The following is a 133,095-nucleotide window of genomic DNA, read 5'->3' as shown; positions in this document are numbered from 1 at the left end:
TTCTATACCTATTTATTATAAAAAAGGTAAACAAACATAAAAGGAATATGTTTTGTCGAATCCAACCTAAAATTTAGAAAAATTAAATTTTTCATAATACTGTTAATAAAATGATGGCAACGACCGACGTATAGAAAAATCGAACGAAATCAAATGTTTTCAGTTTATAACGCAAAATATTTGTATTTTTAAATTTCACTTTTTGAAAAGTGTCAACACATTGGTAAATAGTTGTATCTGAAACATATAATAATGTATAAGTATAATGTATATAAAAAATAGGAGAATACAATAAAACTAAATTTCTTAGAATCAGCTAGGTTTTGGTTGCTTGAATTTAGAATTTAATATTTTTATTTATTCATAGGAATATAAAAAAAAAACATTTTATGAGATTCATAATAACTGATCGGATTCGTCAACTCATAAAGTTGTAGTGTATTGTCATGAATTATAAGAGCATTTTTAATTTAAATTGAATTACTAATTTGATCGTCTTATGCAACATGCACAAATAAGACTCACTCATACTAGTCAATTAAAAATACTTCCCGCAATGCATGTGTTTGGAATTATTTGTGCCTTATTTTGGCACTGAATTTCACCTTGATGCTTGTTCATACCAAACATATCTAGAAACTTCAACTTTGAGTTATTTTTGGTTATCTCATACTACTGAAAATTTTATCATAAATTGCTGAACATATATGCGATGGCATGGAGAAGAAATTATGTTGCTGCCGTAAATACAACAAGAGATATTATAAATGCACCTCAAAGTGAAGTAAAGTAAAATAAAGTAATAATAAAGTGAAGAAAAGTAAAATAAAGTAAAATAAATATGAATTTTACAGGTTCCATAATTCTACATACGATACAATTCATAACTACTTTACTCAAATGACACAATATTCCATTCGTACAGAATTTTACAGGTTCCAGGTGTAATTTGCACTCGGTTTTCGAGTGCCGGTGTATGGATTTATATGTATCAATTATTAAATAAGAAAATATGTGCTTATGTTGCTCAGCTGATTAAATGGCGCGCTTTGTGATCCAATGTTTCTCGGTAAAAGTTGCGCTGTTGCTTGATGTTTTGTTTTTTGTTTCATTTGATTTCAAGCAATGTAATTTTCAAATCACACAATTTTACATGTTCTTGAATATAAATTTGTGTGAAATACAACGTTCCATTCAAAGACTGTCCCAGAAAGTATGGACGCACTTTGATTCCGCTGTAAATAATTCACAAGTGTTAGATATTCAAATTTTATTCGATATACTGATAATATTAGACTACAACAACAGAATATTATTCTCAACATTTGCTACTTAGCCATTGTAGACTAGCTGGCGCACCTTCTTGCGAACGTTCCTCATTAAATTCCGTACAGACTTCTTGGCGACAAGTTTTGACACTTTTTCCAATCTATTGCGAACTGTTAAATGGTTTCGGCTGCCCGACATGTTTTCTAAGATGTGCCTTCGTTAATGCCCAAAATTCCTCAATTGGTCGAAGTTGTGGGCAATTTGGTGGATTCATGTCTTTTGGGACGAAAGTGACATTTTTGGTAGTATACCATCCTACCGTTGATTTCGAGTAGTGGCAAGAAGCAAGATCTGGCCAGAAGACAACAGGATCCTTGTGGCTTCGAATCATGGGTAGAAGTCGTTTTTGTAAACATTCCTTGATGTATATTTCGCTGTTCATTGAAGCAGTGGTGATGAAGGGTTTCGAAATCTTACTGCAGCTTCAAATTGTTTGCCAGATCATAACTTTCTTACCAAATTTTTCGACTTCAATCGATGTCTCGGACTGGTTTAACACTTGCCCTTCTCGCACCGTATAATATTGTGGTCCCGGCAAGGATTTGAAATCGAGTTTCACGTAGGTTTCGTCGTCCATGATCATGCAGTTCAAATTTCCAGCAAGAATCGTATTGTACAGCTTTCGAGCCCTCGGCCTGATCGCTGCTTCTTGTTTCGGACTACGTTTTGGTTGTTTCTGCTTTTTATAGGTTCGAAGATTCAAACGTTCTTTAGCACGAAGAACATTTGACTTCGAAGTGCCCACATCCCGAACTGAAACCTTTGGCCACATCCCGAACTGGTCACATCCCGAACTGAAATCTCCTTCTTTTGCTCGAACGCCTTCAGTATACGTTTATCCAACTGAGGGTTAGCAGGCCCTTTTTTCGACCCGTTTTCGGTTTATCCTCAAAGGTGTTATTCTCACCGAACATCCTGATTGCATTTCGCACGGCTTTTTCTCTTACTCCTTCCATTTTTGCTATCTTTCTCAGTTACAGTCCACGTTCTGTGCACCATTTGTACACAATTTTTCGACGTTGTTCTGCTGAAAGTCCACGCATTTCGAAACAAACTAGTGGAAACGAATAAACAACTGCACAAGTGGTTAGAGAAGAGTGTAAACAACAGGACGCAGCCATAAAAATTGACAGATTCTGAACCATTGCGAAATGGCAGCGGTTTTTGGTTGCTTTCATACTTTCTGGGAAAGTCATAATGTGCCTTTTATGACATGTAAAATCACAAGACTTTTTCGAACTGTGTATGTTTACCGAATTATTAAGTTATCGAACAGCTAAACCAAATTTTAGTGTGTATCAGGGCCGCTTTTACGTATCAATGGTTCCAGGGCAAGATTTTTTTGTGTGCCCCTACCTAACGGAATGTCTTTATTTTTGTTCCGTTGGTCCTGTCCGGCCCCCCCCTAAGATCTTGGGCCCGGAGCACTTGCACCCACTGTCCCTATGTAAAAGTGGTCCTGGTGTGTATTATAATAAAACATACACACCTCGGTTCAAAAATGAGTTTTCACAGTGATATGATATCCTCGCTATATTAGAAAGTCAAAAAATTGCAAACCGATTCGTTATTGAGAACACACTAGTGATCACTTTCTACAAAAAATGAATATCTTTTGCAGACCTTGATGTTTTAAAAATTTTCCACATGATTTAAATTTCGCTTCTTCTAGGATATTTTGATACTCGATATTCATTTCACTTATTATTCTTACATAAGAATTTAACTTCATATCAGGATTGTTCAAAATAGTTGAGTTGCCAAAATGGAAATTACTTTGAAATACTTCGCATTATATTGGACTATCTGTTCGTCAACTAGTGGCTTTTTTCTCATTTTTTCATTTGCCAGTATTTTAAGCTTCCGCTAAACAATTACCCAACATTTGAGAATCGAAAAAAATTGAGATTAATAAAATGAGATCAGCCTTGTAGCATTCCGAATAGTGTGCCATTTGTCCAAAGACCCAAAAAAGTCGGCGTCTAGCAATTTTGTGTTCTGAAGGTGAAATAAATGGCGGAATGACAGACATACAGGATTCAAAACTTTCCTCATCATAATGAACGGCAACATACTGTAACTATAACCCGGACCAAAAAACACTGAAGTGTACAGAGTTTACACGGAGATATTGACTAGAGATGGTCGGGAAAGCATTTAAAACCTGAGTCCGACGCGTACCGATCTGAAAAGAAAAAACTTTTACCGGTAGCCTACCCGAACCCGAGATTAATATTCATGCCACTTTTAAAAATGTGCTGGAATCGAATTATCCTGAACTACGTTCAATCGAAACCTGAAGGATGCGAATGAAATGCTTATGATGTGGACAAAAATGAGAAACAGATACCGGATAGGACTAAAGGAGCTCATATAGATGGCATGAGGTGAAATTTCTACCGAATCAAATCATCATAAAGCTTCCAATAATGTAAACTAAGCTTCATACAAATTCAAAAATGTCCAGCAAATTTGGTTTTCATTCGATAAATACATTGGATTTTATAGTAAATTAACTGAGATGCAATAATTTCGTTTTCGTTCTTCATAAACAGTCACTAATGACGCTATAATGAAAGTGTTGACAAAAATTTAAATCCTACTATGTGATTCACACAGAAAGTATGTAGAGTATAATTAATTTATCGTCATCTCTAAACTATAGACAAGTTTTTTTTTCTAAATTTGTTTGACATGGCCACCAACAGACACTTTATTCAGCAGATTTCGGCCCTGATCAAACACGTGTATCGCTAATGGCAGGAAAACCAAAACCAGAAGCCTTGTTTCATGCTGGTTCATAACAAATTTCTCAAGAAGCATCAACATTGATTGGACGGCAATGCCACCAGTCGGGAGAGCAGTCACACCAGTAACTTGGGCAATGCAAAGAATGGAAGTTTTGAAAATTATCAACTGTCAGACGACTGACAGTAGCCGTACTAGAGCGTTCGAAAAGATACAAGAATTGCTTCTCCGGATTGCATATGCATATAATAATTGTGACGTGCCCCAAAGCTAGTCAATAATAATACGCGAGAAGCTTAAGAAGAACACGAGAAAAAACGAACTCAACATGATTTGCTTCTTCGGAATTGAAAGTTGGAGCAAATGTTCGGCTGTATGTATGACTGCGTTCATTTCACAGGTCAGCATGAAAAGTTTTCTTAAAAAAATGCATTTTATTCTGGTAAATAACATACTCCAACTTTAAATTTTACAACCTGTCTCAATTTAAAGTATTTTGTCTCTCCAACTATGGTTTACATTTTGAAAGCTCAGAAACGTATTTTTTTATGCTGGACAGTCAGCTGATTATATGAAGCTGTCAAAAATCAAAATCGAAGCAGCACAGCGGTACGCCAGTCAGTTCAGAGGCTTCAGCGCAGTAGCTCTTCGTTGTTGTAAGTTCACGATCGCGATGATACACAGTAGCCAAGATCTGAGGCGGCACGAACGCACAGCTGGAATCTGTCAGTGTTTCTGAAATGTTGAAATTCAAGGTTCTGAATGATGATCGGCGACTGGTACTGTATCTGTCTGAATTATGATGAATTAGACGATCTGTGATTAATTGTATTGTCTTAATTAGCGCATGAATGGAATATTATGTTGCGTTAATATCCTCGCTGAAATTTATCAGTACTACGAGTTATTGAAACTTGATATCGAAAGAAAACTGTTAACCTGTAGGTAGATTTCAGAAATTTCATTTTGAAAAATCAAAACACAAAAGACCGTTGCAGTTGCTCATCTATTGATACCACTATTTTTTTCTATGTTATTCACTAACGTCCACCGTCACGCTTGCAGAGCGGGTAAGCGTTCGGAATCAATCAACCGTAACTTCAGAGGAATCGTGCTAACCATCACCAAAATTATTATTTCCAAAAAATCCCAACCGATGTTCGTACCTATAAATAAGTGAAATTGATATTTTATTTCGTTTCTACTGAACGGTTTCATTCTATGGACGTCTGTGGATTAGGCAGCAAATGAGCATATGGCCACAAAAGTCGACCGCTTGGTCAGCATGTTGCATAGTTATTGATGAAATTTTGAGAGTGCCAGGAAGTGTAGACTTACTGTAGGGATGTCAAAATCGGTAGAATTAGATATTTAGATCGATTGGCTAGATTTTATTATGTGCTCTTTGCAAAATGTTTTGAGTTTCAAATTTTTTTTAAATTTTTTAAGTTTTAAATGGTTGTATATTTTAATTTTTTTTACGTTTTGTCTTAGACTCGTCAGTGTATAACCTGTTTTTGTTAAACTGCTATGCCTCTTAATAGTCTTACATAAATCGCTCAGCAGACATAAAGTTTCTAGTTGGACTGCTAGGCGGCATAACAATTGAACATAACTGTCATGCACTGATGAGTCTAAGACGAAACGTAAAGAAAACGATTCTACATGTTTCTTTTATTTCAATTGTAGAAGAATCTACCTAATGATCATTCGTTTCACAGCTAGGAAAAATTTTCTAACTCTATGTGTAGGACAGCGAATCGAACCCACGAGGGGAGCGTTCGTAGTTTTTTTAACTTACCATCAGAGGTTTTTGAATATGTGCCTTATTATTGGGGTATTGTTAAGGAACAAAGTCGCATAAAAAAAGTTTTATTTTATTTTAAATCTGATTGAACTTTCAATCAGCACTCAACAACAACAAAAAAACAGACTGATTAAGGACCGATGTATGAAATAGCAAACAAAATGTCAACAGATTCGCATAGATAATTATTAAACCCAGAAATTCTTCTTGTCCGCGTAAATCTTTTTACCGGAATTGTTACTCTGAAAAAGAAACACAACAGAGAAATCAACCTGATTCTCCGCACCTGTTTAGCTTTGCACGGACGCTGCGTTGTTCAATTCTCAGTCTCGCCACTGTGGCATCATATCGCATGAGAACACTCAATTCACAATCACCAATCTCGTTTGACATCTGTTCGCACTTAGATACTGCTTTTTCACAAATTTTAATATCTTCTTTGTTTTCAAATAACAAGGAAATTCAATCACTCTGAAAATCTACTTTGGAGCGAGAGTAATACACCATTCAAATCAGTTTGTCGAGATCGCAAATGTGAAATTTATGCGTGTGTAACAAAAATATGCACTTAATTTCCGCAGAAATGGTTGGACTGATTTGAACAAACCTAGACTCAAATATAGATTTCAATGATTCCATAGAAAATTTTTGATTTTCATCTAGATCCAATTACGTTTTTCTTAGAGACTGTGGACTGATTTTCACAAACTTATATAAGTCTTACGATGCCATAAAAAATATTTGTAAATACAGAGTGATAAGTGTTCTTTAATTTTAAAGCTATGCTCTTATAAATGAGGATGCATGAAAAAATTAATTTTAGAATAACTTGTCAAAAAGTAATTTTATTGCAAACGTCTTGTTAGCAAAATTCACCTCGACTTTACCCAACACCCGGTTCCGAAAGTACAGGAAGTAGAAGTCGAAAACTTCAGAATGCAACTCATTCATCAGAAGCGGTTATACCGATTCTCACAGACTTAGATTAATATTAAGGGTTTTACCGGTTAAAAAAAAAACATGAATAATTGATAAAACATTCTTAAAATGTTTCAAAGGTTAAAGCCATACTCGCCCCTTACGGTTGCATAGGTTCCAATAATATTCAATTTTGGTCCGACCTCCGGTTCCGGATATATAGGTTGATGAGTTTGATTCTAATTTAAAATGATCATTCAAAGCGACGACGCCAAAATTGCATGACATCTCTTAAGCTAGGCTCTCAACTATACCAATGCAAAGCAAAGCAAAGTCTTGGCATTACATTCCTTTTGTGGAATTTGGCCTTTCTGTTTCAACAGACTTCGCAGCCGATTCTTAGTGTACAGAATCATTGCATGGCTAGTACTATGGATCCTACTGACACTAAGAATCCTTCCAGGTCGGGGCTCGAACATACGACAACTGGTTTGTAAGACCAGCGTCCTATGCATTGAATCGCTAACCCGGGATATTCCAATGCATAGATCATTTTCATTAGGATTTGAGTTAGGGGCGGGTAGGGTTTAAAACTTTGAGAAATAATTTTTTTCTTCTTTGTTCTGTCAAATTGTTAAGCAAATCGAAGACAAAATTCTGTAAGTTATGGGACTTTATCTCCTCTTATCTTATACTGCTGAGAGGCAAAAGCTTGGCGTCAAATTTCTGGAACATGCTAGCAAGGGACAGAAGGAGAAAAAAATAATTGAGAAAATATGCCGAAATCTACGACGTTGCTCCAGAGAATGTACTTCATGGAGCTGGAATCGATGATTAAGTGTAAGTTGAAAAAGATTTCCCTTCGATTTTATAGATTTATTTATTTGAATGCATTTTTCTCGTTAGCATATTTTTATAGTCCCTGCTCATCGTAATTTAAATACTACTTCACCAATTCTTTTCTAAATTGGTACACACTTTTTTCTTTTAAAACACCCAACCTCCAGATTGTTCTTTTATTTTATTAGTTTGGGAAGGTTTTACTGCTTCAAAACGAACGATTTTTTTGTGCGAAATCGCAGCTTTGACTATAAACAACCACCAAAACTTCTAAAAACACAAAAAGTACAAATGAAAATGAAGGGGTCCAGTAAAACATCTACTATAATTATATCGCTTTGATGTTTTTACTTCTGATAATTCTGCGCTGATATGCAGTGGGCACCGCAAATCATGATTCCTAAAAGGCGTCCTGAGAAGTACTCCTTCACCGGTTTATTTCTCAATATCTTTCTACGAAAAATATGCAAAATTTTGTTCGGATAATGCTTTGTATTATGCAAAACATTTAAATATATTTTTCGAACGATAGCTCTAAAATATCACAATAATATTGTTTTATTTATTCATGAAACCATACCCGGCCCATAATGATCATTCAAAATTTTCTCGGATACACCGGATTCGAAAGCACCGAAAGTAACGTTGAAAAACTCCCAAACTAAAATTCAAATAAAAGATCTCAAAGTATTCCAGATTCTTATACAATTTCCATAGTATTCTTCCGTCTTCCAGTTTCAGAACTATAGGTTTATGAGTGTAGAAAATGTAGCCCGTCATCATCTTTCAAACTGTGTTCAAAACTGTTTTTAATTGATAGGTCAGCTCACTTTGACGATACCGGTTCCCGGTATCTGCTTCCGAAGTAACGTTAGTAGAAGTCAAAAATTCTAAAATGAAACTCGTTACTTAGAGAAATTTATTTTTGTAATCCTTCAAAGCAAAATTGTTTGTCTGGAACGAAAATAATATTTGTTCAGCGAAACAGAGATTTTTGAAATACTTCACAATCAATTTTCTAGTTCGAAAAAAAAACAATGAATCAATTATAGGATAATTTGATTACCGAGAGTGGCTTATAAAACCAAGTGTACCATTTCACGTTTGGGTGTGTCTTTTTTTTTGGCAGGCAATTAGCTTTCTGCCGAACTTTACATACAATCACAGAATTATTAGATATTACGAGTGTAATGAGTCGTCGTCCTTCCGTTAAAAATTGTTGCTCTTCCTATTTATTGTCTTTTCGATGGAGATATCATTCTGTAGAAATGTGCATTTTTTGTTGGAATGGTATTACTTCCAAATTACTTTTTTCAAATACAGATCTCATCAGCAAATTCATGAAGACTGTACGGGCTAGTCGGTGGATACGTTTTAATTCTGAATCCAGTTTCAACAATTTTTGACGTGTGACCAAAGTTGTTGGTGGTTTACATTTAGATTAATTTCTATCGTCATATCATCATACAATGTTCAAAATAACACTTATTATCCTGGGTATCAACAAATACATATTAGTTACAGAGTTCAGTTAAGAAAAAAAATGTATGAAGATTTTATCAATTTGCGTTTTATAATATATATTTATAATATAGTCAAGTATTAAAAAACCTGTTAACAAAATTATTTTTAAGCACCCCTATCAGGAACATCAAAACTGGAAACCATGAACAAATCTACCTGAAATCACCGCCGTTAATAATGCTTCCGAACAACTTTCCAATACCGTTTTTCCTGATGATGATGATAATCAGTGAAAGGGATCAATTGCTAAGCCCGGTAGCAGCTATCCCGTACCTTCAGTTTCGTCACCGTACTGGAGCAGAAAAAGCAAACAATTACTTCGTACAGCATAAATCGTAGTTTCTCGCTCCGCCAAGGAGAAGAACATCGGAACAGCAAATCAATAAAAAATATCAAATAACAAATTTTATTAATGGCTTTGAACTCGGCAGTGCAAAGGTTGGATAATTAAAAGGTCAGGATGCTGGCCGTGCTGTTTGCGCTGTACTTTGACTGTAAGGTTTACAGTTGGGAACCGATCGGCGACGGGGTTCGTTAGAACCGCACAATTTTGAAAAAAAATATTACCCCTTTCAAAAAAAATATAAACCGGACAATTAGATTGATTTTGAAAAAGGTCACGACAATATTTTGGGGTGTTGTTTTTGAGCGCGTTCAAGGTGCGATAAGAGCATTGAATCTGTGAGAAATAGTTGTTTCTTAAAGGGTTAGCTGATTGAATAATGATTTTTTTTTTCATTTTAAACAGACGCTGTGCAATATTGAGAAAGTTAACTCTTTCGTGAGAAATTTCAATCGATTGTGCCCTGATTAAAATTTATTTGCACTTGGATTGCATTGAAAATTGTTGATGCATTGTCCAGATTGAAAAGATTAATTTGTAAAAAAAGGTTCCCTCAATAAGGATTTTAATCAGTCTTCAAATGTTCAGATGTGGATCTAAAAGTCCGTTTCTTATTTTTTTTGCAGCAAAGCATATGTTAAGCTATTGTACCAATAGTCATCTCATTAGTTGAGTCGCCATATTATTTTGCCGATTACGCGATTTTCAATCAGCGAATTGTGATAAAATCGAATACAATGTATTTGTTTCGTATTTGCTCTAAGAAGCAATGTCGAAAAAAAATGATGAGCCGTTACCCTGTTTCAGCAGTACTTCAGGCGATATTTACAGCTTCCATCCACACCTTCTGCTTATTAAGTATCTGGATTTCGTTAACTACTCCTTAAGTAATAGGCCTTTATCAAAACAAAAATGGTATCCTTCCTTGAAAATTCCGCGAACTCTTCTATGTATCGAACACAGGCATACGAGTAGTATAAATCATTCAAAGAGTCTTGAAGAGATCGAAGATTTTCTTCGTTCAGAGCGTCCATAAACACCAAATATCGAAGAAAATTTTGCAAAAATAAAAAAAAATTGTGACGCAAGATCTTCAGACGAATATTACCTTAGCGTTTGCGTTTGTGCGTGTGTAAGAAAAGACAAGATATGTGGAAACCTAACAATAGAATTCTTCACCACTACTATACTCCATGCTAGTCCGGGTAGTTTTTGAGCAGAAGCTATCGTTACAAAACGAGAAGCCAAATATAGAAGATTTTTTTACGTTTTTCATATCGTCACTCCAAAAGAACGATTTGAAAGTTTAAGTTCTCATCACATTGTAATTCGGAAGCCAGAAGCCGGATCCAGATACAATTCATGAGTTTTATATGTGAATCTGGAATCAGAACAAATTGGCTCAAATGGCACTTGGGACCAGTATAACTGAAGTGAGGTTATTTGGTCATTCACCAACAAGTCCTACGAACTAGAGAAATTTATGAACGATTTTCAAGAATATAGCAGTTTCTTACATGCTCATTTATTTAAAAAATATCCTTAAACAAAAAATTTTAAAATTAATAACTCTATTATTTCATAACCGGATGCCACCTCTGAAATAAGTGAGATAATGGGCTGATTCAAATTTTCATAGCTTGCTAATATCACTTCGTAATTATGAAACCGGAAGTCAGGTATGAATAAAATTAGGGAACCTTGTATGGAATCACGAGACCTTTCATTTGAATATAAGTTTGTGAAAATCGGTTCAGAAATCTCAGAGAAAATTGAGTACACAATAATGTTTCCCATATACAACTAATATACATTGGCTGATCTCGACGAACTGATGCGAATTGTATCAAACCTTTTTATATGAAAAGCAAAAAATCACACGAAATATTATTCGTGAGACTTGAGACACTGCTAACCAAATAACAAAAGAGTTTTGAAAAATTTATTTTATATGCTTGGGAAAGTACATTCCTCTCCTTTTGGGGGTCATATTAATGCTGTCAAAATGAATGAAGAATTTTTTATTCTTTAAGTTTAACTTCAAGTTTGAAAAGCGCTAAAGTTGCTGTAAAAATTTTACCTTAAACAATCAAATTACAAGAAAATCGTTTTTTAGAAAAACAGGCTTAGGAGTTGTTGTATATAATATACCTGCTTCGGTTTGGGCATGCAATTTCTGAAATACTTAAAATCGTGTCTTGTTTTAGACGTGACATCTGAAAAAAATATATCTATTTTGCCTTTCTCATATAGAAAGGCTAGGCAATCACTGTGAAAGCTGACTTTTTAACCGAGGCCCGGAAGGCCGAATGTCGTATACCATTCAATTCAGCTTGACGAACTGAGCAAATGTCTGTATGTGACAAATATTGTTACTCAATTTTATCGTAGATGGCTGAATTGATTTTCAATAACTTATGTCGTTTTCGCTTGATGCAAAGCCTAACCTAGTTTCCACTCTAACTGCTGTCAAACCGTTTGTTTGTAGTCAGTTTCGAACCTAGTTTCAATTTCGTGAAAAGTTTTTGTTTGATGAAACTACCATGGGTCTGTTCCAGTTTTCTCAAGCGAAAACGACATTAGTTTCAAATGAAGTCCGAAGGTCCCATACAAATTTCCTGAATTTTTTACAGGGAGATTTTCGGGGAAAAGGCTAAACCGATTTAAAAAAATATTTAAATGAATGGGCTTATGGTCTCATACAAAGCTGAATTCTACAAGAATCCCACTTCCGGTTCCGGAATTACAAGGTGAAATGTACCTAAAACGTGAGTATAATGTCGCTCAATTTTCATCTTAAAATCTTAATGTTGCATATAAGATTCCTAAATTGTATAAGGATCTGATTTCTGGTTCCGGAATTAAAGCGTGATATGCATGCACCAAAAATATGAAAATAAAGCGACTCCGAATAAGACTCCTTGAGCAGCAATTCGCTAACTTCGAAGAAGTCAAATAGTGGATTCTTTCTTCGATTCAAATAAGATGTTTTTTTTTGCCTAGGATTCCACATATTGCCGGAAAGATTACAAAATATGTGCTGCCAATACTTCGAATTAACAAACTTTTCATTTTTCTACTCAAACACGCATTTTTTTTTTGTTTTTATCTCTAATTTGCAGCTTATATACCTGATGAAGTGATGGTAAAGTGTCATATATATTAAAATGGAATTTATTTATTTTGCTTTCGACTGCATGCTATTTGGAAAAGAATGCCATATTTGACCAATACAGAAATCGAGTGAACTTTTATGTCTCATTTTTATTTTGGTTTGTGGCGATTTGTTAGTAAAAGTTTCAGTTATCATTGAGCGATTATCTTATTTCTTTGCTTGGGGCACATAACCCAATTTTAGTTTTCTTGGCCCTTTGGCTTCGATTCTTCTGTGCATAGTAGCGCAAACCTAAATGCTAGCTTTATTCGTTCAATGCGTTGGCTTAAAGAATAGCTGAAAAATTGTTGCATTTGCATCGAATCTAGACATCACTACAATATGAGTAATTACCATTTTCCAAACTTTTTTCTACCTCCTTGCAATGTGTTGAGCGTAGTCCGAGTAATTTGCAGAAAAAATACTAATAGACTATTTCGATAACAAAAATTTTAGAAAAAATTTTTGTTGCACTAATCCAAGTAACTGAATAAGTAAAAAAGGAGAAAAATATTTAGTGGATTCATGACAATTTTCTTGTCGTCGGATTTATTCGGCATCTTAGTCGGTTCTGGTTGGACGAAGAAATTATTGCTATTGAGAGATAATAAAAATTGTTTTTCACCTATTAGTAGATTATAATAGCTAACTAACACGTCTTTTTATATTTATTCAAACAATAGTTATTATAAGTTTATTAGATAATATCAATTTTAACGGTCATATAACCCGTAGTATCGCACTAACTTTTAAAATCAAAATTGATTATTTCAATATTTTTCTTCAATAATTTATACCTCTACCATCAACCATTTCTACCATACGTGAAATAAACTCTATACTTCACTGAAAGGTAACAAGGATCTAACTTTATTTTGATTCTACCATTTTTGGCTTAGTCAAAAACATTTATTCTGAAAAATAATGTTCAACCACGAACCAGTGCATATCGTTCGTTCGTACACATTTTAATCATCAGACAAATACTGAAATGCCATCAATCTCCTCAAAAGTAGCTTCACTGTCAACAGTTCGAGAAAAAAAATGTTTGTCCTTGATATTTAAACAGAGCGCGGCATTAAGTCAAATAAAAAACTGAACCGCCACCCGTTCAGCTTCCGGCGCCAGCAACACCATCGTCATCATCACGTCGTCGTCTTCGGATTGTATGCTTTCCCCGGTTGTTGATTTTTCCAAAATTATACAACGAGCGTTTATGCCTGGACAGTAACAGAGCTCATCGGGCAGCAGCACACCAGCCATCACCATTAATCATTTCCCGTGCGAGATTCATCGCTGCTGTTTCGCCCGAGGAAGCGTCACTCGAGCCACTTTCCGAAAAGGAATACAGACAACAGAGCGCCTCCCATTCGCCAGGCTGGGTGAAAATGTACCGGCTTTCAGTTTACCTGTCTGTTGTCGTTTATGCTGTGTTAGTGACATCGAATTGCCTGCATAAACTGGTTTTCGAACCCCTTGCAGGACAAGTAGCAGCTGTCGATGGGCGTGGTTTGTGAACAGCGGGTGATGTGTTGGTGAGTAGATTCTGGTCTGTCGTACTCACACCGTCTTGCACAGTATCGTCATGCGTACGAGTTGCATGATTTTTGCTTGAGATTCATTTACAGTGTACTGGAGACCGGAATCGAAGCTGGAAATCTTATCGAGAGTGAGGTAGAGTTTATTTTACTAGCCGTTCGTGTACCGGGCTTGTGAATGAGCTACTGGGAGTGGACTGAGAAGCGATGAGCTGAACTGAGGTGTGAAGAAAAATAAATTGAATTTTGTTAGTTGTTTCTTTACCGCTACAGGAAAAGCAATTCGTTTCGGAAAACGTTTGGGGGTGGTTGGATTACGAGAATAATGGTGTGGTTACTGTAACGAATTGGATCGATGGTGGAAGGAGTGATCCACGAGCTCAGCAGAATATAATTTAATTTTGGTCTATACATTCGGAATAATTTTATTCACAGAGATAGAAGCGATGTCTGGATGGAGAATCGAGTTCTTTTGCGTGATATGAATGTGGTAGTCTTGTCAAATTACTGTCCGAAATAATTGATGTGAACCCCCAGAAAGCAAATATACTTAAATTTCCTTCGTTTATTATAATTCTATTACTCGAAGCTTTTCGCAAATTTTCTTTAAGAAGAAAAGTAGTTACTTGTTGACTTAAAAGTGTGTTGACAATATGAATATGGATGTAATTACTTGAAAATATTTGGTTATAAGCTTGTTAGTTTGAAATTATCCAATTTATAAATGACTTCAATATCGAAAGAAACGGGTTTTCATAATATAGAGGAGACAGAGGCTAAAGCGGACACTATTTGGAAATTGAAAACAAAAAACAAATTTTTAATAAAAGAAGAATTGGTTTGAATAGTACAGATTTACTTTTACAATAGTGGATTTTTATTATGTTAAAGAATCTTATTAAATTATGTAAAATGAAAAGGAAGCAAAAAAGACGTTGAGCAAACATGCAGAAAGTGGTTTACGCAATGCAAGTATGGAAATTTCGATAGGAAATACAAGAAATGTGCCGTCAAGATCGTCACGACAAAGTTCATGTTTTGTTTCATGACAGTACAAGAACTCATGTTTCGAAAGTTGTAAAAACTTATTTGTAAACGTTTAACAAGCTCTACTCCACAAGTCATATTTACCAGACATTGCTCCATCCGATTGCCATTTGTTACTTCAATCTCCTCGGAGCACATGGCTCAAAGGATAAGATGAAAATTGGTGCGCTTCGAATACTAACAATACTGCATATTCGTTTTTTGCAGATATTGTATACGATTTACTAATGAGGTGAAGTCATTTTCCCTATGGTATGAGGAGTTTTCCGGTTTCGACGTTTTCTTCATACGGACATTAAAAATCCAAAAACCTTTCTCATATAAAAATACTAGGCAACCATTCTGAACGACTTTGGAAATGATATATGTCGACTGTCACATACCATTCGAATCAGTTCGTCGAGATCGCATGATATGTGTATAAATAATATCACTCTTATTATAGTCCCGGTTATGGAATTACAGTATTGGTATGTGAGAGAAACTGGCACTATTATTGACAACCCACAACCGAGAATATCGCTGCTGTTGCTGAGAGAGTGCGTGAGACGCCAGGAGCATCATCGAAGCGTCGATCTCAACAATTGAACATTTCGGAGACATCGCTGAGACGAATTTTGCATAAAAACCTTGGTATGACACCGTACAAAGTTCAATTGGTTCAACTGGGCTTGCGATCAGCTTGAAGAAGACGCCGATTTTTGCCAAAAAATCATCTCGGATGAGGCACATTTTCATCTCGGCGGGTATGTTAATAAGCAAAATTATCGCATCTGGGGGACGGAAAACCCGCACGTTATCATGGAGAAGCCGATGCATCCTCAGAGAGTGACGGTTTGGTGCGGATTTTATTCTGGCGGCATCATTGGGCAATTTTTCTTCGAAAATGAGGCAGGAGCCGCCGCCACGGTCAATGGCGAGCGCTACCGCGCCATGATTTGCGATTGGTTCTTCCCGTTACTTGAAGAGGAAGACTTAAGTACCATTTGGTTCCAACAAGACGGCGTTCCGTGCCACACAGCCAACGCTACGATCGATTATGTGGACAAGCCAGAGACAATTCAAGCCTTGAAGGATAACATTCGTGCTGCATACAATATAAAACGTACTAAAAAACTGGACCGACCGTATGGCGTATTGCAAGGCCAGCCGAGGCAGCCATTTGAATGAAATTATATTCCACAATTAACCGGAAGGATTGTACTTTAATATGAAGAAAAAAAAAATTTGAAATCGGATGAACCGTTTGTGTTTTATGGCATGTTTTAAAACGAGTTAGATGGCGGACCCTGTATATGCGTTTCTATCACAAGCCCACTAAGTTAAAACAATCGCAAAAAAGTTTCTTAACTTAAGATGGTTGAACAATTTTTCATCATCCTAGATTAAAATTCGATGGTCAAGGATGCCGTACAAAGCTCATGTCGGATACTGAATCTACAGGATATTGAGAGTAAAAATTTCGATTTCTAGGTTACCTTTTCAATAAGTAAACTGTAGAAAATGCGAATTCCATTAACCTGGGCGATAAATTCTTGTACTATACAGATCTTGTTAGCTTATGTCCAAAGAAGCGTACATCGGCAATACTGATCATTGGATTCCGTTTTCGGAATTACCGAAAATAGTAACCAAAACTCACAAAATAAACCTCATTTCGATTTCTCAAAGGTAGTTGAATCGATTTTCACACACTTAGCTATAAATAACAGGTTTAATAGGTTTAATAGTTTAATAGTGTCTAATAAATCTCATTTGGCCTCTTGTTGGCGGTTCAATGCATAGAGCACTGGTCTTACAAGCCAGTTTTCGTATGTTTGAGCCTCCGAAACAGAACTCACTCATTTTTCTCTGAGATGACAAAACCGATTTTCACAAAATTAGATTTAAATGATAGGTCCTATGATTTCATAAGTTGCTTTTGAATTTTTTTTCCACATTCGATTTCCAGTTTTGGAATCATAGTGTGTTAGAATTCCGTATCTGGATTTACAGGGAGTTCGAAATTTCAAACCGTCATTTAGAGCGATGACTGTGCAAAACATGTGTAATGGTAATGTGCAAAACAATTTGAAAGCTATGCTAGTTTGTGTTTGGCATCGTTTTGTTTCTATTCAAAATTCGAAAAAAAGTATTTTTAAGAATAATGTGTAATATGAAAATAAATTCACACAAGATTTTGTTATGTTTCCATTAGGATTTCCATAGTTAGACGGAGTTTTAGAAAATTTGCGACTTTCTGTTGAGTTTATCAGAGTTTAACATATTTTTCAAACAATGTTTTGAAATAAGTCTATTCCAAATTGATGAAGTTGTTAGTTGATGATCAATCATTAGTTTCCAGTTTTCCGAAGTACCGAAAATTGTTTTTAAAATCTTAAAAATGGAACTCACTTTGATATTTCAAAGATGACTTAGTAAACTAACTTTATTTGAATCTAAATAAATATAAGGAATCGACGATGACTAATTCATACCGTTTAAAATGGCAATGAAAAGAAACGTAAATTCTTCCATTTTTTCAATATACAGGACTTTTTAGTTGATACTCACATGAACTATAACCGTTTCGGGATCCATTTCCGAAAATACCGGATACAGTGGTCAAATTACTGAAACAGAATTTGTGTAAATTTCCCATATTAACTATTATGAGAAAGGCATAATGCACCACTAGGTGGATTTGAATTGTGCATTTTTTAAAAAGTATTACAATTTTGTTGCGCATACGTATATATTTTTACTTATCGATCGGCGGACGAACTTCGTGATTGAAAAAAAATCTCGGTTCAAGACCGGTCGTCACGAGATTTTTTCTTAAAGTGACAGATCACCAAGAAATGTATGGTTTTTAGTAATACGGTACAGTTGGTTATCTATTTGATGATTCGAAGCACACTAAAAACAATAAAGGTGTCCGAATCTGTCAGTAAAGACTGTCTCAGAAAGTATGGACGCATTTTGATTTCGCTGTAAATAATTCACAAGTGATAGATATTCAAATTTTATTCGATATACTGATAATATTAGACTACAACAACAGAATATTATTCTCAACATTTGCTACTTAGCCATTGTAGACTAGCTGGCGCACCTTCTTGCGAACGTTCCTCATTAAATTCCGTACAGACTTCTTGGCGACAAGTTTTGACACTTTTTTCCAATCTTTTTCGAACTGCTGAATGGTTTCGGCTGCCGAGACATGTTCCCTAAGATGTGCCTTCGTAAATGCCCAAAATTCCTCAATTGGTCGAAGTTGTGAGCAATTTGGTGGATTCATGTCTTTTGGGACGAAAGTGATATTTTTGGTAGTATACCATTCTATCGTTGATTTCGAGTAGTGGCAAGAAGCTAGATCTGGCCAGAAGACAACAGGATCCTTGTGGCTTTGAATCATGGGTAGAGGTCGTTTTTGTAAACATTCCTTGATGTATATTTCGCTGTTCATTGAAGCAGTGGTGATGAAGGGTTTCGAAATCTTACCACAGCTACAAATTGCTTGGCAGACCACAGCTTTTTTACCAAATTTTTCGGCTTCAATCGATGTCTCGGACTGGTTTAACACTTGCCCTTTTCGCACCGCATAATGTTGTTGTCCCGGTAAGGATTTATAATTGAGTTTTACGTAGGTTTCGTCGTCCATGATTATACAGTTCAAATTTCCAGCAAGAATCGTATTGTACGGACTATGTTTTGGTTGTTTCTGCTTCTTATAGGTTCGAAGATTCAAACGTTCTTTAGCACGAAGAACATTTGACTTTGGAAAACTGTTTGCCACATCCCGAACTGAAACCTTCTTCTTTTGCTCGAACGCCTTCAGTATACGTTTATCCAACTGAGAGTCAGCAGGGCATTTTTTTCACCCGTTTTCGGTTTCAGAACAAATTGGCTCAAATGGCACGATTCTGAACCATTGCGAAATTGCAGCGATTTTTGGTTGCGTTCATACTTTTTGGGACAGTCTTTAGTAAGTAACTAATATACCACAAAAATTGAATCAGTTTTAAGCCAGATCTAAAAGAATTTTACCCTTCGTCGCTCTAAATGACGGTGTGAAATTCAATAGCAACCTACGAGATTTTTTATTTTATGAGTTACATTATTTGACAAATACTCACACACATACACACACAGCCATATACATTGCTCAGCTCGATGAACTGTGTCGAATTATATAGATTAATTTTTCAAGTGATTGTATAAACTTTCTATATGAAAAAGGTAAGAAGTGCACTTTTATTGAAAAGTATCGTTATCATGATCTTGTAATAACACTAACAAGTAGGTACAAATTGTATAAAAGGACTAGAAATTTACATATTTTTTACCTGCAAATAATAAATTTTAATGTAGCAACCCTGCACGCTATACGAAATTGAACAAAGCACGCTGTGAATGGAGCAAAGCCGCACGTACCCTCGCGTACCAGTTTTGCATCGTCATTTTGAATTTGAATGTTTTGGGACTCATCGCCCTATAATTTCGGAACCAGAAGCCGGATCAAGATAAAATTGCACGGTATATTTAAAGACAATGAAAGCTTTAATTTGAATTATGAATCGTGAAAATCGGCTTAACAATTGCTGAGAAATCGACGGGAGTTCCGTTTATGGAGATTTTCTTCACTATTATCGGTGCTTTCGGAAGCGGAAATTGGAGACTAGTAGTCCTAAAGTAGTTTTATATATTCACTAACTAAGAAGATCTGTCAACTATATAAATTTAGCAGTAAGTTTTATAAAACTGTGCACCTCGTTTTCCCATCGCTTGTGGAAAAATACTCATGAAATTGAAAATTTTCACTAATCGCACTATAATACCGGAAACGGAAGTCGGATCTGGATCAACTTTTTGGGGGCTTTTTAAATAATTTTAAGACCTTTTATTTACTTCTTAGTTTTGAAAAACGGTTAAGAAATTTCCGAGAAAAATTGATTGCGTATTTTTTCATAAATTTTTATTTCCTTGTAATTCCGGAACCGGAAGTCGGATCCTAAACACACACACACACACACACACACACACACACACACACACACACACACACACACACACACACACACACACACACACACACACACACACACACACACACACACACACACACACACACACACACACACAGAAAGACATTTTGTTATCTCGACGAACTGAATCGAATGGTAAATGGCACTCGCTCCTCCGGGCCTTGGTTGTAAAGTCGATTTTCACAGTGATTGCATAGCTTTTCTATATGAGAAACGCACTCCTTTTTTACCGCTCAATTTTTTGTGGCTAAACCGATTACAACAAACTTAGGCTCGCTTTAATGCTACTATCTGTTCATTAAACAGGTTTGAATTTGAAATGGCTGTCACTTACGGTTCCGGTGACATTATGGTATAAGTGACGTAAACGTGAAAACTCATCAACGCTCAATTTTCTCGACTGATGTCAATAATTTTGGGTTCGTTCGAGACTAAAATTGGCCTGTGGGTCAATGTAATCGTACAAGTGACTAAGTGACTGATCTGATTTCTGATACGATAATGTAACAATGCTTTTTGTGAACTACTCGATTCATTTGGAATAAGTTGGTGTAAAAAATTAGCTCAAATTATAGTCAGATATTATCTTAATAAAAAGGCAATAAATATTATAATGAAGCTCCTCGATGAAAGAGAGAGGCATTATCACATCACTAGTTGGATTAAGAATAGGTTTTTTATTCTCAAAATACTTCATGAGCAAACCCAAACGTTAAAAAAACTGTCTTATTCATAGAGAAATCAATACGCCCCAATATAAATGTTTTTGCATTTCTTATATAGAAAGGCTATGCAATCACTGTGAAAACCGACTTTTTAACCGAGGCCCAGAGAGCCGAGTGTCATATACCATTCGATTCAGCTCGACGAACTGAGCAAATGTCTGTGTGTGTTTGTGTGTATGTATGTAACAAAAATATGCGCTCACTTTTCTCAGCGGTGTACTGAATCGATTTTCACAAACTAAGATTCAAATGAAAGGTCTTATAGTTTCCTAAAAATTTGTAAAACTTTCATCTGGATCCGACTTCTAGTTCTGGAACTAAAGCGTGGTAAGTGGAAAATTACCAATTTCATTGGTATTTTTTCACGATGATCAAAAACAGGGACAAATCCCATAAAACTGTCAGATAAATTTTTCTAGTTTGCAGAGCTTGTTAATTTGTGGGCATAAAAACATAATTCGGCACTACTGGTCCTCCCTTTTCCAAACTGACGACAAACTCCAAAAATAGAATACACTTCGATTTCTCTGCAATGCTTGAACCGATTTTCACAAATCTTGATTTGAACTAACGCTCATAATATCTTTAAAGGAACTGTGAAATTTCATTCGGATCCTACTTCTGGTTCCGCAGTTACAGGGCGATGAATGTCGAAGCTTTCAAACTGGCATATAGAATGACAATACAGTACCGTGTAACGTGGAAGAAGAACAAACCAAACAAACGATGCGTGCTTTGTTCCATTTCGTACAGGCTATAAAGAAAATGAAACGGATGTCTACTGTACTAGTGTGTGATATTCGTAAAAGACGGTGCTGCGATTGATAAAGTTTTTTGTTAATTTATAAGTGCGACCGAAAGAATAAAAGAATGTCAATGAATTGAAGTTTATTTGAAAAAAATATACAAATTTTACAGCCGGTAGTGTAGTAACCCCGTCAATTATGTCAATAATAATAATAAAAACACTTAGTACTAATAATAATAATAATAATAATAATAATCCTACTACATGTCTTATGCTGCTGATTCATGCTGTTTAGCTAGACTCACATATGCAGAAGTAACAGAAACGCAGGTTCGTTTCATTTCTTAACTTTCGTTTAATTGGTTTAATCGCAATAGAGCATGAGATAGTAAGTCTAGGTTTAACTAGGTTCAAAACTGTTGAAATTTGGAGTTCATATTGGGTGCTGGCAAACGAATCAACTTCGGCTATTCTGGTCATCTGAATCCGGATTCGGAAAAATTTGAAATAGTGATTAAAAACTGCAAATCACCATACTTACTTCAAGATGGCCAAATCTTTTTTCACAAACTGATATGTTCAAAGGAAAAATCTTACAGTTTCATACGGAAATCCTAAATTTTTTGTGGATACTATTCCCGGAACTACAGGGTAAACAGGATTTGTAGAGTTTGTGAGATCAGGTTCGAACCAACATTTCTATTTCTATTCAATGAACAGTTGTTTTTGCGAATTCCACAGTAATATTTATGATGTAATGAGTATTATGAGAAGGGCCATCATTACACCACTAGGTGGATTGAAACAGGTTTTTTATGTGTAAATAAACATGTATTTTAACATCAGAACTGTTCCTTTATTCATTCAACAGCCTAAACCAGACGTGGAACTAAATTATGCTTGTTTAGTAAGCAAAATAATAATACACCATTTCATACTCTCGAGCATTTGATTTGCATTTGAGATGAAGCTATACCAAATAATCAAAATAAGCAATAACAACAGTACATAACAATAAATTTATGCTTCTGCATATCATTCTGCGAAACAATCTTGATAATGTAATTTGCCATGTTTGCTATACTGAAATTATTTTTCTCTAACCTAATAGTTTTCAGGATGCTATGTATGCAATGAGTCTCTACTTAGCGCGGCATTCTTGCCCATAATTCCTGGGAAACCAAAACACTAAACAAAGGCTGAAATCGAGAAAAATAAAGGCAAGCTTTGAAGACGGTAGCATCGTAAAAACCCGTTCCTTAAAAATCATAACACCAAACGGAACACTGAATTGAAAGGCTTCGGCTGAGCGAAGCATAAACAGTCCGTTAAGAAGTGCTGCATTAAATGTAATCATAAAAATTAAAGCGTAAACTCATAACAACAACAGCATGCTCACAGCACTTTGCCCGAAGCCTTATTGCCAAACCAGACTGATTAGCACGTCTCGTTTCGTTTATGAACGTGGCGGAAACCGTCACGAGACTTCATTCCCGGTCGTTTTATTTCATTTTTCATATTTCCACTCATTCAAACCAGGCGCTTGTTTGCATTGCTGCTAATTGAAATCTTGTTGAGACTTTCTACTGACCCATGAGATTAACCCGCACGATGCCGGTACCGATGGTCGCACGAGGTTATGCCGACAATTCCACAGATCAGTTGGCTATCAATAACAACTCCCACTGACTGTAGAGCGGTGGAAGCGTATCTGCAATATCCCCGTCAGCAGAGTCGTCATCTCCAACATCAGACGTCATCAGTTTCGCACTAAAGTATCGACTATCGGTGTAAGTCATCATCATCACCCTGCAGTACGGTGCGCGCATACGTACAGCTACTCTTGGTCCCACAAAGTACTTGGGCGAGTTAATTTGCATAACAGTGACTGTTTAAAATTAAGATGTTCGTTCATATTGCTGAGAGCGACCCCATCCTCTCGACTCACTCGACGTACGATTCGGACCTTCGAGAATTATTTCAATGGAAGCAATGCTAACGTTTTCCACGTTCGGTTGCGGTGGAACGTGATGGTTTATGCTTTTTTGCGAAACAAAAACAAACCTTCCCCGCACGGCACGGCAAACCTCAGCCCGATTCACCCAAGTCGCTTGAGAGAACAGATGATCGGAAACGATCGAATCGGCTATCGAACAGAGGTCCGTGGCGTGAATGAACTAATAAAAATGTTTTGCTTCTGTAGTATATGATGTTTGGTAAATATCGATGGAATGCTTTGATGGAGATACGATGTTGAGTGATGGAAGAATCAATCGAACTTCATTTGACAACGTTGGACACTGCGAGACAACTCAATCCGCCAGCGAAAGACACAACAACCGTTGATAGCCAAAGTGCTTTGTCGGATGTTTTTGTGACATTTTTTCTGCTTAACCGGATGCTGAAGTTTATGATCGGTAGCTTAGGAAATAGATTCCAATTTTTGACAATCATTATAATGCTCTATGATAGTGGCCCAACCTTTTTATATCGCGGACAACAGGACAAAATATATAAAGCCGATGGCTTTCCGAAACGCAAACAGGCAGCGTAAAATTTTTCATCTGAAAAAAACTGTAAATTCACGCTACAGACTCATAACGATTATTGACGGTAACAGAACAGGTTTTTTCTGTATTCTGTAACTTCCTATACTTGTTTCGCTCATTTCTGTACTTGGTTTTGTACTTTCTGCACATGTTCCTGTACCTTCTTTATTTTTTCCTGTACATAGCTTCTGTACTTGTTCATTTTATTTCTGTACCTGTAGCTGTCCCGATGAATTCCCACAACTCAAAAATTATCTTTGGATGGAAATTATTTCGAATACTCTTAAGTTAGAATAATCGAACGACCCTCATAATTGCTCGCGATTCTAAGTAGAATGGTAGAATGTTCTGCAAAAATGAATCATCTGACAATTTTTTTTATTCGATCTCAACATTTTTCCCCAAATCAGGTATACACGCACATTTCGCACTTTAAAGCAGTTTTTTCCTGCTCTTAAAAGTCCCAAATGACCCAAGCAAAATACAATCAAAATCAGTTTGACAGTTTATGAGCAAGAGAGTCATGCGTTCGAATATCAAAACATGTCGATGAGTTTCTTGGTTCTATCGATGTAATTTAATAACAGGAGCCAAACGGGATGGTTCGAGTATATTGGACGAAACTGTTCTTAGCCACTCAAACCCGAATAGTTTGAAATTTCGAAGTACTCTGGGTTGATATAATTTAGACCTCGTTTAGGCCAATTGAAGACGTTTGGACTCAACTAAATAACCGAACTTGCAATTTGAAGCAATTGACGAAATTTGGAGGTCGTTTCGAGAAAAATTCAAACAAAATTTCATCCAATAAATCCTTCAAGTATGAGAAATGCTTATAAAAAGTTTAAGCCTAGAAAATTTCTAATTCGAATGGAATTGTTTAAAAATGTAGAGAGCCGAACAGTTTTGGTGTTTGAATTAACGGTCTTATTTTGAAGTGACAGCACACCTCAATCCAGTTGTCACAGCAATAATTATACCTATAAAGATGATAAGATTCACATTTCTGGAGTTTTAGTAAAACAACGAATTATAAAAAAACGTTAAACACTTTCTTTTCTTGTAGTCGTTTTATAATTTGACTTCATGGTGTTGAACCCAAATTTATATATCGGAAAATGGAAACCTGTATGCTGTTGATTTGGCGCCCTTACCTAATTGAACACGTGATTCTAAATAAAGAAACACGTGAATCAAGTAGGCTCAGTGAAATTTTTCCACAAATCAGCTCGTTTGGCGCAAAACGGTTTTATTAATAATCTAGTATTCATATTTTGCTCTCCAGCGGGCAGTAGCATTGCATAACTCTATACGCGCCAAACAATCATCGGAGATTTAGCTTGCATTGAGTGGAAAATTTACATTTCTAAACAAACCAATTTTCTAGTTTTTCTCTACTTTCCCGAAGGATTTTCCTTATGTACTATAGCCTAAAACCTCCGCATTAACGTCACCTTTCGCCCCGGGCGAAACATTTGACCATTTTTTTTTGCTCGTCGAAGATCTTTGTGGATTTCCGGAATTTGGTTCACCTTTTTTTTGCTCACTTATCCAACGATGGGGGTGGCAAAACTCTTATTTTGCCCCGGGTGCCAAATTTCCTCGGTACGCCACTGTACAGGATGAAGTGTATATAAAATCCGTCATTTAGAGCGGTATTCCAAAAAGCGGCAAAGTTCTTCTAAATTTAGCTCAAAACAATTTTAATTTATAGGTTGGTTAGTTGCCAATTGAACCAATTTCAGCTATACCGGTTTTCAATTCTCGGTTACGGAAACATCGGAAAAGTGTTCAAGAACTCAGAAACGGAGCTCTGTTCATTTAGTCAGAGACGACCGAGTCGATTTTCATAAACTTAGACTCAAATAAATGGTTTTACGGTCTTATAGAAGGCTATTAACTTTTGTTAGGATCCGACTTCCGGTTGCAGAACAACAGGATGGAAATGTTTAAAATTTCTAATTGTCATTCAGAGTGATAATTCCTAAAACCGAAGAATTCCTCTTAAATTGGCTTAAAACTGTTTATAGGTTATGCATTATCAATGACGCAGCTCCGGTGTTTTTAGCGACTTAGAATTGAGTTTCCGGACCCTTGATTCGGCAACATACAGCTGGTGTTCGTACCGACTCGGTCCGTTCCTAATGTGAAATATTCGAGTGCTGTCGTTGGCATGGAATTTTTTTAAATAATCCGTTTTCTGGTACTCAGGGAGAGTGACTTGTTCATTTAATTTAGAATAACTGTTCTTGTTTGTTTGAAGCCACTTTAAATTTCATGTCTAAATATTACGAAAACAGTTATTTCGTTGAGAAAGGTTTCCAATGTATTACTTTAGATCTATTTTTGTTTTTCCGTTTCAAGTGACGGTATAAAATTTTTAACGCACTTTACCCTATAATTCCGGAACCGGAAGACCACGAAACCTTTCAAGTTTATGGAAATATAACAAACCATCGCTGAGAAAAGTTAGTGAGATCCATTTTGGAATATTTGACCACTATTTCCGATGCTTCCAGGAACTGGGAACCAGGATACCCGGATTCGGTTTGTTTGGCTGTTTACTGTTAATAGCTACCGATTGGTGTAGTTTTTAGGTCAGTTTAGAGAAAAATTTACGGTATTTGTTTCACCACTCTTAATGACGGTTCACCATTTTCAACACACTTTACCATATAAGTCCGGAACCGGAAGTCGGATCCGTATGAAACTCAGGAATTCCGTATGAATATACTCTTTCATTTTAATCTAATACCGGTTTCGTTTTTGAACCAACACTCCGAGAAAACGAACACGTGGTACGCATTCTAAACAACAACTCATTTAAAAAGAAAAAATAACGAACTCGCATGAATGCGTGGTGCGACCCGGGAAAATTTTCAGAGCGAAACTACGCGATTGGAGTCCGATCTAGAGCAACCCCAGGTTGCTAAAACAAACATCTCAAAAGTTGTTTGGGCGACTCTGAGTCAGCTCTCGGGCTGCTCTGATCAATAAATGAAAACGGTATAAGTATGTCAAAATCGGTTCAGCCATTCCCGCGAAAACATAGTGAGATTATTTGACACATACACACATGCATACACACACAGACATTGCTCAGTTCGACGAACTGAGTCGAATGGTATATGACACTTGACCCACGCTACCCTCCTCCCTAAATACGCCACTGCTTTTTCGATTTCAAATGACCACAGCTGGTTTCGTCAGTTTAGACACTACTCTTTAGTGTATCGACTACCGAACGGCCTCGGAGACCCATAGTATTGTATACAATTCGAGCCCCAACCTGGAAGGATTCTTAGTGTCAGTAGGATTCGACTCAGCTCGACAAGATTGAAAAATGTCTATGTGCGTTTTTCCCCGCTCAATTTTCGCAGAGATGGGTGAGCCGATTTTAAGAAGCTTGGGCTCGTTTGAAAGCTAATATTGAGAAATATTTCGAATATCATATGGTTATCACTTTCGGTTCTGGAAATATAATGGTACAAGTGACGTAACCGACAAAACGGGTTGTTTATTTTTATCATTATTTCTCCTCAGAGATTGCTGAGCCGATTTTTACCAAATCTAAACTTGGTTGTAAGCTACTATTGAAACTTGATCATGATCCATAAGTTTAAAGTTCAAATGGCTGTCATTTAGGCATATTTGAAAGTTAACAATGTTGATTGAATTTGGAAGGGTTAAGTGACGTAACCGACAAGTCTCATGTACCTGGACTTCAATAACGAGCAAAAAATATTTTTAGAAAAACACAATATTATGAAAAAATATAAACATAATCGAATAATGCGTCACTATAATCAATTTTGTAATCATCTTGACAAAACTATGCCAAACAATCATATCAAAACCCACCTTTATCGTAGAAATAATGCGTAGTATAAGTAAGCATTGTAAATTTTTATAAGTGCATTGAAAAAAAGTAATGAATCTTATACGACTTGTAATTCAATGATACTTATAAATAGACATCAATTGAATCAAAAATGTGATTGAAAACCATCATTGATGAAAAAGATGAAGAATGCCTTGATTTTTCAATGAATTATACAACATATTTTAATTTACGCTTAGTTTTGCTTTTAAAGTAAATTGAAAAGTAAACATTTGAGGAGTAACTTTATATTTAATTTCCAGCTTTAAATATGTGCATGAAAATAGATGTAAATATTTTTATCTGTGTAGTCTACTTTAAATAAATGAATAAATGAATAAATGTTTCGTAATGCACCAAATTTTTGTCGGAGATGAAAATATCGTTTTCGAAAGAGTTAGACTCGTTTGAAAGTTACTATTCGATTATTTGATAAACTAACAATACTAATGGCCGTGGATAGAATTATATAAATGTTTTAATGAGATTATTTAAATGGCAAGAGAGAGGTAATATTACACCACTAGGTGAATTAAAAAGGGTTTCTTAAATTCTAACATTCGGTAATTTTCGTTGTTCTGCATTTATCTATTTTACGGAGTGCTTAGTGTATGCTTAATCTACTTCCTTACTTCCTTTAGTACAAATCACATTTTCCAAGATTATTCTCTTTCTTGAGTCGAATTGGTCTCTTCAATCGTTCAAAATAAATGGTTTGCCATGCTGAAAAGGTGTGCCAAGTTTAATCCAAATTGGAGTATGTAAAGTATGATGATTTGTTAACTATTTCTTTGATTGATCGATAGTATTGCTTTTGTATATTTGTTCATACTAGTGTAATGAAAAGGATAACTTTTGAGACTGATCTACTGTTCGGTCATTGTAGTTAATCTAACAACGACGTAGCATCAGTAAATTCAACCATCGACAAAGAAAATTAGTCACAAAAAAGTGCATCGAAAATGGAAAGCATTAACTTGATCGCAACTGCTCTTTAAAAATGCTCTCATTTTGCTTTACCGGAACAAAAGACGAAAGAAAATAGCAAAGAAAAAAGTGCAATAATATTACCATCCACTACCACCCCATATTTCGAGTTGTAGTTTTGTACCTATCGAACAATGAAAAGAACAACTCCACCGTGTCGCTCTGTATTTTCACTGCTGAGAAGTGGGTTTACCAGGGAGTGGTGGCGGATATCCTCCCTTCCGTACTCCCAAACTTTGCGCAAAACTCTTGAACACCCCGTGCGCTATATGGCAGCCAGCCAGTCAGCCAGCCAGCCAAGTTATTTCTGCTGTGTGAGTGCTCAGAAAGATACACAAACACAACACGGTCGGAGGCCGCACAGGACAGCATAGAATGAGCAACGGTTCAGCCAACTGCATGCCGTAATAATTGGGAAGGAGGAATCTATGCTCTGTTTGTGCCTCCGTGAGGGTCTCCACTACCAACGCAGAAAACTTACTACGAACGGGCTAGCAGACAACAACCACAAACCCGTCGGACACGGTAGGGAGCAAAAAATCTTTCAACAACATTTTAGTTGCTGTATCACTCTCCACAGGAGAGGAACGTCTTTATGTTTTGCGCGCGGTATTCAGACATTTGTTTCGTTTCGTCGCGATCATCAGACCGGAAGGCTCGACGAACAGCAGAGGTTCAGTGTGCGCAAAAAGGACTATAGTGACAGTAAGAAACAAAAAGAGCAGCTTGCGAAGGCTGCGCCGAGGGTTGGTATTTAGAGCATAAAAAGAATTTTTCTACTTTTTTTGCGATAAACTTTCATTGAATGGGTCTTCGGGACGCGTGAAGTGAAGTGGTATCGAGAAAAAGGACCTGGAGGACCCAAAACTTTGCTAGCATACAAAGGGGACGATTTCAATACAGCACAAGTAAGAATAAGATTCAAATTACAAGGATTTTTTTGTGAGCGATTTTCTTGAAAGATCGAACATTGAATGCCAAAAGCGAAAAGCGGTAGTGGTAAAGTAGGAAAGAATTTCTTCAATTCGAACAAGTTGGTGGAAAACACTGAGGTGACGGGGAAAAAGGAAGCAGGAAGAGATTACGCGCAGAAACGAAATAAATAACCAAGTGGTGTAAAGTGTGATAAAGCTCGCGGATTAAGGTGAAAAGTCAGTGGTTCGACATAAGCTCACAGTCGGAAAACGTTGCGCAATACCAACGGTAATAATTCCTGGTTCGCGAGTACTTAGTGTTTTAGTCAATTAGAAAAAACGGAGGAACCTGACATAACAGCGAAAAGCCGATGATGGAAAACGTTCACTTGCTATAGTGGAGAAGGTGAGAAAAAGCCGGATTTCTGGGAAAAATACCCCTTTTCCGAACTAGTGATAAAACATAAACAAGTCAATTGTGGGTAAACGGTGGAAAAAGGCTGTTGTTATTAGTGGTAATTGATGCAGTTTGTAGTTGGTTCGGACTAAGTCGCGAAATCGGTTACATCCGGACAGTTTGACAGGTGCATTCCGTTGGTTGACTGTCGCCGTGATTCAATGTCGAATGAAACTTGTGAAGCCGACGGAGGCACGGAATTTTTTTTGCCAGTGCTGAGCAGTTGTTAATGGATTGTATTAATGTTGAAATTGAGGGTGGATAACTGGGACGACTGCAAGCGGACGACGGTATGTAATTTGTAACTGTGTCTGTTAGAACATATTCATGCTTTCCATCATTGTTGTTTCATGAGATCTGTCAGGTATGGGAATAACTAACAAGCTACTGTTGCCTTTCGAACAGATTCAATCTATCACTTTCAAATGTATTTTTTTTTTATTTTTATTTTTTTTTGTTTCAATTATAGAGGCTTTAACATTAATGTCATTCGCCTCTTCGGGTCAGAAAAACTTTCTGACCCTATGTGCGGGGTTGGGAATCGAACCCAGGCAGGCTGCGTGAAAGGCATCGACTTACCCATCACGCTATACCCGTCCCCCAAATGTATTTATTCGGACTGATATTTTTTATTTTTCCTATGTAGAATTCATATTTCCAAGCAAAATTTGCTATTCTCATGTTCCACAATTCCGCAACTGGTATTTTATGTTCATTTTTTTTTTAAATCTAAATAGTATACCAATAACTTCCTGAAATTTTAAGATGTTGCGTTGTGCCGGTCATTTGCGGACATTTTTCGTTCGACATAGCCCCGAATAGCTAATCGTTCAAGTGCTGTTAAATACAATCTTTCTCTTAGAAATCTTCTCTTAAGACAATCTTTTGCTAAGATATCTAAGAAAGAAGAACAAATTTCTGTAGTAAACTTCACCGTTAGTTTGTTTATTGATTGATTGTAAGTTAATATAACCTCGACTTTAACCATATGGTTATTCGCCAAGGGAAACAAGTTTGTTAATTTTTGTAAAGATAATTACTACAAAATATACTGGAAATCTAAATTCTAGGCATATAGAGAATAGAGATAATCTTCAATTTGAATGCCATTATTATTTATAGTAATTAATATATTTTTATCGTTCCTAACGTTTGACTTTGCCGAAAAATTGTTTTTCTTAACTGAACTCTGAACTGGCTTCGAGGCTTATAGCAAAGGTAATAAGTATAACTGATTGGGGCAACTATTGAACTTGTTGTTTATAATTTAAATGTTTACAAATTTTTAAAGTCCTGCAGATCAATATTTCCTCATTTTACTGAAAAATGATTTGACAGTTTTTCATCAGAAGATATAAAACTATTTGAGGAAATCAGCTTGGGATTTTACATCCTTAAACAAGTTTGAAACCCCAACGGGATATCTATTAGGTTGCTCGCAACGCTGTACGGAATATCTGTTCTTAAATGATTTAAAATTAAAAAACTGTCAAATAATTTAAAACTGTCAAAAATAAAATTTGAGTTTGATGAAGATTTAAAATCTGTTCTTTTTTTTCTGCAAATGTTTGGTATTGTGTCAACTCACAGTGTTCAGATCAGAAGCAAACGAACGAACAAAATGAATGATTTCAAAAGCGTAATGCATTTTTATCACAAATTTATATAAGAACTTCTGGAGGATAGTGAGCTAGAGTGCTTTTAATTGAAACTGGATTTTTCAGGATCATCATATATCAGATTGTTTGTTTTGAGTCTGCAGAAGTTTGGTTATACTTTTGGATAACTTTGTATACTTTCAAAATCTGAAATTAAAACCATGGTGAGGTAATGACGAGTGAAAGTAGAGAAAAAAGTTAGAATGTATGGTTTGTGGTGTCTTATATTTATACCGACGAAGACGACAAAATTTTTCTTAGAAAAAAAAACATTAAAAACTGAAACACCGGACAGTTTGACAAATACATCATAAGACGAGTATTATTGTTATTATTGGTTTATTTATATCCGGCTTTGATAAGGTTACGATCTTTCACCGGGTTCGTAAGTCGAGTAGTTTAGACTGGAAAAACCGTAAATCATAACATACTTTTCGATCGTTGAACAAATTTAACATGACCACAATATGGCTATTATACATAATGAATTTTTATACTAATTAATGATATCCAAATTAAAATGATAAAACATCCAAGTTGTAGTTTACATTTCAACAAATTTGATGGTTCAAAAAGTCAAATGATCCAGAATTTTATTCATTTTTCATTTCGGTAAATATTGTACGCTGTTAGTATTCCAAATCATGCGTATATATGATCATAGCAATAGCATCAGCTTTTCGAAGTAGTGAAATAAACCGGTAATGTCGAATAATAGAGAAACAGAACAAAATAAGTGTTTCCGACTGTATGATTGTGGATGTTGCTCGCTATAGGAGACGAAAATAAAACATTACTTATTGGGATACCTTCCTAACAATTTTATTTCCGATATTTCATACATTTTATTCAATTATAGATGATTTTCTCTTGTGGTCATTCGCCAACTCCATGTGTGGGCTCGGGAACCGAACCCAAGGCCTCGATTTACTTTTTTGAGTAATGACAAACGATAGACTTCAAAAAGGTTTGATAACCAGGATTGTTACTATCTGTAGACCTGGCAAGGTTTTTGGATTCCAAACGAGAGAAAAGATCGGATGACTTTTTTCCCGAGAATAATTTTGATGTCTAAAACTAAAACTGACCCAGGGTAGTTTCATCAAACAAACACTTTTAACGAAAATGTGTGGGTTTCGCACTTAGCAACGGGGATGACATAAGAATCTCTCTACTGTCAGAAAGGATTTTTTTTATTCAATAATATATATTAAGGCACACTGCGTTAAGCTATAAGATGCCGAGGGCATTTTTTTACTACTTAAAATTAGAGTAATTTCTTCAATTTCGTGATATGTACAAAAAGGATTGTAAAGGTTCCTGAATTTTTAGTTAGTGCAAATAAATGTGAAATCAAACTTAGATGACAAATAAACATAACTCGAATTCTCGGGTTTAAATACTTCTAGAAAACAAGATACTAAAATTTCAAAATAGTATCCCTTAAAATGTAATTTTTGAAAAAACCGTAAAGTTCCTTGTAATTATTAAGAATAATCATTATGTTACAAACTAATTTTCTAATGTTTTTACTCTGCAATTATTAGATGTTGAACCTTATCTTCTAGCGCTAATTAAACTTTCATAGAATTGTTGGTTTCTAATAATTTGTTCAATCAAGCGCAGTTTTATTTAACACAGAAACATGCAAAACAGTGTTGGAGCAGCTCTTGTCTATTGAGATAGTGTATTAGAATTAGCATGAAGAATGAAGGTGAAATGGCAAAATGTGAATCCGAGCACCTAAAATGAACTTACATTGTAAGAGTACAATTGTTGTTGTTGCATAAAATAATAGTACAATTACAAATCAAGTATTTTTGAGCGCATGTTTGAATGTCAAATGTGAATTTTAAAGATATTGTTCCTGCTGTATTTGATAAGATCCTAAGAGCTTCACAAAGCTGGCTTGTCATTATATTTTCCTAAAAAAAGTAAAATGTTAGAAACTAGCATTCACTCATATCATTAATTAAATTTAATCAATGATCACTATATGTAAAATATTCACAAAGTTCAATATTTTAAAATGCTTTTGAACTCTAACTCAATCGCTACTACTTATATTTATTGGGAATATAATTTTTCAAGGGAAACTGTAAAGTTGTGCCGATTAAATCGTTTGCTTAGTGATTCGGTACTGAGAAAGCTGTCAATACTTATATAAACTCATCTTCCAGTCGTTACAACCATCACATAGAATTTATGAACTTGAAAGGAATTATGAATCTTGATTACCATTATGACATTTTTTTTGTAGAGGCATATAAAGAATGATTTTTTGCTGGTATCTTTTTGGCAACACTGTTTAAACAGATCTCGCGTGATTCGTGTCTTGTGTCATGGTCAAACTTGTTCAGTTTGGTCTATGATTTAATCATGGTTCATAATTCAATCGTAAACGGGTGCTGCAAAGTTGGAGGAAGATCCACTTTTTTATAGAAAAATTGCATTCAACGATTAAGCTCATTTAACAATTTAACGTCAACAAGCAATATTGCGCAGCTAGAGTTAAGACCAGCCAGAAGTATTGCAAGCAGAGCAGGTATTTGTCACTATCAACTAGCAACAATGTACGATAAAGATTGGATAGCTTATGTCGCTGGACAGCTGACAACCAGGCTCTACAAATCACCATGTATTGAGTGTCTGAGAACCGTTATGTCAAACCTAGCATTCTCTCGATATTTTACTCGTTAAGACGCTCATTGATTGCCGACGCAATTGATATCATCTTCATTTCCCCTGTCACTGCTTGATTACGATGAGACTAAATAGTAATCGAACAGCATACATATCGAAATATATTCAACTTCAAGTCCGATGACTTTTTGCAAAGAATAATGAACTTTATCATTTTATGTTTACGTTAGTACTCCCTTGGTTTTTTAAACTTCAACAGGGAATAGAAGAATGAGAGAGAAATCGAAAAGAGTCGCCTGTCTTTGACTGAGTATACTTCTACTTGGTCATAGAACTATCGAGTTTCTCATTTGACAGTCACTTTAACAGTACAGATTACAGCTGACGATGATTTTAGTCAGTCTGCAAGGTCATTCGACGTAAATGACAAATTGCAACTCTGATTGCAAGAGCACCAGTGCATCCCAAAAAAGTAACTGTTTGGTGTGGATTATGGGCCGGTGGCATTATTCGTGAAATTCCGACCGATCTGTTGGAGAGAGTGTGCCAGAATTGGACCTTTGCGCATGGGCCATCTGAAGCGGAGACGAGGCCAACATTTTCATAAAATCATCTTGAAACATTAGATTATATTGATCGTTCTATCGATAAAGAATTCATCAATTTTCTCTTATTGATTAATTAAATCCAACACCTCTTAAAAAATCACCTTTTATAATAAAACTATCATTTCATTTGGTGTAGATCAAACTTGGCAACACTTGAGATAAACGATGATTAAGTTTTGTTGCTTAGACTGCATCCATACCTTTTGTTCATTAGTGTTACTTGTGTCGGAACTGTCGAGTTGTTTAGTACACTACCTTCTCTACTAATTTAATGCCGAGACTGTGACTGCGCCCTATGTTTTTATCGACCGAAGCATTAAAACGACTGAGAAAGTAAACCAATTCTTTTTATTGATCGGTTTTTGAAAGTATTTGATTGAAGTATCAGGTGTACATCTTTGCTTCCGCCGTTTTCCGATAGGCTGTACCGGCTGAGGCTGGTCAAAACACATAGATGATAATGCCTTTATAGTGAGTGTGTACAGTGCCTAACGAATTGTCATCAAAAATTCACGCTCGAAAATGTCTGTTTATGTGCCCAATTCTCGCCTTTTGCGGGAAGTTTTACTGTTCTGTTACAATTCGAAAAAAATGCAGCTGCAGCGCATCGAATGCTCTCAAAAACATACGGTGATGCTGCTTTGAGTAAAAGAACGTGTCGGGAGTGGTTTCAACGGTTTAAAAATGGTGATTTCAATGTCGAAGAAAACATGGTGGTGGAAGAGAAGAAACCTTCAAAGATGAACAACTAGAAGCATTTCTTGATGAAGATTCGTGCCAAACCCAAGAAGAGCTTGCCGAATCGTTGGGAGTGAGTCAGCAAGCCATTTCAAAACGTATCAAGGCCCTGGGCATGATTCAGAAAGAAGGAAACTGGGTGCCGTACGAGTTGAAACCGAGGAACATCGAGCGTCGTCTATTTGTATGTGAGCAACTGCTTCAAAGACAAAATCCTAAGGGGTTTTCACATCGAATCGTAACCGGTAATGAAAAGTGGGTTCGATACAATAATCCTAAACGCAGAAAATCATGGGGAAAGCCCGGGCATGCTACTTCATCAAAGGCAAAACCGAATATTCAAGGCGCCAAGGTTATGATTTGTATTTGGTGGGATCAGCTCGGTGTGATTTACTACGAGCTCTTAAAACCGGGTGAAACCATCACAGGGAATCGCCTTATTCGCGCGCTAAAAGAAAAGCGGCCACAATATCAAGAGCGACATGACAAAGTCATCCTCCAACACGACAATGATCGGCCTCACGTTGCAAAAGTTGTCAAAAAGTACCTGGATACGCTGAAAAGGGAAGTCTTGTCCAACCCGCCGTATTCCCCAGATGTCGCCCCTTCTGACTTCCACCTATTCCGTTCGATGGCACACGGCCTGGCAGATCAACATTTTCAATCCTTCGAAGAGTTGGAAAAATGGATTGCTTCATGGATAGCGTCAAAAGAGGACTCCTTTTTTCGAGCCGGGATCCGAAAATTGCCGGAAAGATGGGAGAAAGTTGTCACTAGCGACGGACAATACTTTGAATAATACATCTGCAAGCACTTTTTCGCAATAAAGCTTTTAATTTTGGAAAAAAACGGCGGAAGCAAAGTTTTATACCTGATTTGAAAAACTAATTGTACAACATGAATAGATCTTTCCAAGTTTTTTGTGGAATCGAAATTAAAACACAAGAAGATAATAGTACTTGGTTCGTTTCACATGAAAATGCTCTTCTTAGATTTCATAAAACGTCAATCTGTTATCGAAATAGCTTCACTGTATTGAGAGTTCTAATACTTTGTTTTTTTTTTAATTCATTCATGTCATTTTTGAAAATAGTATTAACCGTTACACAGCTTTTTGGGTAACACCTATTCGTGTCAGGAATATCTGAATATTCGCCAAATGTTGAAGTTAGCCAGCTATTCTATTAATAACATCAAGTTGATGACACCCGCCCGATTCAGCCCGCCCGACGGTACATGCTGTATGGTTTGGCATTGAGTTATTGTCTGTTGAAGGGGGAGACACCAACACTCATCATCCAAGCTATATGTAGATGCTCACAAGTTTTCAATAAATTCAAGAATATGAATAATCGTTTTCCCTCACCGCGCCATGGTTTACCATTTGTTCGGGTGGACGTTTCGGATCGATCCGTACGTTGTGGGACTCAATCGCACTGTCCTCAGGTTGGAATTTGTCGAATCCACGGTTGATGCTAATCGACTGAAAATCAATTATCTGATGATAATGCTCATCAAACGGTATGCAATTTGTCTTGAAGACCAGTGACGAGATGATGATCAACAAGAAGATGACACTGGAAGAACCTGTTCGATGCACAGGGACGATCAACCAAAAATAAAAATAAAAAGATCTTCCCGAGGACACGCATGGTTGCAGCCCGCCGTCTGCTGTCATCTTTTGTGATAGCCGGACAGACACCCTGATGTACGCGGGACAGAGATTGAAACTGGTTCACGGCGAACGGTGGTAGGTTGTCTCGTCAATACGGGCTATCCTGTTATGGATAATAAAATTTTCGAGAAGTGGTCTTGAATAGCGCGATCAAATAAACTGGTATCGGACTCTGTTTGATCGCTTCCCTGCCAGATCGAAACATGACATTGAACGTGTCCGACATGCCGGTAGAAGTAGAATTAATTCACTTGTTGTATGGGGTGCAGGATTGTCGTCGCTAGATATTAGCAGGGCTGTTTAGTGGGAGTCAACCGACACACTTCTCAGCTTAGGATAAAATCTAACAGTACGTTCTGAAGTAAACCTTGCATGATGTTTATTGAATATAGTAAATATTTCTCATTAGAATTTTATACAATGTAGGACTACGTTTATCTCGGGCGCTAATATTTATTTTAGAATAACATCATTCAGTTAACGACAATTCAAATGCACCGTGAATAAATCAAATATAAAATATCAGCTATGACAAATGAAGATTGTTAGCTTGTGTCTCATCTCCAAGCATAAACATCCATCTGAATATTTTTCATACCAAAAATTTATACAGTTATGAACAAATTATTAGATTGATTTTTCTTGAAATTTACCATAAGAGTGTGCAAATTAGCACCGTCTTACATATATTCGTTCAACCAAATTTCAAATATAGTCATTAGCTTCGACGGCTTGTTTCTCAATAACCAGTTTTGAAACATAGGTCAGTTGGGCGTAAAACGGCAGTGTGTTACTACTCATACAATTAGTGTGTCTGATAAGCCGTCGAAGTTTTTGTACGCCCCGTTTTGCTCATCCTGCGAACCACACGATACATGTTTCTCAGTTGAATTTGACTTATCAGTGTAAAAACATTCACAATACTGTCCACTGAACGGCTGTGAATTTATCTGCCTTGACAGTGTCCAAATTGGTTGCGATAAATTAACTCGCGATCGTTCCTGGTTTTGACACGACTTGAACAAAAAAAAAACAGCGACAACCCGCTGAGGGTGCGTAGGAGTCATTGATGCTTTGCTGTTCGCCACCTAGTTTTCTCCCACGGACTCTTTGCGCCAGACCGAGGTGTGATCTTCGTATAGTAGATGTTTGAATTAATATATGAGTTTTAGTACCAAGCAGACAGCTTCTAAATGTGTGACTGTTTGCATAAGATTGCTTACAAATGCTTAGTTCAAGCCTAAACTTTGGTTGGGACCTACATGAGCGCATATGATTTCGGATTGTACCCAGACTGGCGCCTCTTATGCAAATTCAGCGCTTATACTAAGAATTCGCGCCATGTTTATAACTTATTTTGAAACAGATTTCGTTTGAGCAAATATCTTCTAAACTGTACTGTATTTGGTAAATATTGTCTTTAGGGGCAAAGCTGTAGCACCCTTTGCCCGGATTTTCTATTTTGCAGCATGCTTAGTCTAAAATCCCCTTTCATGAATCAATTCATTTGTGTACCGACAACTACCTGCATTTAGGCGATGCAGATTTCAATCTACGATATCCAGCTAATCCTCAGTTCTTGGGAGCACACCAGAAAATTCCGAACTCAGCCCGATCCGGGGCTAAATCAGATAACGAATAGCAGCGCTCCGGATGTGACCTGAGAGATTCTATCGAGCAGGACAAATGCCTGCACAACTTTAAAACCTGCCGCTTTTTGCCAGTTTCAATGAATTCGATATTAACAGACGCTCGATGGTCCGCGTCCGTCAATGCTCGCTCTGCTGGCATTGGTGCAACTATGGTGAAGGGATAGCTCAATAGCCAGGCTGAGGCATTTGCAGCTTCTGCTGTTTCATTTCACTCGTCAAACTAGATCAATCTCGGCATTTTCCGGAGCTGATCCGTTTCAGTGCCGTACACACTTCGGAATTGTCTGTACCGAGCTCGGATCGGAGAGGTAAACCCGGTAAATGTATGGGCGAATTCGAGACCGTCTCTGGTGAAATTTTACGGTTCACATTTCAAAGGCATTGACTGTAATTGGAGATTGTGCGAACGCTGAGCGAAGAGTGCGTTTTTTTTACCGCTCGCTATTCGAGTACATGTGACATATTTGAGTGTTAAAGCAGCCATCTAAATTGCTGCTGAGCTTAGGGTTGGTTGCGTGTAGAAGAAGTCTGGATAACTTAGATGGAATTTATAGGAAATGGATTTTTTTTAAAGAGTCTAGTTTTCTCTTTTAGAAAACAACTGTTAGTTCCCACTGCTTTAAAATAAATATCTGATCTTTCTTCAATTCTTACATTGAGTTTCAACTCTGAATAGATATTCAAAATGACAATTTGAATGAAGAAAAACCCGCACAGTGTGAACAATTAAGAATTGTGGTTTCTAAGAGTTTTAGTTAAAATATAGTGGTTCACAAATAACATTCACGTTTTACTTGCAGTTTGTTTTGAATTGCGGGTGAAAATTAACTGTTCAACAGTATACTGCAGACGCACTGACAATTCCAGAAGATGTTCCCAGTAATTTGTTTTACGTTTCGTCTCTAATTGAGACATTTATGTTGTACCGAAGCACCATGTCTTCACTGTTGAAGTCTCGAAAGTTTTTTGAGCTGATAAGTTCGCAAGGAGATTCAGTTATTAGTAAAACGATTGTCAGCTGCGAGCAAATATTTCGAGTTCTCGTATAGCTGAGTTTATTAGCTTGAAGTTCTAAAAGCAAGAGTGCCCGATTTCAACGAATTTAGAAATATTGGGTTATTATTTGTTATTTATAGTTGAAAATGTGACTTGCGATGCGTCAGAAACGAAGAGATGGTGGCCTCTGAAACTGACGAACACATGCGAGGTGTTTCGTGATTTCATTGAAATTAAAACGGAACAAGACTTTTGAGCTTTTTCGTTTGAGAGTGTAAAAATTATGTTTAGACTGTTCAACTATTTCATTTCATGAAGAGAATTCTGAAATAGGGATGGATTTATAATTTAAGTGATCCAAAAATGGTCTATTTCAACTTTACGCATTTCTTTTTATCTTGTGTTACGAAAATCTGCGCACCCCTCATTTTAAAAATGTGTGCAAGTAGCATCCTGTCTACTGTTTGGTTTTAACATTTATACTACAGTTGTGAGAATGACATCGAAGCTAGAGGAGCAACATTTCGAAATTTCGCTTGTACATTGCGAAAATCCGAACTACCGTCAGGTTTGCAAAATTGTTGGATGAGGCTTCAACACTCTCTAGCAAGCTGAAAGTGTCGTCAACAGCTGCGCATCGAGCCAGACTGTCGACTCATAAGAAAATGGTTATTTCAAATCGTAATACTAAGTAAAGTAAGTCGACCAGAATACGATCGCTGAGGTTGTACATTAAGTTGGATTGTGTGATACACGATGGTAAACCCCTAACGTCAAGTCAGGCTTTAAACAGTTTTCCGAGCAGGAAAATTATACGGCAGCTAGAAGAGGGAATGTGGCTGACATCATCATAGACACACGGGGAGGCATGAGATAGGAACTTGTGAGGACTTAGTTATCTCACCATTTGACGACCACAGGTTTATGTCAACGAATGTCTGCAAATACGTCTACTACCTTTCATCCAAAAGCACACAAGCTTTGCCTAATCTATGCTATTTTGGCGAGATTAGTCATCTTGCCATTAAGGGTGAAGATACAGGAAACCACATCAACATTGTACTAAAAGATAAAGGACTTCGTCGTATAGAAAGATGTAGGGCCATTGTGATATGAAGCGAAAACTTGGGAAACCGCAAGGACAAATGGCAAATGAAGAGACAGATTTTGCTAAAAGATTGGAATAAACTTCTACTCAGGAGACTGAGGACACTGTGCAGAGAATTATGGGTGGAATCGAACGTAAAGCTATAGCATACGGATATAAAAATGCGCTTATAAATGTTTTGATGTAAATGTGTAATAAATTTCTTCGGATGTAGAAATAAATAGCAGAAATGTTTTGCTGCGAGTATTTTTTTTGGTCGATTTTACTGCGGGCATATATTAATATCTTATCATTGGTTACAACTCGAAAAGTAAACTTGTTTTCATTCATCTTAGTAACTGTGAAGCCATCACAATTATTTTAATATTAGACCACTTAAAAGTTGTAGTTAGTCTTTACGCGATTTTTACAACCGAATCCACTTTGAAATGCCTTTCTTCATAAGTGAATTTATTAATCTGTGCTTGTTTTCTAATGTATTTAAATGTTTAATAGTTTCGCCATTTTTAGGCCGATTTTGATAAATGAACAAGATTCACTTAGGGTATACACTGCCGATCATGGACAATTCACCCAGAATACAATATCGATCAAATGACTGCCTCCATTAGACACACAAAAAGCGGTACTTTTTTGGGAATTTTTCATTGGGTTTTTCAACATTTTGGGTGTAAAAGCAGCAATTTTAGATGTGATATTACCTTTTAGTTCTTCGGTAGTCTTCGGTTTGATGGCATACATTTTTCGTCACAGTACGAATTGTCTTGGCGGGAACCGCCGCATGTCTGTTTTTCTACGATAAGTATTCATTTTTCATCGGATAAGTGCTCAAAATTGCCCATCAAATTATTTTAATTTGCAAATCTTGACCACTGGAAACCTAAAAAAAAATCAACCCGCGTCATCTTCTCTGCTCTATTTGAATCGATTCACATGAACAATTCACTGAATGTAGGACCGGAGATTTGCTTAAGATTGAAAACGTGACAATACATTCATATACATATATATTTGTATGTGCTTATTGAAATAATTACCATTAAGCTGCTTTAGATAGTTTGTTTCAAATTCCTATCTCAACAACTTTTCACTTTATAGCCCTTAGGCTAAACACATCCCTATTTATCATACTTCACTACTCAGCCATCGCACTTCATCTCATTAGTAGCCAAACCACCCATCAGCCATTCTGGTACGGAAGAAATCTTAAATGTTCCTTATTTTCTCCTTTCGCCAACAGAGCAAGATTAACAGAGATAGAGCCGAACAGTAAAGTGTGGCCGTTGCAGGAACATTGCAAAATAAACTGTCCTGTCGAAAGTGTCGCGATGAAAGGTGTCCGCGTTCAGCATCGTGACACAATATAGTGCAGCAAAACATAAGTCAAGCAACAAAGCAACAACATCCGAATGGTGCATCCAAATTAATGGCACAATAAAAAACTAATAATTGCAATTAAACTTTCGAGCAATTAATATTGCGCCCTGGCGCTTCGCTGCGGTTAAGTTTAGTGAAAAAAAGGACACCAATTAGCGTTCATGCGTGTTGAAAACAATACACGTAATTGGTCAAATAACAGTGAAAAATGATATACACCGGGTGACCGATGCGTGTTGCCGGCAGGATATGACCATTTGTAGTGAAAATTATAGAAATGTAAATAGCACAACTTAGCAGCAATTAAGTACATTGATCTGAGTAGCCTGTTAACGTTTGTTGCAATAGTACAGTGCATACGAGCACTGCAGTGAATGCAAAAAAATGATTAACTCTTCGCAACGTGCACGTAATTGATAGCGATGTTAATTTGACCACGATTAAAACATTGACGAGCAGAGTTCCGACGGGTGAATTGTGCGCAATCGCACGACAACATACGGGTCATTCTGTGGACGCATTAGCTTGACTCACTGGGGACTGTCAGTCTGCAAACATCAGTGCTACATCATCCGGTCAGTAGTTCCGACGGCTGCCGCAAACGTTGTCCATTCTAGAGTCCCGATCTCTACATTCCAGATCGGTTGAGGTTTGTCCGTTCAGTGCTTGTGTGAGTCCCATGAAGTGGTTATAAATCTTGAATGATATATCATCAGCGTTTCGTCGACTCTTGGAAATCTCGGCCACAAAAATCAGGCGAAACGCACATAGTGAGTAATTGTGGGACATAAAATTTGGATGTTTTCGCAGTTTCCTCTGCCACAGACCTAATCGATCTTCGAATGCGGAAAGAAGTGACCCAGACGTTGTCCGAAGAAATCCACGAAAAAATGACGTAAAACAGTTGCCTCGAAAAAATGATCAACCGATGCCAATCCGAAATCAGCGAATGGATGAGAGAGTCTCAGAGCTGAATAAAAAAAAATACAGATCAAGTGAAGTGAACGGTCCTTTGATATCTCGCGACTAGTCAGAACGATCAGAAGTTAAACCTGCTGCGCGGCTGCTGCTGTCGGCAAAGGAGTAACAGTGTATGTGTGCGTGCAATTGCCGAGTGCCAGCTCTTGATGTGTAAAATCATATGAAATGGTGACATTAATGCCTTGTAGTTACATATCGGCCCCTCGGATCTCCATCATTGATAAAATGATAGAGATAGAACCAAAGGTATTCAGCATTCTGTTAAGAGAACTAGTATAAGGGTACAACATATCCTGCAATAAAACTGGCACCCAGGGTGAACTGATAACGACGGAAAACAACCTTCCCTGAATTACTGTGTCACAGAATCAATGACTTGTACGGACAGTTAGCTGGACGATAAATTAGTTTAATTTTATGTGTGTTTTAGAAGATTCAAATTATTTAAACAATTTTATCGGTTTCTCTTCTCATAGTGGTAGGGATGTTCTAATCGTAATTCGACAAAAATACACGATCCGCATTTAAAATTTAATCTGTTTGTAGTAAACGAACTCACGATACTTTTATGTTTACATTTACATTACGCGACACTTTTATGTTTACATGCGTCCATCTAAATCTTAACGCTCGATTGACTTAATTCCGGAACGCAAGAATTCAGGTCTATCTCGGGTTCATTTTGATGAAATAAAAAAAAAATAAAAAAAAAAAAAGGTTTTTAAAACATTATCAGAAAAAATAAAACACCATCAATTTTACAACATTATCAGAAAAAATAGCTTACATTTGACAATGACCCCATATTTTCCGATTGGGAGAAATCGAAGGCAATTGCGAACGTTGAAGTCTTTTTTGATAATATTTAGTCTGTTGTCGTGGTACCACCGAAGTGTCTCTCGACCATCGTTACCAGGTATTACCGATTTCACCTTTATTACAGATAAAGATATGTTCTTCTTAAATATCGACAATTCATTGTTCATACAGATAAATGCCGATCTTTAGACTTTTTTTTCTGCTCACTTAAGGAGCAAGACACTTTGCAAGCGTATGACTAATGTCAACAATGTGTGCGTAAAAATAATTTTTTTCCTGATTTTAATCAATAAATATTCCATATGTTTGAAAAATTGATTAGCAAAGAAAACATTCCGATATAGATTTTCTCTTGCATAAATTATTGCGAAATAAAGATTAACCTAGCTACTATTAGTAATCCCTCAAAATAGGAACCTTAACCGCGAAAGGCAATGGATGTGGATGGTTGTCGTAAAACTGTTTATTAACTGTTTTTAACAGAAAATAATTAGTTTATTTTTGTAGTACGATCTAATTCTTTTTTTTATTAAAGAATTTGAATCTACATTCATAAAATATAAGCAATTTCCCATTAACGGTGGGAAAGGGAGGGGGGGGGGGAGGTTATAGGGTCTAAACGTTGAAAAAAATCATCATTTTCACGAAATTTTTCCAGAATTATCGTTAAAAAAAATAAATTCAAATGTTTTGCATGATAAAAACCATCATTCGAACAACATTTTGTTATGTTTTCGTGGAAAAATATTGAGAAATAGGTCGGTGAAGAAGTATTTTTGAGGACGCTTCTTAAAAATCATGATTTGCGGTGTCCACTGTATCTCAGCGCAGACTAATCAGAAGTGAACAAATGAATACAGTATAGTTAGAGAAGAAGTTTTTCTAGACCCCAACGTTTCTGTTTGATTTTTTTTTAGTTTTTTCTAAATTTTTGGTGGTTGTTCAAAGTGAAAACTACGATTTTTTACGAAAAAATCCGCCATTTTGTAGCTGTTAAACTTCCCCAAACTAACAAACATCGAAAAGGAAAACGTTGGGGTCTGTTTTTTTACTTGCAAAATTTAAAAAATATTGGTGCAGTAGTTTTTGAATGACGATGGACACGGACTTTCAAAACCTACTTTCGAGAGAAACGCGTTTAAAGTTTTTTGACTATAGAATCAATGGAAACAATTAATTACTCCAGGGAGCCCGTGGGGTCTAACATTTTCAAAAAATCATATTTTTCCTTTCATAATTATTTGTAACGAAACATTTTGAGAATGTTTAGTCAAGTTTTGAAATCAATCGAAGTAGAAATCTTGGGCCTGTGCGCCGAGCTCTTGCTTCATCGTAGAATAGAGATAGATAGAAAATATAAAGAAAATAATAAATGATTTTTTAAACGTGTTAGACCCTACCCGCCCCTTAAATATTGGTAAATATTTATCAAAACTGATATTTTATCCAAAAAGTCAGGCTTAATATTTGTGTGAGAATAAATTATTGCTAAAAATATTGTTTTAAACTCACTCGTTCAAGACACTTTGATAAATTATTAACGTAATACACAAATTACCAACACAAGTAAACTTAGTTTACATTTGATCCTTAAATGAACCCTGGTTACAATTTCCCAGTACATATTGTGATTACAAATTAGTTCGGTCCGTTTTCAAAAGATGGCTCTGGCTGTTATAAACAGTAACATATGTTGCCGATAGTTTCAAGAAGTCATTAACATTCAGTTCATATTGCTTCGAGTTATTTTTTAAAGAAAACTTGTTTTTACTGAGTTAATTATTAGCGATTGTGTGTTAACTAAGCAGCATTAAGGGAATTTTTATTTTCTGTTTTAATTAAATGAGAAGTGCACGTAAAGCACATCAAGTGCTTCTGGATGTTCATGGTGATAATTCTTCAACTGATAAATCATGTAGGGAATGGTTTCGACGTTTCAGGAATGGAGATTTTAGCGTTTAAGACAGATCTCGCCCTGGACAACCAAACAAATTCGAAGACAAACAATTAGAGGCATTACTCGAAGAAGATCCGACTCAAACGCAAGAGGAGCTAAACGATTAAAATCCATGGGAATGATTCAAAAGCGAGGCTTGTCTTATGAACTGAAACCGAGAGAAATTGTAAGGCGGTTTTTTCACTCACGAGCAGCTGATTCAAAGGCAAAGGTTTTTGCCTTTCTCATAAAGAAAGGCTACACTGTGAAAACCGACTTTTGAGCCGAGGCCCGGAGGGACGAATGTTAGCTCGACGAACTAAGGAAATGTTTGCGTGTGTGACAAATCTTGTCACTTACTTTTCTCGGAGTTGGCTGAACCGGTAGGGTGCTTAGTGTAAAAGAGTCAATTTCAAGAATATTTTGTCAGTGAATTTCTCTAGTTTGCAGACCATGACAGTCTGTAATCAAATAAACCATTGATAGTTTCATAAATGATTTCCTGAATTTTATCCAAGTCCGACTACCGGTACATTTTTATCCAAAATTCAAATCGTAGTAGAGAATCGTAATAATATGTGTAGGTCATATTAATGTATAGTTCAATGAACCAAGAGTCTCCATGCCGATATCCAGCTTTCGTTTACGGAAGTACCGATAATAGTAATCAAATAGGATAAAATAGAGCTCACTTCACTTTCTCACATATGATTTAATACATTTCCACTTCCACTTAAATTCAAATGTAGTATCAATGTAATAGTTTTGAAAAGTATAAGTCCACAAAATTCTTTCCTTAACTTTTTAAATTGTAGTATTTTGGGGAATTTCTGCTGTAATATATAGGAGAAAATAAATATTTTCTTTTTTGCCTTTCTCATATACGAGGTCTGTTCAAAAAGTACCCGGAATTCTCATTTTTCTAAAAAAATATTTATTTATTCGTCTATATCTATATGGTCCCCTTCAAAGTAATCCCCCCTAGATATAATACACTTATGCCAGCGTTTTTTCCAGTCTTCGAAACACCCCTGATAGTCACTTTTTGTAATGCTCTGTAGCACTCTCAGCGATTCTGCCGTTATCTCTTCAATCGATGAAAAACGCTGTCCTTTCATGGGTCTCTTCAACTTTGGGAACAGGAAAAAATCACACGGAGCGATATCTGGTGAATAAGGAGGTTGGGGCATGATTAAAGTCTTGTAATGCGTTTGTTTTTTTGATCAAAATTCAGCAGTTTTGGAACGAATTTTGCTGCTACTCGTTTCATGCCCAAAACATTTGAAAAAATATGATGGCATGAGCCAACTGATATGCCAACTTCATCAGCAACTTCTCTGATAGTGAATCGGCGATCATCCATAATCATTTTTTCCACTTTTCCCACATTTTCATCGATTATTGAAGTGCTGGGTCGACCGGAGCGTTCGTCGTCTTCAACGTCTTCGCGGCCATCTTGGAAACCACTCTTATACCACTCGTAAACACTTGTTTTTTTCATAGCAGACTCACCGTAGGCTCTCTGTAACATTTCGCACACTTGGTTACACTTTATTTCATTTTTCACGCAAAATTTAATACAAATTCTTTGACTCTTCAATTCTTCCATTGTTTAAACTAACAAAAATCGCCGAGCTCAAAAAAACACGTCTACACCAGCCGCTACAAGACAGAATGTAAACAATGAATACAGCTGAAAATTTCACCATACATTAGGGACATAAGAACCAACACAATAAAAAAAAATTTGACCACCGGACTCTCCAGACGCGCGCAATGAAAAAATTCCGGGAACTTTTTGAACAGACCTCGTAGAAAGGTTATGCAATCACTGTAAAAACCGACTTTTGAACCGAGGCACGGAGGGCCGAGTGTCATATACCATTCGACTCAGTTCGTCGAGTACGCCAAATATATGTGTGTGTGTGTATGTGTGTGTATGTGCGTATGTGTGTATGTAACGTTTTTTTGCACTAACTTTTCTCGGATATGGCTAAACCGATTTTCACAAACTTAGATTCAAATGAAAGGTCTCGTGGTCCCATACAAAATTTCTCAATATTATTTGGTTCCGACTTCCGGTTCCGGAATTATGGGGTAAAATGTGCAAAAAATGTGAAAATAAGTGCACTAACTTTTCTCAGAGATGGCTGAACCGATTTTCACAAACTTAGATTCAAATGAAAGATCTTGAGGTCCCATACAAAATTCCTGAATATTATTTGAATCCGACTTCCGGTTCGGTAGTTATGGGGTAAAATGTCAAAAAAAGAAAATATGTGTTCTAACTTTGCTCATAGATGGCGCGACCGATTTTCACAAACTTAGGTTCAAATGAAAGGTCCTATGGTCTCATACGTAATTCCTGAATTTCATGCGGATCCGACTTCCGGATCCGGAAATATAGGGTAAAGTGTGTTAAAAATTGTATACCATCACTGAAAATGGGGTAAAGCCTTAAAAAAAATTCTAAATCGACCTCAAATCTTCTCCAAGTGATAGTTTTTATCAGTAGACGGTCAAACAAACCGATTTCGGTTATTCTTTTAAGAATCGAAGAAAATTATTTTGAAGAATACCACAGTATTGTATATGATAGTATGATTGATATGAGAAAGGCATCATTACACCACTAGGTGGATTAATACAGATTTTTCCTTTATAATTGTTACTGGAGATGTTAAATGAATATTCTTTGATAGCCCCAAGATGAACAAATACTACGCTATGCCCGGTCAATTGTAGCCATCGACCACATCATGAAAAATTTGTTATATACTATGAGCCATGATCGATATATGCGGAATACAAGCAAAGACATGATAAAGTTATTTTCCTGCATGACAACGCTCGGTCTCATATAGCAAAAGTCGTGCAAAAATATTTGGAAACCTTCAAATGGGACATTTTCCGCACCCGCCGTAATTTGTATTCTCAATTTATAGTAGAGATTCTGGTACCGATGTGGTGCAGATAGATTTTTGAAAAAAATGACCTGGCAACTCTACTCTCGATGGTAGTGGTAATTAGCAATATTTCATCAAAACTGTACAGTACTTCTGTGTACTATGATGAAAGGCATGTTAAGGATTCTACCATGTAGAGTTTCAAGTTCATAGATTCATCTAAAGAGAACACTTTTGTCAGCAGTTGCAAATGATTCGTCAAATAAGAATTTTTAGCGTATTCACTTGCATCCCTATCCAAGAAAAAAAACCGCGAGTCTTCGCTTCGGATCAATAGTCAGCTGTTCAAAATATTTATGATACTAGACAAACGCACTGTTGTTTCGTTCGTTATATTTTGAAAACATTTTGGCACCTGATGATATTAACTCAAAGAGTGTAAACAATACACATTGAACTACATCTATGCAAAATTTCAATTAATTTAAGAGCAATTTTTCTATAAGATACTTCTTTCATAGTTTTGTTTTGTACACGCGTTCGGACAAGTGCGCATCCCTAATCGACCCAATGTGCCGGGTTCCCTGTCTGGTGGCGGGAAGTCTCCTCCGATTTTCATCGCGCTTCTTTTTACGATGTTGGATGCTGGTTGGTGGTTATCCCCGATCGATGTCCCCGCTCTCCCGTACTCCCGTCTATTCAATCACCTCCAATATTTATGGCTATTTTTCATTTTTTTTCGTCTCGTTCGGTCATTTCTCATTCCATCCGAATATACCTTTCTCCGTAGCATTCGGACCGGAGAAACAGACGTGTGAGGATGTACGTTCAAAACGATATTCTTTTTGTTTTGTTTTCTTATATCCACCGAGCTTCCTCCAAGCATCATTCATCGGGGTTCATTTTTCAAACCTCCAAGAGCTGGATTTAAATTATTCCGTGTTAATGTACTGTCCTTTTGTTTATTAATTTAATTTAATTTCCCTTCCGACACGATGGGTGCTGGGGATGCAACTTTGATGCTGCTGGTGATGGTGGTGGAGGTTCTGCCCTGCTCCGGTCGTAATTTTGCCGTTACGGAGTTTTGTTGACCGCGCTCGCGGTGGTCACATGAACGGAGAAATTGATGGCCGAGTCGATGGAGTTGCTGTTGGTGTATCATAACCGTACGTGCAATTCAATTAGTGAGTTTGACGGTTCGTAGTTATCGGTTTTTATACAATTACAAGCGAATTTTATTGCTATTAGAAGTGTGAAAGGTTTTCGGATTAATTTGCTTTAGGAATTTGCATTCAAAAATGAATGGTATGATTCGAAAATTGATCCAAAATATTTTGTTCCGATTATAGAGTTTTTTTTTTGTTCCGATGACAGAGCTGGTCATTGGCCTCTCAGACGAGAAAAACTGACACTATGTTCCGGATTGAGAACCGAACCCAGGCAAGTTGAGTGAAAAACATCGACGTTAGAGATGGTATTTCAACCGAAACCCGACTCGTACCCGACGGGTTTTTGGTCGAGTACGATTAAAAAAATTTATTTTCAATCGAGTACGGGTCGGGTTCGGGTAAAAAAATTTACTTTTTTTTCCTGATCAATTACCCGACCATTTGTACTTCACATAAATATGTTTACACGTAGACGAGAATTTTTTTATTGCAAAACAGTTCTTCCGAAAAATAAACAATTTGATTCAAGGGGTTTTTACATTCGCGCCTAGGACTAGACCTGACAACTGGCATATTTTTCCAAAAAAAACATTTCCTTTCTTCATTTAAAAACAAAAACCGATCAATCATAGTTACGTGAAAAGTTATGTGAATATTTTCCACCCTAATTTTTTGTAACATATTTAATAAGACACTGCCTTAGCTCTAAGATGTTGCGGTCAAACCCTACTTTTCACGTAGATTTTAATGGACTTTCAGACCCTACTTTTCATGTAGGCTGTTTAATGCACAATCCAGTAAAAAATATTTGATTCATATATAAAATGTAGTGTAGTACTCATATCACATTCAGATACCAGAAAACTGTTATTTTAAATATTGGTTGGAGATTTTCTAAATTTTCATCTAAATCATAAGGATTCTAACCATAAAAACATGAACATGTATTTCAGAAAATCTGCATAGAAGATCTTCTTATTCTTCACTTCTGGGTGGTGTCGCCTCACTTGAAATGACACCGCTTGATGGCACAGCAAGTTGGGCTATATTGACAGTTAATTTTCGTTTTTTTTTCACTGGACTACAAGTGAAAATCTCGATGCGTGACAACGTGGAATCGCAAAAGTACCGGTGAAAATCTTTTCTTGCGAAATACTCAAATTTTCACCGTGTTCACTCGTTGAGGGTTCCACCGGAGGTGGCACAGAAGTTCAATGGCTGTAAAAACCACCAGCTACAGTTAACATCGTGGGTGTGGCTTACAAAACGGGCATATTTGACAGATTAATTTAAATCAAAATCATAGCCCATTTTGCTTTGTAGTAAAAAATTCTAACCAAACAAAAATTCTTTCGCATAATCAAACTACTTACACTTGAAGGACTCACTGTTCACCATTTTCAAAATTGAATTTTTAACACCGGGAATACACGTACATTATTTGATGTTTGGTCAATTCACGTAAATAAACTGATGATACTCTATTCATTTTAGGGGATGTTCGCATAACATTCATTTTCGTCATGTATAATATTCAATTTGACATTTGAAACCATTTTACGTAATTTTTCAAGTGATTCGAATGTAAATTTTTATTTGTGTGTCAAGATAATGAGCACGATTACTTGTGGTTCTAAAGAATTTTATCAAAAGTCGCATTATTTCGTAAAAACCATACCTACCCAAAATTGAATACAACGGGTATTACGACATTTTGGGTGAATATGCTTCTCGAAAATTTGAGTAGATATTACTCCCTTTTGTTAACATTTGTAAATGAGTATAAAGTACCGAAGACATTGGATATCTATTCATGCTTCACAGTGTATTTACATGTTTAAATGTAAAGAAGCATTTTAATGTATTCTACTTACCAACTAGAGCCTGATGCGGCTCGCTAACTAAAACACTTTATTTTCTCCATCCTGAATTTTGGTTTTTACTACTCATTCGGGTCGGGTACGGGTACAGGTAATTTTTAATCGGGTACAGGTAAATTTGTTTATGTTTGATCGGGAACGGGTAATTTTTTTTATTATTGATCGGGTACGGGTAAATTTTTTTCCTGATCACTCGGGTACGGGTCGGATTCGGGTATAAGAAATTCTATACCCGATCATCTCTAATCGACGTATCCATCACATTATACTTGTACCCGAATCAACAATATTCTTTGTAGTTACATGTGAAATCTCGCCAATAAAATATTAGCAATTTTTCATACAACTTCTTTAATTTTACAGAGAATTTTTCAATCACAGATAGTTTCATGAATGCACAATTAGTTTTGATTTTGACATGTAGCATGTACTCTAACATACAAAAAGATTAAAATTTCATACGTGAAAAACGGATTGAATGAAAAAAAGAAGAAGCGGGATTTTCTCCTACCCGGGGAAATTATTTGACCAATTGAACTACTTCGGCCAATGTTGATTCACGATTTTCTGCTGTTGGGACTCTCAAAATATATCCATCTCTTATCTCCCGACCCGATCTGATGCATGCCGTGAAAGCAAAACTTCGTTCATTCAGCTCATGAGGACTCTATTTTTCAACCTTCTGAATCTCACCCATGACGTGTAGCCGATCATAAATGGCTTGTCGTTTAACGTTTAACCTCTCTGCTTTTGTTTTTGAGTTTGGGTACGGTCTACGTTCAACAATCTTTGTAATTAGGTGTGGTCAAAAATATTTTATGTTGACCTGTGCGTTCTTCGTCTTTTACACTGAATTCCCCACTTTTAAATCGTTTAAACCAACATGTCACGACCCCGTAAGCTTTAACAAGAATTCGATGGAATTCGGTAACACAACTTTCTCAATAAAATGCAATGAATCACCACTTCCGTAAATGTTCTTTACTTGACAAGAATTTCGACAAGCTCAGACCACTGAACGTATATGACACTAATTCGCGATTGATAAAACATGTTTCGACGGTGAACTAATTCGTCTTTACACAGACATCTATTGAAAAAAATCCGCACTATTTCTTGGCACACCTGGTAAGAAAGCAACCCAATTATGCAGAACTTCGTACATTTTCAGACTTTGCACAACCGGTATGGGGTTCAATTCTTAGCCTCGCTCCTGTCTCATCATTCCGTCAAAGTTGAATTGACAGATCATTTTCTAAGGATACGAGAAAGTTGCGAGTCTCTGATTAGGTTTTTTACTGATTATCTTTTCTGTCATTTCATTCATAGGTCTTTTCCCAATCTAATTTTCGTTGGATACAGAATAATATTCAAACTAAGTTCGTGACGGCTATGTTGTAATTGAAACTCCATGTATTTTCGTACTTTTCGGCCTCAGATGCTATTTGATTTTGAACATCAGCTAATGAAAAAAAACTCAACCACCAGGAAGCTCTTAAATCTTTCACGCATAACGCAGTGATTCCGAACAACAACCGACAAAAAAACAAATTCCAGTCTGTCCAAGGGAAACCGTTCGGTCGTACAGGAATCTCCCGTTCCCGGCGACTGTCATTCTCGAGTTCGGTATCATGTGGGACCGAATCCTCCAGAGAGCGATCGTTATCGCACATTTGGAAGCATTTAAACAATTTGTTCCCGTTTAGCGATTTTTACGAGCTGCTCTCCGATAGCGTCATTCGTCGAGTCGACAGATTTTTGAGGCGGGGGTGACTGCCAGTGGGAAAGGTTCTATTGCTTCCCACTTTAAAGTGCTGGTGAAGGTGGATTTATGGATAGTGGTTTGTTGAAACCGGTGAGACAGTCGAGTTGATAAATCACGACCAGTAAAGACAAGTCGTAAATTGTGGTAGTCTTTATTGTGACATTACAGGTTTAGCGGATGAATGCATTCGAAGGGACATTATTTTTTCTCACGGATCAGCGGAAGTATCCCAGCAGCAGCACAGAAGTGGCGCACAAATAGAAATGTACAGAATCTACAAGAGCGAATTCTCCTCCGCCTGCCGTCTCCGCGGGCAGTATTTTTTATGATCGCGATGCTAACCAGTGCAACAAATTATGGTTCCGATAAAATCGATAAATGTGAAAATTTATGAGTTGACACCACCGTCGATTATGGTTCGCTTTGACTGCGTGTCTTATTAGCATATCTCAGCGGTTTTACGGCCATGGAGGTTTGCTGGAACGCAGGGAAGGAACCACCAAAAAATCCGTGGAGATATGCAGATAAGATCAGCACCTTATTGTTGCTGCTCCGAGCATTCACTCGTCCGCTAGCACGAGTGGTTTCAGAATGGGTGAAAACAAAAACGAGAAAGATAATGAAATATAAATTAAAAAATAATATAAAATTAATTATGTTTGTAAATTATGCTGCCGTTGTTGTGGCAGAGGATTTATCTTCACTCCTGGGTGGAACGTGTTGGAATGGAAAACATTCCCACTCCGTCGCGTTGTCTCTTTCCCTCTTCTATCGCTAGTGTATGCACATGTCAAACGAAGAGACTGACTTTCGTCAACATCAACCGTCAAATTCCGGGAAAATCATTTAGCCAATATTTCAGTTGACCGGGGCCACTTTTCAAGTAGATTTATTAGATGACGGAGTAGATCAGGAGAAAATCTGGGTACGAAGTTTCTTTTTTGTTCTTTAACTCGGTTTCATCCTAGCCAGACTGGAAGGCACATGTGGTTCGACTCGGAAACAATGACATAAAAAAGTGCATTACCAAAATGTTAACCAAATCGGTGCAGAAGGAACAACGCACGAATACAACATGTTGAAAAGAGGAATACATGCGTGGTCCGTTGCCTGGTTGTCGTTCCCTGCGACTCGGTATGACGGTCTTCTAACATGCCACATGCCTCGCCAGTCGAGGTGGGCACGAGATTTCGGATTTGGCAAAAAGTGTAAAATTTGTTCTTTCGTGGCGTAAATATGCCTCCCGAAGGCATGTGAAATATTGAACTTTGCTGGTTATAAATGATTATGTTGGTAATATTTTTCGGGCTACATGCGAAATCGGTAAAACGGTTAACACCGTAGAACATGAACAAATTCTCGACGTTTTGTGCTTTCGCGGAGGTTCTACTCGTTCGACGTGTGAGGTGAGGATATGTTCGCAGGATCTTATGGATTAGTGTGACACATTTGGGTGTTATCCGGGTCGAATTTCGCGAAGTATTGAAATCAGAATGATAAATTGGTTTTACCATACGCTTCTACAACCTCAAGCATCTGATTAGTTTTATCAAACTAATTTAATGTTTGTATAATAATTTCTCAGTATATTTCTAACTTCAGAATGATGGCAATAGTTTGTAAATATTTTGGTCAGTACGAATGTATACCAATATGCAATAGCGAGACTTTAACATCTCGTCGTTGCATGTATCCTGATATGCACCGACGAGACGTCAAGAGGAGTGCAAACAGTATCTTTTCGAAAAAATTGAGTTTAAAACTTTTTGACCCTCGAAGCGATCATTGTAAACTGGAGATCGTTTATTAGAACAGACTTATTTTCAGTGCGGAATAATTATAGTATTACAATTGTTTTTTGAAACAGCTGATACTGAGCGTTTAAAAAACAGCATAACCTCAGGTGTAGAAGACCACTCGAGTATTGAAACTTCTCTGCTAGTCTCTTCATTAGGTCCAATTATGATTGCAATATTTTCAACGCATTATTAAATATAAAAGGATTCTATAGGGTTGCAAAGCATTTCCTTCGCACCAATACCGACCAAGAAACGAAGTTAGCGAAATAAATTAGAGAAATCTAATTTCATAAGATGTTTATGTAAGTTTCTGAATGTTATATGAAACCTTACCGATCAAACAAAAGTACGTTTTTGAAATTTTGTTTCGTTTTCTAGATGGGAAGAAACCACATCTTAGAAACAAATTGTTCGTTCAGGATATAAATTAATTCAATGGAATGCAGAATGCTTGTAGGTCTATCCATCTCTATCCTTGAAGCTTATCTATCGGTTAACTATCAAAGGTCAAGACGCCAAGCAATACTAAACATTTATGTTAATAGTATTCATTGGAAGTAATTGTAGCGAACTGTGTTGTAATTTTGATATTTTGCATCGTTTTGAACCGACAATATTACAGTGTAGGTAACTGAAAATACCGTATTTTGATAAAAATAACAACTGTTGATATAATTATGTTAAAATTTTGTTGTGTTCATCTGATTGGGAAAGAATATCCATTGATTCTCATTTTTCAAGATTGACGCAAAAGTTACTCCAATTTCAAGAACCCAGTAGATAAAATCAAGTTTATCGAAAACTTTTCTGAAATATCCGTGCAGTTTTGTGAAATAAATTCAATGTGTAGTACAGACAGCTAACTTTATTTTTTGAATCAACTCACAATTTTTACGTCGGTCAATTAGTCCCTGATTTGACAGAAAGATAGCACCACTAAATGAAATCCCTCTAGCGTTCAATAAAGACATCTGTCAAAATTTCATGACATTCGGTTCATTAGTGTGGTTTACACGCTTGACCTGTACACTTATATGAGGCAGAAGCAGTGTCACGAAAATATCAAATTATCAAATATCATCGATGAAAAAAAAATCATGCTCGATTTTAGGCATCGATTATCACAATCCTTGAAATCAACGATGATTGTGATCACCCGAAGAGAGTATGGCAGGGTTTGGATGAACGAAGCAGTGAAAATGAGTGTACATGCTTCACGGCGTATGATATTCATGAATATATCTGCTTTATGAACTATGTCGCTTTTGAGGAAGCGTGAGCGCATTCTAAAAATGGTTATCCATGCACGAGAATGGAAGAGAGCCAAAAATGTCCGCCCATATCACTGTTGCTTCTTCTCTCGGTAAGAAAGAATATCATAGCAAGCAACTATGTTCACTGGACTAGATAGAGCTGAAGATTAAATATTCAGTTTTCGCTGACAGATTGATGACCGACTTTTAACTGTCAGATGTTATTGGAATTAATTAATGGGGACATGTGTATTTTACAGCTCTCAAGAAGTCATAGCAAAAAAAATTATGCTGAATATTGATTATTTTTTATCCAGATGGTTGATTCACTCTCATGCATTATTTCTAACAAACCCAATTAAAAGCTATTTGGTAGGAATATTATTTATAGAAGTAACAGGACAGCAGGAGTTAGTTTCTCTCTAGCAGCCAGCATATGAAAAGCTTGTTTGTTCGTAGTATTTGCTGAAATCGTCAGATCACCATCGTTAATCCTGCGCTCCTGTTATTTATGTTTATAATATTCAAGTGTAACTAAGCATTCTAACCATCTACTAACTTGGTCCGAATTAAATAAGTGATATGCAACAGTTTTGTTGGCATAAAGTGATTATTAACAGCAGTTAGCGATCGAAGTTCGCAGAAACATCCATCAGTCATCAGTCTATTGGCGAAAACTGAATATTTAAACTTCAACACTATCCAGCTTCGTGAAGATAGTTGCCTGCTATGAATTATTTTGTGAGAGATACGACGCTTCATAAAGACTCTAACAGCAGCACACTGTACCATCTGTGTATATGTGGAATATAATTGCTTCCACAAGTTTTTTGTTTTGTGTTGTTCTTTTTGGCTGGCAAGGCATATATTGAATATTCCAAACCCTGGAATATCACCATAGTGATGTTCCATAAACTCAAACGTGATAATGAATTTGGTTCCTAACCCAGATTATCAGAATAAAGTTGTATTATATAACCAACAAAAAACTGAATCTTGTTTTCAACATGATCTCTAATAATAAGTGAAAGAACGTAATCGTGAAATTAATATAATCTCTAAATGATTCAAAATTCATCTGTAATCTGTAACGCTCATCACACTCATTCTGATTTCTTTTTGTTTCTTTTCAGGGTAAAAGATCACGTACAGAAGGACCAGATCTAACGGATAGGAGTCGGTAAGTGCAATCCGTTTGTCGATGATGATAAAACCGATCCGAGAAATATTTCGAATATTCTACCTTGAAAATACACGGAAAAAGAGCTTACGTTTTATGGAATTCTCCGTCTCTAATCATAAACAAGACAATAAGGAACCGTATTCCCTCAGCTCGGTTCCCACACTAGGCTGCTGCTGGTGGATGGCCAACGTGCCAAAATCTCACCTTCGATCAAGCGATGACTACCGAGCGAGTGTGCCAGATGCCGCAGGTCGAATCAGCCAGCACCGATCGGCAGCGTGGCATTTCAGTATCGATAACCGGCTGCCGTTGAGCATGATTATCACTTTAATCGGTGGACAGGCGTTTATCTAAATATTTTAGGTAATTTAAAATTTGTTGAATCGATAAAACAAACGAACATCTCGACGTCCCTGCCAGCCTGTAGGCGAACGACGAGGAAAGTTCGATGTTGTCCAATCGTCACCCTGGGCTTATCTGCATATTGATGATCGTTTTCTCATCACGGCTCGTCTTCATCGCCAACCGGGTAGCCGCGGACAGCCTCACGGAGACATTGGTGTTTGTTTTGTCCAGGCATTAATTCATCCAATTTTTTCTTGTTTCCCTAATTCCGTCCTGCTGCGGTTGTCACCCGGGGGAGTTTTGAGCTATAAATTCAGCTATATTTTATTCATAGAACATTTTTCCCTCGGACTGTCCGGCAGACGGCCTTCGGAGGCCCCATAGAGTGCCAGAAACAAATGGTTCCACTTTTCCCAGGCCTTCACAGCGCGTAGCAGATCTGAGTGATGGCTACGATGGGCTCATAAATAAGCTGTCGTCCGAAATCAGCTGAAAACTGTTTCCCTCTGACAAATATGCGATTCCTCGCCACCACGCGCCGTGGATGGGGACGCGAAAATAAAACGCAAGAAAGTGCCATCCGTATGCAAATTGTTTCGAGCGATCATTCCGGACCTGCATCTCCAAAGTTGGTGGATGAGGCAGCAGGCAGATGGAAGAATTAATTTTTCCCTACTTACGGTATGTATTGAAATTCATGCTTGTAGAGTGTCATTTTGCAGACGTTTACGTATAAATTAGCATTGGAATTCTGCCGTAAACATGAAATGACGTGTGCGAAGAGGGATATTTTATGTGGTGGAAGTAGTAGCAATGTTGGTTGATGTTTAGGCATCCCTTGCTAAAGTACTGATAAATGCAATTATTTTTATTCGACAACAAACCTTAATTTCCGATAATTTAATTCTGTACACTCTCTTTCCACTCTTTCTTCAAATTCTCGTCTGCTTTGAAGGCTTTCCTTGTTTCCGAAGCCTTTCCTTCATAATAAATTTTTAATGCGAGCTCTTCTTGCTTCGAAGCCATCTCTATAACCACTAGTTTTTTCCCAAAATTTATTCGATTCCAACTTATCCAATAGAAAGTTATACACAACGAAAGTGTAGCATTTTTTCCGAGTACAGTCTTTAGTCATCAATATTGCGAAAGAAAACGAATATTAGTTTGTGTTATACGTTTTAGTTAATCACCAGTGGACTAAGCATCTACCGAAATCATTGAAAATTATGTTCCTCAGCCGTATTGCAATGAAATACCCACATACTCGAGAGAAATATATTAATAGGTGAAAGTGTTATAAAGCCCCTGCTGACCAAAACGCCCCCCTTCTTTTTTTTAAGTATTCAAGCCATTTCTACACAAAAGTTTTATAACTAACAATATCTTTTCCTAAGATCTTTCTGCTATGAAAGTTTGGCGGTTGTCGTTTGCAGGATATTATGAAAAAAACTAAAAATCAGGCAGCTTTTCAAGGTAAGGTTTTACTTCGACTAAACAAGCATTTTAACCGTGTAAAACGTCTAATGGTCAGTTACTACTCAGAAATTAACTTTTAGCAGTGCTGTTTTCACTATTTACTGTATAAAAATCTAGAGAAACAAAGACATATCTTTGATATACTAATTTTCTCATAACAGTCACTCTTAAAATATTGTTTTAAAGATTATAACGGTTAGTAAAACAAAGAGTAGCATTGGGAGAATCAAAAATGTTGGTTTTTAATTGTAATTAATTAATTATGCAATTGATTTCTGATGCAAAGAATATCTTCTTTATCTACTTTTCTTCTATACCGACATTTCAAGGGGCATATTGCAAAATTGTTGTGGGGCATACCACTGATTTGTTGTGAGACATATTATACGGTTGCAGGGGCATTATGCCAACGGCAAGCGAATAAACTGAGAATGTGGTCGTTTTGCAAAATGTGTCTGTATCAATCAATTTTCATCACTTCTACCGAAATCATTGAAAGTTTTTTTCCTCAGACGTATTGAAAAGAAATACATGCATTCTTGAAGAAAATATATCAGTACATTTAGGAATATCTCAATGTTTATTTAAGGGGGGCATATTATAACACTTTACCCTACATACAGAAAAATCTCAATGCATAATTGCATAATCAACTAATAGCAATCTGGAAGCAACATTTCCGATCCTCTCAATGATACATTTCGTTATAAATCTGGAAAACAATATTATAAATCGAAGCAAACTATTGAATCGTGGGTGTGGCATAATGTCCGTAAAGGGACTCTTTTGAGAAAATTAGTATATCAATGAAATGGCTTTGTTTCTTTGCATATTTATACCGTAAATGAAGATATTAGCACTGCTAAAATTTCGTTACTAAGTTGCAACCGATGGTTAGACGTTTGATACGGATGAAATGCTTATTTAGTCGAAACAAAACCATACATCGAAAAGCTGCGTAAAAAACCGCGTAACTTCGGAAATCCGCGTAAAAAAACCTTCAAACTAAAGAAGAAAAAAATTTTTGATGCCAAATATCTTAGAAATGCATAAAACGTCCAGATCTGGTGCAACCTCATTTGGAGATTTCCAAAATCGAAAAATTTTTTTATGCCGAAAAAAACCGCGTAACTTCGGAAATCCGCGTAAAAAAATCGCATTAAAAAACGCGTACAAAGAGACCCCAGTGTATCTGCATATTTTGCACCGTTATTTTCATTGAATTTCGTCACGCACGTTCAAAACCTAAATAGATATTTGTTGTTTGGACACGTTCACTCGTTTTTCATCAATGTGTAACCATAAAAATCTGGATATCAGGAAACCCTGGCTACTGGACTGTATGGCCCAGGTTGACGGTTCAATGCATATACAGATCGAAAAAATCTTGTGATTTTACTTCTTATAAGATACACATAAATCGAGTGTCGTAACAAAAGATCGATAACAACAGCGCGACTTCAACCAAGAAACATTTGATCACAAAGCACGTCAGTTAATCGACTGAGCCACAGAAGCACATATCTGCATGAAGAATAATTGATACATATTAATCCATACAGCGGCACTCGGTAGCCGAGTGCAAATTGCACTTGGATGTAATATTTTACACCATTTGACAAGACAAATTTTATCGTTTGCACCTGTAAAGTTAGGTACAAGCCAGTTGTCGTATGTTCGAGCCCCGATTTGGAAGGATTTTTAGTATCAGTAGAATCGTTGTACTAGCCCTGCAATTCTGAACGCTAAGAATCGGTAGCGAAGACTGTTGAAACAGAAAAGTCAAAATCAACAAAGAAAATATAATGGAAATAATTAATGGACAACAATTCTATATCTGGTACGATCATCATTATGCTACAGAAAACTGTAAAATGAACAGATTCCGAAAATATTTCCCGTTCGGCAAGTAATCTGTAGCGGTAGACCCATATGTGGCAATATGCTAATCTTCTCTATATCGTTTCAATTGTAGTATACGTCTAGGCGAAGCTAGGTTGAAAATATGACACTAATAGTTGAAATAGTCATGAAAAAGGAAAAATAAGTGAACTCTGATCTTCAAAAGAGGCTACTACCGTTTCAAAGCAGTATGGATTTGAGTGTCTCTTATTATTATTCAAATTTGATCGCTAGAACGAATTTAGAGTTCTTGTTGAATTTAAAATGGTTAACCGAAGTGCTGAGAAACGAGATGCAGATGAGCTGTAATCGCTGATAAGTTCGAATAAGGAAGTTTCGTAAAATGTAGTTTTGGAAAATGGTCTTACACTGTGTGATATACAAATGTCTTTTCGGTTTATTTCTGAGCCAATCAAATTCTAATTTTGAGTTGATTTCGGTGCCCCGTTTCCTACTGAAATTCATATCACCAACACGAAAATCCTGACTGTAAACAAATTATCTGCCTATCTTTGTTTTCAAATCTAGGTACCCTTATTGTCGTCACTCGCTTCTGCTTCAGTTCGGTTCGTCCTGCCGGCAGCAATCACATGCTGACAGCACAGCATGACGATCCCACAAAGTGATTACAATGAGAGCGTTATACGTAGATATACGGGATAAATAAATTCTCATATTACACCTACAGTACAGTAAGCACAATAGTACCCTGCTGGTATCACCGGTTCGGAAAAACCGTGTCAGCAGATCAGTCGTCGGTACCATATTGGCCAGCCACATTGCATTCTCCGACAGCAGGAGTGGCGAAAGATAGAAATTCAGACAGTATTATCTATCGCACCTGCTGCCAACATTGCCGAATGTTGGCTGTTATATTTTTCAGAATGTTTGAAAACATTTCCAATGCAGAACAACTGCATGGTTCGCTTTGCTATTATACCGAGTCCAAGACAACCAATCAAACATTTAACAGTCAGTTTGCTAACCAAGAGAATCGAATATGTACTGAAATCGTTAAGGGATCAACAAAAAAAATTTATTCCGAATTAATTATAAAACAAATTTGCCTTGACACAATTATATTTAGAATTTTTTCAAATCAAATTTACACTTAAAAACATAAATCGTTTTAAAACAAACACAATGCCATCACACAGCAGTTTTTCCCCCGAGAGAAACAAATGAACGGAAGCATAAATGACGATTTAATTCTTGTGTAACTCTAGTAATATTACCGCATCACCATCAAAAACAATAGCATAAAAATAGCGGATATCAAATGAAATTCCTGCTCGTTGGCGTCCTCCTATAACAATCACCATAAATTAACGATTTTCAAGAGCATAAACAAATGCATTCCTAGGAAAGGTTTCCTCCTGCTGGGCAAGTAACAAAAAAGCAACTTCCGAGTACCATTCGCCGCATATTTTTTTTCCAAGCTAGCAATCGGTGAAGTGTTTTTTCCTTCTTTTCTCGGGGCGAACGGCGTTTGTTACCGACCGCGTTATAAAACTTGATACTTTTCACGCAGAAGCATTCGCCAGAGCTCGGGGGAAAATCAGATCGTACGCTTCTTCTACTTGTTTCGTATTTTTTTTTTGTTTTTGATATTCTTTTTTTAACTTATCGCACAAAGAGCTGTTGCATAACCGAGAACGTCCCGACGTCAATGCCGTTCATGCTCGGTGCACCACCCTTGGTCACCCTGGACGCAGCCGTCGCCGCCACAGCCGAGTCCGGATGGTCGCTAATTATTATGTGTTCATCACGCGTTATGATGACTCCTTTCTTTTTCAGCGGCAAATAATAACGATCATCATGATGCCTGATGTAGCGGCTGCTGTAAATACAAAAAAAATGTGAACCTCTTTACTAGGCACATCCATCGGAGCGGAGAATATATGTCACATCACAAAACGACTGTCAGACTGCTATATATAGCCCAGCGTATAGTAAGTCATAGGTCTTTATGGTAATAATATGCAACCGGGTTGGATTTTTCGGGTCTGCGCCGTCGGCTGTACTGACTGACTGGGACTGGATGCTGCCTGGCAAATGAAAAGATCAAACGAATTAACTAGGTACGTTATACTGCTCAAAATGACGAATGAAAGTTGTTGCAAGTAATTCATGGGGTCGCACAGTGCTACAAATTAGACAACGTATGATTTGAATGATGCTCGTAATTTGTGAGCAACACTGGTTAGACTAGTCACGTAGTGGGCTAAGCTACTTTGTTAGTTTCCAGCACTTTCTTACAGGATGAAAAATCTTTTCAATTGAAAAATTACATGACCATTCAAATAAAATGAAATGAATGTTCAGTTTGTTGAACAACCGATTAATTTTAATGTGAAAAATATTCAATTAGGGTTGTACCGAAAATTAGCTCATTAGTAGAGTAGATCTTTCGATCTTAATTATTGTAAGACTAATAGTTGACTTCATCCAAAATGATTACCATTACCACCGGGGCTGTCGCCATTTCTAATTGACGGATATCCGTATTGACAGGTTTGTTTCACTTGATTAGTTGACCGTGAGTTTCCTGTGATTGATCGAAAATCAGTTGAAATTGCATGTTGAACCAAATGCATGATACTTGAGAGTAATAGATCATTCTCATCGTGCAATCTAAACTGACTTATAGCATGCAATAATCAATAACACAGATGACCACGCCCATCCAAGTCACCGTGGAAAGGGAAGGAATGTTTGTTCAACACTTGTGACCGAGGAATTCTCTGCATCACCAGAAGTGTCATAAGAAAGAAGTGAAGTTAGTGCGGCGGGGAAATGAAAAAACTTACAATTTTTGTTTCTCAATCTCTAGGCAGCCGATTACCGAGAGAGAGAAATATGCGGTTATTTTAATTGAAGGTCAATCAGTCCTAAACTGAAGAGCTATGATGATGATACAATAAGACGAAAATTAGCTTATTTCAATTTGATTATATTCTCATTTTATTATGCTCTTTAGCTACTCTCATCCTAATAGTTCCAAGACCAATTTTGACCTTGTCCTAATCTTCTATCTCATATCTGTTTATTATAGTAGTTCAAATAATTCAAGCAGAAATGTCTGAAACAACCAAGACGTCTGAATTAAGAAGAATACAGACTTGGCCATTCGAAGGATCAATTTTGTTACTGACCAGTCGTTATATTCGGAAAAGAGACATAGGACGCGGACTACTTAGGCTCACCACAATCATGCCGGTTAGTGAAAGAAGTATGTGAAATGAAGAAAACTACAGAGAACTAAAGAAGCAAAATATTTTGTTCTAATTTAGACTATTTTCAAAAGCTCAAAATATAAAAAAATAAAAACACTTTGTTGAAGGAAGTGATGGTTGTGAAAGTGTGTTCTTTTGAGTTGATCAATGTTTAAAGTCAATTTGTGATTTCTGTGAAAAAAGTAAACTGATGATCACGCTGAATCCGTCGGAACAATCAGTAATCAGAAGGAACAATGTCAGGAGAATACGGCGGACGCGGAAAAATTACCCACTTGAGGGTTAAGTTTAAGTTGTCACGCAGGAGATTAACTCTTTCATGTCTTTTCTTGAATGCCGGCCGTTTTTCTTGTAATGTTGCATCAATTGCAGCTTATACCATCACCCGTAACAGTATCACTTGGTTGTAACAGCTCATCTTACACATCTTTTTGGTCCCACCAGACGAACTACATAACCTTCGAACCATGAATATTCGGCTTTGATGTTGATGTTAAGGTCGATGAAAACGATTGACCGGGCATAGCGTAGTATTCTTTCTTCTTAGGGGTTATCATAGAATATCCATTTTTCATCCCCAGTAGCATTTCGAAGTGGAAACCCTTTTTCTTTGTTGCCTTTGAAACAGTTGCTCGCAAATGAATAATTGCTTTTCAATGTCTGTTGGTTTCAGTTCATAAGACACCCAACTGCCTTGCTTTTGAATCATTCCCATGGATTTTAATCGGACAGGAACTGCTTATTAAGTCACTTCCAATATCTATGCAAGTTCCTTTTGCATTTGACTCGGATCGTCATCACGTAAGGCCTCCTACTTTTTGTCTTCGAATTTTTTGTTGTTGTCCAGAGCGACGCCTGTCTTCACCGCTGAAATCACCATTACTTCCTGAAGCGTCGAAACCCTTCCATACATGAGATATCAGTAGGAGCATTATCACCATAAACATCCACAACCATTTGATGCGCTTCAGCTGCACTTGTCTTTCAATTAAAACAGAAAGCTAATACTTCCCGCAAATAATGTTTAGTTAACACAAAATTGCTCATATTTAACACAGTGAAGAACAAGGATTTTTAAATCAACTCGAAACAATATTAACTGAATATTAGTCAGATGTCTAACTTCTTGACAATATCGACATCAGCTGGTACTGTTCAATATTCATAGCAGCCAGAGTCATCTTTTGAAAACGGACCGAACTAATTTGTACTCTTAATAAAAGAGAAACTCCAGGAATTGTGGCTTTTCACGACATGGAAACAAGAACCCATTGGAACTACTCTTGGCTACATTTTTTTGTCACCGTGTTCTACACGGTCTCTAGGTTGATCCTGTTCGGAGAAAGATAATAGGGACCCCAGCTCCTGTTTGTAAAGCATACAAACCTAGAAAGTTCTGGTGTGGATATTCGATATCGACGTCAGATAGGCTAAGTTTAAAGTTTGAAGACAAGTTTCGAAAGTTTTGATATACGAGGTTAGTTCGAATGACAACGTTAGAAAAAAATGCACAGATGAAATAGTTACAAAAATAAATCGTTTTTTGAATTTCTCGATTGTTCGGTATACTCATTCTTTTGCCGAAGTAAGGAAAACATATAACCAGGTTTATCAATGCGTTTGCCAAGATTCCGAAAAGAACAGAACATCTTCACAAAGCCCGTTTCTCGTGAAATTACAAATTGTGAAAAGGGTAAAGATATTTATATTTCCACTATATCGTACAAAATTCTACAATCAAGTTTGGTGTTGATTTGGTACTTATTTCAATAACATAATTCCTAATTATTCATAATCAGTAATAAAACAAGTTGCTTTCACGGGGATGGGTATAGCGTGATGAGTTCGATCCCCAATCCCGCACATAGGGTCAGAAACTTCAATGTCTGTTGGTTTCAGTTCATAAGACACCCAACTGCCTTGCTTTTGAATCATTCCCATGGAATTTAATCGGACAGGAACTGCTTATTAAGTCACTTCCAATATCTATGCAAGTTCCTTTTGCATTTGACTCGGATCGTCATCACGTAAGGCCTCCTACTTTTTGTCTTCGAATTTTTTGTTGTTGTCCAGAGCGACGCCTGTCTTCACCGCTGAAATCACCATTACTTCCTGAAGCGTCGAAACCCTTCCATACATGAGATATCAGTAGGAGCATTATCACCATAAACATCCACAACCATTTGATGCGCTTCAGCTGCACTTGTCTTTCAATTAAAACAGAAAGCTAATACTTCCCGCAAATAATGTTTAGTTAACACAAAATTGCTCATATTTAACACAGTGAAGAACAAGGATTTTTAAATCAACTCGAAACAATATTAACTGAATATTAGTCAGATGTCTAACTTCTTGACAATATCGACATCAGCTGGTACTGTTCAATATTCATAGCAGCCAGAGTCATCTTTTGAAAACGGACCGAACTAATTTGTACTCTTAATAAAAGAGAAACTCCAGGAATTGTGGCTTTTCACGACATGGAAACAAGAACCCATTGGAACTACTCTTGGCTACATTTTTTTGTCACCGTGTTCTACACGGTCTCTAGGTTGATCCTGTTCGGAGAAAGATAATAGGGACCCCAGCTCCTGTTTGTAAAGCATACAAACCTAGAAAGTTCTGGTGTGGATATTCGATATCGACGTCAGATAGGCTAAGTTTAAAGTTTGAAGACAAGTTTCGAAAGTTTTGATATACGAGGTTAGTTCGAATGACAACGTTAGAAAAAAATGCACAGATGAAATAGTAACAAAAATAAATCGTTTTTTGAATTTCTCGATTGTTCGGTATACTCATTCTTTTGCCGAAGTAAGGAAAACATATAACCAGGTTTATCAATGCGTTTGCCAAGATTCCGAAAAGAACAGAACATCTTCACAAAGCCCGTTTCTCGTGAAATTACAAATTGTGAAAAGGGTAAAGATATTTATATTTCCACTATATCGTACAAAATTCTACAATCAAGTTTGGTGTTGATTTGGTACTTATTTCAATAACATAATTCATAATTATTCATAATCAGTAATAAAACAAGTTGCTTTCACGGGGATGGGTATAGCGTGATGAGTTCGATCCCCAATCCCGCACATAGGGTCAGAAAATTTGTCTAGTCCGAAAAGGCGAATGACCTTAAGGTTAAAAACTCTATAATTGAAATAAATAAAAAGTTTCGTTTACTGCCAGAAACCGTACCAATTAAATTTATATCATATTAAGATATATCCCAACAACTTGATATGCCAGGTCACTTACTTACTTCAACATAATCGGGCAAATCCCGTCTCCGAAAAAGGTTCAAAATAACTGTAGGTTTCCAGGAGGTTTCGATCTAGGTTCGAAATTCTCTGCGTGAGTTATTTCCAGTTCCTAAAAGATATTTACCCGTTGTTGTATTATTCATCGAATTCGAATCAAACAAGAAAAAATATCCTTGTTTTACAATCCCATGTCCAAATTTTTGGCTTTGTTTCCACCAACAGAAAGTTCGAAACAAAACAACCGCTTTTTTACGCAATTAAATTTTACAATCCGAACAAGACGAACGCTTCCAAATACCGAGAAACCATAATTTGCTAATCTGAAGGCGCGAAATAGCAGCTCCCACCATTCGCTGACCCTAATTATTTCGTCGTTCCAGTCATCCGCTGTGGGTCTACTTGGCACGCCGGGAAGCATTATCGAACTCTGATAGTCAATAACAATATGTCAGCCATTAAATTCCGCCCCGACTCCGTTTAATTGCTGCCGGACACTAAATCTTATCTGAATCATTTATTTAGCACGCGTCTGGATTTGACGTGGGGTCGGGGCAGAAACTTCTTCTCATACTATCGAAGAAGTGGTATGCGTTCGCTTGTATATCCAGCAGCCACAAACAAATGTACAGCCTAATCCAATTGACCAACGGATCATCATCATCATCATCATCATAATCATCATAAACATCATCATCATCTTCATCATTACTATCCTACTGGTTGGTGCTCTGGAGTGGAGTTGGCCACCGTCGACGTCGTCGTTCTCGCGCTGTTCTTTGATTTATTGCCCCGATTCGTGGGCCCTCTCCATAGCACAGCACACATCGGAATCGGAAAGAAGGCCCCTATAAAAAGATTAATTTAATTATTCCACTCGCAGATTAAAGACTAGTTAAAACATAGATAAAAAGGAGACAACAACAGACAGACACGAAGACGAACAATTTTATTTATTGTACAAAATTTCACGATCGCTGTACGTACAAAATGCTCTTCCACTATATTTGGGTTTTGTTTGGTTGTGAAATTTGATCCATATATTTCCCCTTGCCGGACCCGCTTCCAACGGATAAAAAAAATAAAGGTTCAGCAATCTAAAGTCCTGACGCTACTTTTCGTTTCCATTTTACGGGATGCTGTGAAAACGAGATCCATTTGGCCGCCGACAGCGGAGGTTAGCGCGTATGACACGCGTAAAGATTTTCCCACCGACTTCCCCTAACCCCAGCTCGCAGCTGCAATTGGATTGGTTGAAGAGTCGTGGAACGATTTTTTTTAGGTAGTTCGAAAATACATTCAAATAACGAGCGCTCGTAAAGATGCGCCAGTCGAGTGAGTGTTGATTGGTGGAAATTCGGTGGGTGGGTATGATTGTTTGACGATCCCGGTTCCGCGCTGATGTGTACTACAAGCAAGACCAATCGGCAACTGATCGGGGAGCGCTTGGTTACTTTATGGTACCGTTGATATGTGACAGTTATTATTCGTTGGTGAATTCCGTTGACAGAACCATTTGCGAATGATTCGACGAGATTTTTACGAGATTTTATGGAGTCTACCGCATTTCTGAGGTACGGTTAAATACTTCCAAACGAAGATTAGAAATAGAAAGTCAGCAAATAAAACACCTATAGGAGTATTGCATTTAATGCCACCACCATCATTGTACTAAACGCCTCCAAACGTTTCTTTATATCTTTTTTCTGCAGACACTCAATAGTTAGATATGACAGAAATTTTTAGCGTGAATTCTTTGTGAAGTAACTTTGAAGGTTTCCAAATTTTTAGGCTTTTTAAGCCAAAATTTTTTAACGTCATATTGTTTACCAAAACATATCCGGATCTCTTTCTCTCACTACTAACGAATCTCCTATCCCGTGATGCTCGTGGAGATACGGTGGTACCCGCGGTCTCTAGAAACAACGAGTATCGGACTAACATTCCTTCCTTTCCCTCAGTAGCACAGCCTTTGGTCGTAGCCAGCGTCGTTATTGATCATTTAATAAAAAGTTAGGAGTGAGTGGGTATGTACAGTGAAAATGATTTGCTTTTCCCAAGCTTCATTTTCTTGGTTCATTGTACATTTCCACTCATTCGGTCATTCACGAAGTGCAACTACGGGCGATCTACTTCAGCTCAGCTCAGCTCAGGATGTAAGAGCTTTGAAGAACAAAAACCATTGCTCGTCCACGGCATGCAGGTTTGTTTACGTCAATGAAATTCAAACTAAAGCTTGCTTAATTTAGCATTGGAACAAATTTTTGCTCATATTGTGGCGCTCCTGGTGGACGGATTTGGAAGTTCTTGGCGCCCTTCGCTGGCGCTGGCGCCTCGACTCTGGGAAGGAATCAAGTCATATCGAGCTAGCAAACAGCCAAATCGGACCATAAAACAGAATAGTGTGGTCAAAATTCGTGCTCGGAAACTATATGACCAGGTGCTGACCAAGTTTGACGGTTGTCTTCTGATGGATGATGAAACCTATGTCAAGGCTGACTAATGAGCCGTGTTACAGGAAAAACTCGAGAATTCCTTCGAAACCGTGATAAATAATTTTATCCGTATTTTTTTCCTGAAAGTATGAAGAAAACGCTACATTTGTCTCAGAAAAAGATCTTGAATTCAATAATAAATAACTGAAATACAGGTAATTGTCTTTGTTCCAATTCTATCTGAAGCAAGCTTTAAACAGTTTAAATTTAATTTCTAGTTCAGGATGCCAGTGTGCGTTTTGTTTGTAAGTTTCGAAACAAGATATTTTTTATTCCTTCATTTACCCTAGAATTAAGAAAAATTGCAAGATGGTAATCAAATATTACTGCAATTCATGCATATTCATCATGTAATTCGTTTTGTCAAAATCAACGTTGAAATTTTTTATTAAATATGCCCAGAGAAAACTTTTATCGCCCAAAGCAAAACTTAAAGTTTTTAATTGCGCGTGGAACTTGTCCTTATATTTCAACAGACTTCGCAGTCAATTTGGCCGATCCTAAGCATCCGTCCAAGTCAGAACTCTACTCAAATTAATCTAAATGAACTTAAACTAAATGAACAGACCCTGTCAGCTTAGAGAGAAAAATCAGTCTACATCGTACGGCATCTCATTGAACATATCATGTCAATTGTATGGGTGCGCAGTGCTGCTATATTAGAACGCACGAGTTTGACATTTCACTCGCCTACTTGTATGTACGAGATTCGATGCGAACTCACCTGAGGGTGTCATGTTCGTAAAAAACGGGTTTTGTTCGTAAAATGTGAGAGATTATTTGAATGACAAGCGATAGCCATTATCACACCACACTTTTTTCACATATCCCCCTATAACTCCGGAAGTAGAAGTACACGTACACACGCATACACATACACACACGTACACACGCATACACATACATCGTCGGCGAACTAATAAATAATCGGCCTCAGAATTTAAAATCTGATAGATAATTTGCGTTATTCGAGATTGTCGGCTTTGCACACTTGATTGTTTACCGAGTTCTTCGTCGATTTGAGAAAGAGAATTTGCCGATATTATCGGTATTCATGGCTAAGGGTAAAGTGTTATGCCCGCATTAAGAAAACATTGAGATATTCCTAAATGTATTAATATATTTTCTTCGATAATGTGAGTATTTCATTGCAATACTCCCGAAGAACATATTTTCAATGATTCCGGTAGAAGTGATGAGAGTAGATTGATATAAACACATTTTCCAAAACATTCTCAGTTTTTTTGCTTGCCCTAGACATAATATGTTATATTGGGGAAAATGTTATAACGCACCCCCCTTTCTTTTTTAGGCGTTCAAGACTTTTCAAACCAAAAGTTTTATCACTAACACTATCTTTTACAATTATTTTTTGCTGTGTACTTAACTGGTCAAATGAAGCAGTATTCCATTCGTACAGAATTTTAAGGCTTCGAGTGTAATTTGCACCCGGCTGTATGGATTTATTTATATCAATTATTCATTGATCAAATATGTACTTCTGTGGCTCCATCGATTAAATGGCGTGCTTTGTGATCTAATGTTTCTCGGTTCAAGTCGCACTGTTGCTATCGATCTTTTGTTTTTTCATTTAATTCTATGTAATACCAACGCCATGTTCTTGAATACAAATCCGTAGGAAATGCGACGCTCCGTTTATGTGCATCTTATGGGATGTAAAATCACAAGATTTTTTCGAACTGTGTATGTAATAACCTAATTAAAATCAAAGACATCATATTAACAAGATATCCAGCTCCCACATTTCCCGAACAAATCATTGGCAACATCCTTTCTTGCGAGCATGGCGCCCTTAGGCGAATCCGAATCGAATTTCGCACATAGAAGTCAAATTCATACATTTGACATTATACGTTGAATGTGATGCCGTGCGATGGCGTTGCTGAACTGAAGATTGATTTCGCTCCAAGCTGACAGGGTCTGTTAAAATCTAATCCTGCGTTTCAACACTGATGCGTTATCGAAGGGTAGCAATGTATGCTTGATGTTCTTAAATTCTCAGCTTGAAATATTATGAGATTCTCATTAAAATAAATTCTTTACTCAAACCAACACGGAACCGGAAAAATACTGGACTTATTTCAACTTGCATTCGATCGTTTTCATCTTTTCATTCACAGCAACACAATTTGAATTGTGCCTACTGATGGGTCAAACCTGGATCGAAAAAAAAGGAATGTGGAACAATTGAAAAATGATGTAGATTGAATTGAATTTTAGGTAAAGTTATGTCATGGAAATCTTATTATGAAGATATGGAGGTCACATACTTTACAAACAATTATAAGCAATACATTTTTTGCGGACATGACGCACCCAGCCATTACTAAACCGAAGTCTGATTTTGATAGCGTTACAATACTAAAGAACGAGGAAACTAAGTTGTGGAAAAAAAGTACGGCTGTGTGTAATGTCAGAGACATAACTGGATGTCGTGAATACGAATGAAACTGACACTCTTTTCTTACACTTCCGAATATCTTTAGGTGATCGATTGTGGAATTGTGCAAGGTTTCCCCTTTTTTCCTTCTAGAATTTGAAACGATACACCTAAACTAAAGTACAGATTAGTTACATTGAACATTCTGACCCTCAATTAAATATTACGAAATAACCAGCATAGTTATTTATGATAAAATTATGGTGATTCTAAAAAAGTGGGTAGTTCCGTGTCAAAAACATAACTTGATGGCATGAATACGAATAAAACTAAATCTCTTCACACTTCTGATCATCTAAAGTTGTTCTCATAAGTTGATATACTGTCACACTTATTTAAGCACACGAATTAGTAGGACAGATTAAATAAGGCTACAACAATGTTCGCACGCAGAAGTATACACGGTAAGGATTTACAATGATTTCAATTGAAGAAAATATCAAAATGGTTTTTAATAATTGATTTGTTGATAAACAAAGTCAACTGCGCTGGCTAGAATAAACGAATCGTGTCAATTGTTGCATTTTACTCCTGACCAGTTGGTAACGCGAGTAGGATATTTGTAGATTTACATAGTAGGAAAACTTTGTATAGTTCTATGAGAATATATTAATAGTTCTAAGAAGAACTACTTTATAAAATTCAGGAATCGGGCCTGAGTTCAAGAACTCAAGAACTAAATAGGCTACAAACTCAGTTGCAATTTATATAGAATTGAATTCTTAATTCGAATTCCGAAACTGAATTTAGTTCCGAAATCTAGTTCCAGAATCCCATTCCAGAATTTAGTTCCAGCATGCAAGCTCTGAATACTCTGAATTTTGAAATTAAATTAAATTCGAAACCTCAAAATTAAGTTCAGCATGCAGGTGGGCCAGAATAGATTCGGAATTCAGTTTTGAAATTTATTTACAGAAATCAATCCAAAATTCAGTCCCCGAATCTAAATTCAGTATTCAACAGCTGAATGCGATTTACGTCTAAATGAGACAACGACCTGAGCGTTTCATGCTTTATACCATGTTTGTCGTAACTGACGTTGGTAGAAGAACCTCACCACGACATCCAGTTCCGCCTAACGAACTGGAAGAAATGGACGATTTTCGATCAAAGTTTACCTTTTATATTCGTTCAATAGAACACCAGGAGTGATATGTGCCTGACTACCTCAAAACCGTCGTAAGGGTGCAAAAAAAACAAGCAACCCTGATTAGTTTGCCTCATTGTTTCCAAAGTTTTAGAAAGCTTTCACTCTAAAAAATTTTTAATTTTGCCGGTGACTTAATCCCTCATACGATGTAATTTATAAAGACCTAATTTGTCAAATGACGGAACATTAAGTCATTTGTAATGACTTAATGTTAGATGACGCTCCATTTATGTGCATCTCCATTTATGTGCATCTAATAAGATGTAAAATCACAGTTTTTTTTTAAAAAGTGTGTATTCACGACGAAACTTAAGGACTTGTGGTACGCATTCGTACTGAACAATTTTTTGGTTGCATGTATTCTGCACACGGGCAAAATTCCGATTCTAGAAATGAGCAAAACGAGTCATGATTTGGGAAAAATAATATATTTTCATGTTATGATAATACACCATGATTAAAATTTTTCGGATCATGATCCATTCGGACTGATTTCGATAAAATTTAAACGTAACGTACTTGAAGTTGTTGGGTATAACTTCAGGCGTGTTTCTGCTACGATGGTAATTTTTGCAACATAAATTCAGGCGTTATGTGTGATTTTTGCAACGATGGTCATTTTTGCAATATAAATTCAGTGAAAAGCACGACGAACTTCTTTTAAAATGAAAATATTCTGTTTTTGAAAAACGACGATGCAAGAGATAACGTGTTTACTTGCGTTCATTACTTCCGTTTTGATTTCGTGTTTCAGAATTTAAACACTTAAACGAACTGCATGAAAAAACACGAGTGAATCAAACCTCTTAAAAAGAAACTCTATGTCGAATTCTTGCAAAAATAATCGTCTTGTTCATAATATTTAGGTGCATCAATACAGCTTGTGTTGTTATATCAATGAAACAAATTAATCAAAGTGGTTGAACAAAATATTTTTCGAATTTTCGTTAGATGGTGTTCCAAATTCACAATCGAATTAAACGCTAGCTCTCGGAATGTTATTCTAGCAACAACGATCACATCAAATATGTAAGAATACATTCGAACAAAATGTAACATTGATGTTTATCAAATGAAAAGTGTCTCTTATGATGTCAATTTTCGGTTCATTATCTTTATTTTTATGTTATGTTGGTAAAACAACACGATTTTTAAATAACATGCTTCAGGAACAAGTAAAAATTTTCAATAGGTCTTGCTTTTCAATGTCTGCTTTTTGCTTTACCATTAATGTATTAATACAAGAAGTATTCAAAACAACACTACTCCGGTCTTAGGAAGTAATGACATCAAAGCTGCCCCACCCACATCTGCAATATCACAGAACATAAATACGTCTGCAATATCACAGGACATAAATACAGACAGCCAATTCGAAATTGATCCAATGCGTCCTCCCATTGTACGTCTTACTTCACAATCTGCAAATGGCGACGAACGCTTCTTGAAAGCAAGACTTCGTGACCCGAAAATAATGCACGTCGTTCGTCTGTATTTGTCATACATGAAAAATCAACAACCTACAGTATGCATCGAGGGTATGACACCAACTAGTATAAAAATGCTATTAGCATCAGAAGGCCTTCCAACAACACCTGACCACCTCCTACGAATCTTCATCGAAGTGCATCAGGAATATGGAATGGAACCTAAGGAAGCGCAGGCCGACCTGGACTCTTATGGGAAATTTTTGACAAGTGAACACATCCGCCGACTCCAACTAATCCGGGAAGCCGAACACAATTTTACAAGGCCGAATTTTCGGAAATAACGACGCCCTTTGACTAAGGAATAGACACCGAAATTAGTAATGTAAGTATTCCAGAATTCTCAAAAACTTCTTCGCTTCATAGACAAAATGTGACTGAAATTTTGGTCTATTGCCAAAATTTCAACCGCATGAAAAGCCCGGCCAAAATGAAAGAAATTCATCAAAATTTAATAACCTCCTCTTTCGACGTAATCCTTGGAACTGAAAGCAGCTGGGATGAAAGTGTTAGAAGCGAAGAAGTATTTGGAAATAATTTTAACGTATTCCGGCACGACCGAAATTTATCTCTCTGTCAGAAAAAAATCTGGAGGTGGAGTCCTCATAGCCATAAACTCTTGCTTTACTTCTGAAGAAATTATTACTCCTAAATATAAAGAATTTGAGCATGTATGGGCCAAAGTCTCAATATTGGGAGAAGAACATATTTACTGCTCTGTCTACTTCCCACCCGAAAATGCGAACAAATTCTCTTTTGAATTATTCTTTCAATCTTTAGACACAATTATTTCGAATATGGAACCTGAAGTAAAGCTTCATATTTTTGGCGACTTCAATCAACGTAATGCGGACTTCATTTCTGACATTGAAAATGAATCAATCTTACTTCCAGTCGTAGGAGAAAACCCAACATTGCATTACTTTTTCGACAAAATTTCTAATTTTGGCCTACATCAAGTAAACTCCGTAAAAAATCAACAAAACGCATATTTAGACCTTCTTTTCACAAATTGCACAGAAGACTTTTGTGTGAATGCATCAAACCTGCCATTATGGAAAAATGAAGCATTTCACACCGCAATTGAATATTCATTATTTACACACAATGCATCCCTTCCCTACGACTTGGAATATGAGGAAGTGCCGGAATACAATAAAATTGACTTTGAAGAAGTCAAGTGTAGACTAAGTATAATAAATTGGCGGAACATACTGAGTACAGAAGGAAATGTCGACGTCGAAATAAACAAATTCTATCACATTATAAACAAAATATTATCCGAAACTTTGCCCATGAAAAGAAGAAGAAAAAATCATAACAGCAAATTACCTGTATGGTTCAATTCACAACTAAAACATTTGAAAAATAGGAAACAAAAAGCGCACAAAACTTACAAACAAGAAAAAAGTGACGCCCATCTTCAAAATTACTTAAATCTATGCAATCAACTCAAAATAGCCATTAACACAGCACACGAAGAATACAACCGCAAAATTGAAAACGAAATAAAGACTTGCCCTAAGAACTTTTTTAACTACACGAAAACTAAACTAAAAAGCAACAATTTTCCATCTCAAATGCACCTCGACGAACATGTAGGGAAAAATAGTACAGAAATCTGCAATCACTTTGCAAATTTTTTCCAAGAAGTATATACATCTTATTCAGAAACTGACCGTGACCGTGAATACTTCTCTTTCATACCTGCATTTTCCAACTCTATCTCTGTAAACTATCTATCAGAACATGATATTTCGACAGCACTGAAAAACTTAGACGCCTCAAAAGGGCCTGGACCTGACAGCATACCACCAATATTTTTAAAAAATCTTGCTGAAGAACTTACACTACCACTACAACTACTTTTTAACTTATCACTTAATAAATGTACTTTCCCTAAAGCATGGAAATCTTCCTTTCTTGTACCAATATTTAAATCTGGTGCAAAATCTAACATTCGGAACTACCGTGGAATAGCAATTAACTCATGCATTCCAAAATTATTTGAAAAAATTGTAAACGAAAAACTTTTTCATCAACTTAAAAATGTAATAACAAACAAACAACATGGCTTTTTTAAAGGCCGCTCAACTACAACAAATCTCTTAGAATTTATGACATTCACACTGAATGCAATGGACGCTGGCAACTACGTAGAAACTCTTTACACTGACTTTAGCAAAGCCTTCGACCGTATTGACATACCTTTACTTCTACACAAACTACAAAAATATGGCATAAAACATACTCTTCTTGAATGGCTCAAATCATACTTAACGAATCGTGTACAGGTAGTCCGCTTCCAAAACATACTGTCTGAACCAATTAATGTAACTTCTGGCGTACCTCAGGGTTCTCACTTAGGGCCTCTCCTTTTCATTTTACATATAAACGACATTTCCTTCATACTAAAAAATCTGAAAGTGCTTATATATGCAGACGACATGAAACTCTTCATGGAAATTAAAAATATCAACGACGCTGTAATATTCCAGAACGAAATCAATCTATTCCACATTTGGTGCTGCAAAAGTCTACTCCAACTCAATGTAAAAAAATGTAACTCAATAACTTTCAGTAGGAAAAATGAAACTATACCTATAAACATACATCTAGGAAATCAACTTGTAGAAAAATGTAAAATTGTAAGAGATTTAGGCGTAATCTTAGACTCCAAGCTCACTTTTGTGGAACACTACAATACCATAATCAATAAAGCTAATAGCATGCTGGGCTTTATTAAACGCTTCAGTCATAACTTTCAGGATCCATATACAATTAAATTATTATACACTACATATGTCAGACCTATTTTGGAATATTGCAGCCTAGTATGGAATCCATACAATATTATTCACGAAGAACGCATCGAATCTATTCAAAAACAATTTCTTTTATATGCACTTCGTAAATTAAACTGGACAGCATTTCCTCTACCATCATATGAAGCACGCTGCATGCTTATCAATATACAAACACTTAAAGAACGCCGCGACTTTGCAATGCTTTATTTTATCAGCGACATTATTTCTCAACGCATTCAATCAGCTCCATTATTATCGCAATTAAATTTTTATATACCTAGCCGCCAACTACGTTCCAGGAAATTATTTTTAGAAAAACAAGCTAGAACAAATTATGCAAAATACAGTCCAGTCAATCGAATAATGCGCCATTACAATCAATACTGCGAACATCTTGACCTTACTATGTCAAAAAATCAAATCAAATCTAAGCTTTGTCGTAGAAATAATGTGTAGTATGTAAGTGAACATTGTAAACAATTTATATGTAGTCTACATTTGCTTGACGAAATAAAATAAACATTTAGTGAATCTATCACATCACTTGAGGCAGAGGGTTTAAAGTGATATACGGGTAGAAAATTAGAGTTACGAGCTTTGAAAGAAATGCATTCTTCAGGTAACGCATTTTCGAACCATGATTAATTTTCCTGGGAGAAGAGTTTTTGCTCATGATTTCATGATAAGATAAAATGAATGGTTTCATGATTTTCTAATCATAACATTTTTTTTAACGGATTTTTTTTCGTGCATGTTTTTGCAACACGTTCGGGGGGTGTGACAGCTAATTTCCGCTTGGTAAACTGAATCAGTTGAATATGTGTTCAGGCATCTTAATTAAGATATTCTCTGAACAATCACCAGATTTCACCACTCGTGCTGCACATCCGGCTCACTGCTAATTAATTGAGCTCAATCGGCCAGGCGTTTCCTACACGAACCTTGCCAAATCGTCATGAACCGGTTACGACAAGTGGAATAAATCTGTTCCAGTCAATTGTGCTCATCTTTTTCAAAAAACTGTAAAAATACATGTTACGGCTAGCGGAAAATCTTGCAGCGGGTCATAACTCATCCCCTTCGGTGCATGGGTCATTTGACTTGAAATTTTCTCGCCCTCGACAACAGATTTTACGAGTGTTTTGCATTGCTGGGATGCTGCGGACCGTAAGATTCATCTACCGACCTATATTATTCGTTAGCGTTTTTTGTCAGCCAACAGTTTCCACACGAGGTCGGCGGATTCCCCGTAAATGGCCATAAAAGCAATTTCGACAGACTCTTGTTCGGTTCCTAAGTCAAACACATGTGTTCAACAAATGCCTTCAGGCGGAGCTTGTGTTGGAACAAGTGGTTCTTACAAAAAAAAGTCGAGTGATTAGGTTCTGCCCGAACCGGTCGTTTGCTTCGTTCGGCTGAAAGATGTAGATCATTATGTAGGTTGACACTTTGCGAAAACGACATCATTACCAGGGCAACCAGCGCGAGACAAAAAAAAAGAGATTCAGTCTGTTTTCGTAAGCCATAGTTTTTATCCCGCAGGCACAGAAAATTGAAAATAAAAGAGTCAATAGTTGCACAGTTGGTTTCTATGGGTTTTCTTTTGGGATTCTCCGATGAGATAAACAAACACTGACGGGTTCAGTCGAGAGTGAATGGGTCACACTGGCCAGGAAGCCGGCCCGAATTGACTGCGGAGAAGTCAATGAAGATGAATAGGGTCTCTCCGACAAAGCGAGAAACGAAGGAACGGAAAGAAGTCCTTTGGTTGACTTCAAGTGGCCCCTTGACGGGCTGCGCATGCCTGAGTCCATGTGGATCGAAAACCATTACAGAGAACGGCGGTTCTTCCGTTTCTGTTGTTTACTCAGCCTCGAGCTCAAGAGGGGCACATGTGCAAAACTTCGAGCATATGACTGGTTGATGGTTGTCCTTATTTTGATGTACTTGCTATAACGTAAAAGTGTATATGAGTTTCAACGAGGATCCAAGAGTTTCGATTAGTTGAGACCACCCACCGGCATCGTTTCGATAGGCCTATTATTCTCGATCGTCAAAATGGTTACCTCCTTCGGCGTTTGCCCCATTAAACCGCCCTTCGCTATCGAATATCTCTGGATGTTCTGTAGAACTTGGTTCGCATTGGAACATTCGATATTGTTTTTTTGTCACTTTGACTCAGTCTGACATCAATATTTGTTGCTTATAAATGGCTTTCGATTTATTGGTGAATGGATTTTTGTCGTCTGTGACAGGAATTGACACAGCGGGGTATATGGTCGTTTATTTTTGTCTGCACCCAGAAGGTAAAAACAAATTGTACCTAATTTAGATGTTCACAGTTTTAGGTGACTGATTGTGATTGATTCGGCTTAAAAAATTCGGATTCAGAAGAGGCTTGGCGTGGCGCTTCAATGTGTTTGAGGTACATGATAAGGAAATGATTACCGAGCAAACCGACAAAACAAAAGTGTAGATTTCCCCAGCCTAAGTATCTCACTGTACTTATCAAACAACCTGCTGCATAGAAGATTAAGTTACTTCGTCTCGAACAAGTTTCATTTCCCATGCATCCACTTTCACAGACAAAAATCACTCATATCGGAATCGACACATTCATCCGTCTGAACGGACGTTTGCATACCTCACCATAATGCTTATGTACTGACATTCCAAATCACAGTCCGGTCTCAAAACACTGCCTCGTGCGATTGGGTTACACAGCCAGTGCAACACGCGGACACTCCCCCCCCCCGTCCGTCGGACTCCACTCTGATGTCTGATCCACAGTTCAAACAAAACTCACACGGTAGCTGTTTGCAAGTGTATACAAAAAAAATAAAACCCTCCCGGCAAGCATGTTTAGATTATTTCTCAAGTATAAATCATCAACCCATAAATCCAACGTTCGTTGGCGAGTGGCTTCTTGGCGGACGTCGCTCACCAGCCCGCATACAGATATGATCGATGTTTTGTCAGCGTCTTTAGCTCGAGCAGGAGACATCAACATCACCATCACGAGCGCTGTCATCATCATATAACCGCTATAAGCTCTCATCATCGGCGCATTAAAACGACATTAATTATCATGCAGTGGCATCGGATGCTAACTTTTCACTTGTTTTGCTAATATACAGCGGAATCGGTTTCGAATATCCAGGATTAAGTGCCACTGGGAATTAGTCGCCGATTCCATCAAATCAGTTCAGAAACCGTGTTGTCTCTTGTGTGCTGCCATCCCAATTGTAGGCTATCGGTTGTTTTGAGTCTAGTTCCTTTAAATAATGCGTCGTAAAAATTATGCTGACAATTTGAAATAAAACAGTTCCTAACTTGAAAAATTTTCTCACACCTCGGAGCTGCATAGCTAATCAAAATTTTGCCATTGTTTCGATTTGGATACTTGCCAGACTGCAACGGTCAGTAGAAACAACAGCCCAAATTTCATAAACGAAAAATTGTGGCGTGTGGCAGTAAATGCAACCTGTTCGATTGGGGCACGGAACGGCATTTTGGTACACTTACTGTTACTTTTGGTTGAAAGTGATTGCTATCTGTTGCAATGGTGTATTGTGGAGTGCCTCATCTTTTGACATTGAGTGTAAGAATAAATAATGGTATTAGCATTAAAGACCGCCCGTGAGTGTCTATCCCACTATTAATCAACTTGAGCATACATAATTTTTTTTTCTGAAACAACGTGCTTGGGAATAACACGTTGTTTAACATTGTGCAACTGCATTGATCCCTGCATGCTGATCAATACCGAAGCCAGGCACTTCCGAATGCAGATCTAGGGAAAGATTGTTAGTTCGATGCATGTTGCTACTACTGAATCTTCTGTATTCCCACACGCATCACAGGAAGGAGTAGTTTGTCAGTAAATATTCTAATTATATTATCATGTCAAGTTTGTATATATCGACTGATTTGGAGTTTTAACCAAAAAAATTCTGCTTTCTTAATCAAATGGATATAGGCAAACGATTTGTTTATAAAATTGCCCGACGTTTCGGCCGTTTTTGATGGCCTTTTTCAAGGGAAACTGAAAATATGCATTTATTATACAACATTGTATGGACGTTTATGGTATAAGGATTATTCTAATATACTTTGTGAACTCACTTTGGTGTAATCGTTATTGTCAGTCTCGTTGATTTCCAACGGTGGGATGTCTGTTGTCTAGTTACGGTAATATATATAAAATAAACTAGGTTCGTTGAAGAACTTTTCATCGGATAGCACTATTGCCACAGAAATTGGTGTATGCAGTAAATCTGACAATTATTGATTTATTGGTTTGTGGGTACAATTACGTGTGAGCATGATTGGCATGAGCCATCAAAAAACGCCGATATCACAAAAAACGCTGCTATCTGTATAGGATTGGAAATTGACTTCACACATTAAAAACTAATATACTGATGAAAGTAGCAAAAAAGCAGACCGAAGGTATTTGTGCCTAACACCAAAAAATTGAATTTTTCAGGTGACTTAAATTCTCATACGACGTAATTCATTAAGACCTAATTTGTCAATTTGTCGATTAACAGACATACTTTGTAATCGAATGATTTTCGGTGCAAGTAGCAGTATAGACACAACATAAATGTTCTTCCACGTAAATTTGCGTGAACTGCGATGCTTCATTTATGTGCATCTAATAAACTGTAAAATCACAGGATTTTTTCGAACTGTGCTGTTACTATTTCGTAGCATTAGCGATGAAATAGTAAAGAAATTTACAATGTAATGAAACCAAATGAAATTTATTTTCTTTAAAGTGATTTTGAATTTGATGATCAAAAAAGAACCGAATTTTCATTTTAAAATTCCCGCGCTTGTCCAATCGGTAAACTTTTATTCTCTCAACGTTGGCAACACTTTTATACACATTCTGTCAAATTTTGACGCATATCGTACGATTAGTTTTTGTTTGGCGTCTATACAAAGAAGCTGAAAAATTTTCGTATGGCGATTTTTATAATGGATGAAAATTTAGAACAACGTGTGTGCCCCAGACTCAAATTGCAATTGCGGGGAACGCGTTTTGAGACCATAGAGACCATAAAAGAGAATTCGGTGCGTGAACTAAAAGCCATACCTATAAAACTTGTATGGAAAATTGGATCAAGCGTTGGCATGCATGTATTGCCGCAGGAGGAGAGTACTTTGAAGGCGATAATAATAAAATTTATTAAAAATTGAAATTTTGCGTTTTTTAATAAAATTCCGGTTCTTTTTTGATCATAAGGTAAGTAGCTTTCGGTGAATGTTTTGTCAGATGCAGGCACGCACAATTTCATCTATTAGTTTGATAAATAGTATTTACACATTCGGGTTTCATTCATATTATAAAACTTTATTAAAACCTGTTTTGATTTTCCTAGAGGTGTAATAATGTCCTTGATTTTAAAAATTTTCACTACTATTGCCTATATTGGAACAGCACAGTGAATTTATAAGGCTTTAAACTAACAATACACAGGAAAAAAATGAAACTTACACGACATGTAAACTAATAATACTACGAAATAGACTTTATTTGAAACGAAAATCTGATTTAAAAACAATGGTTCATGTAAAATTACATTGAAATGCATTTAGTTTTTCATTGATCAAGACTGTAAATTTTCAAACCGCTTGATTTGGAATGTAACTTTCCATTCAACTACCTGCTTCGAATGTGTGCATGAAAATAAATGTAAATTCACAAAATATTTTTATCTGTGTACCTAAATTTGGAAACAGTCTTTGGCACAGTTTCACAGAGATTTCACGTAGTTTGCATCGTAACCTCAAATTATGTTTTGAAATTTATATGACACTCGGACCATCTGACTACGGTTCTAAAGTCCTTTTTCGCAGTGATTGTATAACCTTTCTACATAATAAAGACAAACAGATATTCGTTATTAAAAAAACATTTTGGGGAAATTAAATTTTGATGAATATTTTGAGGCTAGTGGACATTAAATTTACACCGTGAAGTAGTAGTTTTGATTCTGCAGATGAAAAAAATATCCTGCTGCTGAGTGCTGCACATGCATACTCGAAACTAAAAATACGAACGCGAGCACACTACGGAAGCATCTTCGGTTATGGTGGTTAGATTCAGTTGGACTTTTGGTGTAGATTGGAAACAGCTGACGAAACCAAGATCCATTAGTATTCACCAGAGAACAGAACGGTTATCCGACAATTATACTAGTTGATGCACACCAGAACTTTTTGTTTTCCTTCAAGAATCAATGAAAAGTATTTTGAAGATTACAACAGTATTTATATGAGAATATGAGTGATATGAGCAAGTTACCATTACACCAATTTTTTTATCTGTGGACCCCTGCCGAAACGAAATCCTGGATACGGGCCTGGTCAGATGAAAATTAACATCGTCGGAAAACGTTGCACTGACTTTCTTTTTCAATGTAAAGACTGCACTGGATAACAATTTTCTTTTGTATATTGCTTTTTATTTAATAAACTAGTTTAGAGTGTAATGCTTACATGCGCAACATTTCGAAGAAGGAAGCCCAATTCGAATCTATGGCCAAAAAGGTCAATTCATCCGTTTGGTTCATCTTAAATTTAAAAAAAGCGGATATTCATGTCTTCGAGGAAACGAAGGGATCTAACCGAAATAACAAACGAATACGAGGGCCACACCCCGCACCGGTCGATGGAGCCGAAATGCATCGTAATGTACGACGAGACGTAAATATAATTTTGTAGTTTTTCTTCGGCAAATCCCACCTGGATGTTCCGGAAGAAGAAGGGCGAATAATTTTTCAAGAAGTACTTGATGTGACAGGTGAATTGGGGGTGCGGTAAGCTGGTTTACATCACTTATGCCATTATATTACCGGAACCGTAAGCTATTTGAACTTCATACCTGTTTAATGAACCAAAAGTAGTTTCAAAATTAACCTAACTTTGTTGAAATCGGTTCAGAAATCATCGAGAAAATTTTGCGGAGAGAAAAAGCGCGTTTTGTCGGTTATGTCACTTATACCATCACGAGTATAGGTATATCCGAAATCAGAAGTAACAACCATTTGATCTTCAAACTATATCAATGATCCAATAGTAGCTATAAAACGAGCTTAAGTTAGTTGAAATAGGTTTTTTCGATCTCATCGAGCTGAGTCGATGACACTATGGGTCTTCGAGGCTCCGTTCGAGAGTCGGATTTTTTCCTGCAAACATTACACACCTATAAAAAATCATGTAAATTTACTTCTTATGATATCGACATATACGAGCGTCAAAAACGACTCATTTTTACAGTAGATCCAACACATATTTCATGCATTCCTTAAATGGTGAAGAATGTAAATTTACACGTCTGCTTCAAAAGTAATGTATGTTTGACACATATGTAAATCATTCTTGTAAAATTCATTTTTTTTCACAAATTACGTTCTTATGATTTGAGTCATACGGGGATTTACGTCACCGATAAATTTCATAATTTTTTGCTGTGTACTATTAAACAATATTAGAATCCATGTAAATACGTAAATTCTCAAACAGTCGAAAATGGATAGGAAACTCAATGCGGCCGTCTCACTCTGCACAGTGAATCGGTGCAATTTTTGCAACCCACATCAGTTTTGATCAAAATATGAAAAAACAACCACAATTCGAGTTGCGCATTCTTCAATAGTATGATGGGAAAGTTTATGATTTACGCTTCGTCCAATTCGCTAAACACGGGCGAAATCGGTCGAGCACGAAACAACAAAAAATAAAGGAATAATAAAAAGCATCACTGACAGCAATTAGCAGACTGGTAGGTAGAATAATAATGCAAAGGCATCGTTATGTGAATAGTACCGTTAGATTAGTCACGTGTCCGACCCATATGCATGTTATATATCAAAAGAGATCAAGTTCATTTGCTTTTGTTGCTCCATAAATTATGAGACAGTTATCGAGTTACCAGCATTGGCATAGTGAATTTCATTGTGTCGTACGTCGAACGAGGATAAAATTCTGACAGCTCAAATAGTCTTTGTTAGAGTTTAATCATTAAGCTCTATAACAATTTTCGAGTAAATGTATCTTTGAAAATTCAAAATGCAAAACTTATAGTTACCAATGATACACTTTTTCACTAGGAGAGATTTTTTGCCTAAAAAATGACGAATCATATTGTTCGTATTGAAGTTTTCATAAACAACGATTAATGAAAGTTGGCTAGATGCTGACACCCACTGATTGTATTTTTCTAATCCGGATCGGGGGCTGGCTCTGATTTGTGCAGGCTCTCGTATGAAATGTTCAATGCGTGTGTGGACATGTCTTTCCGGTGCAGTTAAGGGTTAAGGGATGGTATTATGTAACCAAGTCGAATCGACTTTGCGATCCAAGTGCTAGCTTGCATATGAAGAGGAAAAACCGTTCGTTTCGAGTTTCATAATGCGCCCCGAGTTCTGCTCGTTTGAGTTCGACCAACGAAAATTAAGATACCCAGGATAAACGCAACGAAGTGCAATGCGATGCATAATTATTCATACAATATGCGACCAGTCAGAGTTATTTATATTTATTTTTGCGATGAAACGCATGACAAAATTCTAAATGTTCGTACATTTTGCGCTGATCAAATTGAATGAATCTTGTACTGCCCATACTTGAATATCATCCCAATCGGCACGACGAGAAAAAAGCGATCAAAATTTAATTCCCGATTCTTTTGATTTATTGTGCTACCTAATGCTAAATCATGGTATTATTACATGAAATATCGGTAATACACCTTTGCTATTCCAATATTGCAAAAAATGAATTATTGAAATTCGCACTGAATGGGACTGACATGCGGGTACTTTGCACATAGGACAGACATGAATTGATATTTTTTTCAAATTTTACTGAACAAACCCTCAATTTTTGTTATAATTTCTGATAGTATATTGAGGGTAGAATGAATTCCTCAAGCTAACTCAAAATTGACGAAAATCGATATGGGAATGATATACGAGTATGGGCAGTGTAGTTTCAATAAAAAATAATGAAAAATCAATAAAAAATAAATTTAAATAAAGAAGCACGACGCTTGTCACTAACAATAATTTGTTTAAATTTTTTCCCGGATTTGACTCCCAATTTTTATTTCACTATTGTAATGCTTATATTTGGCTTTTTGAATAATAAATTTGCCGATTTCTGAGTTAGAGTTATATCTGCCATATCCATTTAATGCATTGTTCAAAGAATGAGATGAAAATTGGCGCATTGGGTTTGAATTTTATAGTCGCTATTACATAAGTACTGCTTATTTTTCACTTCGATTTTCCTAAAATATTTTTTATGGCAGAAAATAAGATATTGTTTCCAATTACACCAAAACCTGATGATTGTGGGCTGATTGTCAGGAAAAAAATGTGACGATTATAGTTACAATTTTTTTCATATTGTGACACTCGAAAAACATTTTATGAATTTATTTTTAATTTGTTTACTTGACTCGGCTCGGGTTCTTCAAAACATAACGGAACCGGCTTGTTTTATTTTTGTGTACTACAATCACTATTTCTTATTACAGGATCCCGTTGATACCTTTTATTTTTAGAGAAGAGGCAGTCCCATTACAGCGGAGAGATTAGAAAGCTATTGGTTCACTATTCGCCCCATCGTCCGTTGATTCTTCGTTGCAGTTGGTGTTATTGAAGATTTAGTTGAAAGCATCGTTGTGGAGTCTCTCCGTTTTGTTTCAGTTTGGTTGTACATTGTAAGCAGTTGATTGTTTATTCGATGACAGTTTTTTTAGTTTCTGTCTCCAAAGAACTAGTGTGAACCTTATTATCGGTATCACTTCACGGTGAAAATGAAGTGAAGTGAAAGTAGGTCCTTACCGTGGAAGTCGCTTCAGAGAAAAAAGTAATGCAAGCAAAGATTAGCTTGTTGTTATTATGAACATCACAACACCAAAATTTTTTTGGAAAAATGTTTCTTTTTTCACTACAGTGATTACTTCACTGTGCGTGATACTGGTAAAATCAAGTGAAGTGATATGTGAGTGAAGTGAATGTGAAAGTGGAAGTGAGAACGGTAATAAGGGCCAGTTACTAGTAATTTGGGAAGGAGAAATTTCACAATAAAAAATCCTTCCTCTTATCCGTCAGACTAAACCGGGTTTGGTTAGGTGAATCTACCGACTTTTATACAGAGGATCTTGTTGATTGTTGCACCTACTCTTATGTAAAATTAACTCAGATAACTATTGACGCGACAACCGATGAAATCGATCGCCGAAATGTTCCATACTTTATTGATGCAACCGGATTTCATTATTTGAATTTTCGGTGTATTAAACCGGTTACTCGATTCGAATAGACGAAATTCACTGACAAAAATTCATCAACAAAAACTTTCGTAGTTTTGTCAGTCGAACTCGAAGTGTTCGATTTCGTCAGGACAGTGCACATTTTGAGAGGCTGTCAAATTTTTTCTTTGTCGATATGTGTTTTTGTCATGTTGCTTTCTGGTTTTCATACGTGACAGCGATCTACATGACTAGGTTTCGTCGTTACCGAAATTCACATGAGATGGTGTTGATTTCGTTAAGCGCCTGTGTACCACACGTACATCTTTTCGAACACCGGGGAAGAGTTATTATATTTATTCATTTCATATCGAATTGTTATAGCAACATTTATATCAACAGTATATCCGATACGTTATGCTTCGAATGTCTTGAATTAACAAGTCTCTATGGTCTCTATGGCATTTGAGCTGGATTTTCAAATTTTTGAAAATTCTGACAGAAAATACTTTTGCAAAATTTGTTGTAGTTGAATTTTAACCAAAAACCGTATAGATTTAAGGAGTGTATCGATAAGTAGTTAGCAACATTCAAACAGTTATTACTCTGAAATGGCTTAATTTTTTGCAGCGTGTTTTGCGGTGACATGTTTGTTTACATGTCAATAACAGCTGCGCAATCGATTGGTTTCGGTACGGTTTATCGTTTCAATGATGAGTCGAATTGATCCGGAAACGCGAAAGAAAATTCTGCACACTTGGTGCTCAGAAAGTGATATCACGGGCACCACACCAGTGTCAAAAATATTATTGAGAAGTTCGGTAAGACCCTTTCCATGAAGGATATGCCCTGATCCGGTAGGAAAACGGGTCCCAGCCACTTAAACGTGGTTGAGTACATCAGGAAAAACCCATCGGCGTCGACGAGGGATTTGGCCGAGCAGTTCAACACCAGCATCGGGATGATTCAACGGATCAAAGTTCGGAACTCCCTGAAAACGTACAAGAAACAGAATGTGCCGAAAAAGTCCCTGGTACAGCAAGTTCAGGCCAAAACAAGAGCGTGAAAACTGTATAACCGTATTCTACAGAATAAAGACGGATGCATCCTGATCGACGACGAAACCTACGCCAAGGAAGACTCTCGAGCGCTGCCCGGACCGCAATAATATACGAAATCGGTGTACCAGGACCTGGACGACGCTCACACCACGGTGGCGATGGAAAAGTTTGGGCAGAAGGTGTTGGTCTGGCAAGCAATTTGTACATGTGGTTTGCGGTCGTCGATTTTCTTCACGAAGGGCACAATTAACGCCAAGGTGTACGAGGAAGAATGTTTGAAGAAGAGAATGCTGCTACTGTACAGAAAGCATAAGGCTCCTCCTCTCTTCTGGCCGGATTTGGCTTCAGCCCACTATGCCAACTCCGTTCTACAGTGGTTGTCAAAAAATAATGTACAATTCGTGGAAAAGGAACCCACCGAACTGCCCGGATCTTCGGCCAATTGAAAGGTATTGGGCAATTGTCAAGCGGCACTTTCGGGAGGAAGGTACAGTGTCCCAAAACATGCTGGAGTTATAAAAAACCACAATTTTCTCTTTAGAACTCATTGTATTTCAGAATAAAAAATCCTCCGATATTTCAAGTTTTCAATATCCTGTAATATAGAACGAATTTCCATTTGTTACATCTAACGCATACAACCATTGCTTCTAGCTGCGATCACTCCGTACATTTTTAAGAGTTACCAAGAAAATCTAAATTGTATCTAAATTGAATTTGTATTTCTTCGTCAATATGTATGCTTCTTTCGAGGCATGCTATTACTCAACATAATCTAATCTACCCACCCAGAAATGGATGCAAAGCCCATTTGCTATTGGCCATCATCATTAATTTTGTCTCCTCCTTGCACACATCACAACACGGTCCATCTTCGTTCAGGTTTCGTCTTCGCGGTGCTTCGCCCAACCATGTGAAATTAGAGGCGTGTTTTCTCACGCTTCGTAATATGATTTAGACTTCATGAATACCTAAACAGGCAAACAAAAATCTTGTTTAGCATTTACGACAAAACACCGGTTATAAATCATAACAAACACTGAGTTTAGTTCGGTAGAGAATATCTGTTGATGAAATCATGAACAATGTTGTTAAATGAACACACGTTCGACAATAGTTTCAACCGAATTCTACGTCAAATCCGACACGATCGGATTCGCGCGACAACAAGTGTACCGAATGTGATCGATATTTCTATCGACAAGCACAAATATTTTGATCGAAATGTCACGGTTAAGCGACTAACAGTATCGAATCACGGATAACCAGACCGGCTCAGTTTTCTAGCTTCCATTCACTACTTTGCTGCCAGGCCGTCTGGTTTCGGATTGCACACCGGTTTGTATGCCGGTTGCTGTCCTCTGTCATCGTTTGGAAAGAGGGAAAGTAAAACAAGCCATAACCATAATTAGGTCACATTATTCATTTGCTCAAATATGTCAAGCACGGCGTCGGTCGACCTTCGAATAATTAGGAAGAAAGTGTGAAATTTCAATAAAATTAATGTAGCTTGATGCACAGACTTAACCCGAAGTGGTTTATCCACCATCAGCCTAGCTTATATTTTCTATGAATCAAACCGATAAATCAGACATTTTTAACACCACACGGGACCGTGATTCATAGTAATAATTTGGTTCATTTTTTGTTGTTTCGTGTGGTGCCTATGATTTATACGACCAGTGTATGAGTAATGGTGAAATTTGACTCTTTTTAACCGGTGCAGATTGTGGTAGAATATTTTTACGCTGTTTAATGAGTGTTTCTGCTTTTTTTGTTTTTTAATGCCAACCATTGTCTTTTCATTACAGAAACTACAACACCGCGTCAGTATCAAGTCTGAGTTCAGGAGCTTCGGCTGACAGCTGCTTGCCTCCGAGCGGATCCACACTACACTATCCTTCGGTTTCGCATACAGCGGGATCATACTCCCTGTTGAACAACAACTACAGAACACTAAGCGGATCTTCCTCTATCTCAAATGCAGCTCATAACGGTGTGAATCTTCCGTACGGATCCGCTGCAAATCACGGTTCGAGTTCAGGAGGAACTATTGTTTCGAGGCTAAACGGAGGTGCAACCTCTACAATTACCTCAGGTGGCAGCAGTAGTACTGGAATTACAAGTAGCACCTTGGATGGCTTGTCGTCATCAAGTGGTCTCAATAGCAGTGGTGTCAGCTTAAGCGGAAGTGCATCCAGCGCGGCTCTTGGCTCTACAGAGCTGGGGATGTCACACTGGCTTACCGACGGTACAGTCAAGTCCGAAATCCGTAGCCCTGGGTTAGACGCGTCCTTATCTTCCGGAAACCTTCCCGTCGGATCTACGCATCTTGATAGTTCATTGTTTTGTGCGAATCCAAACAACCTGGACGCTCTTCAGAACACTGCCAATTCTTACGAGAAATCGGAGTACTACTCGTACACGTACAACATGCAACAATACGCACCATTCACCTATTCGTCGTACGGATCTCCGTATCAGACGAGAACATCATCGAAAATACCCTCGCCAAATACATATCTTCCGTCCAGTTATGCGGCAGCTGCTGCGAATAACAATTCGGCACAAATCTACTCATCCTATGGTTACAACAATTTCGCACAGTTCGGAACCAGTCAGCAGGACTACTACAACTACAATGACCCGACGTATTCACCGTACTATCAGACGGCCACCTATCCACCGTACGTCAGCTCACCGGGTTCTAGTGGGAGTCAGAGCTTTCACGTTGCCGCTGGGCTGTCGGCAGAGAGTCCCTCGGAGGGTCATTCTGCAGCGACACCCACTATGTTGGCGCATTCGCACTCTCCACAATCACCACTGTCAATCTCACCCACCATCCAGGCCGGCTCGGCAGCTGCAGCCGTGGCAGCGGCAGCAGCGGCCGCGGCATCCAAAACAACACCTACCGGAAAGCCGGGACGGGCGCGTGGTCGACGGCATGCACATCCTAGTCCAACGAGAAGTTCAACGTCCGAACCGGGCGTGACGGAGAAAGCACCAGAACGAATCTTCGTGTGGGATTTGGATGAAACAATCATCATTTTCCACTCACTCCTGACGGGGACCTACGCGGCCAAGTATAATAAGGTGAGTTAGAGCTACATTCTATGAGTAAGGTGTTTTCTACGAGGGAACTAATTTCTGAATAATCGCTGAATGGTTCTCCGGAGTTGTTTATTGTTGTAGGTTTGTTTTGTATGGCTCTATATGCAAAATCATGTCAAATAATTTTTTTGTGCAAAATTGAAAATATTTATTCCAAATGGATCCGAGATACTCGAATATTGGGCCAAGTTTTGTGTATAAATATATGTAAATTCAAAGGCATATCACAATATCACTTATTTACACTTGAATCTTACACTTGAATAGTTATTTTTATTTGAGTAGTTAAATTTGACGAAATCTATGGCAAATGGTAAGAAATTTGAATTTAGTTTGCACTGAAAATACAATAGTAGCCAGTAGTATAATAATTACAATTCGGAGAACTGTGAATTGGTACGGCCATTTTAATTGATTGAATTAAAAGTTGACTTTTTTGGTCATTGCACAGTGGTTCGAAAATGCATTTTACGCTCTTAATTGATAACTCAGAGAAAAGTGGTTTTTGAGGTACAGTATCTTCAGCAAAGTTGCTCAGAATGATAGACACCATCTTTAGGCAAATTTTATTTAAAAATATTTTTTTAGCTCAGGGCCAACATAGGGGCTAAGTTACTTCGACAATGTTGTGCAGAAAGTTATTCAAACAAATTTGCTGAAGATGCTATTCCTGTAACTTGCGTATAATTTATGATATAATGTATTTTCTGAAAAGTGTGTCCTAAAACCAGTTTTTGTACGAAAACATATATTTTTTCAATTTATCTGAGTTTTCCATGTTTCACAAAGTTTTTTTTATTAAAAACGACACAACTTTCTCAGACATACTATGCTGCTATCATTTCAGTTTAATGAAATAGAGCCATCTTTCACTTTTTTTTTACAAAATTCCAACTTGTTTATCATCAAAAGATGCAGAAAGGTGCCGATGAGACTACTTACATATTAAACTACTTCAAAAGAGCTTTCATACCGTGGTTGAATTACTCGTCTGCAGGCGAGATATGTTTTTTTCAAATATCCTTGTCCTTGACATTTGCAATGATAAGGTTCACTGTATATTAGAAAAGAATTCAGTATATATTCGTTACCATGGTAACTCTCACAAAGTATGATTTTTATGGATATGGAAGTCTACAAATGGCCAAGTTTAGTCATCATTACAGACAGATTTTTTTTAAAGTAACTGTCAGACATTTTTTGAAAGTGAGATAAGGAGCCACGACTTTGAAAGAAGGCAACCATCATGTCAAATTACGTTATGTCATTTTTTGATAAGTATTTCTATAGAAAAGCTCTGCGAATAATATCCTCTATTCATCAATTAAAGTGGAGATCGATAAACGCTTGCTATATTGTACTGTTCATAAATATTTACAGATGGCGGGAGTATTATACACGCGAGCAATTCAAATCACTTACGAATCGGGATCCCATGTTATTAGTTTCATCGAATTCTTTGGTAACAAATCTTCGTGAATGGCCAAAACAGTACAAGAAGAATCTGTCGGATATTTTAGCTGGTTAAGAACATAGTCAGCTATCATAAAATAAATACAAATAACTAAAAATTGAGTTTTGATCATACTTTTCTCTACCAGAAGATGACATAACTTAATTCGATTTCATGATTGCTTTTTTTTAAAGTCGTGACAAAACAGTTACTAAACTATTCAATTTATAGACTTCAATGTGCAATTAAAGTCATATTTTGTGGCAAGGACCATGTTAATAAATATATACTGAAATTTGATCTGACGTACAATGAACCTTATCATTGCAATTGTCAAGGACAGGGATATTTGAAAAGAACATATCTCGCCAGCAGACGAGTAATTCAAAGATAGTATGAAAGCTCTTTTGAAGTAGTTTAATATGTAAGTAGTCTCATCTGCACCTGTCCCGGGTTTGCGGTTCAATGCATAGGGCACTGGTCTCACAAACCAGTTGTCGTATGTTCGAGCCCCGACCTGGAAAGATTCGTAGTGTCAGTAGAATCGTAGCACCAGCCATGCAATGGTTCTGTACGCTCTGAATCGGCTGCGAAGTTTGTTGAAACAGAAGGTCAAATTCCACTACAGGAATGTAATACCAAGGCTTTGCTCATCTGCACCTTTCTGCGCCTTTTGACAAGTTGCAATTTTGTAAAAATAAATGAAAAATGGCTCTATTTCATTAAACTGAAATGATAGCAGCATAGTATGTGAATATTCTTCGGTGTTTCAGTTTTCATGACATTATTTAATGACCTTCGTTTTAAGCGGCAATTTGAGATTTTAATCACTCATTACTCTGAAATGTCGAAACTGCAAATCGGATCGAATTTGAATCTAAAAGTGTGATAATCGATTAAACATTCCATGATATGTCGAGGTAATTTCCACTTTAGGGTTTAGGGTAATTCAAGGTACTTCCAGAGCTGACTCGTATGGCTGACTTCCGAAACGAAAACTGAATACAACCAAAAATTAAATAAGTTTATTTGGTTATCGACTATCCAAATCTGCTAACCCGATGAACCTGATTAATTTATGTGAAATAGACATGAGTATAATCACCCTGTATCTCCGAAACCGAAAGTTGGATCTGATTGAAAAACAAGATGTTTTATAGAATCTTAAAACTTTTCATTTGAATCTTAAATGATGCTTAGAATTCATTTGAATCTTAGATCGGCTCAGATATCTACGAGAAAAATGAGTTACACTGTTTTAATTTCGTTTCACATATCATCTTGTAGTTCCGGAACCAGAGGTCGGAACCAAACATAATTCAGGAACCTTGTTTGGGAGTATACGACTTTTCATATTCGAATGGTATATGGCTGTTTGGTTCTTCCAGCATTTATTGCTGTAAGTAGTTTAAATCAATATAATTATGGAATTGCTTTCAACTCGAAAATTCTGCCATCATCTGGTTTACATATGGCATATTCGAACGATTATGTTGCCAAAAACGAACCGTGCTAAAATCGGTCCGAGGCAAAATATTATGCTGTACACATTCATGTAACGGTATAAAAAAATACAATTATACTATACTTTATCATACAATGCACAAAACTTCTACTGCTGGAATAGGGGGAAAAGTCGCTTACACAAAAATGTCGATATCTCCGTTAAAAATGGACGGCTTTTAACAATCTATGGCTTGTTGGATAGGTATTACCGTGCGGTTCTGTTTTCAAGGTCAATAGGTTATATTCTGTTTTCAAGATCAATTGTAACAGATACTTTAAAAAAAACTGAATATTTTGACATAAAAATTTGTAACACTCAAAAAGTAAACATCCTATCTTAAAACCATTCAATAGAGTTCTGGGTGACGGGGAGACCTTTCAACTGCAACTAGTTTGATCAAAATCGGTTCAGCCATCTCTGAGATCTCGACCTCTTGGGTGACAACACACATACAGACATCGATAGGTATATGACATTCGGCCCTCCGGGCCTCGGAACATTTTTTCAAAGTTTGAGCGAATTCTATATCTATTTTTTATATTTATAAAAAAAGGTAAAAATGTAATTTTTTCAATTTATTTCATTATTTGACACGGATCAAGATTTTCAAAGATAAACAGAATCGGCTTATAATTGCCCTTTCGTTCATTGATTCGTAATTGATGTTGTTTGATGTTGTGCATTTTCGTTTTAAAAGGACTAGAGTTGCTTGGAGCCGGTCTCAAAAAACTCTCAAGATTATTGGGTGTAGCAGTTATTTTGTCCGATGTCCTTATGCCAGGGAAAAAAACGTCGTACGTCCCTCTTGAGGGAAAGTACCTCATCGTACTGCGCCATGTGTTTTCAAATAACACAACCTTTATAGCACGTAGGAAGACCACACATCCACACATACACACACATTAATGTCATTGTCTTCTAAATGCAAGAGTGTGTTATACTTCACATTGTTATACTGAACACAGTGATTATTTTTATTTTACACCGCAAATATGGCTTCCTCCGCTTCGTATTTGAGAAGGGACTGAATGTATGTTGCATTGTTAGATTTGTTTAGCTGCAGCTCCTGTATCTTGTCTATGTTGAGGTTTCTTTTTTCCTTCGGCAATGTATTGATTGTATCTAGAATATTTATCTGCCCTTCAATTTCATATAGTTAGCTTCTCTTACTCGTTACTTGCCGAAAAATACTATTGAAAATCAATAGATACAGTAGTAATTAGCGGTAATAAACATAATGTTAAATTACTTATTTTTGTAAATATAGGTTACTTGTCTGTAGTACATTAGTAGAAAAGACACAATTTTTCAATTTTTCTGGAAAAACTTTAACATATCGTTCCAACAAACTGACGCTCAATGTAGAACAAAATAAATTTAACCACTTTCTGTGGCTATAGTCATTATTTCCAAATGAAGAATTTATTTAGTGTTATAGAAATGTCAAAATATCATATCTGCCCCGATTAATGGCAATTCAATCTACCATGTGAGTTGAAATTAATATTCTCACATTTTTCCCGCAGAGTCGAGATCACCACATGCAGCTTGGCTACCGGATGGAGGAACTTATCTTCAACATGGCCGACGCGTTTTTCTTCTTCAACGATTTGGAAGAGTGCGACCAGGTACATATCGACGACGTATCGTCCGATGACAACGGGCAGGATCTAAGCAATTACAATTTCTCCGCTGATGGTTTCCATACCGGAACGGCCCAAGGTAAATACAAAACCCAAACCATCCCGCAGGATCCTTTATTCCTTTATTCGCCTGACGTCGTCAGTCCTAAGCAAATGTTTGTCTGACTGCGGAACCTCTATTTGCAGTTCAATTTCTCATTCCCGCAGATAGTTCATTCCCTATTTTCTTTTGTACGACAGGAGCTCCACCTAATATTTGCCTTCCTAATGGCGTTCGCGGGGGCGTTGACTGGATGCGAAAGCTGGCGTTCCGCTATCGGAAAATTAAGGACACCTACAACACCTACCGAAATAAGTATGATTTATGGGCTGTTTATCTTGCACGTGAATGTGACGTTTTATTTTCTCTTCATTTTTTTATTGCAGCGTGGGCGGTTTATTGGGACCTCAGAAGCGAGAACACTGGTTGCAAGTCCGGTCGGACGTCGACTTCGAAACGGACAGCTGGCACAGTTTAACGTTGAAATGTTTGAACATGATTGCCCAGAGGGAGAACTGCGTCAATGTGCTGGTAACGACTACGCAGCTTGTTCCGGCGTTGGCCAAAGTGCTGCTCTATGGTCTAGGGCAGATTTTTCCAATAGAGAATATTTATAGTGCAAATAAAATAGGTTCGAATGATTGTTCTGTTAAAAGATTTAGCAAATTCTAAACGATTTTATTTTTTCTTTTTTGTTTCGAAATAGGTAAAGAATCCTGCTTCGAACGTATCGTGACGCGGTTTGGTCGCAAAAGCACGTACGTTGTTGTGGGCGATGGTCAGGACGAGGAAAGCGCTGCCAAAAATCTTAACTTCCCCTTCTGGCGGATATCCAGCCATAGTGATATTCGGTCACTGCACACCGCTCTTGAAATGGGATTCTTATGAAGATGTTCAGCGCTGTCAACCGTCGTCATCCTCGTTTTGTTGAAGTTGCGGCTCGAGTCCAACTTCGTTCTACTGTGAATGCGTTAGAGAGTTTCTAGAGAAATTGAGCAGTTTAGCTTTATCATAGTAAAAGAAAAACATAAAAAGACATCATTTACACTTCAAGGTAGCATCTAAGTTGTGTAAATTGCAAAAGAGTCACATTTCAGAAGTATAATCGAAACAAATCAATTTACAATTATTGGTGATTACCGCACAGCCATTTAGTTATCCATGTCACCAAAAAGGCTGGAAGCATGTCTCTGTAGTATTCTACTCGTTGGTTTGTAATATATTTAGGAATAAAAAAATCAGTTTTAAACAAATTGCATTGATCAATGCTCAAAAAACGTACCCCGTTAAAATATTTCCCAGTGGTATAAAAAACTCAGCTGTGCAAAGCGGAGAGATGTGAGTTATATTGACATAATTCCTAGCTAGAAAGTTCCGATGTGCTTCACTGTATCAAAACTGTACATATACAAGCGATTAAATAAGTTCAGATGGTTTACTATCATACGCATTTTAAATTTTGAGACAGTCAACTTTTTGTTGACACAGCAAATTAGAGATAGCTTAACCTGCTTCTTATTATGATCAGCCATTCGGAGTACTTGTTCAATACAGCAGAACAGAGGTGAAACATTGTCCAGTTATCAATCGACAAGTATCCCATACGTGAAATAGTTGTTTCGAAGAATTTCTTGAAGGAAACTCCTTCAATGGCTGAGCGAAAGGAAACCCGTTAAATGGAGCATGTCGTACGCTAGTTCCAGTAATGCAATTCAAATATCAGTGATTATCCGAACTAGTATTTGTCACAAGAATCATATTATTCAAATCAATATATATCATCTGTAAGTAAGAAATGTGAATTTTACAACTATTCATTGTGTTATAGCGAGTAAGGATATTTGTACATAGAAACAAATGATATAAACATAAAATCAAAATATAAGTAATAGCATCCATAAAAATTATTACGAAATGACACTGTATAGTATGCAGAAACAGTTTTTATAAGTCAATCATAAACAATAAAAGAAACCAAAATATAACAAATAAATCAAACATAGTGTTTCTATTCGACAATCCGTAATTCTTTATCGAAAGCAGATAAACAACACATGGTAGAAGAAGTTTTGTTTTTGTTTTTCAATTTGTTGTTTCAATATATGTTTGTAGAATCTTACAATGCATTTATATCTAGCAGAACCTATAACATCAGCATTCGGAAAATGAATAACTATTTAGTCGGCTCAGAGTAAATCCTACTTCGAATAACAAAGTTGGAACTTTCATAAAGAATAAGAATTTTTGTATAGTTCCGCACATTAGCTTGAGAGATAAATTGAAAAATAATCACCGAGCTTTTGGGTGGAAATTACCGAAATTATCGATGCTCATGCATGCGAGTTATTGCCGAGATTTAAAGCAATTATTTGAATTGAAATTTAAAATATGAACTAAACATTCCAGATAAAACTCATTATCATAGATTTCAAGGATGGCTTTTATCTTATCAAAGAACGTTCGCTGGCAACTCTTCAACGATTGAATCAGTGCCATCAAAGAGAGTTGGAAATCATCGCAACAACAAAAAAAACGGCATGGCTCATTTAACATAGAATCGACACCAGTGCGAGAGCGAATTTCTCTCGATGACATTTCTGAGAATCAAAGGTTGGCACGCCGCTGTGGGGATCTTCTCTAAAGCAACAAACGGTCGCTTATTCTCATTTCGCGATCCGATTCTATACAGGCAGTTGATAATTGCGATAGAATCATTTTACTATTACCGCTTATTCTAACTATGTGCAAATAATCTTTGTATAAGTTGTGTCTATGAAAATGTATGTGAATGCTCCACACAAGGGTTTTGAACTTGTTTAATGCATAATCCAGTAAAAGTTACGTGTTTCATAGGTAAAATGTAATGTACTGTTCATATTACATTTATCTATGAGTTCATATCCAATTTAGATACCACAAAATTACTGTTTTATATATTGGTTGAAGTCAAAAGGGAGATTCCAGATTTTTATATAAATTTATGAAATGAAAAATGCCATGAAATATAAAACATTTATTTCAGAAAATTGTCATATAGTTCCAATGGCTTAAAAAGCAACTAATAACGTCGTGGTATCTCAAATCGACAAGCCTTCAGAAATCGTTTATGTTGTCACTGCCATCCAACCGAAGCCGAAGTCGAGATCCAAGAACTCCCACAACACTACCGATGCAGGTTGAAGTCGCATTACATGGTTCCAGTGCCTCTAGCTTCATACCGACGGCCTGTTTGAAGCATTCGGCAGGAGCGGGTAAACTTCCGGACTCACGCAGGCACTCGGTCCAGTTGAACACATGGAAACTTTCATACTGGATTTTTCAAGTGAATCGAACGTGAATTTTTATTTGAGTGTGTGAACTTGTGAACATACACTCAGGAAAAAAATATATGGAATTTCATAATGATTTCGCATGGTTAAAAACCATTCGGGTGACCGCCCGAAGAAATCACGAAAGTTGGAATTCCAATGAAAAAGCCATACGAAATTTATTTGACAAACATAACTTCTCTCATATATTGTGGAATTCATAAGTTGTTCGTATGAATACTGTAATAGTGATAGATAGGATGTATATTGCAGTTGTATATTTCATATTAATCTTACGTAATGGTGATTTTTTATGATTTTTGATGCATCATAAGATTTGCCTTATGATTTTCACTATTAAATCTGCCTGAGTGTAGGATTCTTACCATGAGAAATTTTTTTATTTCAAGAAAAATAGCGTAGAAATTCAATGGCTGAAAAAAGCACCAGTTTGTTTAGCTAATAAAACCTGCATAGTTGAAACTACTTACACTTCAAGGACTGACTGTACGCCATTTTCAAAATCGAATTTTTCACACCGGAAATTCATGTAGATTGTTTGACGTTTGGTCAATTCACGTAAACCTTACCTGATGATTGTATTCATTTTAGTTGATATTCGCATAACATTCATTTTCGTCACGGAAAATATTCAATTTTACATTTGAAACCATTATAAGTGATTTTTCAAATACAAAATATATTATAAAACGAACGTGAATTTTGAATTAAGTATAATATAAGTTGTTCACTCGGCGTCCTCTTAATCAAAGACATCATATTAACAAGATATCGAGCTCTCACATTTCCCGAACAAATCATTGGCAACATCCTTTTTTGTGAGCATGTCGCCCTCAGGTGAGTCCGCATCGAATCTCATACATAGAAGTAGGGGAGAGAAATGTCAAATTCTCATACAATTGACATGATATGTTGAATGTGATGCCGTGCGATGGCGTTGTTGAACTGAAGATTGATTTCGTTCCAAGCTGACAGTGTCTGCTTAATTGAGGCGAACATGGAAGCCAACCAGAAGAAAGAATAAGTCGTGTCCCATTACTCGAGATTTATACGTGGAATTCAAGCAAATTGTACATAATTTCGTAGATTGGGCCTTCATCTAGAGATTATATCGATTATGGTGTAAATGAAGGTTGTAGAACCGAGCAATGAGCATTATATGTTGTAACATTCGCAAGAGCCCTATCGTACGATATGCTCTAATCACATCCTGTAGAAAATAAATTATCGATTTTATAGCATTGATTGATTCACAATTAGATCTGCTGGATTCAATACAGTTTATTGTATTTTGATAGCAACATTTTTATTTTCAATGATACAATATATTGTTTTTAGGAATTACAATTGAATGTATTGTATATGTGGTAATTTTAACAAAACGCTTACTGTACACATTATTGTTTTTCAAAATAAAAAAGAGGAATTTTTATGTTTACGATACTTAACAACCTATACATTCTACTGTTAAATGGTTGGTCAGAATTCATTGAATAGTTTAGAACATTATATTAATCTGTATTCCTATAGTCATGTCGAAGTTTTGGATGGTTTTGAAATAATGAATCGTATTGTTTCTCTACAATATTTTTTATTCGGGATCTTAGTACCGAATGGTAAGGTTTAACTATATGCAATCGTTCAAACTAAGTAAATGACCAAAAATGTTTAAAGTATCTGAGTAGGTATGTTTAAATCCATCATTCCTCAACATTCGTGCAGAGCCGTTCCGGAAGTTCTACAAAAATTTCTGCTCAGCTTTTTCTAATTTTCTGATTGGTGTATATTTCCATTTAAATCGACGATTTCATTTTGTCACGAATGGGTTTGTGGCGTAGCTATAACGGCAACAAAATTTCGATATCGAGAGCACTATTATCGGTGTAATGCTCTGCAACAGGTGGCGCTGACTGACACCAGGAGTCGATTTATTTTGTTGTATTGGCAGGTTTTTGCACTCGCTTTCGTGAGAATGTCTTTCGAAAATCTGAGTGAGGATGTTTGACGTACGGGCTATCTCTCATTCTCTTCTCGAAAAAACATTGCTGCCATTTATTCAGATTGTCTGTATTGTGTATTTATTTCTTCATTTTTCTACAATATAACCTGAACCTAAGAAATTAGTTTGTAGGTGAAAGAAACATCAGCACCAACAAAAAATCGACTACGTTAATAAAGATATAAAAAAATGAAATTACGTAATTTTCTGATATGTCGTTTGACTATTCAAAAGTCTTGCTGAAAAGTACTGTTATTTTAAATACACGCAACTAGCAGCTCTGCTCAGAATTCGCATCGTTATCGACTGCTTTGGTCTCTGCCGTAAGTGGTTTTACTTGCCTGTGCCTCGTTTTATTATTCATCAGCAAACTTTGCAAAGGTAAGTCTTCCGGGAGATTTCTCACCGTTTTTAATTGAATTCTATGTGAAAAATTATGTGTACTGTTATCCTATTTTAAGGATCAAATCGATAATGCACCGGTATAGTTGGAATTGAGTGAAAGCAAAGATTTCCAATCTTGTAGGGTTAGGTTTGCATCAGTTGTAATTTATTCTGTAAAAGTAGTGTTTTAGTAACTAAAGTGAATTGAGTCATTCTATAATTGAAATCGTTTTAATTTAGCTTTACTATTAGATAACAATCTATATCATACACATTAACTTGCGACGATTTATCAGATTACATAACAATTTTTCAGTCAGTACAAATTGCTCCCTCTGCAATTAATAAATTGACGTTTCTCTTCTAGGGAAGGGAGTGAATTCGAATTTCTCAGCTGTTCTGCTACTGGTATTCTTATATATTTTTTTCTATTCACCTTTTGCAGTTCCAAAACTGCTTAGAATTTTGGATCGCTCAGCTGATATTCTAATATGTTTTTTTGTTAATTTTCAGTTCCAAAGCATGGCCACTGTAAACTTGGCTCAGGTGGTGCTACGGAATGCCCTCCGAACCAAGGTCGGCGTTCGTCAAACGCATGATCTCATTATGCAAAGAATCGGCAAACGAGAAGTCGTCGGCTACGGTTGGAATGGCTTGCCGGTATACGCTGATCGTGTAGATTTCCCAATGCCTCCAATTCGTTTCAAGGAACCTACCCCTGACATTTTGGTAAATTTGTTGATCTAGTTTAGTCCTCGCACGTCTGTTAATGTAACGTATCTTTATTACAGGCCCTTCGCGAAAAGGAGAAGGGTGACTGGAAGAAGCTCTCGATCCAGGAGAAGAAAGCTCTGTATCGGGCATCATTTTGTCAAACTTTTGCCGAAATTAAGTACCCGACCGGAGAGTGGAAGATTTGCGTCGGTTTCGGACTGATTGCCATTTCCTTGAGTATGATTTGTATGATGCTTATGAAGGCCTTCGTGTACGAAGATATTCCTATCACCTTCGACGATGAGCATCAAAAAGCGCAACTCAAGCGTATGTTGGACCTCGGTGTTGGAAATATTGATGGTCTCTCGTCCAAATGGGACTACGAGAACAACAAGTGGAAGTAAACGCTTGCTGACAGTGGCTGAGTATTAGTTGGTAATTGTGTACTATAATTGTCTAGCAAAAGGGCAACTCAAGAGCAGATCCCACCGGGACCTGCTTGTCACATGGGCTATAAAATGCTGAAATAAAATTAAATGGGTCACAAGTTCTGTCTACTTTTTCGGAGTTTTGAGAGTTCCATATCTACACTGAGGATACTGCTCCTATACATATATACTTTTTCGTCACACGTTCCTTTTGTGAAATGTTTAGTTACAAATAATGAATGATGATTTTTGCAGTCAAATAGGAATGTGACTAGCCATTCTGTGAGTATAAAAATGTCTAATTACTCTGTAATAGCTCGCACAGTACGTTTAAATGGAATGATCTTGGCACCGGTAAGCGAAATGGATGGTTTACACTACTCTTCTGGTCCCAGCGCTGATATACTGCAGTCTACCATTGCTACTAAGAAGATTGGAATATCAATATTCCATGTGGAAATGGAGTATAAATGCAATATTACAAGATCTGACGAAGGAGTGTCCTTTAAATAAATGCGCTCGGTCAACAGAGATCCAGATGATGAGTGAAAATCAAAAGAGTTTGTTGTTTAAAGTTGGCTCCAATTTACCCTGACTTTTTCCAATTATTTGATTCGTTTTCATAAAAACATTCGTTGCATTATTCATAGATTCATGGTACTTTTTATCGTATCATGTCGTATTGTAGAATTTGACGTCTGATACAACAAATGATAAATTGCACAATCTGTAGAAAAATACAGGACAGCAACTTAACGTGCTACTTGGGAAACTACGTTTTATGAGTGATAATATCTATAATCTTTCTATTCTTATTAGTTCTTTAGGTAAGACCGTCAATATGAATGATATTCAGATGTGTTGAATATCATACCATGCCCAAAGAGCATAATTGGCTAATTCTGAAAACTTAAGAATAGTTTGGATCAGCACCGCTTTTACGTATTAATGGGTCAGAGTTAACGCCTATTTGTGTGTCCCTAACTAAATGAAAAACCTTTTTTTTTTGCTCGGTTGGTTCCGCCAAGGGCCCCCAAATGCTGTGGGCCTGGGGTACATGCCCACACTGCCCCTATGTAATAGCAGCTCTGGTTTGGATACGATTAGTAAGAAAAAGGACATTTAATGCAAACTGGTGTATTGAAATGTTAATTTAATACATAAAACTGAAGAGGTAGTCAGGGTAGTACTAGATTTTGACATGGAACTAGACCATCTGCTTCGACAGACTTCCTAGCCGACTCCTAAGTGTAAAGGACTACTGTGTGGCCCACTTGCCTACCTACGGACGCTTAGAATCTTTCTAAGGCAGGACTTGAACACACGGCATCTGACTTGTTAGGCCAGTGTCTTATACTCTGATTCGCTGACCCGGACAAAAACTGAAGAACATAATCTAAATAAGCGTCGTTTGCTTGCCATTTGCAAGAAATTGAATGCCTTTTTGTATCATTGCATTGAGGTGGGGTTAGTTAAAGTTGATCTGTATGCCAAATGGGACATCGGAATTCGATTGAGATACCTCCATAAATCCCTGCTTCAGTAGTCGTCTCATATGCGAACAAGTGAGATCTGCTGTCTCTGTTCGGTAGATTGATTTTGAGGGTAAGATGAAAATAGGAGCATTCGCGGTACTACAACAGCAGTACTGCACAAATTTCGAAATACTTTTTCGGTGGTATTGCTTCTTAGAGTCGAAGCAAAGATAGTGTATCCGATTTTATCTTCGAGCTATCAGCAAAATAAAATTGCGGCTCTACTGATGAGATGACTATTTGTACAAAAGTCCTACCTAAGTCCAGGACCAAAATATGAAGCATGCATACAAAAACACATGGAAACATCTGTGTATTTCTCGTGTAGAAAGGCTATGCAATCACTGTGAAAATCAATTTTTGCATCGAGGCCCGGAGGACCGAGTGTCATATACCATTCGAATCTGTTCGAATTTGTGTGATCGATTTTCACAAACTTAAAAATTTTATACCGCCACTCAGAGCGGCGAAGCTCGATATGTAATAAAAAACTCAAGCTAAACTCAAAACTGTTTCAATCGATAGTCATTGTCGGTAGATGGTCAAACATACCGATTCTGGACCAACTATAAGATCAAAATCATTTTCATATAAACATATTCCAAACTATTTCAGCATGAAGTTCATGTGTTAAATCACTTAAATGCTAGTTTCATTGCTTCTACACTCAACTGAGATACGAATTGGATTCCACACCGAAAAATTAGTCAATTGCACATCTTAGAATAAATTGTTTTAAGCTCAGTTCTTCTTGTTTTTCTTTGTTAGTATTAAAATTTTGCCAGTGTTAATGAACTGAGATTAGTTGCGTCCATTACCAGGGGGCTCCTTGTTGGGCTTTTTGGTGTGGGGGAGTGTGGTGGGCAATTAAAAAAAAAAAGAATTTCCATTGATTGGAATTATGAGCGCCTTCCAGAACACTGCACATTCCGTCGAGTCCATCAGAAATTGCTCTCGAACGATATGCATTGGCAGCAAGTGGAAAAATGATATGAAATTTTTTTCTGTCGATAACTAAACAAAACACTCTGAGTAGCTCTAATGTTTTAAAAATTTGTGAACCTGTACATCAATTTATTCGAAGAACCCAAGACTTTCTTCGGTTGGTCAATGAAAAGACACTTACAGAAAATTTTAGTAACTGTTTAACAATTAGTTTTCACAACGTAAATACTGAATACAGAATTTCAGTTATTGGAAGGTAATTTTAACAGACAGTACGATTTTTGCCGTACTCGGTGACACGGTATTTAGATTTACCTATTTCCGGAATTCTGCAATGAAAAGTTGCAAAAACCTGATCGTCCGGTAAAAAGTTGCATAATTTTTGTAAAATAAATTCATATATATGTAAAATTAAATTCATATAACGAAAGTCCGTTAAAAATTACCGAACAAATGAATCAAATCTTATTAAAAGCCAGATTCAATCAGGATTTTTGAAAAAAAATCAACCCTGACTTCAATTTTTAGTTTTTCAAATAAAAATGTAATCTACTTATACTACATCACGACGTATATCGGAGAGATTAAAAGTTAATAAATATTTTTTGACATAGGCATTTCAGTTCAAATAAGTGTATACATGTATTTTAAGCTTTCATTCAATCTAGAGATGGTCGGGAAAGCAATTTTTCAAAACTGAACCCGACCCGTACCCGTTCGAGAGTAAAAAACTGGGTGGGTAATGTCAGAGACGTAACTGGATGTCGTGAATACGAATAAAACTGGCACGATTCCGAATATCAGTTGATCGATTGTGTGAATTGTACAAGCATTCCTTTTTTTCACTACTAGAATTTGAAACGATGCACCTACACGAAGATACGTTACATCAAACATTCTGCCTCACAATTAAATATTATGAAGTAATTTTAATAGTTATTTATAATAAATAATGGTGATGAAACCTTTTATGAAGGCGTTCGTGTTGGGGAGTGACGAGTTGAATTCTAATTCTAATTGAATAATGCTGACTGACGTCATCTATTTCCAAGCTGATACGGTATTCCGTTCACAACCGATTATAACCTTCCAATGAAGAAAACATTAATTCGCTGGGTTGATCAATGATACAATTGGCCTGTGATATGGAAAATATGAAATATATCCACGGCTTGCTACATTGATATTTCTAGCAAATACATGTGCCTAGCGCAGTAGCTATTAACTTGTTTTGAAGCATCTTTATTAAAATCCCTCACAACTATCATAGGCGTGTTTTTACGAGAATATAATATTGCCAGCAACAGCGAATTAATTTTTCAATACAAACCCAAGCGCGAAAAACCCAAGCGAAAGTAGAGAGTTTTCCGCGTTGTTTTTAAAAATTTGAGAAAACTTAATTTTTTAGTTGTTTGTGGTTAACTCACACTGTTCAATCATTATCCTAAATTCCTGATTATATTGTTGATGAAATAGTGAAAGAGTTATGTTGCTGCCGTTAATACAAGTCGAGATTTTGAAAAGGCCCCCCATAGTAAAGTAAGTCGTATTCACGACAAAAACTTTCATCCGTACTCGGCCCGAACCCGAGAATTTTTTTTCTAAACCCAAACCCGACCGTACCCGATAAAAAATAAAAATCTGTACCCGTACCCGACCCGATCTTTAGTTAGACAGTCAATAGCAAAACAAAGTGCTCAAAGTACAGATTTATGAAAACTTGACCCGATAACAGGAACAAATTATTTTTATTATATTTTGTGTGAGAAAGTCATATTGTGAAGTCAAATGGCAAATAGCGTGAATCATGAAAGTCTGAAAATCACTTATTCAGATTCACGTGAGCTAGAAATCCTGTACCAGAGATTGCTCGATTAGGTAGAGATGTCGTTCTAGTTTTCGTGACGTTTGCAAATTCTACCTACAACGACCTGAATGTGAATGGATTCGAACTTCTGCACTGGCCTACCAGAAGCAAGCCTTTATTAGATTTCGTCTTCCCAAGACGACTAGCAGAGGTTCGAGATAAAGCGATAGTCATTAATCTCCGGTCAGGATCGATTTATGGACCTCATATTTTACTCGGTAGCCCATCAGTTTCACTCGCGAGCATACCCATGCGGAGGAAAAAGACCGTTCACGGGGGGTGGTAGGTTTCGGAAAATTATCAGAACCAGAAACAAGATGAATTGTTTTACGGTGAAACCTGATGTACCGAGTGGGCTGTGTGGTAAATCGAATAAACATGAATTATCATCCGACTGCTGTTATAATTTTAAATGGATCGTTTGTAGGGTGGGATGGTTTGATGTTTTTTTTTGCCACTAGCGCTGCGGCCAATCCCGTAATTGGTGTTAGTGGCGGAGTCTATTTTTGCTTTTCCATCCTAAAGGACTTTTAATTTAAATTAAACCGATTCCGATGGAACGAAGGACATGATTTATTTATTTAATGAATGCAGTTTGCAGAACCAACCACAGTACATTCGCTTGATTGATGGAGAGGTGTTAATAGAACAACACATTAGTAAAGTGCTTTATGACAACACGTTATTGACCTACTGAAATTTGGTTGCGGTGATATTTAGTTCGAGGGGATGGGAAATGTGGAATGAATTTATATTTCTGAATGAGCGTACTACATGTACTGTGAATTACGATGGTTACTGTATTTCTTGGATTCAACTAAATTTTCAAGTTCGATTATTTGAAACGCTCAAGACGCAATCACAAATCTTGTAATCCATGAAGAGTTCTAGCAGTTTATCTGTTGGTCGCTCTCTCAGGCATCAGGATTGAGACGAAATTAATTATTTTTGCTCAGTACCATTCCAACATATGTCAGACGCCTTCTTCCGCGAAGACTGATTTGGTAATCCATTCATTACTGATGGGAAGCTTTGCTTAGCCCGGATTGACGGTTCAATGCATAGGACGCTGGTCTTTACAAGCCAGTTGTCGTGTGTTTGAGCCCCGACCTGGAAGGACTCTTAGTGTCAGTAGGATCCATAGTACTAGCCATGCAATGATTCTGTACACTAAGAATCGGCTGCGAAGTCTGTTTTAACAGAAAGGCCAAATTCCACAAAAGGAATATAATGCCATGACCTGACCCGGGACGCTTTGCTTTTCACTCGAACCAATTTAAAACTTTGTTGGCAAATTGCCCAAATCATCCGTATTGGAACAGAAATGGTAGTGGTTGACTTTGTTAAGAATACCTTTGATTAAAAATGGATTGGTAATCCAATTGAAGAATTTAGTTGAAACTTGAAATTATTTTGAGACATAGAAAAGAGAAGTGTGTGTGGTTAATTGATTCAAAGCTATGAATGGAGAAGTTCGGATCTATTAAACATGTATTAATCATTTTGCTGTGACTCTTTCATTTCCATAAAAACTATTTAATGTTCAGAAATTCTGACTACAATGACTTTGGATTGATTGGTCCAATTATACGATTCATCATGATAAATAAACCAGCTTGGATCTATTTATCCGATTGAATAGTTTTATCCACCTTCACTCAGAACCGTTAATTGAGATCATCGATTTTATTCATCCCTAAATGAGTTTGCGTGCACTACGATTAATTAGTGTGCTTGGTTTCATTATAATCCGACAATAATTCTAAATATAAGTGATAACAGCAGGATATGTCGGTACAGTACAGAATTCCAGCATTAAATTAGGTGTGAACTACTAACCACATGGCTGTCATGCAGTGGACTCAGAGGTGGTATGTGTACCACTGGTGCGATAATGAAATGCACGTATTAAATCGTTATGCTAAACAACTGACTCTGGGTTGTGCACGAAATCATAGAATATAATTCAAACTCAGATAGAAGTGAAACAATTTTTATCATAAAACGGCTAGATCGGCTCTTTTTGACTTTCTCATATAAAAAGGATATCATTGTGAAAATCGACTTTACAACCGAGGCCCGGAGGGCCTAATGTCATATACCATTCGACTCAATTCGTCGAGATCACAAAATGTCTGTGTGTACGTGACAAATGATGTCACAAAATTTTCTCAGAGATGGTTGAAGCGATTTTTCACAAACTCCGCTTCCAGAAGTACAGTGTAATATGCACCCAAAAAATGAAAAAAATAGTCACTCACTTTTCTCAAAGATAACTGAACTTCCATAAACTTAGACTCAAAAGAAAGGTCTAATCGACGACACGACCAGGCACTCCGAACAAAAATCGGAATAAAAAGTGTTTATGGGTGATTTACCGCCAGTTACCACAAAAATAGCGACCCCTTGAAAATTATAAAAATAATCTTTTAGAGCAACACTGGTCTGGTTGCTATGCGTTATTTGTCAAGTAACCCTAATAATATGAATAAAAAAACAAATCGGAAAAGTATTCCGTTCCATTGCCAGTACCCATGAAAATGTAAGAGAAACCGGATTAAGTTCAGGATAAAGCGAGCTATTTTTCTGTGTGCGGTCATAAAGGGTGATTTTTTAAGAGCTTGAGAACTTTTTTAAACAATAAAACGCATAAAATTTGCAAAATCTCATCGGTTCTTTATTTTAAACGTTAGATTGGTACATGACATTTACTTTTTGAAGATAATTTCATTTAAATGTTGACCGCGGCTGCGTCTTAGGTGGTCCATTCGGAAAGTCCAATTTTGGGCAACTTTTTCGAGCATTTCGGCCGGAATAGCCCGAATTTCTTCGGAAATGTTGTCTTCCAAAGCTGGAATAGTTACTGGCTTATTTCTGTAGACTTTAGACTTGACGTAGCCCCACAAAAAATAGTCTAAAGGCGTCAAATCGCATGATCTTGGTGGCCAACTTACCGGCCCATTTCTTGAGATGAATTGTTCTCCGAAGTTTTCTCTCAAAATGGCCATAGAATCGCGAGCTGTGTGGCATGTAGCGCCATCTTGTTGAAACCACATGTCAACCAAGTTCAGTTCTTCCATTTTTGGCAACAAAAAGTTTGTTAGCATCGAACGATAGCGATCGCCATTCACTGTAACGTTGCGTCCAACAGCATCTTTGAAAAAATACGGTCCAATGATTCCACCAGCGTACAAACCACACCAAACAGTGCATTTTTCGGGATGCATGGGCAGTTCTTGAACGGTTTCTGGTTGCTCTTCACTCCAAATGCGGCAATTTTGCTTATTTACGTAGTCATTCAACCAGAAATGAGCCTCATCGCTAAACAAAATTTGTCGATAAAAAAGCGGATTTTCCGAATGGACCACCTAAGACGCAGCCGCGGTCAACATTTGAATGAAATTATCTTCAAAAAGTAAATGTCATGTACCAATCTAACGTTTAAAATAAAGAACCGATGAGATTTTGCAAATTTTATGCGTTTTATTGTTTAAAAAAGTTCTCAAGCTCTTAAAAAATCACCCTTTATATCTCTAAATCTCCACAAGACGGATTGACACAAACTGCATTCCAGAATACAAAAAAAAAAGTTCAGTATCGCAAAGTTTATTTCATATGTTATGCATTCGATTGAGACTAACAAATTTTTTTCTCGTAATACGAAAAGGACCCTCACAGAAGTTAAAATCAATGAAAAAATGAAATAGTCGTAAAATTCCCGGTAAGAAAAACCTTTCAACGGGGAAGTCCTCCGCAAGTGTGCAAATAAAAGGTGTTAAAATTTTTTGAAATAGTTTCCGAAAAGTCGATCCGGCGAAACGAGGTGCAAATTTTTATAAAACTCACTGTTTAATTCACCTAGTTGGCAGATTTTGTTAGTTGGTGGATATATAAACCTACTTTGGGACTACTAGTCCTCGGGTTCCGGTTCCGAAAGCACCGATAATAGTGAAGATAAACTATAAAAACGTGATTAATCCACCTAGCAGTGAGATGATACCTTTTTTTATAAATACGCATGTGTTTTTGCATGGATATTCTTAGGTGTTTTAGTTCTCATGACATTATTTTAATTATCGTCGTTTAAAACGGCAAATTGAGATTTTAATCACTCATTACCCTGTAATGCCGAAACTGCAAAACACATTGAATTTCAATCTTAGCGTGTGACAATCGATTGAACATTCCATGAGATGTCGAAGTAAGTTCCACTTTAGAGTTTTTCGTCATTATTTATGGTACTTCCAGAGCCGGTATTCAGGAATTAGCATAGCCCAAAATGATTCGAATGGCCATAAATTATTACGCCAAACAATTTACATGAAATTTATAAACTCATCATCTGTAATTCCAGAATCGGATAAAATTCACCAATTTTGTATGTGACCTTAAGTCCTGTAATATTTGTTTTTGAAGTTCGATTTGGTCTTTTTTGAGAAAATGATTGAGCTTTGAGAATCGATTCGATACTGGAACCTGAATTCTAGAATCGGTGTAGCCGAAATCAGTTAAATTCACCTGAGGAGTGTGTGGACATCTGTGAGAAATTGTAGTGCGAATTAAAATTTGGGGGTACATTCCGAATCCAAAAACGAATACCACCCAAACTGAAATAAATTTATTTGGTAATCGACTATCCAAATCTGCAAACCCGATAAACCTGATTAATTTATGTGAAATGAACATTTTTATACTAATCACCCTGCATTTTCTAAACCAGAAGTCGGATCTGACTAAAAAGTAAAAGGTTTCATAGGATTTTAAGACCTCTCATTTGAATCATTGATGATTCTTAGATTTCATTTGAATCTTAGATCGGTTCAGCCATCTACGAGAAAAATTAATTGCATTATTTTAATTTCGTTTCACATATCATCCTGTGGTTCCGCAATCAGAAGTCGGATCCAAACGTAATTCAGGAACCTTGTTTGGGAGTATACGACTTTTCATATGAATCTGAGTTTGTAGAAAACGGTTTAACCATCTCCGAGAAAATTGAGTGAAATTATTTGTCACACACGCATTTGCTTATCTCGACGAACTCAGTCGTATGGTATATGGAAGTCATGTTCTTCCAGCATTTATTGCTGTAGATAGTTTAAATCAATATAATTATGGAATTACTTCCAACTCGATAATGCTGGTATCATCTGGTTTACATATGCCATATTCGAACGATTATGTTGCCAAAAATGAACCGTGCTAAAATTGGTCCGAAGCAAATTGTCATAAAAAAGGATGCTGTACACAGTCTTTTTGGTACTTAGAAACAATTATATGTAACAGTATAAAAAAATCGTGTTTCATGTTGCTCCCAAGCATTGCTTTTTCATACAGCGCTCAAAATTCCTTCTACTGGAATAAGGCTTACACAAAAATTTTGATATCTCCGTTAAAAATGGACGGATTTTAACAATCTATGGCTTGTTGTATAGGTATTACCGTGCGGAATCTAAGTCTGAAAACATATTCTGTTTTCAAGGTCAATTGTGACAGATACTGAAAATTTTGACATAAAACTTCGTATAACTCAAAAAGTAAACATCCGATCTCAAAACCATTCAATAGCGTTCTGGGTGACGGGGAGACCTTTCATTTGCGACTAGTTTGATCAAAATCGGTCCAGCCATCTCTGAGATCTCGATCTCTTAGTTGACAACACACATACAGACACACACACACATACACACACACACACACACAACCACACACAGACATTTGCTCAGTTCGTCGAGCTGAATCGATTGGTATATGACATTCGGCACTCCGGGCCTTGGAAAATTTTTCGAAAGTTTGAGCAAATTCTATACCTATTTTTTATATATATAAAAAAAGGTAAAACGTGCTCAATCCACCTAGCAGTGAGATGATACCTTTTTTATGAATCCACATGTGGTTTTTGCATGATTTTTCTTTGCTGTTCTAGTTCTCATGACATTATTTTAAAGACCGTCGTTTTAAGCGGCAATTTGAGATTTTAATCACTCATTACTCTGTAATGTCGAAACTGAAAATCGGCCCGAATTTGAATCTAAACGTGTGACAATCGATTGAACATTTCATGAGATATCGGAGTAAGTTTCTCTTTAGAGTTAACGGTTATTTACGATACTTCCAGAGCCTGTATTCAAGAACCAGCATAACCCAAAACGATTCGTATGGCCATAAATTAATATGACGAATAAATTGCATTAATTTTGAGTCCCACTTTGATTTTTTTTGGATTGTTATTTTCTATGATGGTTTGAATTTAAAAAAACTTATCACCCTGTAATTCCTGAATCGGAAGTCAGAATCGGGTAAAATTCATTAATTTTGTATGGGACCATAAATCCTTTAAATTGAATCGTAATGCGAATTAAATTTTAGGGTACCTTCCGAGACGAAAACTGAATACCGCTTAAACTGAAATAAGTTTATTTGGTTATCGACTATCCAAATCTGCAAACCCGATAAACCTGATTAACTTATGTGAAATGGACCTTTTTATACCAATCACCCTGTATCCCTTAAGCCGGAAGTTGGATCTGACTAAAAAGCACGATGTTTTATAGGACCTTAAGACCTTTCATTTGAGTCTTAGATCGGTTCACCCAACTGCGATAAAAATGAGTTACACTATTTTAATTGTAAAAAGTTTTCTAAATCGACTTCAAATCTTCTCCAATTGATAGTTTTTATCAGTAGACGGTCAAACAAACCGATTTCGGTTATTCTTTTAAGAATCGAAGGAAATTTTATTGAAGAATACCACAGTATTGTTATATATGAGAGTATGATCGATATGAGAAAGGCATCATCACACCACTAGGTGGATTAAAACAGGTTTTTTTTAAATCAATTCCAATTATAATATAAAGACAATTGCAGGAATCGGCGAAGTGACCCATTCGGCAAAATGTCATTCGGCGAAATGACCCTTTCGGCGAAATGACTTTCGGCGAAATGACTTTCTGCGAAATGGCTTTCGGCGAAATGGCTTTCGGCGAAATGACCCTGATCCGTATCCGAGTATCAACGGGCGGGTAGGGTCTAACACTTTTGAAAAATCATTTATTATTCTCTTTGTATTTTCTTATAGTAAAACATTTCAAAAATATTCTTTGAAATTTCCAAGCCTATCGGAACAACATTCAGTAAGTTATGGGCCTTTATCTTTGCTTATCTCATACTGCTAAGTAGAGTAAGAGCTCGGCACACAGGCCCAAGATTTCTGTTTCGATCGACTTAAAAACCTGACAAAATATTCTTGAAATGTTCCATTATAACAAATTATAAAAGAAAAAATATGATTTTTTGAAAATGTTAGACCCTACGGGCTCCCTTTAGTAATAAATTGTTTCCATTGATTTTATAGACAAAAAACTTTAAACGCGTTCTTCTCGAAAGCAGGTTTTGAAAGTACGTGTCCATTGTCATTCAAAAACTACAGAACCAATTTTTTTTTTAAATTTTACACACACTTTATACACATCAAAAAACAGACCTCAACGTTTTCCTTTTCGTTGTTTGTTACTTTTGGGAGGTTTTACAGCTACAAAATAACGAAAGCTACAAAATAACGACTTATTTCTCAATATTTTTCCACGGAAAAAATGTTGTTCGAATGGTGCTTTTTATCATGCAAAACATTTGAATTTATTTTGTTGCACGATAATTCAGAAATAAATTCTCAAAAATGATGATATTTTTCATCATTTAGACCTTAACACCAGCCGAAAGGGTCATTTCAACGAAGGGGAAACTTTGAACACTTAACATAATTTATTAGGAAAATGCAAATGGTTATTTATAAAAAATATCTATTTGTTTTTATATCTTCTGGATAATTGATGTAGCGCAGCCAAATAACCGAAGCCAAGAGGGCTCGCCAGCTGAGTTGGCCGCCGACCCACCGTCGGAAGTAGCGGCCTCTTGCATAAAAACCTGTGATCGCCTCTTTTGCTCGGTCTACTCAACGCTATGTTACTTTGCTTCAGTTAGGTCCGAACGAGCGGTAGCGAGGTCGGATAGCATACGAAAAAACGATGTGACGAAGCCGCATTAGAAAATTTTTCATCTGCACTCAGTTATCGCAAAATTCCACAATTGACGGAAAATACCATTATTGATAAGGTAATAACAAACATTTATTGGATTTTTAGAAACTGCTACGCACTGATGAGCCTAAGACGAAACGGGAATTTAAGGAAAATGGTTATGTGCACCTAGCATAAATTAGGAGGAAAACCTGTTGCCCCTCAAACTTATCAGCTCATTCAGTTTCGTCATTTGGGGGTTTGGTACCTCGTGGGTAGCAAGTTTGTGCAAAGCGCACATGACTTATTCCTTGTTTTTACGTTTCGTCTTCGACTCATCAGTGCATCAGCAGATTATGTTGAACCGGGGGTTTTGCATCAGCAGTTCAACATAATCTGCTGATGCACTGATGAGTCGAAGACGAAACGTAAAAACAAGAAATAAGTCATGTGCACTTTGCACAAACTGGCTACCCACGAGGTATCAAACCCCCAAATGACGAAAATCTGTTACCGGTCAGTATGCCGTTAGACATAGCGCAAAATGCATTAACTTTACGTCTGCTCAGCGGATTATGTTGATCCGGGGGTTTTGCATCATTCAGTTTGTTAGGGGCTTCAAATAAATTTTGCCCCTGGCCCATTAATACGTAAAAGCTACACTGTTCTTAACATTGAAAGTTTTCAAGCGTCGATTACAATATTGTTAATCATCAATCAATAAGTTAATGTCATTTGAATGCACGTGTTAATTTTTTCTCCATATTGACAAAAATGATTAATTTAAAGGCCGGACCAAGTAAGTTTTTCATGGCCTAGTTTTAGGAAAATCAATCGAATGTTTTCAAAAAAGAACCAAAGCTATCATTTCTAGTTTTTGCTTTGGGATACGATAAAAATGATAAAAATGAAAATGAAAACAGTTTGTAACATAGTCCCGCAGAGAAGTGTTCAACTTAACGGGAAACCATGTTATAAATTCAACGATGCGACACATCGACCAGTTGTGAACAAAACTGCCGCTGAACATTGCACAGCACAGCAAGAAGGCATGTTAACGTCGTTTTTGTAGCAGCCTGCAATCGTCAGCATGTTTCTAGTGAAAATTTCCATTATTTGGCAGTGCTGGCCGAGCTTATCGGTCTAGATGGTTCGGAAATAAAATGTCCAGCAGAAAAAAAAACAAAAACACCATTCAGCTCTCTTCGATCCACCGTTATTTCAAAGTTATATGGGGAATATGTACCGTAATTGCACAAAAAACCTAACAGTACTGCACACTTGAAACACAGCTTAGATTTTGGTACTTTTTCACCAAAATTTATACAGATTGTAATCCAAAAATAGCATAGTGACCCAAGCAACCAAAAGTTGAAAAGTATCAGAAAAATCCATGTTTTTGCTATTTTAAAGTACTTTTGTAGAAAGTACAGAAACATTTGCCTGATTAGTCTGGAAGTTTGAAGTAAACATGAAACTTTTGCAACTTAAAAGTACAGAATGAATTTCGAGCGAACTATCTCGCTGCTTAAAAGCTGAAGAATATGTTGTTTAAAAACCCCGTTTTCTTCAGCATACTTCTCATTAATTCTTGTAAAAAAATGTATGGATGAGCATGTTTTTTTGTCTTATTAGTTCTACCTTATTAACTGTAAATGAGTAAGAAGGCAGTATCTGAAGAGTATCTTTATGCCGAAAAGCCACGTACATGCAGCTTCAAGTAACTCGTTGATCACCGGCCATAGCACGAGAAGTGTTGCTTCAGCTGTACCAAGAACCGGCAGATTAACATTATTTCGCAGTGGGAGAACGGCATGTTGACATCTGGTTCAGTCGCACGCAATGCAATTCAAATGTGGATGGATTGCCTGTAACAGTTATTATTCCCGCTGACAGATGCGTGAGTTATTATGTGTTATAAATTGAATTAACATTGTTCCAGCTTTTCGTTGCGACCTTGCCGCATGAATGTTTCGTGAGTGGAGCTATGGTCGATGTATGTGGATTGGTAATTGGCTATGTAGGTGTGTACTAAGCGAACAAGTGGGAGTCCGGTAATAAACACTTGTCTTGAAGCTACTGTGCTTGTTAAATTAGTTGACCCGTCGTCAACTCTCTCGTTATTCCCAAAGAGGTGAACATTCACATATCTGGGTCAGATGCTTAGAGGGTTTATAAACGAATGATAAATAAGACGATTACCTCACCATTATTAAACTGGACGCACTACAATTTGATTGCACAGACTCGAGAGTGAGCTAATATATTTTTTGAAGTTGCAGGATTACTATGAATTTCTAAAAATGATATGACACTGGAAGTTTACTAATCGGTGTATAGATTCTTTTTATTGAAATTCAATTTAGTTGATTGATCCTGGCTAATACACTTTTTAGGAGATTTTCTTTTCGAATATTATCAGGGATTAAATCCGATTATTTACAACTTGAGAAAAGCTATGTTCACTTTAGAAATCGAACCCGTTATCGAAGTAGTTCACTAGAATCCTCCCTCAGATCTGGTCATGGCAAAACATACTTTAGTTGTAATTCGAATCTCAATCCCGCGCAAAGTCGGGAAGTGTTGATGACCCGAGAGGCAAATATCGGAAAAAAATCGGTTCTGCTGTTTCTGAGGAAAGTGGGTGAGATTATTTGACACATACATACACACAGGCATTGCACAATTCGACGAACTGAGTTTACTGGTACAGAGGGGTCTCGTATAACGCGGTACACCGGGGGCGTGAAAAGCGAATCCGCGATAAACGGGACCCAGAGCATATGGGATTTTGACTGATTGGGGCTGTGAACGATTATCTCGCTTCGGTCGACAGATAGAGCTATACAATCTTCGGCAAACTTGTTGTAGATACTTAGACCAACAATTTAGTGTAGTTTGACCGACAATTTGTTGAGGACTGCTTCGCCAGGGGCGCTTTGAAAAGAGCATGAAATAATTCATATGTTCACAATAGAAAAACTGTTTGTACATGAAATATCACGAATATTTTACTTTCGGTGGTGTCGGTGTTTTCGGAAAGAATGTTCCGGAGGTCAAAACAGATCAAATGGTGTAAACAGTAATTGAAATTTCTCGCATGGCTGACTCTAGTGTGCAACTCGGCGTTTGAAATTCCTGCAACTCAGAATCATGTTGACTTATTAAGATGGTTTCTGCGAGAAGGTGTTTTAAGGTTCCAATACCTATTGAACGATTGATGAAACAGTTCTTATTGTATCTACAATGTGATCTTCTGTAATTGAATACCATACTTGTTTATGAGAGTGATCTTATCGATCAGTTTTTGAATAAGTTGATGAAAGAGAGACATATTTTAAACTGTTTTTCTAGGTGTTAGTGAGTTACTAAAGTATTAAGATGAATAACATAAGCTATCGACATCTGAAATCTGAGGAACTTGATAGAGTGAAAACTCGAATTTCATACTTGATGTTTTGATTATTTATACAATTATATATAATGTTGAGTACATAAAATGTGACATATAGTGCTCATATAGTTTCATTTTGTTTTTTATTTGAATTAAACCTTTTTATTGAACAGGGAAAAGCCCAATGGAGCGAAAATTTCATAGTCACACTCTTCATCAGGCAGTAAATCTCTAAATTCGGTTTTTGTAACAAGTGCGGATAACCATTTCGAAATTGTAACAAAAGCTGCTACGTAAACGACCAAAGACATATTTCGGTGAACTGATAAAAAGTAAAAATCGAGAAATTTATAACACTTCTGATAGCTGGAAAGTTTGTAGAGATCACTGCAAGGAAAACAACGAAAAGCAAACCGAAGAAGTTTATTCTGAATGGCTTCGACGCAGTGGATGTCGAGTTAACAATAAAGAGCCAGCCAAAAAGACAGTACCATTTTCAAGAATTGCAAAACAGTTCACAATATAGTGCCTTTAAGCAATACATGCTTTAAAGGTCTTTGTGATACTAAATGTAAACCCTAGTATTTCGAAAATTATGTATTTGATGTTATCCTCAAAATTAAGTTTTGTTTACAACAGGACTCTCAAATCCTCTACGGTCGAATTCCGTTTGAAAACATTTCGGGAAACGATATGGTCGAATACGACTGTTGAGCGTTTGCGATAGAAAGAATTTACGAATTATTTTGATGCATACAAAACCATTCTATTGAGACCGCATCAATCGGAGAAAAAAATCGAACTGTTTCTGCGGGAATTTAGTATTACCCAGATCTTTAAAAGCATTATTTAATTTAAATTCATTGACTAATGTTAGTTTTAGGAATTGTTGTGGAAGGTTGAATTTATTTAAATAACAAATAGTATCAAAAATAGTCGAAAATGAAGATATTATTCAAATTATTAATCGTACAGTAAGTTATATTTGTGGTTAGATTTGTTCACTCTGATCGTTCTTCCATTCAATCAATAAGTTCTTTAGTTGTGTATTAGATTGTCTAAGGATGTGTTTCATTTGTTCTCGTCGTTCGATGTTGTTATCCAAAGAACAAAAGTTCTCCAATTCGTTGAGTAGCAAAATTTTGAAGTTGATTTCTTCAGCGCTTGGTTGTGGAATAATAATATCGTCTATATCATCTGTATCTGCGTAACATCAGCGACAATTTCTTCTGCCGTAATCAATTTATCAGCGATGACGTCATCAATTTCCTCACGAAAAAGATATTCAGCACCCATCTTTTCACCGAAATCCCTAATTTTAGAAATTATTCTTTCGTTCTCAATATCATCGATTTGTGTACCAGGCTCAAAAAAAAAGATGAAAGTAGTTTTTTCTAGCAATTTTTCAGCGTTGATGACTTAATTTGAACTAAAACTGATTGAATGCAATCAAAGCAATTATTATGTTGCGATTTAAGCAAAATTGTTCTAACTCGAGAATGAAACAGTTTTGCACCCAATCTTGAAAAAATTTCTCAAGTCATCCAGCCTTCTTTATTGCTCCGGTAGTGTACTTGGAGATTCGAACGCTACAAATTTTTTAAAGCACATGGATTAGCTACATTTTTAACACTCCAAATACTAAGCCAGAAAAAAGTTGGAACGGTAACTTCGAACTGTCATAGCTCAGCTGTTTTTCAACAAATCTCATTAAATTTTACACCCTCGAATTTTGTGAAGTTCGTAAATTGATTCAAAAACTTTGTAGCAGACGATTGGTAAAGGAAAACCAATGAAAATTTGATTTTTCCCGTTCCAGATATTTTTCACACGCCCAAAATGCCCTATCTGCTTAATTTCTACTGGATGGTTAGAAAGGTAGCTACAACGTATTTATAGGAATCAATTTCACGTCTCGAAAGAAAGAATCTATGATCGTTCTCTCTGTTGCACTGTAGTTGTTTTTATATTCTAGATTTCAACGCGACTCAACTAGTATATAGTAGTATGTATGCGAGAAAGTAATTCTGCAGAAACACACTAACACAATTACGATAGCGTCGTGTAAAATGTATGCTTAGTGGATTTGCTAGAGAATCGCATGACACAAAATCATTTTATGACGGAGGGAAGCACATGAGTTCGCATCATTTTGCGAATCCTCTGAAATAACAGCAATTTTAGCAAACCGAAAAATTCAGAAAATTATATAGAAACCGCATATTTCGAAACTTGAGAAATCCCATAAAAGTAATCATATTTCTTATCAAGTTTGTCCACGACCAGACAGCTATCAATTCCTACACAAGCATTGTGGAAGAAATCTCTACCGTCAACTAGTATAAATCACGAAACAAACAAATATAATTTTCTCAAAAAATAGCTTTCTAAGTCATCATGATCGCAATAACGCAAGCTTTTTTTCGAATATTGAACTACTGTTCACATTATCGAATACTTTTTGATATCCCAAGCAATGTTGAGGAAGATACACTGCTCTTAAATTATCACACACAAGCTTTTATCAATCTTCTAACCAGTTTGTAAACCCTCGAAAAAACGATCTTAATAAATCAAAATAAATCAAGATTACAGGAATTTCCAACCCAGAATTGCACACCAGCGTCACCAAGTGAGAAAAAAATTTACAACTGTTCACACTATTTAATCTGTTTTTACCTCCTCTACTTTCTTTCCGAAAACACCGCCAATCTATATCATCAGGTTTTAGAGATATCACATAATAAATTTTATATTGTAAGATTGTGATCACACAAGCGCCATTCTGTGGACAAGTTCTCAACTAACATAGTTTTCATAATTTAAACTATAACATTCCTAACAACTTTCCAACAAACAAAACCGCTCTATATCTTTTAGTTTTTCTATAAGAACATAATTCTGATAATTGATATTTGTATTCAAGCACACTAGCTACATCTGATGGGTTAAGTCCGAGTTAATACATTTGCTGTTTGACATACTCCCAAATTCCCGCATTCTTCAAAATACTATAATTTGCGAGTTACTTGAAGCTCAAATCGTTTTGTCTGTACTAAGCGAATGATTTATATCATGCATTTTTCAAAGCGCTCCAAGTGGAGCAGTTCTCAACTAATTGTCTGTCAAACTACACTAAATTGTTGGTCTAAGTATCTACAACAAATTTGCCGAAGATTGTATAGCTCTATCTGTCGACCGAAGCGAGATAATCGTTCACAGCCCCAATCAGTCGAAATCCTGTATGCTCTGGGTCCCGTTTATCGCGGTTATCCGGCAATAACGAATCCGGCAACAACGAATACCGGCAAAACCGAATCCGCGTTGTACGAGACCCCACTGTATATGGCACTTGGCGTCCCGGGAACAAATTGGACTAGTCCAGTTTTCAAGTGATTTCATATTCTTTCTATATGAGAGATTTCTAACGAAATCAAATAAAACAACTTTCGGCAGTGATCCGACTTTTATCGGCAATCCTTTCTGTTTAAGTTTAAGGGGGTTCACCTGTGTGACGCGAACGCTCTTTCGGAAATTTTTGTTAGGAGAGCTAATTCGAAAATTATAATAAGTGTAAGGTTATTTTGAAGGTTGCTGCTTGTATTCATTGAGGGCATTGAAAGTGGCCCTTTCATAATGAAATACCGAAATTGTGAGCAAGATTCCGCTCAAACCAGTTATCTAAAATACAAAAAGTATAACAAGTCCTATTTCTGATTATGCTGTCGAGATTTTGATGTAGGATATTTACGGAAATTTTTATATCAAAGAAATAGGAATACATAACATTAAAATTGATCATTCGGTATAATATATGATCCATTTTTCGATCCCGTCGAGCTGAGTCGAGTTGTTATACACTGAAGTCTTTTTTATGTGAGTTTACGTACCGCATTAAAAAACCGCATAAAAAACCCGCATAACTCTGAAAATTCGCATAAAAAAACCGCATAACTCTGAAACTTCGCATAAAAAAACGTGCTCAATCCACCTAGCAGTGAGATTATACTTTTTTTTTATCAATCCGCATTGTGTTTTTTGCATGAATATTCTTCGGTGTTTCAGTTCTCATGACATTATTTTAATGACCGTCGATTTAAGCGGTAATTTGAGATTTTACTCATTCATTACTCTGTAATATCAAAACTGCAAATCGGATCGAATTTGAATCTAAAAGTGTGACAATCGATTGAACATTCCATGATATGTCGGAGTAAGTTCCACTTTAGAGTTTACGGTAATTTAAGGTACTTCCAGGGCCGGTATGAATTTTAAAAATTCATCATTCTGTAACTCCAGAATCGGAAGTCAGAATTGGATAATAATAATTAATTTTGTCTTCGTAGATCTGGCTTTTTTTTAGAAAACTTTGAGGAACGATTTGATACTGGAACCGGAATTAGAAAATCGGTTTAGCCGAAGTCAGATAAATTCACCTGAGTAGCTGTTTAGTTTACATTTGTTTCAAAATGTTTGAAAATCAGTATAAATATCTTTGAGAAATCGTGGTGCGAATTAAATCCGAATTGAAAACTGAATACCACTAAAACTGAAATAAGTTTATTTGGTTATCGACTATCCAAATCTGTAAACACGATAAACCTGATACATTTATGTGAAATAGACATTTTTATACTAATCATCCTGTATCCCCTAAAGCGGAAGTTGGATCTGACTGAAAAGCGAGATGTTTTACAGGATCTTAAAACTTTTCATTTGAATTTTAGATCGGTTCAGCCATCTACGAGAAAAATGGATCCACAATTTTCATTCGTGTCACATATCAGATGTTTCACATTTTCCATGTAGTTCCGGAACCAGAAATTGGATCCAAACATAACTCAGGAACCTTGTTTAGGAGCAGAAGACTTTTCGTATCTGAGTTTGTAGAAAACGGTTGAGTTATCTCCGACAAAAATTGAGTGAAATTATTTGTCAAACACGCTTTTGCCGATCTCGACGAACTGATTCGAATAGTACATGGTTGTTATATTCTTCCAGCATTTATTTTCAAGCCAAGTAGTTTAAATCCAAGTAGTTTAATTCAATATAATTATGGAATTGCTTTTAACTGGAAAATGCTCATTTGGTTTACATATGTCATATTCGAACAATTATATTGCCAAAAACAAACCGTGCTAAAACCGGTCTGAGGCTCGTAAAATGTCATGAAAAAGGATACTGTACACAGTCTTTTTGGTACTTAGAAACAATTGTATGTAACAGTATAAAAAATCGTGTTTTACGTTGCTCCCAAGCATTTCTTTTCCAGACAGCGCTCAAAATTCCTACTGATGGAATACGCTTACACAAAAATATCGATATCTCCGTTAAAAATGGACGGGTTCTACCAATCTATGGCTTGTTGGATAGCTATTACCGTGCGAAAGTCTGGAAACATATTCTGTTTTCAAGGTCAAATGTGACAGATACTGTCAAAAAACTTGAAAATTTTGACATAAAACTTCGTATAACTCAAAAAGTAAACATCCGATCTCAAAACCGGTGACGGGGAGACCTTTCATTTGCGACTAGTTTGATCAAAATCGGTCCAGCCAGCTCTGAGATCTCGACCTCTTAGTTGACAACACACATACAAACACACACACATACACACACGGACATTTGCTCAGTTCGTCGAGCTGAATCGATTGGTATATGAAACTCGGACCTCCGGCCTCGGAAGAATTTTCTATAGTTTGAGCGAATTCTAAACCTATTTTTTATATATTAAAAAAGGTAAAACCGCAGAAGGGAAACCGCATAACCCTGAAAATTCGCATTAAAAAAACGCATAACTCTGAAACTTCGTATAAAAAAACCGCATAACTCTGAAAATTCGCATAAAAAAGTCGCATAAAAAACGAAGTAAAAAGACTGCATAAAAAAGACCTTAGTGTATATGGGTCTCCGAGGCTCCGTTCGAAAGTCGTTTTTTCCAGTAATTCGATTACCTTTCTATAGAAAAAGACACAAAGATTTTAAAAGCCTCTACGTGGGTATCTTCAGTTATTACTATGAATGGGTCAGTGAAATTTTCAAGAGGTTGGGATCCAAGAGAAGATTGATAGTACTAATTATATTTCTTCAAACAGGACATGTCTAGAGACCGTGTAAAATCCGACGACAAAAAAGTGTAGCCAAGAGTAGATCAACTGGGTTTTTGCTTTCATGTCTTGAAAGGCTGCAGTTGCAAAAGGTTCTCTTTTCCTATTTTCAGTTAATAGATATTTTTTTACGAAACTATCACTTCATTCAATATAGTGTTTTTATTCATTCTAAATTTTTCGAGAACCCCTCGGCATAAATCAAGAACATCTATATTCCTCAACATAATAGTAATGTATTTAAGCAGCCCGTGACACTAAAACCACCGTCTGGTGGAAAATGAGTGCGTAAATTCTCCTAAAATGTATGAATAAATTTGCCTGCATAATTTAATATTTTTTGTTTCAATGTTGATAACTTGGTTCTATTTGATAATTAAAATGACTTTCTGCAAGACACTCAGTTGATGTTGCAAACTCGCGATTGGAGTCTAGAGCGACGGCAGGTTGCTAAAACAAACATATCAAACGTTGTTTGGGTGACTCTGGGTCAGCTTTCGGGCTGCTCTGATCAATAAACGAAAACGGTATAAGAATCGGCTGCGAAGTCTGTTGAAACAGAAAGGCCAAATTCCACAAAAGGAATGTAATGCCAAGACTTTGCTTTTTTACGCACTAATGAGTCAAAGACGGCAGGGTGGCAGGTGACCGGGAAAATCGGGAAAAACCGGGAATGGGTCGGTAATTTTAGTGCAAATCCGGGGAAAAATTTACTAACTCTAATCTTAGTAACGATTTTCAGCATCATGATTTTCCTGATCCAACAAGTGAACAGTTGGAGGCAGTACTCGATTTTGTGTTTGAGCGAAATGTTCAGTAAAAGTTTTGAAACATCTTATTGTCTCATATAGGTTTTATGGTGTACAATATCTCGTTCAACGATTTTTATATGGTTTTGGCAGCAATGTTTAATCAATCAGAAAGCTTCAGAGCTTTCTTAGTTGTTATCAATAACGGCACATTGAATTCTCATAATGAAAAATAAGTATAATTTGGATGCTTCTGCTGGATATCTATTAGATTCTACTGGATTTCTATAAAATTTTAGAATAAGTATACATAATATGTTTGTAAAAATAATATCAGGTAACATGTTTAATAAGTTTATAAAAAATTGAATTACTTTTCTTAGGAGCCTTCATGTTCCTAAGTGGGCTAATGATTGCCCTAGTTTCATCATAATTTGTCTCATTAATGTCATCTTGAGATAATAATGATTTCAATAGGATTAAAAAAATGGGAAAAGCTATTGTTTTCCTTCTTTGGTTTGAATTTACGTTTAATTTCTTTTTGAAGGTCATCAACTATGAATTTCATAGTAGGATTACAAGAATGCGGATTGATGATATTGATGATGATATTGATAATCTCAGTCACTAGAGGAATAGATTGTTGTTGTTTTTTAAAAGCGACAAGCGTCCATTTTAAGAATTTTGGAAGGATTTTGTTCTGTGTCGCTAAAATATTATTTTGAAAGAATGTCGTATATGTTGTTAGATGGAATTGGTATACTTTTTTTCTAGACTATACTAGGCTGAAGTAGTATTAGAATACACTAGAGATGGACAATTCGTTCGAGAACAGTTCAAAAGAACTAGTGAACTAGAGTTCTTTATTGAAGAATGATATTTCTCTGATCTTCTCAATAGAAATGGAAGTAATCATATTATTTGAGGATGTATGCAAATTAGTTGCGTCTTTCAGAACGTTTGCTGGTTTGAGAAATCTGGTAGAAGTAACATATATTCGTGACCTTTGAAAACTTATACAAAAGGGAATGATTGTTGATAGAAATACATGCCAAAAGCACTCACTATTATAGAATATGTTTTACTGTTACCTCGAATTAATTCGGACATGGGATTTCTACTTAAAGCTTGAATGAGAGAAATTGTTTAAAAAATACCGAACATAGGCGATTTGGGCCTGTTCTAAAAGACCGGGAATTTTTATCTCGCGCAACGGGAAAACCGGGAAATTGAAACCGGCTGTCCACCATGAAGACGAAACGTTAACTTCGATTATGAGAAAACTTGACAACCTTGCGATACGAAATGCGATGAAAGGAAGGCGCAATGAAGCAAATTAGTTGCAAATTTTCATCTCATATTTTTGAAGATTTTTATTGCTTGGCGAGAAATTTTAGAAATTTTCAATCGTTGATTAAACAAGTGAAAAGTGAACTAATTATGAACATTGAATCAGTGCTGAAAAAATTCGTTATCACAATGGTGACTCGAGCTTACATTGAGACAACACATATATCATCGTCCACCCAATGACGATTGTCGCTAATTGAATCATAACAAGTATCATGACTGCCGAACCCTTTCAGTATCATTGGAAATTGATTTCATGAAAATGTAAACAAAAGTTATCCCCCTATCACCCGGCGATGAGCCAGTGATAGACGACAATATTTGTCTCATTCGACATTCAGTTGAACATCAACGGTATCATATTCATTCCTGAGAATCATCGTCAACCGGGTCGATTGGGCCCTTCCAATCATATGCAGTTCCCAGCGCCCTGGGGAACAAGTCTTTGTTTAATTTAATAAGTAAAATGTTTTCCAACGTATCTTTCCCAAGGCCAGTGCGTTGATTAGAGAGAACCAAGGCAAGGGCACTGAAAGACCGTTCAACAGAGACTTGGTTCGATGGTGTGGATAGTACAACCATTGCTACTGCATATATCTCTGGGTGCGTAGTCTTACGGCGCAACCAATGGTCCCACACGTTGTAGTTATGTTTTTGGCGTGGCTCTAGGTCCAAAGACTTAACTTGTTGAAGAAACCCGGTCTCGCAACCAAGATTCACGGATTCACCAAACATTTGCGTAAGATACTGATCAAAATCATCGGTAGACTCTGACGATTCTCTACTTGTACTAGCCGGTGTTTTACCCAGTTGGCAGATACGTTCACATGTATCGACTATGTATTGCTGAATTTTATCTTTTTCCTCAGCCGTGAATATTTTAGAACCTCGATAGTTGAACCTTGGATCCAGGTATAATGCCATCTGGACCGCCTTCAATTGGTGCAAAACGTTCAATCTATTGTTCAACGACCGAAGTAAATGGGGACTGAAAGAGTTTTCGCGAACTTTCTGTACCTCACTCGTTGCCATCAGCCATGCCATATAGAAGTCAGATAACGACACGTGCTTCTCTTGCATTTGCTTTGTGCAGATGTACAACGGCTTAAACGTATCATAGTAATGCTCAATGAACGACCATTGATTGGAAAGGTCTAGTTCGGGAAACTTATCGGCCAACTGGTTAAAAAACCTTTTTTGGTGTACGAACGATTCCATCATTTTGAATATACCACCCCATCGTGTCCTACTCCAGACGGGTGGGTATGAAGCATCGTAGCTTTCAAACTCTGACCGGTACTTCACCAGCTTACATTTTCTAGCAACAGCAGTGATGGCTCGGATAGACTCATCGGATTTATCAACAACATCCAGTATTGCAAGCTGTAAGGTATGCACGGCACATCTCACAAGAGTAATCCTTTCGGACAGTTCATTGGCCAGTTCAGCAGTAACGTTTCGTTCACACTGTTGATCATCCTCTATCACATCCGACTCATCCAGCTCATCTATGTTCGTACCATCAGCCTGCTGCTCTGTAGGCATTACGTACGTATCATTGTTTTATTTTCTAACCGTTGCCACCATATTAGCCCCATTGTCGCATGTCACGGAAAATATGTTCTCAAGAGATAGCCCATAGTCGGCCAAAGTATCCATAACTTTTGATTTCAAGAACGCCGCTGTTTGACTTTCTTTGATTTCGATCATACCAAGGGTACGAATGACCACCTGCTCGTCTAGGGCATACTGTACATTGATGCCTAAGATATGGCGATTGTGTCGGGCAGCAGAATCTATTTTCAAGCAGACGAGCTTGCCTTTCATCTCATCTATCAACATTTCTTTTAGATGACAGGCAGTCTTCGAGAGATGACATTTCATTGTGACACGGTTCAAAGTGCACCCAAGAGTCGTTGTAATCGGTTTCAGTAAGTCTTTGAAGCCTTCCCACTCGAAGCAGGAAATAGGAAGATGATGGAAGGTCGTCAGCTTAACTGCTGACGCAATTAGTAACTGCCGGTCAATAGCTATTAAACGCTTAGGAATTACTCTTTCCTTCTTCTCCATTGGATAGGCAATTGTAAGGAGATTGTTTGCACATGCACGTTCCGTATGTACGGTACGAAAGTGACGGATGAAGTTGCCAGGGGCAAATCTACTCTGGACGTATGGATATCCTGATGCGGGATCGATGTTGCAGATAGCTTTATCGCCCTGTCTTACTACCAATGACGACGCAATGTCCGTCAGTGACCGCTGCAGCTTATTGCGGTCTGCTCTTGTTGTAGGTGCCATCGTATAAACACCACATAAAATTTAGTCGTTAATGGTTTAACTCTAAATACGCTCCTCTATCTAAACACACACACACTTGATAAATACTTCTTTGATCAATATTGAATTCGCACTATATCACTATAACCTTGTCTGAACCGGATTCGTTCGGAATACGATACGAAACCTGACAGACTCTCCCTCCTACGCCTCCGACAAGTCCCGGAAGCAACGGTGGTATCTCATTGTTGCCCGGGAGATAATATTTTACCCGAGCTCCCACCTATCTGGCAGTGGGCCACGATAGTGCACCACTTCACCAGCGCTCATATAGCTATTCGCCTATCTGTTCGTACCTGTCCCTCCAAACCGTAGTTAGCAATTCCAACAACCTACATATTTTCAGTTAGCTTTTCCAACAACCTATCCGATTTTTTTTTCTTAGCTAAGTCCAACACTTTTTTAGTTATTCCAACAACCGATTTAGTTCAGTCAACACCCGCATTTTTTTCCAAAACCCAGCTGTTTCACATATGGTAGTGCCGTCCCCGCTCTGTCGAATGCAATTGACGTGAGCGTAGTACGCAGGATAGGTGATAAGTTACGAACGTAGGCGCAATGCCTATCCGTGCGGGATATGTGCCAGTTCGTACATGGGTAACATGCTGGAAGGCCGCAGCATGAGAGGCATACGCTTAGTAAACCGGGTTGACCGGTTGCAACTTGGTCACATTTGTATGGAACAAAAAATTTGTGCGCAGATTTACCAAAACGGACTTCACGTCGTGAAAGTACGTCGCAAGACTACCAGAACGCACCATATGTCGTTACGTTCGTTTACCAAAGTAAGCCGTAACAACGATTTTAAATAATGCCTCTCGGTACGAACCATCACCATGGACACGTATATGGGCGGTCCGCTGTCTATGCCGCATCGATAGGCGTTAACGATGTTCCCATCAGTTTGCCATATGATGTATCATGAATGGCCCTTGTAGTGGGATACATCCCCATACTTGCCTTAGACGTTCCCATCAGTTTGCCATATGATGTGGCATGAATGGCCCTTGTAGTGGGATACATCCCCATACTCGTCTAAGATGTTCCCATCAGTTTGCCATATGATGTACCAATAATGGCCCTTGTAGTGGGCATGTCAGCTAAACCGCCTTCTACGTTCCGGTCGGTCTGCCGCACGATGCGAGGCATAGTTGTCTCACTGACGGTACCGTAGTATACGGTTCCGCTGGTTGCGGTGGACCGACGCGTTAAAGTTATTACAAATCATGATAAAGTTGGCCTGTTTTGGCCACAAATCTATCTATAGGGGGACCACATTTCGGAACGTATGCGTCGAAAATATTGACTTTTGAGCCCAAAAAATGCATTTTGAGCGTATGGTCAATTTGGTCCGGAGGGGGTGCATGCCATGTGAGTCGACCAACCATGATGCGGTACACTACGGTTTGGCTGGACAGGTTCGAACAGAGAGGCATAATGGCTATATGAGCGAGTCCAACCATGATGTGGTGCACTATGGTTTGGTCGGAGGAGGTACAAGTTAATGGTCGATCGGTTGGTTAAACAGACGGAAGCGTGTTCTGTCGCTCTGTC

General features: G+C 36.9%; 2 protein-coding genes across 5 annotated transcripts; both read left to right on the top strand.

The window, feature by feature from the left end:
• Nucleotides 1-29,185: 29,185 nt before the first annotated feature.
• On the top strand, nt 29,186-100,383 carry LOC131429581 (developmental protein eyes absent). Of its 3 annotated transcripts, XM_058593798.1 has the most exons (8): nt 29,186-30,825; nt 42,854-44,217; nt 58,632-58,678; nt 92,443-93,724; nt 98,229-98,424; nt 98,586-98,700; nt 98,772-99,016; nt 99,092-100,383. In XM_058593798.1, exons 2-8 carry the CDS (start codon nt 44,137-44,139, stop codon nt 99,271-99,273), a joined length of 2,148 nt encoding a protein of 715 aa, XP_058449781.1. In that variant the 5' UTR covers nt 29,186-30,825; nt 42,854-44,136; the 3' UTR covers nt 99,274-100,383. The 3 variants fall into 3 exon arrangements, with proteins under 3 accessions (XP_058449781.1, XP_058449783.1, XP_058449782.1); XM_058593800.1 differs by lacking the exons at nt 29,186-30,825; nt 42,854-44,217 and adding an exon at nt 64,202-64,485 and having other exon boundaries at nt 58,660-58,678; XM_058593799.1 differs by lacking the exons at nt 29,186-30,825; nt 42,854-44,217; nt 58,632-58,678 and adding an exon at nt 59,329-59,707.
• A 3,555-nt stretch (nt 100,384-103,938) lies between these two features.
• LOC131429580 (cytochrome c oxidase subunit 4 isoform 1, mitochondrial-like) lies at nt 103,939-105,358 on the top strand. Of its 2 annotated transcripts, XM_058593797.1 has the most exons (4): nt 104,018-104,094; nt 104,465-104,505; nt 104,611-104,826; nt 104,889-105,358. In XM_058593797.1, the coding sequence occupies exons 3-4, from the start codon at nt 104,620-104,622 to the stop codon at nt 105,213-105,215; spliced, it is 534 nt and encodes a 177-aa protein (XP_058449780.1). In that variant the 5' UTR covers nt 104,018-104,094; nt 104,465-104,505; nt 104,611-104,619; the 3' UTR covers nt 105,216-105,358. The 2 variants fall into 2 exon arrangements, with proteins under 2 accessions (XP_058449779.1, XP_058449780.1); XM_058593796.1 differs by lacking the exon at nt 104,465-104,505 and having other exon boundaries at nt 103,939-104,094.
• Nucleotides 105,359-133,095: the final 27,737 nt, after the last annotated feature.

Source organism: Malaya genurostris, chromosome 2 (assembly GCF_030247185.1).
Source record: "Malaya genurostris strain Urasoe2022 chromosome 2, Malgen_1.1, whole genome shotgun sequence".
Lineage (NCBI taxonomy): Eukaryota > Metazoa > Arthropoda > Insecta > Diptera > Culicidae > Malaya > Malaya genurostris.
The sequence above is the reverse complement of the archived record's forward strand: the minus strand, read 5'-3'. Positions and strand labels throughout refer to the sequence as shown.

Bases quoted from the DNA above. Each gene is read 5' to 3' on its own strand.
- LOC131429581 (XM_058593798.1), top strand. From the start codon at position 44,137: ATGGTGACATTAATGCCTTGTAGTTACATATCGGCCCCTCGGATCTCC. The intron at 93,725-98,228 runs GTGAGTTAGAGC...TTTTTCCCGCAG, and splicing joins ACGCGGCCAAGTATAATAAG to AGTCGAGATCACCACATGCA. The intron at 99,017-99,091 runs GTTCGAATGATT...GTTTCGAAATAG, and splicing joins TTATAGTGCAAATAAAATAG to GTAAAGAATCCTGCTTCGAA.
- LOC131429580 (XM_058593796.1), top strand. From the start codon at position 104,620: ATGGCCACTGTAAACTTGGCTCAGGTGGTGCTACGGAATGCCCTCCGA. The intron at 104,827-104,888 runs GTAAATTTGTTG...TCTTTATTACAG, and splicing joins AACCTACCCCTGACATTTTG to GCCCTTCGCGAAAAGGAGAA.